At 36.4% G+C, this 144,179-nt stretch overlaps 1 protein-coding gene across 1 annotated transcript; it reads left to right on the forward strand.

Annotated features, from left to right (window-relative positions):
* The first annotated feature begins 39,003 nt into the window (after positions 1–39,003).
* Positions 39,004–78,048, forward strand: LOC145996725 (uncharacterized). Its single transcript, XM_083133251.1, has 4 exons — positions 39,004–39,024; positions 63,249–63,499; positions 73,688–74,188; positions 77,967–78,048. The coding sequence occupies exons 2-4, from the start codon at positions 63,360–63,362 to the stop codon at positions 78,046–78,048; spliced, it is 723 nt and encodes a 240-aa protein (XP_082989377.1). The 5' UTR covers positions 39,004–39,024; positions 63,249–63,359.
* Positions 78,049–144,179: the final 66,131 nt, after the last annotated feature.

The raw sequence follows: 144,179 nt of genomic DNA on the forward strand, positions 1-144,179 counted from the left end.
AAAATTCTTATAAATTCAGAGCATATCACACCTGAAGAATTGGGGTATAAGCCCCTCTTGCCATTGTTTTAAGTGTGGGCAAATCTGTCTGAGAGGCTTCACCTTTTCTACACTAGAATTCAAAATTCTTAAAAAATCAGGGCATATCACACCTGAAGAATTGGGGTATAAGCCCCTCTTGCCATTGTTTTAAGTGTAGGCAAATCTGTCTGAGAGGCTTCACCTTTTCTACACTTGTAAGTGGTGCTTAAGTGGTGCTGGTTATACCACAAACCCCACTACTGGTGATAAATACAAAAATCTGATCAAACCCATCCGGAACCAGCTCGAAACCGGTAGTGGTATCAAACAATACAATATTTTACCTAAACAATTTGTGTGGGTAAACGATGTAAGAAAACTCATAGATAGATTGCTGGTTATAACAGGGGAAGAAAATGCTGGGAACAAAAATTTTTACAACGAGAAAGTGGGTAGTGTAAACATGATCAGTGACAAACTAGCTAATTTTTTTGTAAATGATCCCAAAGGTATAGGGTACTTAATTAAGATAATCAACACTTTACCTCCTAAATTCTGGAATATATCAGAGGGTCGAGGTTTGGTGAATGATATTATTAATAAACTTCCATTCGAATTACACGTACCTGGTTACCTATACTGTGGTTCGGGGACAAAACTTGAAAAAAGGTTGGAAAGAGGAGACAGGGGTATTAATCCTCTCTATGTAGCTTGTAAAGAACATGACATTGCATACAACACACACAAAGATCTGGATGATCGTCATGTGGCTGATCAAAAATTAAAGGATGCAGCATTTGGAGGATTAACTAGCAGAGATGCTTCTTTGGGTGAAAGAATAACAGCATTGGGTACAACTATTGCTATGAATACAAAACAAAAATTAGGGTGGGGTTTGTAATAAATAAATATATAATATAAATATCCTGAAAAATAATAATAATAATAAATATTAACAACAACATGAAAGCTAAAGGAGTTGTATACCAAATACCATATTACAATCTTAAAAATTTAAAAATTAATTCGTTTTTTACTAAAAAAACAACAAGAAAAGAAGAGACAATGTATAACCAAAGGAAATGGAATGAAATTATTACTCAGTACGCAACAATTAAAACGATTGCAATATACAATATAAAAACACATAGTGGAGGATTCATATTCAGCATTCCAGCTATCCTGGCAGCTTCGGGGGCCGGGGGAAGCTTAGCTGGGGGCAGTGCTGCTATTGCCAAAACTGTTTTCGACTCAAAAAACAATAAGGCAGAACTAGAAGAGCAAAAGTGTCATAATCTTGCTATGGAGAAAAAATTAGGCAGTTGTGTGAAGTCCAGAGCACTTAGAAAATTAAGAAAAAGAAGAAGCACTCACGAACCAAGACATTGAATCTTTAGGTAAGATATTTAAAATTAAACACTTCAGGGGTGTTTTCGTGTCTGATTCTCTCCCTAAAGGTAATCCCCATTCTCGAGAATGTGGTGTGGTCAATTTGGGTAAGTCCGAAAACATTGGTACCCACTGGATATGCTATTATAAACAAAATAACAATGTTTTATTTTCGATTCTTTCGGAGAAGTACCGCCTACAGAATTAATTCGTTACTTAAAACATGTTAAGGTTTATTAAAACGACGATCGTATTCAAGATTTCGATCAAATTATATGTGGTCATGTTTGCATTACGATGCTCAGAATATTGAATAAAATACCATACATCAAATTAAAAGGTTTTCAAAAAGCTGTATTATAAATTAAATATGGGAATTTTTCATCTCTCCAGCGAGACTTCGGTCTTGAAACTACATCTCTACGATGATATTATCTATCCAAAATCCATAGCTCTGAGAGCATTCTACAGTATGTATCTAATTCCGAATGTAACTAACTACAACAATACTATATTAGTAGGTAATGTAATAAATATTATTCTTCCTGGACAGTATAACTTATCTACTTTACAATCTGAACTTCCAGACACTGTATTGCTATCTCAAAATTCTGTAACACAGAGTGGAGATTGTGTCTACCAATGAAACAGTGGACTTATCTACCGTGGGGGAACTTCTAGGATTCGAGAACAATAGCAAATTAGAACCAGGTGTTAGGCACATAGGTAAATTTATACCAAAATTCTTAGCTATAGAGCCATTGAATATTCACTGCAACATTGCCAAAGGTATGATTATCAAAGCAGAAGAAAATTCGATTGGTAGTCACAAAGAAACAGTTATCATTGCTACATTTATACCAAATTCAGAATTTATGGAACCCATCTTCTATTCCCCAATCCCACCAGTCTATTTCCCTGTGTCTATTGATAAAGTTAATTACATAGAGAAAACAATTACAAATGAGAAAAATGAAATCATCGATTTTTCTGGTGCTAATAGCACTGCAATAATAGAAATTAATATTTAAAATATATAAATAAATACCAAGATGGAAAATATCGAGAGTTATGAATTGCATTCCTTCCCTCCAAACAGGAGGACATTTGCAAATTTGAATCAGCCCAACAAAGAGATACAGTATGACATTAGAGTGGGGGATGGGTTCATTCATCCACATAGATCAGATCTGTATATAAAATTTTATATTGTAAAACAAAGTAATGGTGAAGAATATCCCCCCTCCGGGGCTAATGTAAAACTTATAGATAATTTTGTTCCATTCTTATTGTCTCAAATTGAAATTAGGAAGCATGGTACAGTGATTGACATGATTGATTGCCCTGGAATTACATAAACTACAGTGGGGACATTGAAACTATCCAAATCAGAGAGTGCTTATTATAAAGTTGGTAGGTTCGAAGCTGGAACAAAAATTCAAGCAAATAGTCACACAGTACTGTTCCCCATGAGATTGGTATTTGGATTTTTCTCTGATTATAAAGAAATTATGTGAAAAGGTGGTCTGTGTCATATTTCGCAGAGCACCCAATGATCATAATGCCATTATGAGATACAAAACTTTCAATGCAGATGGAACAGCAAATGAGGCTAGTTTTCCCGAAGCTGCAAAATGTGTGATCCAGTCTATGGAGTTACGAATGCCTATAGTTGAATATGAGTCTAATTATGCTCTCAAATACAAAGAAAACATTTTGAAAAATCCTCAAATTCCGATTCAATTTTATACATATCAATGCATACAGAAGCCAGTGGAGGGTATTTTTTTTTAATTTGACATTACTAATCAGTTTCAATATTTACGATACGACATGCCAGAGTTTGTAGATGTGTTGTTTCAGACAGGGAGAGATGACAATCAGGAAAAGGATAGCAGCCAGTTTGATACTTGTAAAGTTAAAAATATGTATTTGAAGAATGGTAGAGATGAGGTGTTCCCTCGTGAAAATTATAATTTAAACATTGCAGAACAAGATTATTTGAAGTTATATGAAGCATTTAAAAGAGTAACTGAAGGAAACATAGATATGTATTATAATCCAGATGAGTTCATTCTTCACAGACCAATGTTTTTAATCAATGCATAAAAAAAAAATGGTAATTATAAATCATCGGACAAACATTAAGTTAATATGCGAGTTTCAAGAAACTCTACAAGAAATACAATATGCAATGCAATTTTAGTTGTAGAGAAATCATACATATATGATGTAAAGAATGAGAGAGTGATAGAACAATTTTAATTTTTATACTATTTAATACTAATATATATATATAATGCAATATGATACAATATATTTTTATTTATTTTTATTTTTAGAGCAAAAATTTACCCTTAGGCTACTCTACCATCACCTAACTCAAATAAATATTACAATAAATAAGAAAAATATTAAAAAATAATAATAATATTAATATTTATATCAATTTTTTAAAATCGTAAACATTTATTACAATGTTTACTTGTATTACGGTGTCCATATTCTCTAGTATGGATGTTACAATCTAATATTTGTAATTTATTGTCATTGCCATCGAGGGCTATTTAATTTTTTAATGACATATAGACAGCATCTATTTTGTCAGTTAAATGATATGCAGACATCTCTCTTGTTTTCTTTTCAAATAAACATTCTTTAAAATCTTCCATTGTAAGTTCTCTTTTACATGGTTGACTCACACCTTTAGCTCTTTTAATCCCCATCTATTTTCATACAATACATTTTTGGTCTTAGACCAACAAATTCTGTTATTATATTTCCAGCTGCTTCATCTTTCATTTTCCCAGGGATCATCTGATTTTTAAGACTGCATAATAGATTATTTTCTGGATAATTACTAAAGTCAAAATGTTCTTCCATATCTAGCAAATCACTGTACAAATCCTCTGTTTCTATCTCATATATAAAACTATCAGTATCCATATATAATATTTCAATTTTATTTCCGTATCTCTGTTTCATCACATTGTAATGAAATTTATACATTTCTAATTTAGACAATTCAAGAACTGCAGTACCTACAGCTATTGGCATATTACATTTTACATTAGTATTTCTTCTTTCAATAAGAGCTAGATTGCTATCATCAATTTCTGTAAAACCTATGAATCTAGGATCATCAACAAGTTTTTGAATTCTTCTTGGTTCATTTTCTAAATTACACACTACATGTTTCTTATTATCTTGTACAGTTTTCACATATATTGAATTATTCATTAATTTGCAATTATATTGCTCAACTTTCGAATCTGTTCGTTTTCGTTTGTCTGTATTTTTCTCAATATAAGGTTTTAGCCATTTACTTTGTTCAAATTTTAACCCCTGATGAACTTTGGTAATTTTCATACCTTGCTCTTTGTAATATTGCAACAGTCGATAGTGAACATGATAATTTTTTTTTAGTTTCGAAAGATGACAGTAATTTTGTTTCTTCTGTACCTGGGACATTCTGAGAAACTGGTGCCATAGCTAATCCATGGTGATAGTCATGGAGATGAATTGGATATAACATATCAACATTTAACCCTCGGATGCATGTGTGGGGTCATTTTGACCCCACTGTCTGTTTATTTCCTGGTTTTATAATAAAATCTAAAAAAATAATTCTGATTTTCTGTGACATCTTACCATGCTACTTCAGCTATAGGAACATGTATAAATAAATTTCTTACATATTATTATAAATTATACTTTTAACGTTTTTGTAACAATACCCCTCCTTTCCATGTGTGGGGTCATTTTGACCCCAGCCTGAAAACAGAAGGAAAACATTCATCAAGGGAAATTGATCCTACATATTATGTTCAATTATGCCCAAACTAAACGCAATCATCTCAAGGTCAACCACCCACCCTGCCATGACTCACTGCAAAGTGCGCATGCGCAGATGTATTTGGCGCGGATCGAGGCCAACTGAGAGCTCCTGTTCGTGAGATTTTTCTCAACAAATTCTCCAACCCGAAGTACAAAGCAACCTTTGGAGTAAATCGTTTCGAAGACATCAGAATATTGCTCTGATCTGATGACAAACATACTCGCGCTGCACGTCTGGAGACTGATCACATGGCTGCATTTCGATATATCTGGACACTTTTTATCAAAAACTGTCGCAGAATGATGGTACCTGGCGCCTTTCTTACGATTGATGAACAGTTAGTGCCTTTCCGTGGGAGATGCAAGTTCGTGCAATACATGCCAAATAAGCCGGCCAAATACGTCATCAAGATCTTCTGGTTGTGCGATGCTGATAACTTTGACGCCAAAGACGGTCTAATCTACTTGGGACGTCAGCCAGGAGAGCCAGTTCAAAAGAACCTCGCCAGTAACGTCGTGAAGAAACTGTGCTACACACTTCGGAACTTTGGAAGAAATATCACAACGGACCAATTTTTCACAAGTCATGACTTGGCTATCGATCTCCTGTTACAAAATGTAACCATTGTTGGAACAGTATAGAAAAACAAACGTGAAATTCCACCTGCACTTACCAATATCAAGACAAGACAGCGTTGCACATCACAATTCGCCTTCAATGAAAATGAGACCCTGGTAAGCTACGTGCCGAAGAAAAACAAGAATGTCATTCTACTCAGCACCATGCACCATGACATACAAATTGATGATTATGATCCTAAGAAGAAGCCAGAAACCATAAAGTTTTACAACCAAACAAAGAGTGGACTGGACGCGATGGACAAACTGGTTCAAACATACACCTGCAGAAGACAGAAACGTCGATGGCCAATGGCCATCTTCTATAGTGTAATCAATGTAGTCGTTATCAATGCATACACATGCTACTTGTCACAGCATTCTAATTACCATCCGGGCGTCAGTCACAGACGCCGTATGTTCCTTATCGAGTTGGAGAATGTGTTGATTCTTCCTCACATGCGGGGGAGGTGCCAAAGCTTGAACATGAAGAAACCAGTAACCGAGGCAATGAAACTTTGCGGCGTAGTAAGGCAGACACAGAGACTGGAGGATAGATCTTCAAAGAAAAGAGTAAGATGCCAGGTCTGCACAAGACAAGAGGACAGGATGACGACGGAACATTGCAGAAGGTGTGGGAAACCTGTTTGCAAGCTCCACAGCAGTGTGATTGTGGTGTGCTCAGAATGCGATTGAGGTGTATTTAATTGCCATGAGAGGCCGGCACATTCCTCTATTTATTTCTTTTTTATTATTATTTTATTTTTTTAAAATTTATTTGTTCTAGATAAAATAATATTTAGTGCTGTATTGTGTTATCTCTAAAATACTGTTTCTCAGATCAATTGAAGTTCTGATAATTGCGAGCGAAGTGTAACTACCATTAATATGTAGAAAAGTGAATTGTTAATACATTGTTATTTTTGGGGGGGAGGTTAAATAATAATAATGAAAGGGTAATTGTTTCCTATGTTATATTCAGATAAATTATTGATCAATAAACCATATTAGCTGAACTATTTACTCTGTCGTACTTATTTCAATGCATAATTGCATTGGGGTCAAATTGACCCCACATATGTAAAGTTGTAAAAAAAAAGTGACATGCATCCTAGGGTTAAGAGAGCACCCACTGGACAATCTTCAGGCCAATCTAAGAATTCTTTCTTTTCAAGTTCTTCCTTGCTCATCCATTTGTAATTACCAATTAGGAGATATTGTATCATAGCTTTCCCATATAAGTCATTCATATCAATGTATAATATGTATTTTGATGGTTGACAAGGATTATAGTTAAGTAAATATTTATTGTTTGCTTTTGCATATCTTTTAGGACACTGAACTATGCCACCACGTTTAGCAGATTCAACAAACATGAACTGGTCAATATTGTTAATGAGGTCAATATCAACTCCAGTATATAACAGCATAGCCTGCCAGGATAAACCTGGTGTTCTGTACATAAATACAGGATCTAGTCCATATTCTCTAAAAATAGTTTTTCGAAAATTATCAAACACATCAGCCAACTGGAGAGTATCTAACATCAAGTAATTGTTATGATAATTGCCCATTGTTGTACAATTTAGTATGTTCCAAATTCTCTGTGCATGTTGATAATCTTCCTTGCTACATTCTTTATTTCGAAGTTTGTTATTCAATTTTTCTCTTGGTGGTAACTGTGTCTCTTTAAATTTTTCAAAATCATCCATGTAATCATATGGGTAAACCCCCTTTCTTTTTAACAAATCTATCTTATCCTCTCCAAAATATTATTTTGTATAAACAAGTTCCTCGTTGGTTAATTTACTCACTAGAGTAGATAAACTGGTTGGAAGAAACTGATATGTATCCAGGAATCTAAGAACAACTGGTTTTCCATTTTTTAATCTGATAGTTTTTTTTCTATGGTAATAAATCTATTTGTTGTTTGTGGTATAATATTAATTTTCTCTGTATCATAATCTAAATATTTAATAAATAAATGTGAATCAAAATTTTTTGAATAGTGAATCAATACTGGAATAAAATTCGGTTTATTTATTTTCACATTACATGTTTTACAAATTGTAATAATATATTCTCTACTAAAATGATTGTGATGTTGAACTTTTGTATGGGCTGAATTAAAATTATTTTTACAGTATTTACAACTTAAAGTATTATCACGTTCCAGTTGTTGTTCTGGTGTAAGAGGCTTCATTGATTTTTCATTACATAAGTTTGGACCACATTTTTGTACCCACTCTTTAAGTTTTTGTATAATTTTTTCCGGTGCATCTTTGCCTCGATAAACACATTCTTCTGATTTATTCGGTTCATAAGTATTTATTAATTTTAGTGCAAAACCACATGCTTTATGTTTGGCTATATGTGTGGTACTTGATACATTTGGATCTGGGAAACATGTTGCTATTAATTCATATATTGTTTCGAAATCACCATAAATTACATATGGATGTGGTATCAATGCATTAAAATTACTAAATTTTACACTTTTGGTTGAAAAATTATAAGTTTCAAGGGGGTAACGAGAACAATATTGAATATGTTCATTTAATTGCTCTTCACATTTTTTCTCACCTCTTCCATAAACTTTTGACAAGCATCGATCACATATTGCTATTCTATGTTGATGTAATGTTATTTGTTTTGTTATCAATCGTGATAAATCCTGTATAAGACAAAAATGCTTCTTTTTTTTCTGTAACAAATAATAATCTAATAACATGTGCACCATCTGCTGACCATTTGTGTCTGAGTGGATAAATAACATGATTTTTATTATAGCCAAAAACAAGCACTGTTATTGGTTGTTTGTAGTATTCTTCCCATTGTTTTTTAAATTGACTGATAGCAGTGCTGTTTTTTGAATTGACAGGATATGTTATGCCTGACATAGGTATATGAAACTCTGCTATATATTCAGGGTAATTGTAATTAGACACACGATGTTTATTGTGAGGTGCTGGATGAAAATAGGCTATGATGCACCAGAGACAACATTTATTATCTTCATTTTGAATATTTACTACGGCATTTTTGTTTTTGATCTGGTCGGGTAATTCAATATAACTTGATCCACCCCCAAGGGGGACATATTTTGCTATTTTTTTATTTAAGTTCATGATTTGTATCACAAAGTGTCCATCCAGATCCTCTATCTTGGAATTCTTGGTGTTTTGTCTTAAGTTCTTTGCAAATATTTTTATAGATATCTTGCAAATTATGAATATCATTACAATATTGAAATAATACATTGGTACGGTGTGTACATTATTTTTCTTCATTTTTAGAATTTCTATAATTTGATGATAAAATAAAATATACTTTGAGAGAACTTATTTCAAGTATATTTTGAATTGCATTTATAATTTTTGGCTCAAATTTTGCTAGAAAATTTGGAATATCTGTATCTTCGTTATTTATGTCTGATGTGGTATATATTTTTGTACACATAATATCTTGTTTTTGGTTATTATTAATTTTATTTCTCTTTCTTTTTATATAATTTGTATATATATAATTATATATATATTTTTTAAAAGAAATGTTAAATTTTGTATATGTTTAAAAAAATTAAAAATAAAAATTTATTTTGGTTTTTATATATTTAATATTTTTTTTTAAAAAAATGTTTGGTTTTATATATATTTTTTTAAAATGTTAAAATTATTTATACTCAATAAAAAATAATTATAAATTTTATATGTTATTAGCATTATATACTTCGAAGTGCATATATATTTTTATAAATATAACATTTTGCTTTTCTCTAAAAAAAATTACAGACATGTACATTTTTCAGACGTACATGTATCTACATTTTCAATTGTAGATACACACACATTCACTGCACTACGCTGTACTGTACAGCAAGTACTGTACACATCTATTTTCTTTTTAAAAAATATGATAATTGTAAATACTTGCTTGAAATATGGTCATTTTGCCCTATAGACTATAGGAATTGTGAAATTCACACTATAAAAAATGGTAAAGTTCAGGTGTTTTGGCCTTTATTAAAAAATAATTATTTTTCACTATAAAAAAGGTAAAATTTGGGTTTTTTGGATTTTTTTTGCTTTGGAGATTAGCATAAAAACAGGGTAAAATAAATAAATAAAAAATAAATGTTCTGGAGTCGCCCACTTCCCTTATGAAATAAAATACGTTTGTTACCTTCCTGTTAAGCAGAACAGTCCGAAGGCTTCCCCAACATGATATTCTACAAGAGCAACTATAATTTCACATCATTAAGTTTGGAGTTGCTAGCATTTGTCGAAGTGTTCTTTCACTACTTTAGTGTACATACAGACGGTTTTCACAAACCAATTTATTTTTGTTTTTTTCTCGATTTCATTATGCTATGTATGCAATTACGTCTGTAACACCACACCTACTGTGAAGTTTTAGCGATTACTTACACAAAAATATTTTTAGATTTTGTTCAATACGAACCTTAGTAAAAAGTTTAGGTCCCTTGTAGGTTTTTAATCTGTTCGCATTACCTTAAAGTAATATCGCTGAATGCTTTCTAAAAGTTCTAAATTACCTGTACATTCATTCCAACTAGTCTACGATACTTCAATTAATATAAGAAAACAAAAATTCGTCTGCTAAGAGGATGTTAAGGAATGAATGTACAGGTAATTTAGAACCATTTTCTTTAGAAAGCATTTAGCGATATTATTTTAATGCTAACAGAACCTAACCTAACTACGAGAGCATTTAGGTTTATTATTAGAAGAATGCTGAGGGACCTAATCTCAAAACATTTTTGTGAAAGGTTTCGCTACAACTTCACAGTATGTGTTACAGACGTAATTGCATATATAGCATGATGAAATCACGATAAAACAAAGACCGAGTCTGCTGCCACGCGAATCTTTTTTTGAGGTCCCAGCAGAAAAAGAACGTGGCATCAGACACTACCAAACCCTCCCTCCATTTTGGGCGCAGGTTTGTGTCTTGCGTCGTCAATTTGTGACACTTCGGTCACTCGTCTTCATCTGTTCTTAAGATTTGTAACATCCTCTGTCATTGATTAGCAGACGAATTACGTGGCAGGAGCAAATTCGACGCTTATTCTTGCTACTGCCACGTGCGTGTCAGCAGACTCGGCCTTAAATATAGCTTCCCCTTCTATAACCTTACTATTCTATGATGCTAGTTTACTGGACGAGCAGAAGCCCTGCCTGCACGCATTTCTAAAGGATGGCGTCAGGCTTGTCTAGTCTGTGCAGAGGACGTTTTCAAATCTGTGACGTAGGAGGAGAATTTCAGCTGTATTTGAAGGCGTGTATCTCGCAAAACAAATATCGCCGAGATATTTTGCACATTTCATTTTGGTGTCATTATCAGTAAAATGAATAGATTTAAAACGTCTTTCATGTCATAGTTGAAATGTCCATTAGCAATTTTAAGTGTATGATTTATGACGTCACTCACAGCGTGATTTTTATGAGACACATCTTCGTGTTCGGACGGTGGTCTCCCCTATCGCACAACACTACGGCAACCTCTCGTTCTAACGTGAGACGAGGAATGCTTACGAGGTTAGGTTAAGCCTGTTAGGTTAGGTTCCATTAGCATAAGTACAATGAAAAAATATTATTTAGGCAAATAGGACGAAACCCAGCTAGTATAACCTAACAACGTAGGCATCTAGCCCAGTGGCGAAGCGTGGTGTTGCTGGAAGGGAAGGCACGGGCGTGTGAATTCGTGTTGTTATGGGTGCGACTTTTTTAAAATATAAAAATATAACCTTTAAAGTTATTTTTGAAGAGGTAACAACTTATTCTTGCATCTATGAACGTACCTGAATAGCAGTGACGTGCGGTGACGTCGACACTTGTGGTAGCAATGAGTGGCGACCCAACAGGTCATAATGCCCCCCCTTCCCTTTTTTTAGGGTCCAGTATTCCTAAAAGAAGAACGTCAAATACAGGAAAAATTGCAAAGTTAGGAATGACTACAAAAAATTGTACACATAACTTCCACCCACTTTCGAAAATCAAAAACGATTTGATTTGAGTACTGAGCCAGAGATGCGGGGTTTGAATCTCGGCTTGGCAATGGGTGATCTTTGTGTGTCCCTTCATCAATTTTATCGTATCGTCTTCGCGATTAGCCAAATATGGCGGAAAGCGAAGTAAAATAAACCAAATCAAACAATCAATCAATGAATGATTTGATTTGATTTGCTTATTTGATACATTTGGTTAATCGCGAAGATGATACGACAAAATTAATGAAGGGACAAATACAAAAAACACCCATGTCCAGGTAGGGGTTCGAACCCGGAACTCCTGGTGTCGTAGAGCGCTGTGGTAACCGCTCCCCCACGGTTGGTTGATTTGATGGTTGATTTGACGTTTTTAGTCCATTTTATACACAGAAAGGCTAATCGGGACTAGACCTATAGTTTAATGTGGGAACCGAACCACTATATACCTCCATCGGGTACAGATCCGGGACCACTTGCACTCCCCACGGAGGTCGGCCGAGAACAAACATCAGAGGATACGTGGGTATCGGTAAAGCAAACTGCATTTTTCCTGAGTAGTCATTTTCAATTGAATTTTTGAAATACCATCTTTATATATGATTAACGTTTTTTTTAAAAAAAAAAATTGCATTGTTTGATTTCCCTAATTTTTCCATTTCACGACCTTGTTACTGAAGGATCTGGGCTCGAGCCCTGGTCTTTGCATGAGTGTTTCTTTGCAACCACTCTTCACCCATTTAATTTAATCAACGTTCATCGTCATGGCAGAAGTTAGGTAAAGCGATGGAAGAGAGAAGAAAATACAAATAATTTCCTCGCAGTGCATCTGCAGGGCACTGTGAAATCAGGAGCCTAGAATTCTCTGTTTATGATTGTCCCTCACGACTTTCCAAGCCCTTAGCTACTTTTTCCGATTAAAAAAGCGACGGGTAACAAAACAGACCTTTAAACAAACCTTTTTTGTACTTTCTTCAATGATATTCATTTGGCTTTTTGAGTTCTGGGATACATTTTTCATTTCTAAAGCCCCTATCACACGGAACTGGATTTCTAGTTGGAATGCTCTAGTTGTCGCTGGACTGGCTACCCATTTGCTAGTTTTGGCCTCACACGGTACTTGTTGCACCGTACTTGTCGATAGTCTTTCGTTCCCATAATGGCGGCCGCGCGATATGTAAACAACGTATCACTTCACACTTTTAAAATACGATAACTATTCAACCGAGAGGAATCTCGCTTCGCATTAAATGGTTTTAGGTAGAGAAGAACGGCACTGATAAAATACATACTTTACAACGTTTACTATACACGTATGGAAGAATATTTTAGCTTTTTCATTTGTAAACATGCCTTTCGTGCTGTATGCACTCGGAAACCACAGACAAAAAGAGGCTACTTTGCAAACTCACAGATTATCTTCACATGGCCAAACTTTGCTCTGATTGGCTGTTCCACAGAATCTAGTCGAAGAAGTTAGTAGCAATTAGAACATGTCCTATTTCTCAAAACCAGTCAAGCAGTCAGCCAGGCGGCCATGATTTCCAACTAGAAAATCAGATCAGCGCCAACTAGGCCATTCCTACTAGAAATCTAGTTCCGTGTGATAGGGGCATTATTTTTTCATTATTCACTGCAGGCAGAGTACAACACATAGGAACAAAAATGCACGCTCGTCACGAATTCCGGCCTGAATTGTTCATTGTGAGGTCCGTTCATCAGTTTCATCATATCATCACTCATCCTCATTTTCGCGATAACCAAATGTGGCAGAAAAGCGAAGTAAAATAAACTAAACCAACAACAAGAATTAGAACGCGTGTTCACTTGCTCAAATAAATACATCCGTATTTATGATTGTTTAGCTTATCCATTTTTTTTATTGGAGGCCAAGAGATTAGTATATTAAAATAAAACACTACTAAAACGAGAGCGAGAGAGAGAGCGTGAGCTAATATTTGTTATTTAATAATTATATAGCCTATTCCATATTTTAAAAAAAGCATAACATTTTTGTCTGCATAAGACGTTCCAATTGCATAAATAATAAAACTACATCCCATATTATACATACATATTGTACAACGTGTAAAATGTTGTGTAAATACAGAGAACATAAGTAATGCAGAAAATTTTCGCTTGAGTTATTTAGAGGAGTACCCAAGGAATCGAATGGAAACCAATCCCCTATCTGTCCTATAGGAGATAGACTTGAGGACCTGAAAGCACGGGCTTTCAACCATTGAAGCGGGGGCGACGGGGCAAGGGAGGTAGAGGGAAAAATCTTTAATTTCCCTTCGAAAACCCGTTTCTACCTGGAACTGTGAGGCGGAGAAAGAGCGAGCTAGGCCGTTGAACGCACCGAGGGACGAGAAGGGCGTGAAAAAGTGTTGCATATGAACTGTGGCTTCAACAAAACAATAAATATTGTGATTTGAATATAATTCGAGATGTGAGATTGATTGATCTATCTCTGCTAGACTAGCTACTCCTCAGTGCACGTCACTGCTGAATAGTAACGTTTGATGTGTGCCAACTGGTAAATCGCATTTCTTGATTTTATTAAAAATTTATGCTTTAGATGTCATTCGAGTGGCAGTCCTCAATGTTTCGATGCTCCTTCTTTCTTCCTATGTCCGGTAATAGGCTTTTATGCTTGTTTTGTAGCATTCCAGAGTAATAGAAGTCATTATTCCCCACGCTCACAACAATGAAAGGCGGCCCCCATGGCGGAGTGGTTAGCACATCGCGCTACAACGCCAGGGGTCCTGGGTTCGTATCTCTGCCTGCGCATCGGTATTTCTGGTCATTTCATCATATTAACACTCTTCCCCATCTTCGCAAATTAGCCAAAAGTGGCACATAAAGCGAAGTAAAAAAATCAATCAAAGAACAATAAAAAACAAGATAAAATATAACAAAAAACAACAACGCAACAGGAGTAAATCGAGAAACTAACGAAAACGCAAAACACTGGGATATAAGCATTTTTTAGCTCTCGGAACAAGTTGTCTTTGCCATTCTACCCTCACCTTCCCTTTCCCCTCGTTGGACACCCCGCGCTGGACAAGAAACAGATGTGAAGCCCAGTTAGTACCGTGTGTTCAGCGTTGTCAACCTCCCAATCAGGAAAAGTGTGCTGATTAAACTCTCAAATTTTGCTAAATGCAACTAAATTGTGCTCGGATGGCATAGGTCTTAAGTTCATTTTATGCATTTATTTTGGGGGCAGTTGTGATGTGAACATGCGTTGTTGATTAGTTAAAAAATATTGGTAATTTCCTCCATTAAATTAGTTACAATGGTTTAACCAATATAATTAGTTCAATATAACACTTGAAAAAGTTTGAGAAAATTCGACGACTACAAAAGGCGGCGGCTTATTTTATCTGTGACCCCAACTTTCTAGCAATTTCCTTCAATAAAATGCTCCTCTTGAGCTAAGCAAGGAAAGATAAAGAAAAGATGAAAAGAAGACTGTGGACCAGATGTAGCTGGATCGGCATGCTACCTTTTGTTTGAAAGAAATAAAAATTGCGATTTTTGTTTTTTCAAAATATATTCCTCTGAATTCAATTTATCTGTCTCCCAGGGGCGCATGTTTATAGATAATGCTATATTTTACCATTATGCTAAACACAGGGTGCTAGGTGCCAGTGAAGTTCAAATTGTACCACGTTTAGCACAATTATGCTAGAGTTGGCATCACTGCGTGATACCGGACTCACTGTGTCCATTTCAGGCGAACGGGCCCCTGAAATTATGCTTTCCCGCATGAATCACATAGAATGTTATGGGACCAGGGAGCTTATTATTGAAACTCGTTACGGTAGCTAGCTGACGAGTTGGTGGCTGAAGTCGGTTGCAAGACAAACGACATCAAATATACCGTATTATTGAAACTCACTCGTTCGCTGGCTCTCGAGTCGTTCCGTTCGCTAGCACTCGGCAGCTCATACCCAACCGAGATCAGTCGTTCGGTCGAGTCGTTACCAAAATTGTCGAAGATGGATGTATATATATGTTTGCTTTTGGTACTTGAGACAAGGATAATGTGAGATGCAAGAGAATACTTACATTCCGGGCCATCTTAGGGTGAGTATGTTACGATTTGTATTATTATTATTATAAACTTGCACATTAAAATAACAGTAATCAGCGATGTAAATATGCCGTTGTTAGTCAATGCATTTTTTTCGATTTCTTAAGGAAATATTGGTTTCCGCGTACGCATGCTTGACTTTGTTGAAGACATATTTGTCAATGTATATTGTATTGCAGTAGTACAAGGTGTAAATAAAAATATATTTAAAAAAATACAGGTTTTTCCAATGTTCTTCTAAGTTGCCTTCATGACACGGTGCTATATCCACGGAAAACATTGCCTTTGCCCTTTTCTTGTGTAAAAAATAATATAAAAGCACTTTAATGCTCATGGGGTAAGGCGTTAATATATGATTGTCTCATCATATATATGTCATAAGTTCGCAGTTATTGTCGCGATTGATCCATATGATAGAAAAGCGGTGCAACAAAAACTAAATTGAAAATACAGAAGCACTTTAAAGGTCATAATTGAGAAATAGAACACTAGCAGCTAACCTGAATTATGTTTAACTACAAGAACACGTTTCGTGTTGATCAGAGTTACAAATTGTATAGAGAAATTTTGAAATAATGGAATGGATATAAAATGCAAATGTATACACACTTACTACTGAGTACTGATAATGTAGAACTAAATTCGAACATTTTTAGAATGTTTAGTGATGTTTATATTTGCTTTTTTGCAACAGGCAGCTACAAGTTGGCAGTGGCAAGAGATTGCAGAATTTCCATTTCCTAGGCCAGAGTCAGGAATTGCATCAAGCAAGACTTTCTCCCAAGAAGAATACAGTGGAGAGGGTGAGTGTCAAAACACATTTATTCATGATTTCCAAAATTTAAGAAATGTTATTTTTGAAAAAGAAATGTAGAAAAAAAATATTTACCACACATATGTAGGCATTCTATTTTTCATTGATATGTGGTAAAATTTACATTTAGAGGTGTTCCACTAATTTATAACCATTGGTCCAATACTGACAATTTCAGAGGCCAACAAAATTAAAAATTAATATATACACATCAGTAATGTAAGTACTAATATAATCTGCATTTTTAAAAATATGTAGCAAACAAAACATTGGAACGTCAACTTATTCCTCTGTGTCTGACACATATACCTTGTATTAACAAAACCTTCCATGTCATCATCACTAAAACCCATAGCAGCCTCCCCGATGGCATAGCGGTAATGCAGTCACCTTGTAATGAAAGCATCCCAAGCTCGATACCTGGTTGGAGGCATATAGTGTTCCAGATTCCACTTTAAACTGTAGGTCCAGTCCCAATTAGTCTATCTGTGCATAAAAGTGGACTTAAAACAAAACTCAATCTCAAACTAAAGACCTCTAACAGTTACAATTGAATGTATTACATAAATCATGACACCAGTATTCACTAGACTTTAAAAACTGAAACAAAATAAACAAGAGATAAGGTAACGTCAATGTCTGAACTTATTCTAAGCAGTTAAGAACATGGTTGACTGGAAGATACTGAGAATCCTCTCTTCTATGACTATGAGACTGAACTAACTAGTGTTGCCCGTGGGACAGGCTTTTAAAAATTCGAGACGAGACGAGATTGATCATGTGTCCCGAGACAAATTAATATTTTTGAGGCGAGACAGGCCAAAGTCTCGTCTCGTGGGCAACACTAGAACTAACATGAAAGTTGGATGGTTAATGTAGCTACATAACAAGTTAGTGAATAACCACTGATTGAGATTTGCAGTGTTTATAACTGACAATACTCACAATACTTTGCTGCTAAAAAAAATCTGCTTCTAAATAACAAATTTCTTGCTGATTTACAATATCGGAGATGAAATGCATGACATTATTTTAGAAAGTATTTAGAAAATGGCTCTGTGAAAGTAACTTCCCTTTTGAGGTCCTTAAGTTATATTCAATCTTAAGAGTTTATGTTCATATGAACTTGATGCACACCTAAACTCCTCTTGCCTTAACAATATCATCCAATTTGTATTTACTGCGCATGTAACCACAGTTAATATATATTTTATAATGTCAAGTTTCATGGATTTAGAAGGCCACAATTCTTGTTCTAGTACATAATGACACACTTATGCTATAAATGATTCCAGTAAATGTTTGAAAAAATCAATTTTTTAACACGGTTGTGGGATTACGGTATTGATCCACTCGTTTATTTTCACATGCTTCTGTAGTTTGGCAACACTAATCACTTTGACTCCCAGTGTACAGTGGGATCCATGAGTATTACCGTGAAAATTGTCCATGACTATTTTAATTAATTTTTCTCTTAATCCTAAGTGTTTTAAGCGATGTATTTTCATGTATGCTGGTGCAGAAGTTGTCAACAGCTTGTTTTGACTTTTCTTTTAATTCTTGAAGCTCTCATTGGGTCAAAGAAAGTGAACGAACATGGTGATGGACAATTTGCACGGTAATACTCGTGGATCCCACTGTACCTTCGTGGAAGAGTGCAGAAAGTCTGTTCATCCATCATGTGAAATATATCCATTGTTGACTTGTTATAAAGCTCACATTTCAGTGGAGCACAATAGGGATCCATGCAACCATTAACGGGAGTGTTTTCAGACACACAGTATTTCTACATATACTAGTAATAGTTTCTAATATCCGTTATAAATGTATGAAATCCAAACTACGAAAAGCATGTATGAATTTTGTAGGGAAAAGTAACAATAAATGTAACAAACTAAGTTGTTATTTTCATCATATTGAAATGTAATTCATTAGATTTAGAATTTCCTTACCTTTGTAATGTATTGAGTGAAATGACTTTTTTTGCTAACGAAACCAGAATACTATTCATAGGACATTATTGCTGTAAAACCATGCTAGCATTTCACATGCTGCTGTTATCAAGCTGGTGTGTGTGTCTCTTTTTTTTAATAATCCTGTGTAAACAAAAATGAAAAATCCAGAGATCAGTGGGAAAGTTTCTTTTTCCCATGACATGACTGGTCGTGACGAACCCCTGATCATTGTCGTGGGTTTCCATGACCAGGTTACGCTACTCTTTCTTAGCTCCCAATTTCCTCACGATGGCTGGGGGCCATGGGTTCCATACACAGGCTGAAATCTTGGGAAAATTTGTTATGCTTCCCCCAGGAGACCCAAACCTATGCATATCCCATAGTCGGAACCAAATGCATGACACAGTGCAGATTAAACTTTTTCCATTTATGTGTATGACATATATTTTTATAATCACAGTTTGTTACGAATGGGACAGCCCTAATGGTTAAGCATTAGTAGCAGCCAACGTGAGCATATCACATTGGTCCACCCCAACCATATATACATATTTTTTTCATTTGTCTCTTTGTGATGCATGTACTATTTATACTCTTTTATTTTTTAGGATTTGAATATACTGCATGGCAGACAGACATGACCCTGGAACATATTGACACTGTGATGTCAGATTACAGGAACTTGCAATGTATTTCAAGTGTCAAAAAGCAAATTTTACTGAAGACTTTCAATGAGAGTGCAGTTTTATAGTGGTCCCAGCAAGTTAACCATTTTAATGGCGGTTTCCCTGTGTTGAGTGCACATGGGAGTTCTTCAGCATCCTGAATAGTAGACAAGTGGTCAAATGTCGTGTATATATGACTTTCTATCTGCAATACACTAGGAAACTGGCAAATTTTAGAAAACAAGTCAAGCAGGTGATTGGATATGTTTGTTTGATTACAGAAAATATAGTATCCTGATATCAACAATACCTGCCCAATTTGTCAGTGCTAAACGAGGTGATGTAACACAAACAAAATTTTTCAAGTGTGTTGTGCTTTATCAATTTTTTGTTTGTCAGTGAATAGCTACGAATGTTGTTTTGACAACAGTGGAATTGCTAAACCCATGCAATGAATTCAAACTAATCTATTCTCTAAATATACTATTGTGTATGGTGCAGTTTGGTTATTCACAGATCAACCCATATGCATAAATATTTCTAATAATTGTAATTTTTTTCTCTCTGGAAAGTGTGTGTCTCTCTCCATATGAAATATTTTTGGATACAAATAAAGTACTATTATAGAAAAGTAGGATTTATTAATTTATATAAAAATAACAATCCTGTGCGTAACAGCCCATGAAGGGCCTTGGCTTACCTACCGGCCTCCCTCCTATGCTTTCCTTCATCACCACTAAGTGTGGAGATCTTCAACCAGGATTGGAATAGTCGGGGGGTCAGCGTGACGTATCCCCAACCGTTGTAGTAGGTCTTCGTGACCGGATTACGCTTACTCATTCGGAGCTCCCCAATTTCCTCATGATGGTGGATTGCCACCGGCCGAAAATTCCTGGAGACTGAACATGGGATCGAACCCATACCGTCCCGCAGAAGGCACAGGCACAGAGGAGGACTTAATTTATATAGGTTCACAAAATTAATATAATTGCAGTAAATTACAGACTATTTAGAGAAATATTGGATTGGTAAAAATATCTAATTTTACTTGAGAGTATAACTGCTCTAATGAAAGTTGAGGTTGGCAGTGTGATTGGTATCTCTGCACACTAATGTAAGTTATTTTTTTCTGTAAAATATATTTAAATATGCCCCCAGCATGGCAGTCAATGTCAAGGTTTAGTTGTGTGTGACCAAGAGCGGCTTTGCTGTAGTGCTTGTTAAAATATTGACCAAAGTGTTGCCTACAATGAAAAAAAGGTACAGCAGGTTTAGCTTAATTGCTTGTCACTTTTGATTTGGTGAATCCTGCAATAACTGAACCGGTTACACGAATGCTCCCTTCATCAGACATTTATTTTTGAATAAATGTAAATAAAACTAAAAATAAGTCTGATTAAGGGAGCATATGATCTGCTGAAACGTCACAATGAAAAACTGTGTTTTTATGCTTGTAATGACTGTAGACTACAAGAGAAATAATTCTACAATGCAAGCAATGCATACATACAAGAAAAAATATTTTCCAGAATATAGTAGTGGCACATTTTATGAAGAGATGGAAAAGTTTTCGGAACCATGGAACTTCCTGTTTGAGGTAAAATGTATAACAAAAACAACATGGGTGATAATTGGTTTTCTTGGGATATCAACATGGGTGATTGTTGTGCTGTTTCTGTGGCATTGGGTTTTTGCTGAATACAGCATTCATTGTGTGACCAATTCACCTCATGCAATTAAATTTCAAGTACATATACTCAAGAACCTTCATTTCCTCTCAGTAGACCAAATGAATATGTTACGTTTAGTTGTTCACAACCAAATAAGAGCCCTTCAGCTTCTATGGTGCTTTCCACAACCATTAAGACTGAAGGGTGGCTGTGTAAACAACACTAACTGATAAAGTATCAGGGGGAGGGAAATGGTGACAGAATTAACTTTTGTTAAACTGATAAAGTATCAGGGGGTGGGAAATGGTGACACAATTAACTTTTGCTAGCCAAATTAGGATGAAATTTCATTTCACATAGACGATGGTTCACCAAGTAAAATTTTAAGCAAAAAATACAGGCACGACCAGGACTCTATCAGAGCTACCGATAGAAAGGTTCACCATGTATGTCAACCTCATCTATGATAAATGTCAGCACCTTAATTGTAAAGTACATTTCCTTCCTTTTGATGCACACAACAATCACCACCAGAGATCTTTCAGAAAAGCCATTCACGAATGTCTCGCTTCTCATGCCAGCAGCACAAAGACATCCAAGCAGATTTTCATCCGCACCCATAGGATGTCAGCCAAAGGGTTGCAGGAAGCTTTGAAATATATTTTGCTTGTGAATTATTGTATGTTTGAAAAGAAATTGAGAACACTTTCAAGCACAAATAGAAACATTTCGTATAATTGAAAGGAACAGTCCACATAATTTGTCCTTTCAAGTTCCAACAAATGAATGAAGGTAGCTTTGTTACAGAAACCATTGTCACCAGAAAATAAGAAAAAATGTACTTTTAAACCATTGTACCACTTCGAGAGTTAATGTTTTCCTTTTTAATCAACCAATTTTGATGCTTTACGAAATATATAATTGATTATTGCATGCAGAAAACACAAATAACAGATATTTGAACCCAAATTATGGCCAGCACAAGTAGAAACCTGCCATCTCCGAATACTTTTGCTGCTTTTTATTAGTAAAAAATGCTTGTATGCACACTAAAATAATGAAAAACATGGAACTTTCTATAAGCTCCAAACCTAAGGCCCCCAACATAGTTGTGGAATGTCTTATTGGGTGCTATATTCACTGCCGGGAAGTCTTTGGGCTGTGCTCCTTCACAGTAAAGTAACACGTTAAGGTATCAAATGTACTTTACTTCACAAAAACATGTTTCCGAGAGCTAAAAACAACTGAAAATGTTCACAGCAAAACATTTCACAGGTACAGAGGGTTTAGGGTACCAAACATACTTCAAATGAAGGATGAAAATACCCAAACAAAATTTCTACTTTAGCAAACACTTTTATTGTACGTAATAAACTAAGTAGAAAAGATTTTTTTAAAAAAAAATTTACTGTTTTAGTTATGCACGTTTCTGCACTTTAGTTTATTTTTGTGGGTAGACAGGTATCAATTGTATTTATTTTATTTTGTTTCAATGAATGTGATGGTCACATAAAAAACCTTATGTATCAATAGCACTGTTGAAAATTTGATTGAATGGTTGCAGCAACAAACTTAATTTTAAAACCAGTTTTCATTTTTAAAACATCAGCTAAAGTGAACATGTTATCAGCTCAAGAACATTCTTGTGACAAACAAAGCAACTGAATAAATTCACATCATTCCACTTGAAATCCCAGAACAAAACTGGAGCACATGCTGCATTAAGTAGATGCTCTAATTTTCTACATTACCGAAAACTATGTAAACTCACATTTATAACAGCCAGTCTCAGTGGCGGTGTGGTTAGCACAGCAAGCTACAATGCTAGGGTTGTCGGATTTGAATCCCAGTCAAGGCATTGGTGCTCTTTTTTGAAAATCCCTTCATCAATTTAATCTCATTACCATTCATCCTCACCTTTGCAATTAGCCAAAATTGACAGAAAAGCGAAGTAATATAAACCAATAGTTTTTCTTGTATGTACGCATTGCTTGCATGATAGAATTATTTTCCTGTAGTTTACGGTTATTACAAGCATAAGAAAACAGTTTTTTCTTTGTGACGTTTCAGGAGAACACACGCTCCTTTCATCAGACATTTATTTTCATTTTGACTAAAGATACAGTTATAACAATGGTTAGTAATTTTTAAACAAAAAGAATCTGTTATATAATGGATGTTGTCAATGTTACATTGTTGTAATATAGCAACTTAACTGTGAAAAAAACAGTCTATTTTATTTTTATTTTAGAATTTTTTAAATTATGAATCCCAAATATCATCAGGTAATTCAAATTCATCATTGTTTTCACAAAGTCTCTTGATGTTTTCTGTTACATTAAATTTTAAAGATGGTGGCTTACTCCATTTGTGAAAAAGAAAACTCCACACTGGATCTATGTTACCATTTTCATTATTTAATTTATTCCAGTGTTCTTCTGCAATGAACGAGGCTTCCCAGACATTCAACTCTGTGTTTCCCGTTAATCTTTTTAAAACCCTTCTCTTTTTAATCAAATGCTTCTCTTCGATGATATGAGTTGACAAACCTGTTCTTGGGTTTAGATTTATAATGTCCAAATCATGTTCGTGCCATCTTATTGCCATTTTCCTTGCTGTTTGTCCCACATAATCTTTTGAACATGAACAACTTATATTATATATTCCTGTGGTTTCCACATCTGGTAGCGAGTTTCTCATTTTGAATTCATTAAATGTACATTCCAAACTTCTTGGGGCTTTAAAAACAATTTTGAAATTAAAACTTTTAAAAATTTTTGCAATTTTATGTGAGAATCCCTTGTGGAATGGAATGCACACAAATTTCTTTTCAACAGATTTTTCATCTTTGTCTGTATTTCTCTTTTCCTTTAGTTTTCTTGCAACTTGTTTTTTGATTTGGTTTATTCTGTTAGTGTGAAAGCCATTTTCTTTTGCTATATTAAAGAGCCTTTCTTCTTCATTTTTGATATCCTCATTATTAGAACATAGTCTTTGTGCTCTCAGGAAAAAATTTAAAAATATGTTATCCATTGTTATACGCGAATGTTCTGATTTGGCATGGATGTATTTTTCCCCCGCTAATTTTTTTTCTATGGACTGATGTTTGAATTGTTGAGTCAGTTGTCTTAATTTGCAGATCAAGGAAAGAAATTACATTGTTATTCATGGGTTCGCAAGTGAATTTTATGCGACGATGTGATTCATTTAACGATTTAAATACGTCCATGATGGTGTTCTCATTTTTAGCAATAATTAGCACATCATCTACATATCTGATGTAGAGTTTGATATCCGCACCTATCGCATTAACAATTGGAGATTCTATGTAATGAAGGAAAATGCTGGAGATGATTCCGGATACTGGGTTTCCCATTGATAGACCATTATTTTGCTGATAGATTTTGCCATCAAATATAAAGTAATTGTAATTTGTACATACAGTAAACCATCGAACCATTTCCCATGATTCTACTGGGTTAACCTTCATCTCAATAAGCCATCTGTGTAATGCATCTGTGGTACCTTCTATTGGGACACTAGGATATAAATTTTCAACATCAAAACTTGCAATACGATACTCACTATTCCAAACAATATTTTTTAGTTTCTGTTTGACTTCATATGCATTTTTAACACTGAATGGTGTTTGTTGTTTAATTATAGCAAGTCTTTCAACTAAATATTTGGATAGTTTGTATGCAGGATGTGTGAAAGTTGCAATGATGGGTCGTATTGGAGTTCCCGGTTTGTGAGTTTTTGGTAGTCCAAAGGCAATCGGCAGGGTTGAATTTTTGACAATGAGTTTTTTCTTCATTTCTCTTGGTATCGTGATACTGCTTTCAATTACTTTCTTTACCTCATTTATTATTTTAGTTATAGGGTTTCGAGAGGTTTCTGTGAAATTGTTTAATTTGAAACATTCTTCCATTTTTTCTTTATAGTCCTTAATTCGGATAAGGACAGGTTTATTTTCCTTGTCCGATTTTATTAAGAAAATGTCGTTTTCTTTCAACCAGATCTTGAAACCATGAACTTTTTTCCCCAACCTTATATGCTCTTTCTCCCGTTCTGTGTATTTTGGACCTCTGTTAGTTCTTCTGTTGTATTCAAAACTTAAACGTTCATCAAGAGCATCATGTGTGAGACTTCGTAATTTTCTTTTTTCCTCCTCATCATCTAAGAAATTCAGTGCTTTCTCTATTGAAATCACGAAATCTTCCTTGTGTATATAAGCACTACCAACTGAAAATTTCATTCCGAATTGAAAAATTTCTATATACTCATCAGGTACCTCAATATCCGTAAGATTTATAAATAATCTGTTGTCAATGTTCTTAGTTTCTATTTTACCAGTGACATTAACTGCTTCCCTTCTTTCATTGTTGTTGTATATAACTTGTTCTTCTTGAATTAGCTGGTAGAATTTCCTATCAAGTCTCCTTTCTGAAAGCTTGCTGTAGTGTTCTACAACTTGTTCTGTAGCTCTGTTTACTTTATCCCATATGAGTGGGTGCAAAGAATTTGACAATGTTATGTGATGAAAGGAGCGTGTGTTCTCCTGAAACGTCACAAAGAAAAAACTGTTTTCTTATGCTTGTAATAACCGTAAACTACAGGAAAATAATATAAACCAAACCAATCAATCACATATATAACGAAAACGAGCACTATACTTATTAATGGTAGTGTCACAGCACCCTTGCTGACAAGACAATATCTATGCATGTTTGATTTGGAATGCCTGGTCTTTTAGTACAGTACACATTTCAACATCCCCCAGAATCCTACATATGAACATTTTCTTCTCTGTAAATTTGTCTTTGTACCTGAAAGTAATAGGGATAATCTAGTTTCAACTTCATGAGATCATTGTCTTTAGTTCAGCAAGATGATTTCACAGAGCAAATCTCATTCACAGTAAAGTTTCTCAAACTATGGGCACTTTATTCCATATACTCCCTTCCCACAGCATCAGCAAATACTATTAACCATTCCATCTAGTATTGCGCCCATGCAAGGACAATTTTTGTTTAGGAATAACAGACATGTAGACATTAGTAGTAAGACCTTTGACTGTGTTCATACTCTCTCATGGGTTATACCTTAGTTACAAACTTCAGGAGAAAGGAAGAACTTGGTCTCAGTAGCTTAAAAAAATAGCGAAACAGATGGTGAAACTACCAGTTGTTTGATACAGTGTTCATCCCTGATTTGTACTGAAATCACTTTGAACTTCCTGCTTGACCACAAAATATAACTACATTTATTTTCCAAGTCTGAGCACAAATACAGGTAGTTTGAGTGCAACCTGGCATATTAAAGCACTTTTGATCACTAAATTTTGGCCAGGTGCCTAAATTGAATAACATAATTTTGAAGAAATACATCTCACTAGTCTTTTGTAGGTTTCGGAATGTTTACAAGAGACTGATATTCATCGGTGATTTCGGTATCACTTGTCATGTCCAACCTTCTTTTCTTCTGCACGGAAGCAACGAAGTCCATGATACTTATTGAAATGGTTAGTAGTGTTTACATATGAGGAAGCAGCCATGCATTTTCTTTTTCAATGCATGATAAATTATCCCTTTATTGTACATCAGGTTCAAGCATGAAGATGATTGCAGCAAGATGAGACCTCTCCAATACCAGCCATACACAAACACAAGCCATATGTTACTTCCCCATCCTCTTTCAATTGGAGTTCTGGGAATGCTTAATCTGAAACGCTGAAAGAAAAATGAAACGAATTAGAATGAAAAATATATACATAACTATCTGAAGTAATACACTAGACAACATGGTAATGATTCAGATTGTGTAATGAAATTTGCAAGTTGTACAGAAAGATAAGAAATACATTTAGAATACTGAAAGTAAATTTAGAGAAACTGGTAACAGTTTAGTATATCGGAGACACGTTTCTTCAATTTTACAGAAGAAACTATTTACGGAAATGAGTTTTTCCAAGGTTTACAATGTTCGTCAAGGTATTTTCTTTCATCGTGGAATATATTTGAGCAAGAAATCATGTATTTTTTAAGAGAAATATCTCACCAACGCACAATTGCCATTGCTTTCATTTGCTTGCCCTACGACAACCGGATGCTGCGTACGTTTGATAACATAAGCCCCTGTCAGTGTTTCCAATCTCTTTTTTTTAAATATGCTTGCCTAACCTAACCAAACCTAACCTTATAGGAAATGGTTCGTGGGGCTATCTGTCAGCTACCCGTGCATAATGTACAATTTGCACAAGTGACAAACATGACAGTAGGTATTTTTGGTGAAGAAGGTTGGAAACACTGTATACCCACTACAGTAGTCAACCTCAGCCCGCCATATTGTGTGTTACGAAAGCGAAGAAATGAATCAAAAGAAGTACTCTGTATGTGATTTTTTTTTTCTTTTCATGTAAAAAGCATAATGGCACCTTGAACTATGTTCCGCAATACACAATTGGTAAGTACGAAACATTCGAAACAAAATATTCGATTTAAATGTGTCTCCAATATACTAAACTCTTACCGAGAAACTAATTTGTACATTTTAAATATGAAGAATGCATTAATTCATGAGGAATTGTTGTGAAAAGTAGCTTGTGCAGGCTATTCTGCCACAAATCACTGATGTATGAAAAATGTTCTATATTTGTGTAGCACATCAAGGAACATGTGGAAATGTTAAAGTATCCAAACACACTTAAAATGTAAAATTAGTAATACTGTATGTGTATGCACATAGGAGTATAATTATAACGCTAAGGGCACCAACCCTAACCTACTGATGTAAGCCTACAGAAACATGTTGAAAAATCGATCTGCACATAAAAACGAGTTAAATAATAGTGAAACATGTTCAACATGTGCTTATAGTGATGTACGGAATTCGATTCAAGTAGAAAATAATGTGTATCATTATAACAATGGAATTGGAAAATTGGAAAAACACAGTAACAATAATGAAAATCATTCTTAAATACAGGTGGAGATTCAAAGTACGTAATACAAGCTTTCACAGTAGAATAACAAAATTAGGCTAAAAATGAAGAAAAGTGGCTTAAAATAGAAAAGAAGCAAAATACAGACACACATAAGCACAAGTTGTATTTTTTTGTGGTTACTTTCTGCTTGGAGTATTTTTGTGTCGAGCAATAATAGAAATGAGGTCTGTGAGTAACACAACATCCAGACCTGAATAACGTTTGTGTACCAAACTAAACTTTTTCACCACTAGGCACCGTTTTATTAGATTGTGCGTCTTCGCACAATTTCGCATGTTCGCAACAATTTAAATTAGATTAGATCGAAGACATCCTTGCTTATGAATGGTGCATACGGTTTTAATAAACTCATAACTGTATTTCCATTCAACAAATACAATAATTATTTTTATATTAAAAATAGAATGGATACTTGCCTTTACGCAGCAACAGAACTTCACTTATTCTTCATATCTTTGTCAACCGTGGAAGAGTTTTACTGCTATTTCCAGATGGCACAGCACGGTCATTAATTGTATGCGATGTCACCCACATTTAACACTTAACACATCCGTGCATTGAGATCATACGTGAAAAAGAGTATCGATACATCTCATTCTGTATTTCATTGCAGACGAAACAAAATTGTCCGCGACCAGCTGTGCATGACCGAGATGGAAAAAGTCGCAACGCCATTGGCTGATGGTACAGTAGCCTCTCTTGCCAGCCAACATTTCACTCACATGCAACTCGAGACCCCGAATCCGTTATCTGCTCAACTCGCTTTTCGGCTGGCGACCGACTTGGCTAGCGAACGAGAAAACTCACTCGTGAGCTAGGTGTTGACTTTCAATAATAAGCTCCCAGCTGAGGCCCTCGGAGAAGTGGCACAACATGCGACGATATAGTCTCTGGCAGAGATGGAAGGGTAAAATTTTCGTATCCCCAAAACGTATTTCTTCAATTTTACAGGAGAAAGTACTTACCGAAATGGGTTTATTTATACTTTAGGAAGGTCTTGGAAGTTTGTTTTCACCTCGTTGAAATTTTTTGCCGGTAAATCATGTAATTTTAGACATTAATGTCACTCCAATGCACGAAAGCTGTTCCCTTGATATCCGTCTACTACGTGAACCAAATATTTGCGAGCGTTTCATGACGTAACAACCGGTCAGTGTTTCCAAATACGCGATTTTGTAACTGTGTAACAGTTCTAGAACGTAAATAAACGTGAGTTACTGTTCATCATTTCTGATTACGAACTTGCGACAACATGACGTGCACAGGATCAGTGGCGTGCTCAATGTGAGTTTGATGGGGGCTATAACCCCCCCTTTCGCCCAGTATCTCTAAGGCTATTTGTGAATGGTTCGTGGGCTATTTATGTATGGTTCGTGGGGCTATCCGTGAATGGTTCGTGGGGCTATCCATGAATGGTTCGTGGGGCTATCCGTGAATGGTTTGTGGGGCTATTTATGAATGGTTCGTGGGGCTATCCGTGAATGGTTCGTGGAGCTATCCGTGAATCGTTCGTGGGGCTATCCGAGAATGGTGTGTGGGGCTACGAATATTTTTTTCGAAACCAATTTTTAACTATTGAAACCTTTGCGTGGCCCTACTAACCTATCCACGCGCCAATGGTTCGTGGGGCTAGCGCCAATGGTTTGTGGGGCTAGCGCCAATGGTTCGTGGGGCTATCTTTTTCACTATTGAAACCTTTGCGTGGCCCTACTAACCTATCCACGCGCCAATGGTTCGTGGGGCTATCTTTTTCACTATTGAAACCTTTGCGTGGCCCTACTAACCTATCCACGCGCCAATGGTTCGTGGGGCTATCTTTTTCAATATTGAAACCTTTGCGTGGCCCTACTAACCTATCCACGCGCCAATGGTTCGTGGGGCTAGCGCCAATGGTTCGTGGGGCTATCTTTTTCACTATTGAAACCTTTGCGTGGCCCTACTAACCTATCCACGCGCCAATGGTTTCAGTTGCTTTGTTTTATTTCAATCACTTATCGCACAACACTTTTGCTACCTTGCGTTCTGACGTCAGCAGACTGAAGTTTATTTTTAGGCTAAAGGCCTATGTTGTTATCCATATCATTAAAATTTCAGTAACCACCAAACGTCTCTAATTCCCTTATTTTCGTATTTTCCACATTCATACTTACGTATTCTCCATACTAGTACCTAGATATTTTGCCATGAAGAAGGTCGCAACACTGCATAACCACTGATCATGGACTACGCTAGTCAAGATTTCTCCGCCATATCGCGTGTAACGCAAGCAAAAGCGAAGAAAATAAAAATACTCCATATTTCGAAAATTGAGATTATTTGCCTGCAAAAAACGAAACGCGAAATAGAAGAATCCTTACGAATGCAGAATATATAAGTATCAAGGTGAAAAATACGAAAATAAGGGAATTAGAGACGTTTGGTGGTTACCGAAATTTTAATGAAATGATAAGTAATAAAAAAATCCGTAATAGCCAATTATATTAGGGTAGGCCCGACCTCCGGGCCTCTTATGACGCTTCGCGACTGATCTAGCCTAAAAGTAAAGAGATCAGCAGGGCGATTCACGAAAATGACTACAAAATCGAGTCTACAACGAAGTAGTAGTTTTTAGTAGTAAAAGATGTAGTAAAGTGCGATTCACGAAACCGTCTACTAAGAATCGACTACATTTGTAATTGTCTACAGCGCACGGCTACAAGGAAAGTGGTGAACTTGGCGAAACTAAGCAATATCTATGGAAATAATCGATATTTTAATCGATTGTTGTGATATTTCCTTGACATTATCGATGCATGTCGTACTTCGAGATTCCGAGAGTTGTTTGTTTACGCAGAATGCACAGAAAACTAGTTTAGGCTGTGTCCGAAAGCTGCAAGACCATACTTGAAGCTAGCATACTTCGAGAGCATACTCGCAGTGCGGTCTTGAAGCCTGGAAGCGGAAAGCTTTCGAACTGCACTTCGACTGCAGCGCCAACACAAGTGAGGAATGCAACAAAAGTTGCTTCGAAACTAAAATTATCAAACATCGACTGTATGTGCCACTCTTGTTTTCCGTGAACAACACACACATGACTCGGCGTGCAGTTTATATAACACAGCACGTTATTAATTATAGAAATATGAAAGAAATTTGCTCTTTCAAATTAATTTTCACACATTCCGCAACATGGTTTACGATCGCGGGAAAAGAAATTGTTTTCTCACTTTTAAACACCTTCTCACTATAGAAGAAAGAAACCACGCATATATGAATAAAACCAATAAATAAAATTACATAGTATTTTAAAAACTTGTTTACTTACATTTCCACACAATGGAAGAACTACAACTACCAGCTGATTGACTTCCGACGTCCATTTTTTTAACAAATGAAAAGCAAGCACAGATCGCAAGTGTGCACCGCTCGTGTGCTGCGTCCTCTGGTCTTGTACACTCGTTTGCTTGGCGCTTTCGAACTGCACTAGGTGACGTCACTTCCGTCAAGACTGTACTTCAAGTATGTACTTTGTAATGTACGCGTAACCGCAAAGTAATTTGTATAAAGTGAAAATACTCGTTGAATTAAAGCAATTGTGTGTAAATACACGAAATTTAATAACAGATGCTATGTTTTACCTTACCTTCTACTGTATGTCACTGTTGAAACATATGCGGCAGAACTAAGGAATACTATTTTTCTTATGTGTTGCAATTGAATGATGCAAAATGTAAAGGCAGCTGATTTTTCATGATTGATTGATTGATTGATTTAGTGTATTGGTAACACTTTACTATACCGGAGACGGATTTCTTCAAATTTACAGGAGAAAGTACTTACGCAAATCATTTTCTGTAGCGTTGTTGATGTTCGGGAATGTAGTAAGGACTCGTTATTGTAAGAAATAGACATTATTTTCGTTAGAAATTCATTATTTCACCTAAAGAAATGTTCCGCAATGCAGAATAGTACGTTAGCAATGTAAAAAATTGCGAAATAAAACATTGATAGGTGTCTCCGGTATAGTAAAGTAGTACCAGTTTATTTTACTTCGCGTTTTGTGCCTCTTGGCTAATTTGCGAAGATGGGATGAGTGATGAAATAGATGAATGGACATTCGCAAACAACCAAGCGCGACCGGGATTCGAACCCAGGACCCTTGGAATCTCAGCGCGATGTGCTAACCACTCGGCCACAGGATCGGGCAGCTGATTTTTCATGCTTTGCCATTATTCGTAGCAGGAACGTCTACGTTTCCTTAACCTGTTCAAACCCATTAAGATTAACGTTGCCAGTTTCGTACGAACTGTTTCTCTTTACTCAACTTTATGCACAAATAGCCCTGCTGAGCAGCCATCATCTTATGCTAAGCACATTACATACACATTAAAAATAATACTAAAGAAATGATTTACACTTTTAGTGTCTCTTCTGTACTGTTTTCAGTACATCAACAGGTGTTTTGAAACATCTACTGTGTGTAGATTTTCAAGCAGATATGAAAACAAATCGTTTATCATGAGGAATGACAATTTATATTTACAGCCAATATGTTAAAGAAATGGTAGGCGAGTTGTCCATAACAGTTTTTATTTGGTCTGTTCTACACAATGTGAAATTTAAATGAAAATGTAAAAAAAGTGGAGGACAATATGTGCTTCACTTCAGCAGAATTCCATTCTTTAAAGCAACATATGATGTGGAATGAAAAAAATGAAAAGATATGAACTATTTGCCTATTATTTTTTCTCTTTGCTGTACATTAGATCTACTGTAGGTGTTTGGTAGAAAACCATTCAGTTTCAGTAGATTTCCAAGAAAACAGTAGAGTACAATTGATAACAGTTGTAAATAGAAATTCCCAGCTAATCGGGCCACTATGTACCTCCACTGAGTATCGAACCTAGTAAAGTAGAATCTGAACAATTGGAATCACTAGCGAAAATTAAGTTCAAGGTTCACGGATTACAAATGTCACTAATTATTAGAACAAACTTTTGAATGTTTTTGTGCTCAAAAATTGTTCATGCCTTGAACTTGGCCAAACTTTTAATTGATGAATAAAATATTGTCATGTTACATGCTACATTTGTACATATGAATTTGATTTCTGACTGAATGCACATACTACGGAAACATAAAAGATAGGCCTACATGTTACTTCTTTTTTCTTTAAGGACGATTTTCATGTCCCATGTTATACTGTATGGTATTCTCAGCAGACAGTCATTCATTGTTTGTTGCCAAGAAGATGGACTAGTACTGCCACCACCTGGCAAAAAAACAACAACATACATTTGCATTATCTATAAGCAGCTAGTGACAGCAACTTGGAGTATGGTAAAAGCACCAAACCGTGACGTACCTAACCTACTCACACCTGCATCTGAGATCAGAAATAAATCAAACTTAACCAGCCTAACCTTTTCAGATGTTTGTTTTTGCTATCAGATGCATATGCTAGTAGGTTTGGTGTTTTAGCATGTAACACCAAGCTGCTGTTAGCTGCTCATGTAATATCTATGTATAAGACAACCACTCACATCACATTTGCTTACACCTCAAATTTACAGAAATTTCATTCAATGAGAATGTCAAGGAATTCTTAAAAGTTACACACATCACAATTTGATACACTCCAGAATATACCTTGCATTCCTGTTGATAACAAAAAAGAAATGTTGACATTTGTAACAATTTGGATTAGAAATCACGGAACGACTTGAGATGACCGGACCCCTCTCCGATTTTCTTCACATTTGGCATACTCACTAATTGAGGCCTCCTAATCACGAATCTGAAGTTAAAATTTGTCGGAAACATCTAGAAATTGCAAAATAAGCTAAAATAAGGCGTTAGTTTTCGGAATGGAAACTGTCGATTTTCGAGAAATTTTTTTGTTTCACAAACAAATATATATATTCCTGATACTACCACGACACCAAATTTTAACTATGTTTGCCTATCCTAACTGAACTAACCTAACCATGCGCCAATGGTTCGCAATTATTTCCAATTTCTAGATCCTGATACTACCACGACACCAAATTTTAACTATGTTTGCCTAACCTAACCGAAACTAACCTAATCATGTGCCAATGGTTCGTGAGGCTAGCGTCAATGGTTCGCAATTTCTAGACGTGACCGAAAAATTTTAACTTCAGATTCGTGTTTAGGAGGCCTCAATTAGTGAGTATGTCAAATATGAAGAAAATCGGAAAGGGGTCCGGTCATCTCAAGTCATACCTAAAATCACACAATAATGAAAGAACCAACCATATGGGATTATAGATTTAAAATAAAAATGCTCTGTTTTAACCCGTTTATTGATTTATTTATTGCATTGGTCTTCTGCTACTTTTGGCTAATCATGAAGATGGGGATGAGGAATGGCATGTTTAAATTGACGAAAGGACACTCACAATAACATCCATGTCCTGGGAAGGATTTGAACCCTTAACTCCTGGCATCATAGCAAACTTTGCTAACCTCGATAACAGTTCGTTATATCGGAGACACATTACTTCATTTTTACAGAAGAAACTACTTACAACGTTCATCGAGGTATTTTCTTTCATCCTGGAATCTATTTGACCGGGAAATCATGTATTTTTCAAGAGAAACATCTCAGCGACGCACAAGTGCCATTGCTTTCGCTACGTGAACTGGATGCTACATACGTTTGATGATGTAACCCCCTGTCAGTTTCCAACCCCCCTTTTTTAACTATGCGTGCCTAACCTTATCAGAAATGGTTTGTGGGGCTATCCGTCAGCTACCCATGCATAATGTACAATTTGCACATGTGACGAACACGATAGTAGGTATTTTTCGGTAAAGAAGGTTGGAAACACTGCATACCTACAACAGTAGTCAACCTCTGCCCACCATATTGTGTGTTACGGAAGCGAAAAAAGGAATAATAAAAACTACTCTCTATATGAAAAATTGTGTTTGTTTTTGTGTAAAAAGCATAATGGCACCTTGAACTATGTTTCACAATACACAATTGGTAAGTACGAACCATGCGAAACACAAAATATCCAATTTTAATGTGTCTCCGATATAACGAACTGTTACACTAACCTCTTTACCTATTTACACTGGAATGCTTTGGTGCACCAAATTAATTTTTAAAAAATCATGTTCTAATGCAATTTCCTCTCATTGTTTAAAAAATTACTAACCATTGTTATAACTGTATCTTTAGTCAAAACGAAAATAAATGTCTGATGAAAGGAGCGTGTGTTCTCCTGAAATGTCACAAAGAAAAACTGTTTTCTTATGCTTGTAATAACCGTAAACTACAGGAAAATATTTCCTCTCATGTATTAACTATTTTGAAAGTTATGTTGTTTTACAATAATTGCTACCACAATTTTTTAACCGTTAAAAGATAAGTAGTGTTACATAATTAAACATGAATGTGCTGAGGGGTTGCCAATAGAGGAAATATAGTGCTTCTTGTTTATAATAGTGATATCCCTAATATTTTATATGCATCGAAAGATGTTTTATGCTGGCTGATACAGGATTTGAACTGAGAAGTTTATGTACAATACACTTCCCAAGCACAAATCCCATACCGTGCCTTGCATTAATGCTCCTGAGTCTGGATCCCAGGGAAGCCAGAATGAACTTGGAACCTGAGAAAAATAAAAAATATATATATAGTTTGCACATGGTAATGAACACATAATCGTCACAACAAACTCTAAATGTTTACATGTGTTTGTGTCAGTACAGTGTACTGTTTTGTTCTAGCAGATAATATGTGCTCTATCTACACTATGCCCTAAGTATACAACGTGCTCTATCTACACTATGTTCTAAGTATACAATGTGTAAATGTGTAGATTCAAAATGAGTGGTTATTATTTATGGTCTGTAGAAGATGAAATTGCTGTTTTTAAATCGCATGAAATCCTAGGTAACAGTTCCGAATGTTTCATGATTTTTCACAAATTTTATAGGATTATTAGAAAGTGTTTACAAAACTGGAAATGATTGCGGGAGTAAGTTAGAAACTTGGAGAAACTAATTAGCACAGTTAAAAGTTGCACAAAGTATTAATTACAAGATAAATTATGTTTTGAAATGTATTGTGCACGAGCAGGAATGCCTGCAAAGAGGTGCTAACAAATTATGCCTACCAAACTTAATCTGCTCGTGGAAGTGTATTTTCATATAAATTAGTGCAAGATATGGATAATTATTATTATTACTAACTTGGATTACAGGAGGTTGAGAGAAACAATCCTTTTGTTGGGAAAATGAGGTTCCATAATTTTGATCAATCCGGCACCTCCTGTTCAGTGACAAATTACTATGAAGATATTTTCGAAACAGAAAAAGGATTTCCGATATCTCAAAGATGTGTTTTAAGTACACGCAAATGCCCACTGTCATTTCCTTCTGCTTTTCGAAAACGTGAAAACACAGATTATGGGCCATTTTGGTAGCTCTATTTTCTTCTTTGAAGTTGGATGTCATACACAAACACAGAATATGACGAATGTAGTTCGCTGTAGCCCTCTCTAGGAGGGTTAAAAAGGGTCCTACAAGAACTGTCTACAACTGTAGCCCGATATGTAGTCGACTGTAACCTGTAGACCGCTGTAGACAGTTTCAAGAATCGCAAATTCAGGAAATGACTACAAATTTGACCACAAGCCTGACGTGGCTACATATTAGACTACATATCGGACTACTAACAGTTCGTGAATCGCGCCGCAGTACAGAAGGTTGATAATGTGTTGTGCGACAAGAGATAACCCCCGCGCTCTATACGTGGTGAGTAGCAGCCCTGGCCCAAAACCATGGTAACGGTTGAAGTTTTTGCGTGCGATGACGTGTGACCGGCCAAGTGAATGCATCACTTCAATGTGAAGTCACGTGAAATGACAAAACGACAGTGTTGCAGTATGCAAATATTAAACACCAGAACAAGAACAATGTCTAGATGAGGATGTGTACTACAGGCTGTGGAAAAGGAGATGCGATAACCACTAACGCCGTCAAACGGTTGGGCGAAAACTTTACGTCACATACCATGAAGAAGTAATAGGATCTGAGCTGACTATGTCCTTTGCGATTAATCCACTCAGAATTAGTTCACTTCATCAAATGATTTACTGAATCTCATCAATTTACACTGTCGAATTCATTATTTGAGTTGTTTTTTTTTGGTTTAGGTTCAATATCTTCACCGAAGAGAAAATTATGCTCATTTCTTTGTTTTCCTTGACCCTGTACTATGCCTGTACATCCAGGGTCAAGGAAGTCAGTAATAAGGTGTGTACAGTGTACGTACGCGTACAACTATAGATTGAATTGTATCTTCTCCAAATATGATGTATAAAGAAACAAACTGCCGGAGAACTAAGTGAGGTGAGTGTACAATTTTATATTACTATTATAGTGGAACCACAAGCAAAGAAACCTGCGCAGACTCGCGACTCCTGTGCACCGTACTCCCGTGTGGAGGGGAGGGGGAGAGTGCAGCATGCTCTCTTATAGTCAGAGTTAAACGGAAGAGGAGGAAGGTTCTTTTTCATGTGGTCGCTCTTGTAAGTAAGGGGAAATGTGATTGGCCATTCATCTATTTTATCACTTCTTCATAATCTCAATTGACTTAAATGGCCGGAAGAGCAAAGTAAATTTATCAAATATAAATACAAACACGTATCGTTTAATGAATAACCAAAATGGAATGAAAAGTTAGCATGGGGCCTCCCCCATGGCGCAGTGGTAGCGTCATTGCCTTGTAATCAAGGGGTCCCGGGTTCGATACCCGGTGGAGGCACAAGTGGTTCGGATCCCACTTTAAACTGTAGGTCCAGTCCCGATTAGCCTTACTGTGCATAAAGTGGACTTAAAACAGCAACTCAATGAAAAGTTAGCAGTTTGTATTTTTATTGCTTTATGTGAATATGTAGGGAAAAAGCGAGAGAGAATTGTACACCAATGGCAAAGAAATGGTAGGCGAAGTATTTACCAGGATTATACTCCCTACATTCCTGCTCATAATAAGGAGTCGAAGGTATCTTGCTTAAGGATCTTTCTTCGATGTAAACCTAAAAGTTGACTTTTCAGATTACATAATCTTCTGGGCAGAAATGCGCACTGCAGATTCTAGCATTAGCATGATTCACGTTAGCGTTTCCACACGAATCCAAAGCTCCTTGACCGAAGAATCCTTTTGAAAAACGTATATAACGTATATATTATGTTCAACGTACTTGGAAGATGTATCTTGTGCTGAACTAAAATAAATAATAATAACAAGTGGTGTGCGGTATCTCGAAAAGTCGGGACCGGGATCGGAAAGAAAAATTCCGTCCCTATCCCGACTTTAGCAAATGACTTCCCTAAATTTCTGGATCCCGAGCAGTCGGGAAATACCGAATGGTCATTTTAAAACGGTATTAATTCTTGACGTTTTCTACATTACAAGTGTCTGGAACTTATCGGAAATTGTTAGTTTTCATTCCAGAAATGCAAAAGAAAATCACTTAAGATGAAAATGAGAATTTGAGATTTCCCGACTAGTCGAGAAATTGCGAATATTTCCCGTCCCGAATGTCGGGATTTTAAAAAAATCCCGTTCCGATCAATAATATTCTGTCCCGCATAACAATAAGTACCTATTTATATTTATTTTCAATTTGTCTGAAGCCACAAAATGTAAATGGGTGGAAATGCTCATTTGTGTACTCGATTTCGTGAGTTCAGTTTTTGGGCATGGTTTCCTATCTGCATAGTGCAACACTAGCGCATAGATTTGGAATTCATTTCATGGATAAATTCACCTCTTACCGTCGTTTCGTCATCACGAGTAAACAACGGATTGGCCCAACCTATACTTCTAATAACCTTGGTGAGTAGTATGTGATTCGTCTACCACTTGACACATTTCGCCCTTGCGTGCAAACACGGAGCGGAAACTGTATCATTTCAAGGTACGTATATGATTAATTTTAAGAATTTGGTCGTGATGGTAGTAATTACGCGTTATCATTGTACGTACATGTTTCAATTGAAATATTGGAGCGATTTTACAATACCGGGAATTTCTCCATTTTGTTTGAAATTCGGCATACTCACTAATTTTACCCCCCTAATCACGAATCTGCAGGTAAAATTTGGCTCTCACACGTGGAAATAGCAAAATAATCTAAATTAAGTTCTTGGTACTACTTTACTATACCTGAGACACCTGTCAATGATACACTTTTTTACATTGCTAACGTACTATTCTGCATTCGGGAACATTTATTTAGGTGAAATAATGAATTTCTAACGAAAATAATGCATATTTCTTAGATTTACAAGTACTTACTGTTCTTCCTTATTTCCACACAATATTGCGATAGCTTACCTGTTCATCGCTCGTTGTGCCAGTGTTTTGTCGATTTGGAGTGTGCATGCAGTGTTGTATCCTTGTTCACCGAAAAATACCTAAATTTAAAAAAAAATTAAAAACACTTCACGATATTTTTTCCCGAAAAATGTTCAATTTTCGACATAAAGAGTAATTATTAAACCATTGATGTTAGCCCCAAAAACCATCCACGTTTAGCCCCAAAAAAGATTGACGTTAGCCCAAAAATTCACGATAGCCCCACGAACCATCACGGGGACAAGGTATGCCTACTAGGTTAGGTTAGGCCTCTTGGGCTAGGTTCCATTAGCACTCCCTTCATTCAATTTAGCATATACGGACAACGGCACATCATATTATAGCGAAAAGACTGCGAGGGTTGAAACACTGACTACGGTGTTTACGTCATCATACACATGGAACATTGTGCTCTCATGCAGAAAGCAAATGGCGGCAGCAGCAATAGTGCGTCGGAAATAGATTTACGTAGAAAACCACATGCATTCGCATTAAAATGGATCAAAACTACATTCCTGAACATCAACAACGCTACAGAAAATGATTTACATAAGTACTTTCTCCTGTAAATTTGAAGAAATCTGTCTCAGGTATAGTAAAGTGTTACCAAGTTCTTATTTCTACACCCTCGATTTCTAAATTTCCCACAGATTCCGGGCTCCACCCCTGGGGTAATTTACCTACCGCCCCCAACCGCTAACGCAGCCCCACCTCCGCTCTGCTCCGGCTTCCCTGCTTTGTATAGAGTCCCTGTTAAAGGTATGTTAGAAATTGGCTGGTTTCACCTGCCCCCAAATTAGTAAGTATCCCAAATTTCAAACAAATTGGATAAATTCCCTGTATTGTTAAATTATTCCGAAATATTTTGTATGGTATATGAAGTGTTTGTCTTTACTGGGAAGCAGAACAGCTGGAAGGTTTCATGCAAGTGAATATAGCACCCCAAAACGACTTTCCACAACAGCAGATATAGTAATTTTATGTACTTAGGTTATGATTGTTAGGTTTGGTACTGATAGTTATTTTTTGCATGTTCTTTAGCTATTTTACTGTACATACAAACAGTTTTTACTAACAAAAAGCAGCGAATATACTTGAAAATTGCAGGTTTTAGCTTTAGAGGGCCATTCTTTGGGATCAAATATGTCTGTTATTTGTGCTTTCCTAACGCTGGAGCCACTTTTACATTACATAAAACAGCTCAAGTTCCTATGTTTTATTGCGATTTCATCTTGCTAGGAATGCAATTTTAACATGGCTCGAGTTCGATTTACTGCTGTTAACACACACTGCGGAGTTTTAGGGATTACTTAAGATTTTGTTCAATACATGCTTTCGTAGTTAGGTTGGACGGATCAGCTTTAGTTTCCTTAACATTTTAATAATAATGCTTTCATGGTTAGGTTGGGAGGTTTAGTTCTCTTGGCATTAAAATAACATCGTAAATGCTTTGTTTACTATGGGGCTGACACCTATAAATCATTTATTTCACACTTTTTTACATTGCTAACGTACTATTTTGGAATGTGGAACATTTCCTAAGGTCAAATAATGCATTTCAAATTAAGATAATGTCTATTTCTTACATTTACGAGTACTTATTGTTACTTGTTATTTCGATTCTGTAACACACATTATGGCAATAGTGTACTGGTCCATCGCGCGTTGTGCGAGTGTTTTGTCGATTTATGCAGGGTTGCAACCTTGTTCAACGGAGAAAAATACCTACTTTCGTGCCCGGATTTGAAATTATGCTAATACCTCACAAACCATTGACGTTAGCCCCACAAACCATTTTCCGTAATTTTAGGTTAGGCAAGTTTTAGTTTTAAAAGCAGCTGCATGGAGCTTCTAAACAAAGATCAAACTTGTGGGATTAACCAATGCTAAGAAGAAGGGAGCGATTTTACAATACCAAACAATTCCCCAATTTCGTTCATACTTTGCATACTCAAAATAAAGTGCTCCTAATCACGAATCTGCAGTTAAAGATTGGCGCTCACGTGTTGAACTTGCAAAATAAGCAGTTCCGTGATAGCAACAGACACCCTAGATATATCAAGAAAAGCAATGTTTATCAGAAGATTTTGTGTTTTGAATATCTAGAAAATTAAATACATATTCCTTTTTCTTACTAAGACTTCAAATTTTAACTGTTAGCCTAACCTTACCATGCATGGTTGGTGGGGCTACCCGTGCATTTCGTATCACTTAGTATTTATGAATGAATACCACCATATTATTAATATTAACCCAACATAAATTGACTAAAAAATGGCTTCTTTCAAAGGAAAACTTACTATGAAAAGGACTTATTTTCCTCCCTTCACGTAAGATGCCATATTACAATGCTATAGACAACGTAACAAATTGGGAACGTCACTTGTTCATATCAGAAAACTTGGTTCCCAATCGCTTTTTGTGTAGACTTTCATCGTGGTAATTGATAAAGTTATTTTACAACTTCTTCACGTTATTCTACAATTTCTACATCTGAGCACCAAATCTTAACTGCAGATTCGGTATCAGGACTATTATTAGTGAGTATTCAAATTATTAACGAAATTATGACGTTTTAAAGTGGTTTTTTCAAAGCAAAACTTTACTTCTTCACAATATTTTACAATTTTTAAATGCGAGCGCCAAATTTTAACTCCCAGATTCGGGATTAGGAGCCCTACATTATTGAGTATGCAAAATATGAATGAAATTGGGGAAATGTCTGGTATTGTAAATTCATACCAGAAGAAGTTATTTCACAAAATTGATGAGCCTTTTGCATCAAGTTAGAAAAATCTGAATATCAAGAATTATATTTAAAACCTTTTTAGCTGGAATGCATTCAAATTTCACCATGATCGGAGCACATTTTTTTTTTAAATAAAATTTTAAAGTAAACACTCATTTGGAAAACACCAGAAATCCAGCACCTCTTTTTCTCATGATTATATTGTATTGAGACCATGACCCCCCCCAAATGGTTGCTATAGATAGATACACAGATTTATTTCCTTCGAACAGGTGTTCTCGGGTTACCAACCAGTTTAGATTGGAGTTAGCTTCCAATGTTTCGGTCACATACATTGCTCTCATCATCAGGGAATATAGATATAGAGACCAGTGTGGTGTTAAATATATGACAGCTTCCCAGATTTATTTCCTGTAAGAACCATACATGTAACATTAATTACAAAAAGTCATGTTACATTACGATGTATTACATATTATATACATTACTAATACAAAATATATATATAACAATTGATAATTAATATTATTAGTCAAATTTGATTTGAAAAATTTCCACAGCCGAATAAAAACAATGATATATAAGTATACTTTTAAGTTGATTTTAAATATGTTCAGGAACAGTCTTTCAATTTCTTAGACAAATGGTTGTACAGTTTATATCCATGAAAGTAAACACACTTATTAAATTTAGATGTACTGTGGCTTTTAAAATTAATGTCATCTTTCTTTCTTGTTCCATATGAATGTGCACTACTATTTCGTTTAAGGTTGAAAATATTTAAATTCAGAAATATTAATACTTCATGTATATATATATATACAGGGTGTTTCTAAAGGTCGTTTACAACGCTTGGGAGGTGATTCCTCACACGAAAACAAGCAAAAAGTCTAAGTTCCATTTTTACGACTGAGGCTTCGTTTCCGAGATAGGAGCCTCGCAAAAGGTGACAAAGTGAACGTCACACCTAACTGGGACGAATACTATCACAGATAGAGAGGCGGTTCCAAGGGAATCATAAAGGAATCGTATGTGCTCAGTCCGGAAGTCACTATGAAAAGTTCACTGCAAGCATGCGCAATGGAGTCCTCAAAGGAATTGGGGATTTCCAGCAAGAACAATGCATGGAAAGGGTATGTAACGCAGCAAGAAGGACCGTGACAACGAGAAATGCGTTAAAGACAACACATCCCGACCTCAAACATCAAAACATGAGCACGGAACACAAAATCCGAAAAGTTGAGCACGGTTGCATACCCCAGTTACACGCGAGGAATGAACGAATCATGTCATGTGCCATACGAGAGACACATTACTCCACCAGGAGGAGGGAAAGAAAAACACAATATCAGATGATTGCGACAACGTGTATTTTTACACGCGACAACTACGTAATACCCCCTCCCCACACGCACAACAAATAACAAATGGTACAATGTGTTACGCACAGGCAGTGCGTGTCACTGTACACCAACTGAAGATGTCACTTTCACCACACAAAGGGGGTGGGGAGCAATACCAAGAGTGTTCTCACTGGGATTTGCCGAGGGCGATAATCAAAGCCGGTTTTCAAAATGTCTGCCGTTCACTTCTACGCAGAGATGACAGCGATGAATCAAGGATTGTCGAGTACGGGCAAACAAGCCAGGTGTATCTGCTACCGTCGCGGCGGCGACGTTGATGCGAGCAACGAAGTCCTCAGCTGATGTGATAGGTGTGTCGTATACGAGGGTTTTCATTTCTTCCCAGAAGAAAAAATCGAGAGGGTTGAGATCTAGCGACCTCGGTGGCCAAGGCACAGGCTCATTCCTACCAATGAACCTATTGCGAAACACATCATACAGGAAATGTACTACATTACGATCGAAATGAACTGGTGCCCCATCGTGTTGGTACCACATTTCTTGCCGCAGTGAAAAAGGTACAGTCTCCAACAGTTTCGGCAGAACCTCACTAAGAAATGCATGATACGTGCGACCATTCAGGCGAACAGGGAGAATGTATGGTCCAATTAAATTATCATGTACTATCCCGCATCACACATTCACTGAAAACTTGTGCTGGTGATGGGCCACAAAAAGTGCATGTGGGTTGTCAAAGTCCCAGACATGACTGTTTCTACTAAAGAAGACATCCATCCTGGTGCAAATGGCTTCATCTGTCCACAATACGTTTGCCCCGAAGTGAGGGTTTGTGTCCAGCTGATGCAACAGCCATTGGCAAAATTCCATACGAGGGCGAAAGTCACGAGGTAACAGTTCTTGTACTTTCTGCAGTGTAAAAGGGTGCATTCCTTCCTCTGACAACATTCGCCGAACATTCACATCAGACGTGTTTCGTGCCCGAGCGAGTGCCAGGATGTTCTGCGACCTCTGTTAACACATCTTCTGCAAACTGACGTGTGCATACACTTCGGGGTCTTCCAACTTCTTGTCGCGGTGGTAACACCGACCCTGTTTCACGCAGTCGATTGCCCACTACCTGAAAGAAGGCGCGAGACGGTAAACGTCTATGTGGAAAGCGTTCTCCATAAAGACGCCTCGCCTCACGGCTATTACCACGTGCCTCCCCATACATGATATGCATGTCTGCTAGCTGCTGGGTCGTATACGCAGCCATCTGTGTAATAGGGAGCTGGAACTGCAAAGTATCGTTTTTGTTCAACACTGGCACACTGCGCAAATTGGCCGTATCACAGTACGAACACCACAGACCAATTGTTGCAATACTTGACTTGCCCACTCCACCACATCAACTTTCAATACAACATACTAGTACTCTTCAATGCGTATGACAACCTAGAGCGAACTGCTGATCATATCCCAGCACCTGGAACACGTCTGGCACGACTGAAAGTGACACGCACTGTCTGTGCGTAAGACATTGTACCATTTGTTGTTTGTTGAGCGTGTGGGGAGGGGGTATTACGTAGTTGTCGCGTGCCCGGCCCTGTGGCCGAGTGGTTTGCACATCTCGCTGCGACGCCAAGGGTCCCGGGTTCGAATCCCGGTCGGGTATGGTTGTTTGTGAATGTCCATTTTCATCCATTTCATCTCTCATCCCCATCTTCGCAAATTAGCCAAGAGGCACAAAATGCGAAGTAAAATAAACTAAATCAATCAATCAATCAATCAATTGTAGTTGTCGCGTGTAAAAATACACGTTGTCGCAATCATCTGATATTGTGTTTTTCTTTCCCTCCTCCTGGTGGAGTAATGTGTCTCTCGTATGGCACATGACAAGATTCGTTCATTCCTCGCGTGTAACTGGGGTATGCAACCGTGCTCAACTTTTCGGATTTTGTGTTCCGTGCTCATGTTTTGATGTTTGAGGTCGGGATGTGTTGTCTTTAACGCATTTCTCGTTGTCACGGTCCTTCTTGCTGCGTTACATACCCTTTCCATGCATTGTTCTTGCTGGAAATCCCCAATTCCTTTGAGGACTCCATTGCGCATGCGTGCAGTGAACTTTTCATAGTGACTTCCGGACTAAGCACATACGATTCCTTTATGATTCCCTTGGAACCGCCTCTCTATCTGTGATAGTATTCGTCCCAGTTAAGTGTGACGTTCACTTTGTCACCTTTTGCGAGGCTCCTATCTCGGAAACGAAGCCTCAGTCGTAAAAATGGAACTTAGACTTTTTGCTTGTTTTCGTGTGAGGAATCACCTCCCAAGCGTTGTAAACGACCTTTAGAAACACCCTGTATATATATATATATATATATACAAACATAGTAATGGTAAAAACATTTTTAAGCTTCTGAACACCGGCGTACACGATTCATGATAATTGGCACCGATTATTATTCTAACACCTCTTTTTTTTTTTTGTAAAATAAACAACTGTTTGGCACCAGTTGTGTTTCCCCAAAACATAATCCCATGTCTCAAACTTGAGTGAAAATTTGCATGATAAGCAGTTAGAACGGTTTCTTTACTGCATATTTTACTTAATACCTAGTCCATAACAAACTGAACTTAGTTTGGAAAGTAATACATCAGCATGAGTATTCCATTTAATATTTTCATCAGCACCACCACCTAAAAATGTTGTATGTTGTACACATTTAATAATATCATTACTAATTTTTAGTATAGGTTTGGGATAATTTTTCTTTTGTAGATTATGGAATAGTATATAGGCAGTTTTTGATCTATTCAAAATTAGCTTATTTTCAATACACCATTGTGTCAAGTGTGTTAGTATTTTATTAGTTATCATTTCCAATTGACACATATCACCATGCTTAGTTATGATATTAGTATCGTCAGCAAAGAGAATTATATTGGAATCGTTAATATTAGCTGGAAAGATAAGAAAAAGTAAGCAAGGGTTCCAAAATGGAACCTTGGAGTACGCCATGTTTTAGAGGAAAAACATTTGAATGATAATGACTAGAGTCGTTTTCACGTTCAGAAGACACAACGGCGCTTATGGAGAAACCGCACAGTGTTGCCAATACAGCGCTAGCTCATGTCGCCGGGAAATGATGACCTTCCTTCACAATGAAGGTGTTACATATTTTGTATATATAATGATAATTATATGTAAATATTAATATTATACTGTGAACGTCACAGTTACCCTTTTTACTATGATCCATTGGGATCACTACACACGCGAGTGTAATGCACGAATATGACACTTCAGAAATCACTTAAAAAAGTAAAAATCACTGAGCGCTCACACAACTGAAAACACTTTTTCGAGAGAGGGAAAAAGTCTAAACAGACCAGAGCAGATCTCTCACTCAAGTAAGGGGACCCTGGCACATGGGTTAGATTCAAGTTGCAACCCAAACAAACAAATGAGTTATGGCCCACGTGAACTGATAAGACGTGAATGACTCAAGCAAGGCATGTCATATTTCTATCTTGAAGCCCCATATTTTGTCATGTGTTGGAAAACCTTTTAAAGGTTACTATGCTGTCTATGAATTTATGTGTACGTTGGAAACTGAAAGGTGATCTTCACTTCAGTATTAATGTCGACCGTAATGTAAACAAAAACAACGTGTATTTGCGACAGCACTAATGTTGCTCACAACAGCAGCATTGGAAATAATTGTCAATTATTAAATTTAAGTAATTGCGATTCTATTATAACAAACTGCATGAAGTTCATATTTTTACTGAATGGCAATAAAATAACAACTCGAAAACTTGGTGGTGATTAGCCGGAATGCTGCGGTGAGCCAGCTCAAGATGGCCAGACAACGTCTCCTTACTTCGCGCGCGGTTCGGGTTAAAAAGAAACTCCAAATGCATGGAAGTAATATTTCTGGGAACCTTTGAGTGGTTATAAAGAATAATTTCATTATTTTCTCCACAACTTTGTCGCTGGAAGTTTTTACTTGGAATTACAGAACAAGAAATGGCCAGCGACGACATTTTCTACTGCACGAATATAAAAAATCTCCACATACTTTATTTGAATATTTTTTAATGCAAATATGCTTTAAAGTATTGATAAATTCTGAGTACCACCATCACCTATGACAATTAAAAAACAGTGTCAATTTTTTTAATAATGAATGCTTCAATTTTACGGCATGTTTCAACGTTAGGAATTAAAACAATGTAAAAATTGTGTTTTCACAGAAAATTTGAGTTTTTAATTTATCTAAAATTATGTAAGCAAGTTACCAGTTTTTTGTGTTCACCATCGTATTCTCTACAAAATTTCCTGCAAAACTGCAGGTACTGATTTTACTTAAGCTAAATTTGTAAATTGAGAAATTTCACAACAGCGCGCTCGTATTTCCCATAAGAAAAGCATTGCCCATAAGAGCCCATTGTGTCTTCTGAACGTGAAAACGACTCTAGCATTATAAGTAACTTCAACATACTGCATTCTTTTTGATAAATATGATTTCAACCAATCATTGGCTGTGCCTCTAATCCCGTACATATATAATTTTTCAATTAGTATTTTATGGTTTACACAGCCAAAGGCTTTTGAAAGGACACAGAAAATATTCACAGTATTTAATTTTGAGTCCATCGAATGTAAATTATTAGAAATAAATTCATAAAGTGCAGTTTCTGTTGACTTATTTTCTATGAATCCATTCTGTCTAGATGTAATTATATTAAATTTGGTAAGAAAGTCACAATCTTTTATGCATCAGTCCTAGGATATTATCTAACCATGATAATAGTGATATTGGTCTATAATTATGAATACTTGAAGTGTTACCCTTTTTATAAATAGGTATAACTCTTGATAATTTAAGCTTGTCTGGGAAACTGCAGCTCTAAAAGATTAAATACATGAAAAGGTAAGAACTTTTAAGATATTGTGGGAACATTTTTTAGTTATAACATCTGGTATCCCATCGTATCCTGTACTTTTCTTCTTCATATGAGCATTTATGAGAGAATCAAGTTCGTGTTCAGTTACATGATATATAAACTTAGAGTGATTATTAGTTTTAATTCCTTGATAACTATTTTTATGTGCAGGAAGTTGTTGGACTAATTTATCAATTTGATTTATAAAGAAGGAATTGAAGTTTCCAGCTAATTTTTTGGGATGAGTTATTTGTTCATTTGCCACTAGTATTTTATTAATTAGATATTTATCATATATCATTCCGGATTCTTGTTTAATAATATTCGACATAGCTTTACCTTTATTATTTGAAGTGGCAATTAATTTATCATATTCATATTTCTTTGCAGCAGCAATTACCTGTTTGTAAAGTTTTTTTTTATAGGATCTAAAATACTCCTTAAAATAAGGTCGGCATTTACTTTAATAAGCCTATACAACATTTTTTTCATTTCACATGATATTCTAATTCCTTGCGTTATCCATTTTTTAATTGGAGATTTCTTATTTCTATATGTTTTTGCAGGAAAGGCTAATTCAAAGTTGTACTGGAATATATTTATGAAACCATTGAAATGTGTCATTGACAGATTGAGCTCTATACACATCTTCCCAAGTTTCAGATTTTAGAAGTTTGTTAAAATAATTAATATATTCTACACTAAAATTTATTTTATTGGTATATATAGCTTCCTTATTAATTTTGTTCTTGTTGGTTTTTAGGTTAAGATTATTAATTTCAAGTTTTTGATATGATGGTCAGACAGTCCAGGTTCACCTATACTTGATATGCAATCACTTTTGGTAATATTAGTGATTATTTGATCTATACATGTTTGAGAAGTAATTGTGATCCTAGTTGGTTTGTCAATTATAGCATTTAAATTGAATTGTTTTGATAAATTATTCATATTTTTAGTTTGGGTATGCTTAACTAAAAAAAAAAACAATATTTAAATCTCCACATATAATTAAGTTTTGATTCTTTTTGTCAGATAATCCATAACTTTTATAAAATTATGAAAAATGACATTAATATTGCTGTCAGGAGTTCTATAAATTACTAATACTAATAGGTCAAGGGAATCAATTACAATACCCCAACATTCAAAATCTTTTTCCTGATGATAGTGATCAAGTTTAAGTTCATCAGTAGCCATTTCCTTTCTTACAAAAATACTTGTACCTCCCTTATTATATTTAGATCTACAGCAGCTTGTGGCCATTTTATAACCAGGCAAGTGTGCACTCTTAATTTTTTCACACTTGTACCAATGCTCGGACAAACAAAGAATATCACATTTTTCATTATAAATTACAGTTTCCAATTCAATAATTTTCCCATTTAAGCCCTGAATATTTTGGTGTAGGACATTATTTTTGGAATTACTTTCATTGCTTGCTTGTTTTAACTTCTTTTTGATGTTCATTTCACTATTTCCATCATCAACTTACGAAGATTATACTTGCGAGGCAAGTACTTTACCAATACTCTACAACATCAACTGTGTATTGTCCATTAATATATAAGGGTGTGTTATTAATATAAATATCATCAGCATTAGATTTATAAGATTGTATCATGAAACTAGGCCATGTTTTATTACTAGAGCCTGGAAGTTTGGCAAAATGCCTCGTTTTATCTACTGCATATATTGATAAAATTTTTCCGGATATATGTTTTTCATGTTGTTTCGAATGTTTTAGAAGCCTTTTCATTTTGCCTATTTGGGACCCCACTGCCTATTTTTAATTATAATGCCTTTTTTTGCCTTTTTCAATGAAATTTGACAATTTCTTTAAAAAATGTGTATATAAATTATTTTTCTCCCAAAATACGTTGTTGGCATTTATTTTTCTTCCGTTTATTATGTGAATAATTTTCGCCTTATTTAAGTAATATTGAACTCACGCATGTTTCAACATTGCTCAAGGAGAAAAGTGTAAGAAAAAAGTATTTCAAGCTCAGTTAGGATATTGCCTTTCGGTTAACATTTCCTTGTGCATGATTGACTGCTGAAAACCTGTTGCAGAACACCTGCACAATTACGTAATCACATCCAGTGTCCATGTCAGGAGGTTATTGACAAGAAACAGCACTAATGCCCAAGGGCCTTTGCATGGATTCCAAAATCAAGTTCTCTATCCTTAGTTTAGTTCTACACTTTGGAGGGAAAGAATCGTGTTGTTGTCATCATGCCGAAATTTAGTGTGCCATTAAGTGGTAAGTTACATGGTTACGTGCGTGAATTTGGTGAAAGCACATTTTCAACAGACGGTACAATTCTTCTCTGCAAGATATGTGAAAAAACAATCAACCATGAGAAAAAATACTTTATATCTCAGCATGTGTCAACAGCAAAACACAAATCTGCAGCTGCTAAAATGATTGGGCAGAAGAAGATATTCCTAATTTCAACAGTGGGCACTTCATCCAACAGGCAATCTCAGTTTTCTCTTGAACTGTGCAAAGCCTTCTAGGAAGCAGGAATGAATGCCTTTCTAGAAAGTGGAAAACAAGTCACTGAGGAAATTCCTGGAGAACTACACTAAAGAAACGGTGCCCTCGGAATCTATGCTGCGGAAAACATATTTAAGCATCTGCTAGGAAGAAACTCTGCAAAGAACTGCTGCTGAAGTTGTTGGAAAGAAGATCAGGATTTCAATAGATGAAAGTACTGACGCTATGGGACGCTACATAGACAACGTCATCTTAGGAACTATGGAACCAACATGCGGAGAATCCTCGTCATTTCTTCTCACGTCAGAACAACTAGAGAGAGCCAATGGTTCGTCAATAGCTCAGTTATTCTCAAATTCCCTACTTCTGCTCTGGCCAGATGGTGTACATCATGATGACGTGTTACTTTTTATCAGTGATGCAGCTCCCTATATGAAGAAGGCTGCCAAAGCAATGAAAATTCTCTTCCCGAACATGCTTCATATCACATGTGTAGCCCACGCAATGCACAGAATCGCCGAAGAAGTTAGTGTTGCACCCAGAAATGGACAGGTTGATTTCGAACACAAAGAAGATATTTCTGAAATCTCCCTCTCGAACCCGAAAATTTCAGGAAGTTGCATCTGACCTTAGTTTACCTCCGCAACCAGTCTTGACGAGATGGGGAACCTGGATATCAGCAGCTATATATTACGCTAACAACCTTGAAAAAATCAGTGAGGTGATCGATGCTCTTCCAGAAAATGAAGCTGCTTCAATTCGTGAAGTGAAAAAACGCCTGTGCTATTCAGAACTGAAGAACGAACTGTCGTTTATTTTTGCACATTATGGTGCATTTCCAGAGACAATTACAAAGCTAGAAAAAAGAGGTGAGACTCTTATAGCATCTATGAAAATCTTCGAGGAATCTATGCAGCAGATGATGGATGTGCCAGGAGAAAAGGGGTCAGCTGTTGCGGAAAAGTGCAAACGGGTAGTGAGTGCAAATGAGAACTTGAAACAATTGAAAACAATTTGTGATATTCTAAAAGGTGAAAATGCTGTTACCGAAATGAGTCCAGCTACATTAGCTTGTTTTATGTAGTTATGTGCAATCAAGACGGAGAAAACTGAGATGCTCTTCCCAATGTAGATTTTAACATTTTACCAAAAATTAAAGATAAAAGTACGTGACTTCCAAATGTGCCTTTTTTCGGATATTTTGCCTTTTTTTCATTTTTAGTGCCTATTTTCCACATTATAAATGCCTTTTTGCCTGCCTATTTTAACGAAAATAAATGCCTGAACTTCCGGGCTCTATTTATTACATAACCTGCCTAGATCTAGTTGTTTCCCTGTTGTGATAAAATCAGGTAATGCTATGCTTTCCTTCCTATTGTAAACATTTCTATTCATTATATAGTATTACCTCACTAATTTCTTTACTTAACCTATTTTTCCCAGTCCAATTTCAATGTTGACCATGTCTTGTATGCTCTAGCCTATTAAATTTACTTACATCCACCACTGATACATATTTGAAATGTTTACAAATGGTCTTACATTTTGCATTTACTCGACTTATTTCATCATTAACTACAGACCATTCAGGTAAATCTAATCTGTATTGTAAGTTGACCACTACTACATTTGTGTGGGTTACCTTTGTCAGATTTTTTTATAGAGTTTTTGTGGCACCATCTTCTAAATTCTTTGAGGCATCATTGCTCCCCCCAGTTATCACTTTAAAGTCATTCGAGTTCATTCTTCTACATGATTGGTCAATGTTTTCCAAAACCTGATTTAGGTTTGCCTCTTATTTTACCAGTCCCATGCATGTCCTTTAGATTGTCCTTGATTATACCTGCTAAGTTTTTTCCATGACTATCACTAATTAGGTTCACTTTACCTATAAACTTTTAGTCATTCACTCCACATCTAGATCATGATGAAGGATTTTTAGATATCCTATTTATCAAAGGCACATGGTCAGTTTTTGAAGTATCCTTCCACTTCCAAGAGGTCAAAGATGTTATTTGAAGTAAAGTCCTTTTTGTTTCTAATATTTTTTAGTCTATTTGTCTTCCCTTGAATACCTTTGCTCCAAGTAAACTCATTTGCGTTATTACTTTTGTTTAAGTGTCCAGTGAATACCTCCTGGTTTAATAGCTTGATTTTGAGTTTATTATTTTCAGCCTTCATATTTTCCAAATCTTCTGTTAAAAGTTCCACTATTTTCTTGAGATTAACAATTTCATCTGGGGGAATTTGATTTGTTGGATCCGAATATATGTATCTGATTCAGTCACCAAAATGGCAGTACACTTTTCACAAATTCAATAAATTTATTGGAGCGTTGTCTTCCTTAATTTCACAACACTTGTCAAAGTGATACCATGAATCACAAACATCACATAATATGCCATTCTTAACTACTTTAAGGCATTTATAACATTTGAAATCAAATACAAATTTAACTTTTTTACAGAGCGATTCTGCTACACCACTCTCACCATCTGCGATTGTGAACAACCTGCACGTTATGTCAAATTACGTTAAATTCATATTTTTAGATCTTAGCGCATGTAAAATTCACACAGGGCGCCTCGTCCGAGTTTCCTCCTAATGGCAGCCTGGAACATAGGATGTCAAGGAAGACAATGAGGCAAATCTATTCATCTGACAAACTTTGTAATTATTTGTCCTTTGCCACACTCAACCAGTATCTCACATCAGTAAGATAATGGAACTAATTTATGTAAATTCATGTCAACTTTATCTGAAGCAATGTCAAACATGTTTCACACTATGGAAGTTGAATGAAGAATAATAGATTAATGCAGAATTGAATAAGCAAAATTTGAATGTAACACTTTTTTTTTCTTGTTTTGTAGGTCTACTAGTTAATACGTATTTAATTGGAGTCCAATCTTGATAATCCATAATTTTTAATACAACAGTAGTGTCAGCCAAATTGGTAGTAGTCAACATCACATTGAAAGGATCATACATAGTACTGATTCAGGTTATTAGGATATAATAAGGTTTCGGGAATTTCTTGATTTACCATGTTTCTTAGGATATCTAAGATGATGAAAGCTCCTATGTTTTATAATTTATTTTCCAAGTTCATCCGCTTGGTATTCTCTACTGGCATTTTGTATGTTTTTTTTTTTTAAATCTTAAAAACTTCTTTCAGTACATCTATTTCGTTTGTCACATTTTTCCATATTTACTGTTCATTTTATTTAAAAGAAAAATAATATAAACTGAGATGTCTAAAATTTTGGCATTATGGCTTAATATTTCTTACTTTAGGACTGGTTAAAATTTAGTTATACACTGAATTGCTTATAAATTAGTTCCAAATTTATTTGTATGAATGTGTCAATATATTTCTTATCATTTTCCCCTCTGTAATGAGCATGCTCTATTATTTTGTGTGTCTATTCACCTGTGTAAGTTACCTCATGTTGGAAGCTGATACCGTGTGTTTTTGTTAGTTCTGATAAGTTACATTGTCAGAAATTAGCAGATTTTCTCATGGTAGATTTTCATACCTTTTAGGAATTTGTCATTAAAATTATGGTGTATGTTAGTAACATGTGTTTATAATATTTGTTGAATATATATGTGATGCATTTTGCACGGGCGTTGGTTTTTTAATCCACTTCATACACAGAAAGGCTAATTGGGGTAGGGCCTACAGTTTAAAGTGGGGTCTGAATCAGTGTATGTCACGAGGGATCCTGTTTTTGAATCCCTGCCTTGGCATGGTTGTTCTTTGTGAGTGTCCCTTCATCAATTTTATATCATCATTTATCCTCATTGTCACAATTACCTTAAATTGACATAAATGTGATGTTAAATAACAAAAATCAGTCAATCAAGGAAACATTGTATGTCACCAATGGGCATCACATCTGGAACCCGTTGATTGTTAGCCAACTTTGTTAATATTAGATTTTTGCATATGTCTTCATTTTGCCTACGAAAGACTCTAGTGAATTGTTTTTCAACTAATGGGCCATTTCTTTGTATGGACACTTCTATCAATTTCACCAGGCCATGAGAGGTTTTTCTCAGGCAGTTTTCTACCAATCAATTTAAATCAAATTAACTGTAGTGATAAATTTTCCAATATACGATTTCCCATATAGTATTAATTGGATTTTCTTGGTGTTCAAGTGCTACTTGCTTATGATAATCAAGACTTACCAAATAAGGAATGTTGGTTAGGGAAAACTACTCCAAGTCCTTAGATGAAATAGTTGACACAATTGTAACCTGATTATATATTTTTCAACAAGCCTAAACAAAATTGAAGTACTACTCTTTATTATTATTTCGTTATTTATCATACTCATCAGATTTTAATTACAAGGGCTCATATTTATTCATGTATAATGGTAAAACATATGAAAAAATATTTGCAAGTAAAAAGTAGGAGCTACTGAGTTCAGGCATTGACTTTTAAAGAATAGAGTTTTGCCATGCCATGATCTCGCAAAGGTTCAGAATCACTGTTCTAGTTTAGCTATGAGAACTATACCTATGCACTACACCTTGCAAAACTCAAATCTGTTCTAATGCGATACTTTGCAGATAGTCTTTTTTGTTTGTTTGTTTGAAATTAATATTCCAGTATCAGTGTGTTTACATGACCATGACTAAATTCAAAATTTATATTTCAGAGTATACAAAATAAACTTAATGTGTGTGTCTTTTATGACATAGTGGTAAGGTTGTCACATTGTAATCAAAGTGTTCCATGTTTGATTCCCAGTGGAGGCACATAGTGTTTCGGATCTCATGTTAATCTGTAGTTTCAGTCCCAAATTAGCACATCTTTCCATAGAGTGGACTTAACTTGAACATTATTCCTTGAAAGAAAATGCTGAGGAGTTTGAGATTATTCATAATTTGAACACATTTTACCAGTTTTTATAATATCTCACTCCTTATTAATCCAAAATCATAAATTAAAAAATATACTATTCAAACAACTTAACCCTATGTCAATAATCTTGTCAATGAAACTCATACTTCTCAAATTTAGAGGGGAAGAATTGAAATTCAGAAATTATATCACCTTGATTTTATTTGTATGATTGCACCATTTTAATGCCCTTTGTTTTTACACTGCTGGACAAGTTTTCTTGTGTGTTTTTTAGGTCATTTAATCCGTAACTGGCATGGTACCAGATTGTAACATAAAGGGCAGTAGTGTGGTCCCATGGACCACCACCTTGAATTCACAATTTCCATAAGTTACCGAAACCGTAGCAAGCTTTTTCACAAATTATCATGTATTTTGGACCTTCTTTATGTGATTATGAAAAACATTTGTCCACTATTTCCATTATTATGGTTTTTATTACTCAATTTACATAACACTACAAAAATCTGTCTGTTTTCTTAAATGGCTCTGTAAGTATATTTTAATGTGACTAAGGTAAAAACAATCATTTAATTGTTCAATTATCACAGAACATACATGTAATAACCCAAGGAAAACAATCACAAAAAAGATTCTGCACAATTTTAAAATGATTGATTGATTTGCTTTATTTTACTTCACTTCTTGTGCCACTTTTGGCTAATTTGCGAAGATGGGGAGTTGTTGTGATATGATGAAATTGATGAATGAACACTTGCAAAGATCCATTCCCAGGCCTGGATTCAAACCTGTGACCCCTGGTCTTGTAGCATGCTTTTAAGAGAGAGAAGATCTAATTGATCATAGCGATAGTCATTAGAGATAAGTACTTCATTATAACTTTTATCAGACTCCAGATCTGATAATTCACTTCCGCTACCAACTTATTCAAGTATGTCAAGGATATGTTCACTAAGAAACAGATCATCAACTCTGATTCTCTCACCATGGCCCTTGCCGCAAGACTTAACTTGCGAATTACAGTTGGTCCCACGAGTGTCTATTGCTCTGAAACTAAAATAAAAAGTGGTGCCCGCAGGTTACGTAATATTCCTAAATATGAAGCTGCCGAAAAGGATAAGGATGTACATGTTATTGCTTCTAAGACTGAGAGCATTGTAAAGCCCATGGCTCCCAGGGAATACGCCATGCCAGTTACAGGTTAAGTAGTCAATACGTGTTAATTAAGAAAAAACTTAAAACATGCAAAGTTTTGGACTCTACATGGCTGGCTCTTTCAATACCATATGTCATTCTTGCTTCTTCAGCGTCAATCAAAAAGTAACTCTATAATGCCATAAATGCAGTATCTACAGTCACAGATATGATAGTGTTGTTACGTTTAAGCCATTCTCTGGCTTAAACTGCTTGGCTGCGAGAGGATGTGTGTATGGGGTATGGAATAAATTACGCTAATTGCCCTTTATTAATATTTAATAGAGTCCGCACAAGCAAGGGAGGATGATTGCGCACGAGCCAGCAAGATATCTAAACACTGATAATGATAAAATCCAAGTGTCACCACTGTACCTGGTTTCCTTCGTGGTTCCTCAGCTGAGTCACAACGTGGCACTGTATCAGTCCATCGAAGGTGTCCACAGTGGGTACACACAAACTTTTAAATGGACAGTCTTAACACTTTCACTCGCAACACACTTTGCGCTTCGCTCTCTCGACCAAAACTCTCCTTGCGACCTCATCTGGGGACTGGTGGCGTTTTTCATTACACATCATTTTATTTCCGGCTCGTGACATGCCACCTCCCCCTGAAAAGATATGGGGTTTACCAGGATGCAAGCCCATTTCTTTATTTACAAAAAAATATAAATAAGTATGTACAATGACCAGTCCCTGAATTAATGATTGCACCCCGTATATAACACAATTCGTCATAGGGCAGTAGGCTTGTATGTAGTGTCATATTAACAGGGCCTGTATGTTACGAAGAATAATACTCTAATTGAAGTGTTGCACTGTTCTGTCGTGTATTCCGAAGCGAACGGAACCAAAAGTGGCAATTATGGTGGTTTTGGCAGCATCTCATGTACGAGTTTCACGACGTACATGTACGTGACACTGTGGAAAACACTTAAAAAAAGATATCAGTGGTGACAGTAATCCAAAGTTAAGTTAGTAGGCCTCAAAATTTGAAAAGAATACACAAATAAGTTGATTGGAGACAAAATTATGTTCGCAATATTAATTTAATGTGGGATCTTCTTGCCACTTATGGATGACTTCTGGATGTACTCTGGAGAAATGGCTTCAACTTATTTCTATGACAAGGTACATTAGTGATGACACAGCAAATTATGATCACTATCAGCGTTTAGTATGTTATAAAATAAAATTTTGAGCATGAACAGGAACAATTGGTAAATTTAATCAGGGTGTAAATAATAAGATTAGGTACATAGTATGCATTCGATTATAGCAGAACATATAATGAAAGGTCGTCAGAAAAATACATATAAATGGGAGTACCAAATATGTAATAACAGTTAATGTAAAAATGTGTGAATGGCAATATTTCATAAAGTCAGAAAATTGCAGTTGTAATAAGGAAAAATTTGATATTTCTGTCCAAATCGTGTATGTTGTGTTTGGTAGGTGTAAAAGAAAATGTGTTTCTTTGTGAGAGTTTTGTTCATTTTTAATGATGCAGCACTCTCAATTCACTTCATTGATAGATAGGACACATCTGCATGATAATAATTTAGAAATTAACATACTGTCATATATTAATTATGTTGATAATATTGCCGTTTACATGCCAGAAGTTACATGAATTGTAGAAATATGAAGGGAAAGAGTGGATAAGACTTTGGTACATACAGCTCTGTAAAAGCATTTTGGCATGTTGAAGGTAGTTATGAATTATTAAAATTCACAGAATGAGAATTTTACAGCTAATGAAATGGAAAATGCATTATCTCCGCCAACAGTGAGAACACGCGAGCCCTCTTCCCATATGCAGTAACTACGTTCATCACGTTCATGCTTTTTCGTTTATGTACATAAATGCTAGCGAAGCAGAAGGTCGTGTTGCTTCGGTATCGTCCTTAGGAGTCCATCCGACTCTGTGTGGAATCACATCATAAAGTGACATCACGAGGAGAAAGGGTCGGCACAATCTTGTATGAGAAAGAAGAGGAAAAAAAATGTTCTGGCAAGTGTTGTCGCATGTATGAGATCTATTTTATTTTCTTCTTGCTCTGTGAGCTAGAAGTGCAGATTTTCCTCCATAAGATGAAGAGAAAACAGAATTTATAAGAAGCAGCACAATTTATATGTGTTATTCAGTTTGGTAAATTATGTAGTTCATGAGTTGTTACTATCACTGTTCAAGATTTCGTCGCGGCGAGGAACTATAAAGGATGATGATGATGGTCGTCTGCATTAGGAAGTAGTTGTTTTGTGCTGCCAGTGTTTCAATGTTTCTCCCAGTGTCGTCAACTTCTAATGTATAAGGTTCACTAGTTGTGAATTATTCCAAATAAAACCCCTCAAGAATAAGGACGATATCCGCTTGTATTCCTGAATGTAAATTTAAGGTGTTCACGTTATCTTCCTCTGTACCTGGTTGATTGAGAGTTACCATTTGTGGTGTGTAAAGTTTCATCCTGACCGACGCTATCTTTTGTTCAAACTCTTTTCCTTGCTTGATCCCTTCAATTCTGTAATGGTTTTTGTCAAGTTGCTCGATTACTATGAAGGGGCGTTTGTACTTGCCTAAAATAGCTTTGGACGTCTTTGAGAAGAGTTGATCTTTCCATAAAAGTAGCATTGATCTTTCCACAAAAGTATTTGATCTCCAGGTTTAAATGATGCTTGAGAATAATGAGGATGAAGCCGTGCCTTGTTCATTCTGTGGCGTTTGAGGATATTTTCTTGTGCCAAAAGGCGTGAAAGCTTCATATGTTCCAGCCATTCATAATTGCTTACATGCTGCAGTGGGGTTTGAAATATCACATCCAGTAAGGTGCGGAAATGATAACCCATCAGTAAATAGGTAGGTGAGTACTGTGCAGATGAATGCAGCATGTTGTTGATAGCTAAGACTGCTCTTGGTAAGAAATTGGACCAATTACTGTGTTTGGCACTGACGTAGAATTTGATCTTTCCTTCCAGCGTCTTTTCCATTTTTTTCAACTAAGCCAAACCTCTGATGAAATCCTGGGCTGACAAAGCTTACTTCAATTTGGAATTTGTTGGCCAATTATTTGAATAAATCTGAAGTTTGACCTGGAAGTTGGTCGACAATGATTTTTCTTGGAAAGCCAAATGGCAATATGATTTTCGTGTACAGAATATCCTCTAAAACTTCAGCAGTGAGAGAATGTGTCGGTGCGGCTACTATGTAACGCGTGGCTGCCTCAGTGCACGTGATCACATAGTGATGTCCTTCTGGCCCTGATGTGACGTATGGACCACATTGATCCAAGGCGATAATTTGGAGAGGTGTCAGAGAAGTCCTTGTTTGTAGTTCAAAGTGCTTTGGTTGGCAGGACTGCTTAAGTCATGCACACTTTTCACATTATTTGGATTTCTGAGAAGGAAAATAATAACATTCCTTCGCATAGGAATATGTTTTATAGTTTCCAAAATAGTTGAGAGCGTGTGGAGAAGAGTGCACCTTTGAACCATATATCTCATAATGAATTTGGGATGCACGTGAATAGCCTTTCCTGTTTGTCTGAACTTCGAGTCCTTCTGTAAATAATGTCATCTAGGAGACGGAATTGCTGCTGGCTGATTCTGTCATATTTACAGTCGGCTTCTTTACTTCCAATTAAATGTAGGTAAATATTTTTGAGAAAATGATCAGCTTGTTGTTCATTGGCAAGGTCAAATTGATGTGTTCTCAGAACACACACAATTTCATATTCTAGGAGAGGAGAAAAAGTTTCATCTTGGATCCATCGTCTTACGGCTAATGGGGTCCGAGTCACTGTTGTCAGTTCCCTTTAGATGTTCAATAATGAAATCATCATAAATGTAGGAATGGTAACTGGATCATTGAGTGGCCGCGGTGGCTCAGTCGGTAACGCGTCTGACTACCATGCTCAAGGTCCCGGGTTCGATCCCCGGCCGGTTCAAATCCGGGAACTTTTCTAACGGTGAAAGCGGCCCCGGCGCCCACCCAGCGTCGAATAACATGGGTACCTGGGGGAAACCCTGGGGGGTAAAGGCGGTCAGGGGCGTGATGCTGATCACATCACCCCCACTCACGACCGGATCAAGAAAGTGTGGGGCGTTACCTCCACACCCCCTATACGCCTTCATGGCGTGGTGCTATGCACAGGGGAACACTTTACCTTTACCTTTTTTTTACATGTAGTTCGTGTTTATGCATGAGGGAGGTAGCGATCCAATTTCCTTTAGGGGATGAAAATCTGGGAATGGGGTTTTATATATGGCTACTGTCACTGGTTGTGCAATTTATTAGATGTACTTTTACCACAGCTTGTTCTCTAGGGTTTAGTTTTACTTCCTCCTATGTTGTGTAGGTGGGTTTGGATACACTCTTATAGATGTTTTATGTCGATTTTGTATAATTTGTATACTTGTTGCTGAGCATTCTTTTCTTTTTGCAATTTCCGAGAGTCAAAACGAGTAATTTGCAAGGTTCGTCTATTTGTGACTATGAGGACTTTATGTGCTGTTAGAAAGTCATTTCCCAAAATGTTGAGGTTTTCTGACCCTTCATACAGAAGTGCCATATGCATAAAAGGTTGATCAGCCAATTTGAAGTGAAAGTTTGTTTCGTTTGTTATTGAAAATTTTGGTTGTTGATTTTTAGTAGAGGAAGGATAATTTTCTCAAATTTATCTGAAATTACAGCGTTACCTTCCTGTGCACTAGTAACTAAAGTAACAAGATTACATTTTTGTTTATGTTTCTTCTTTCTCACACGTCGTCCTCACATTTCATCTTGACATTCCGAACGCAAGAACAGATGTTTGAATTCACCTTCAAATATGTCCTTGTCAGAATTTCAATGAGTGCAAAACATGACATGACACTGTCTATTTCATTAGAATGTTCTTCTGAGAATTGCTTTACACATGAAAGGGCTATTTTGGCTGCGGCTGCTGAATTAAAGCTGAAAGCGCCTGCGGCTAGGTGTGGGAAAGCAATTGATGTTTATCCTAAAGTTAAAAGTAAATTTAGGCAGTTGACAGGATTTTCGCAAAATTTCAAGATCTTGGTTGTTTGGATTGACAGAATGAAAAATATAATTAGCTGGTAGATTGTACACTGGGGTAACACTGACTTCACCAAGCTGTTTTGTGTTGAAAATTTTAAGTTCATTATCTAATTGCTTCCTCACATCTCCACCATGTTACGTTTAGTTTGTTCGCCAGCTTAAACTGCTTGGCTGTGAGAGGATGTGTGTATCGGAATGGAATAAATTACACTCATTGCCCTGTAAAAATATTTAATAGAATCCGCACAAGAGAGGGAGGATGGTCATGCATGAGCCGGCAAAATATCTAAACACTGATATCGACAAAATCCAAGTGTCACCACTGTACTTGGTTTCCTTCGTGGTTCCTCGGCTGAGTCATAACGTGGCACTGTATCGGTCCATCAAAGGTGTCCTCAGTGGGTTCGCCCAAACCTTTTAAATGGACCGTCTTAACACTGCCACTTGAAATAGTTACAATGCACATGCTCTTTGCCAGAATGTGCAGACACAAAGTTCAGTGCATGTGAAATATCCTTTAATTTATATCCTGCAAACTTCACAGTTGGGGCTTCATGATCTCTGGATTGGATGATTGATTTTGTTTTTTTAAGTCCACTTTATGCACAGTAAGGCTAATCAAGACTGCACCTACAGTTTCATGTGCAATCCGAACCACTATGTGCCTCCAATGGGTATCAAACCTGGGGTCCCTTGATTACAAGGTGGCGACACTACCTCTGCGCCATCGGGGAGCCTGGATTGGATTGTGTCTAGTGTTACATATCAGTCATGAAGGACCATGTGACTTGGATCATCACCAGTGACACCCTCACAGTTATTTGAAAGGAGAAATTTCCCTTCTCCACCGCAATCCCTCCTGTTGATATGGTATCTCAAGATAGATTATGCTGATTTTGATGGGGGTTAAATTACTAATTTATCTTGTTTAAATTGGAATTATATATGAATGTAGGATTTAAAATTCTTCTACTGTACCTCTGACTAAGGAGAGAAGGCTTACTCAGTTATTTTCATTGATTTGTATGAACGTTTTACAGAATATTTCTGAAAAAAAAAATTGCATTTGTTTTTGTATAATAAATACTTAACTACATATTTAATTTCAGAATTAATGGTACATGGATACCTTTGATGTAATGAATAAATTAATCCTGTGGAGTGATTTATTTTGACTTGATGGATATTTCTACACATTGAAGATATAACTGAAAGTGTTCATGACAAAAATGGATGATTACCACAAACTGACAGATGTGGAGATATTAGATACACTTAGCAGTTTGAAGAAGGAGCTAATGGCAGAGCTATGTAAATTGCCTGAATGGAGTGAAAATCAAACTGTTAATTTGAATGCAAGGTAAGTTGTTCAGATGCAAAATGTAATTGAAATTTTACAATGCAATTTATTATATATGCATCTTTAATCTGTTCCCTTTTTTGTTTACATTCTGATCACTGTAAATAGATAGTTAATTAGTAATCTTCATTATTTTGTACTTTTTAAAGTAATTTAGGGAAGTTACCGAACAGAAATAATTTTAACAACGTGGAGAGTACTGGAAAGTAAGTTTTTTTATTAAGTTTTGTTTTGCTTTGCTTGTGGATACCATCTTTTAGGTGCTATTTGCCCATAAGATATACAATGTTTGTACACTAGGTTTATGTGTGTTTTACAGGGATTATCATTTTCTTTGTTCCTTGCATCAAAATCAGGTTTAGTGATCAATTCAGTGGTGGCCCGGGGGGGGGGGGATATGCTGGAGAAATAGAAAAGTTCACCCCCCCCCCCCGGATAATAATAATAAGCAATTCTTTAAAATTAATGTTAAAATAAAGAAGGAATGTAAATTATTATTCATTTAATGATAACTGCTAACTAATAATATTCTGAAGTAAGTCTTGAAGCTTTTCTGTTGACAAATGATGAAAATATTCTCTCTGGAGGTGAGTTATGGAAAAGATTCCAAGCTTTTGAGAGCTAACGACACATTATCTTCAGGGTGGAAGTGCAGTCCTGAACGTCATCCTGGTGTGTGTATATATTCATGGAGCAGATATCCTGTTGAGGATGGTGGACCAATCAGGTACTGTGTCCGCCCTTCTGGTTAACTATTGCTACCCAGGCTAGATCCAGTTCGAACCCTGTGTCGTAATTACGGTTCTCTTTTTCTTCATGAATGGCAATTGCTTCCTTGATGATGAAGTATCAGTATCCTGAAATGCTGGCTATAATTTCTGTGTTGTTGAAATCTGGTCCTGCCCATCTGCCCAACATATGTTTTACCACATTTGCTGATAACAGTCAACTCCCGGTGTTTTGACACCTAAGTCATCCTTGGGGTTGTGTAGAAGGCTTCTGATCTTTGAGGTTGGTTTGTGAATGTTTTTTTGTTATGTTTCTTGAGAATTTGGCTTATAATTCTGGAGAGATTTCTGATGTATGGAAGGATGGCTATCTTCTGGCCAGCTTTGTCCGGGTTCCCTGGTGTGTTCATGTCCCCTGATGTGTCCGGATTCCCTGGTGTGTTCATGTCCCCTGATGTGTCCAGATTCCCTGATGTGTCCGAATTCCCTGATGTATCCGGATTCTCTGAGGAGTCCAGAGTTCTTGATGTGCAGGTTTTCTTGGGCAGTACTAGTTTTAATGTTGTGTTCTGAGTACCTGTTCTGTCTGAAAGCTGTGCAAAGATGCTGTATTTATTTTAATAGATGCTTTGCATCACTGATGGAGATGGCCTGGTGTAATAGAGTGGAGAGTACTGGTGCTCGTTGAGATGATAGTGATAACTGTTGTCATTGAGATATAGATCCGTGTGAGTCTGTTTCCGGTATAAGGACTGAAAGCTTTGAATCTTCTCCACAACACACCTGGTCAATATCCCGAGAGAATCTTTTCATAATTATATTCTATTTTATTAAAAAACAACAATGGACTTTTGTGGAGTAGCAGGCTTACTGTAATATACATTCTATTGTTGTAATGAATTTCAGCTTCTTGTAGTTAATTTAATGATTAGTCTATCAACAGTTTGCTGCGGAATGGTTGTGAAGTGCTTATACAATGTTATCAAAATATCCACTTAATTTATTTTAACTTACGTATTTGACATAAATTTTAAAATATCTGTGTTGTTGTTATTACTATTATTGTTTGATGTCTATGATAATTCCTCCTCTCCCCTTAATGTTTGATATCCGCCCCTGGGGAAGTGGCTGAATTCAACACTGAACAAGACACTTAGTAAGTCATCTGGATGATTCAATTTTGATTAATAATGAACTACTATTTTACAACATAAGGCTTGTTTGTTTCTGAGTTAAATTTGAGAAGTCTCACTTGTATAAATGTGTATTCAATTTGGAGTTACTGAATCTCTCAATGTCATATTATCATCATACTAACAATGAAACACTTAGGCAAGGATTCAATGCAGAACAGAAAAATTGATGAAAATATATAAAATCCATTACCAAAGTTTTTTCTTTTTACATTTTATATCATTCTTTGTTGGTAAGAGTGATTGTAATGGTCACCTACAGGCTGTTGAAAATGAAAAGTTAATGAAGTGTTACTGTTTTCATATTTTTTATACATAAACAGAAATCTGTACTTGCTCTTGCTTATTCGTAAGCCATAGCAAAATGGATAACTAAGTCTGTAACTTAACACTGTTTGTGACACCACTTCTGTAACTATATGATGTGATGAAGAGTTTGATATGTCATAAGACCAGATGTTTTCCTGTCCCCTGGGTGTAAAAAAAGTTATGAGCCAATACTGCTTCAAATGTATGGGTGTACCTCTATACCAGCAGTATCAGTATTGGTAAGTATTGTTTGATGTCTATTTATTGATAGCAGCCGATACCTTTCTGGTATTTTTGTCTTAAATGTGGTGTGAAAAAATACTGCACAACAGTTTCATGGAGTCTAATTATCCTGGAAAATACAAATTTATTTTTTTAGTTTCCCACCAGTTTTGCGTGAAAAGCTGGATTTTGTGATCACTTACGTAACACATATTTTAATATTCTGTTTAATATTTTAGAATATTTTAAAGGAAACTGTTGGCAAAATGATGCATATGATTACAGTGGAATACTTGTGGTGGATGTTTGTACTCTTCGCAACATCTTAATTGACAACATATCGCTTCAGAGCCAACAAATAGTATCCAACTTAGAAACAGTTTTTCCTTCTAAATTAAAACGTTCTTGTGAATTTCTTTAATTGTTTCACATTGCATGAAGTTAGAAACCCTAAACCAGTAATATAATATGGAATTAAACGAAACTCGTAAATTGGAAATACGAATATTGATATTTTTTTTAAGAGTATTTGTTTTGAAATTGAAAATAGGGGAATTTATGTGCAGTTGGAAACACTGATCTGGTTCTCCACCACCTGGAGAGAATTGACATCACATTTCAATGCAATGAAGCAAATTTCTCTCGATTTTAGGCAAAATTACAATAAAGAAAATTACACAATACCAGACGATTCTACAAAGTGCGTCTCTTCCCTGATCTGTAGCGAAAAATCATTCAGAACTGTGGCAAAATGTTCATTTAACTGAGATCAACTTGTTTTGCAGAGTTTCACGTTGGTAATCTCCTGGAGCAATTGGTTAGACGGTCATCTTGTTATACTTTTTCGTCAAGAACGAAACATTGTATGTTCAAATCTCACCAACTCCTGATTATTTTTTGTATTGTTATTTACCGAGTACGAAGTGTTGTAATAATGTAATATAACATTATATTAAATCACTGTAAATATTTATGCGATGCATACCTCGGGAATGTTTCTACTCAACTTCTTGATTTTTCAGTGATTGGCAGTATTTTTGCAAGACCTCTCTATTCATTCAGCTGCCAAAAGTTCCAAAAGTTATGTTAACAGACATTAAATATTTATATGTCATAAATATATGTTTTTAAACAGGATGTTGTAATCAATGTGTCCCAGATTTTATATCACGTGGAGGTTCATTGCACAGTGGTTTGGATTCCTGTTTTAACTGTAGGTCCAGTCCTGATTAGCCTATCTGTGCATAAAGTAGACCTGAAACAACAACAACACACACACATACACACAAATATTATGCTCTTTGTTTGTGCTTTTCACTGCGGACCTAAAATATACGTCAAATGGTACAACCACAGATATTATGCTACTGTATATTCAATGTTTGAAACTACCCACCTCTGACTTTATATCATATGTTTCTGCATCCGGAAATGCTGGATGTAAATCGCATAAATATAAACTGAAATATCCAAGGAACATAGATAAGCATTGTTGTCCAAAGCCGTTTACTTTCCGAAAAATATTTTGCAAAGAAGTAGGATTGAACCCACGACCTTTCATTCCTCAAGCAAACACGATCCCCCTACACCACACAGTTCATGTTATTTTAGGCACTCGGTTCGATGGATAAAGATATACACATTTCTATTGTGGTGTAGTGCAGTGTGAAGTGGAAATTTTTAGGTGTTTGCTGGAGTTTTTAGGATAGCTGAGAAATGCTTGTAGGATTAAACATGATGACTAAGGCTCGGAAGTTGGTGACCTAAAAAAAAATCAAAAGATAACCTATAAAATGATCTAAAAATGGTAAAAAAAATATTATAAAATAATTTTCCCTGTAAAAATGAAAACTTGATTTTTTCATAAATTACAAGAGAGTAAGTCGATGAAGCCAGTTATTTAGTAGTTGAAACCACTTAAGCAAAGGGGAAGAGAGGAACTAAGTGATAATGTAGTTTTCTTTGTTTACTTTAATGTTACATAAAGTATACCTCAAGGTTTTTCTTTTTAAATCATCTCCTTTCTGGTGGAGGCACATAGTGGTTTGGATCCTACTTTAAACTGTAGGTCCAGTCTCGATAAGCCTTAGGGCCTCCCCGATGGCGCAGTGGTTGCATCGTCACCTTGTAATCATGGGGTCCCTGGTTCGAATCCAGTTTTCAACTGTAGGTCCAGTCCCGATTAGCCTTACTGTGCATAAAATGGATTTAAAACACCAAATCAATCAATCAATCAGCCGATTAGCCTTACTGTGCATAAAGTGAACTTAAAATACCAAATCAACCAATTCATCTCCTTTCAGAGTCAGCCTTCTACGATATTGAAGTCGGCCAGCATCCAAAAATACAGTTCTGCTTCTCGTATACCAGAGTATAATTTCATTTAATATTGTGACTAATTTCACTTTAAAACCACAGATTAAAGATAATAGTGTCCAGCAAAAGAACCTCAAAGTAGGCTTCACACAAAGTATTTTAATCCACTGCCAAACATTTCAGTTATGAATAATATTATATTTTCCCATTGACTGTATTTTTGATTCATGGTGAATTTGCTAAAAGGACCATGTCAAGAACTTTAAATATGTAACTTTTACTAGTAAATGCATTTGAAATGTATGAAAGAACAGGGGAGGAGAAAGATAAACCTCTAAAATAAATAAAAATGCAACAAATACTGTTAAAAATACTGACAAATAAACTAAAAGCCAAAAAAGGCTGAAACTGACATTATATCAGGTTTTGCATTGTTTTTAAGGATAAAAAAAAGTTGATTATTCATCAACTTTCGGACCCTTATTACTAATTATAACCATTGTAAATGTTGGAGGGAAGGAGGCGGTTTATTTAAATTTTTCTTCCTGAGGGATCGTATCGTCCCATATCTCCACTTTATAAAACAGAAAAAAAAACAGGTTCATATTTCGAAAATGACTTGCAATTTTCTACCACGAAAATATGTTTTTCATAGTTTGAAGTTCCTTAGGATGCACTTGCAAGGTATCCCATTGTTTTAATTTCACACATATTTTATATTCCATATGTTGAATATTCTTTTCCTCTCTCTTTTCCTAAAGTTTTTGGAAAAAAGCCAATGTTTCTTGGCAACTGGGGTCTGGTTCAAATGACTATTTTTTGCTCTCCTGTTCCTACTTTAAACAAACAACAAAATACTTCATAACTAAACAATTGCTTGTTCAAAAGATGGAATTAAACACAATTTACAAAATATGACAACCTCAATAGAAATGTTCATCATTTTTTCCTTTCAGCGTTTCTCGATTTTTTCTGAATTCGTTGCCATGAGGAAGTTATAAACATGACATTAAGTGTGAATTGGCTTTTTCAAACAGGTAGCAAATTTTAACGTGAGCTACGTGGAGAAGAGGTAGGGTGCTTGATTCTTACAAGGGAGGTTGTAGGGTCGATTCTCAACCTAGGCAGGGTTTTTTTCAGGAATATATCGTTGGGTGTAAAGTTTATCCATCATGCTAAAAAGTTAACATTGCTCTCTGTATTTCACGAGGTGAATGGAGGCCTCTCCGATGGCGCAGTGGTAGCGTGGTCGCCTTGAGATGAAGGGGTCCCAGATTCGATACCCGGTGGAGGCACATAGTGGTTCGGATTCCACTTTAAACTGTAGGCCCAGTCTCAATTAGCCTTACTGTGCATAAAGTGGACTTAAAACACCAAATCAATCTAATCCACGAGGTGAAAGGAAATAGTAAGAGGAAGTTATTTAGATGATAGGAGGAAGTCACATGCCATGTGGAATGCGCAGAATCAAGTTACGTAAAGCTAAGTCTGTAATGGTGGTTTTGAATATTGCAAAGTATGGGGGGGAAAGTTTGTTAGATCTGATACTCATACTTTCTGCTAAAATAAGACACACATTTTGACCCCATTAAGTCTTGTTTCCATGATATGAAAAAGTCAATATGCTGACCAAGGCAGAAATTTATTTTATTATAAAACATAAACTAAATGTATCGTTTCAACCTTCTAGCAAGGTCTTCTTCAGACTCTGCACCAAGTACAAATGTAACAAGGTACAAAACAGGAGGATATATATACACAAAAATTACTCCCCTCCAGACTTTTAGAAAGTTGTTCTGGAACATTCTAGCAGGTTGCTTTCCCTAGTCAACTGTACTTTCACCTAAAAGGCTAAACATATTTTCTTCCTTGTAGAATGTGTTTGGACTCTTTATCTCATGCTCTTTTTCCTTCCTTCTTCTCTCCTTTTTTTTCTCTTGTCCTTTCCACTCTTTCTAACACCTTCCATTATTTGTTGATCTTCAGTCCCCCATTCCAGTTCATTGTATTTTCTTCACCTTTCTTTATTTCCTTGGCCTCCTTCCATTTTCTCACCAGTCTTCTCTTCTCCCTTCCTATCTGCTTAGCCTCATCCCACTCTATGTCACATCCTGTTTCTCTCGTGTGTTTAAATATCACATTTCTCACTCTCTCTCTTAAGTCGTGCATCATCTCTATGTTGTTTCAACCTGTCTGACAGCCTCTTTTTAGTTTTTGCTATGTAGACACAGACATTTTTTACATTTCACTTCATAGATAATCCTTTCCTCTTCTCTGTTTTCCCTTTTCTTGTTTGCATACTTTGCTATTCTTAAGATGCCTCTCCCTCCCTTCCTGTAAGTTTTAATGCCCGCTTGCCTAAGCACTTTGCATATCTTTTCTTTCGTCTTCTCCATACTCCTTATCCCAAACCTCCTCTCTTTTTTCTCTTCCTCTTTTTCTCTCTCTTCCAATTCTCCCTTGCCACTTTTCTTCCTTCTTCTGTTTATGTCCAGTCTATCCTCCTCCTTATAGCCATTCTTTTCCAGCTGTTTCCATAGGCTATTTTTTCGCCTTCTTTTTCACATTCTTTCGTGCATATTTTCTTGATTCTCTCCTGCATATTCTTTATGCAGATCTGTGGATGATTGTTTTGGCATATGAAAGGGTACGAAGAGCCAGCCCAACATATTTGCCAAAGAAATACAAGATGAAGAAAGAGGGATATTATTGGAACTCGAAATAGAAGGCGAAGACAAGATAAGCTACCTAGATATATTGATGAAAAGGAAGAGAGGACAAGAAATTGAAACCGCTTGGCATCAGAGAAGTTTGCAGCAGGGTATTCTGCCACAAAAGAAGTGATGCAAGTGAGGTTACAAAAATGAAGGAAAAAAAGAGAGAAGACTGGTGAGAAAATGGAAGGAGGCCAAGGAAATAAAGAAAGGTGAAGAAAACACAATGAACTGGAATGGGGGACTGAAGATAAACAAATAGTGGAAGGTGTTAGAAAGAGTGGAAAGGACAAGAGAGAAAGAGGAGAGAAGAAGGAAGGAAAAAGAGCATGAGATAAAGAGTCCAAACACATTCTAGAAGGAATTAAATATGTTTAGCCTTTTAGGTGAAAGTACAGTTGACTAGGGAAAGCCACCTGCTAGAATGTTCCAGAACAACTTTCTAATAGTCTGGAGGGGAGTAATATTTGTTTATATATATATCGTCCTGTTTTGTACCTTGTTACATTTGTGCTTGGTGCAGTCTGAAGAAGACCTTGCTAGAATGAAGGTTGAAACATTACGTTTAGTTTATGTTTTATAATAAAATAAATTCTGCCTTGGTCAGCATATTGAGTTTTTCAATACATTTTAGATAAAAGGCAGTGTCGAATTAACGATTATTATGAGGTTTTGAATTTTTTGTTTGTCATTCACTATATAAATACTTAGTAGTAGTTTCTCTCTTGCTATAACCATTTACTTATGTTAATTGGTGATTTACTCTTAGTTTTAGACTAAGTCTTTACGAAGGAACGGACGTAAATTTACCAATCTTTGCAATTTGAACTCATTGAACTCTCTCCTTCATTACAGTAATGCGCTACATCACTACTTAACATAACTGTATGTTTTTTTTTAGTATAACGAAATAATCAATATTTTCGGTGCCAGTGAAGAATATAAACAATACATAACTTAAATAACATTACATTTTGCATCCTGAATACATATATGTGATCTGTGAATTAATCATGATGTATGTGTTAACACAACATTTGAACAATAACTAAAAGAAGTTTTAACCTTAAATTCTTGAAATCTGCAACTTCTAACGGGGAAAATGCGCAGAATGGATGTCCCTCAAGTATGCATTGGATTCATTTTTTAAATATTACAATATCAATGGTCTCTGTTCAGCAAACCAAAAAAAAAAAAAAAAAGAGGAGAGGGTGAGATTTGAACCCGTGACCTTTGGATAATAAATCTTTTCTTCGAGCAAGGCCTCCTCATCTCCAGGAAGCTATCAACTCGCAGCAAGCCACGACACCTAGCGACCTGTTGAGTGAGATGAGTCAAGGCAAAATGGATAATAAACCCGCGACCTTGCATGCTTGATGAAAAATAAGGACAGTAGTGTCTAACCAACTGCTCTATGTTAACTTGATGACGATATGCCCTTAAAAACATGTTGATGTTATGAAGACTCCCACCTCCCTATGTTTGAAGCACATTTTCTTGACAATTCGTGAAAAAAAAAATTTTTTTGAGAAGTGCTCGATATTATGCAAGGTATTGAAAATAAAATGTCGCATAAAATCCTCACAAATTTTCTTCTTTCTGCACAAACTTGAAGGCGATTTCATCCAGGTGGAGAAGAAACTGTATTCAGTGTTTCAAACCCCTCTAATTTCAAGTCGAGCAAACAGAATAGTAAAAATTCCTCAAGGTTCTTTTTCCAACTTATTATTTCTGTTTGTACCTCTTTCTTGCACACTCTCATCTATTAATTAATCTTATTAGTTAAATAACAAATTCAATCACTATGCAAACACACATAATCTTTTGAACTATTTAATTAGCGAGTAATGAAATATATATTTGAAACAAGCAAATTAGAGTGGAAAATCACAAATCAGTTTTATCTCATTATTGGCACTGAAACAACTACTTCTGTGATGGTGAAATTGATCCCTGTCTGCAGTTTATTGCAGGGTGAGGGTCATAATAAATTATATTTGAGAAATGAAATGTTCCAGATTTCATGACATGGATATATATTTTTTATAGACACTGAATTTATGCGAGTGTGTGTTTTGTGTGTTTGTTAGAGCTGATCCGATACCACTTTGATCCAATAGCGATACTGATGCTTGAAAATTGTTGCATTTGAAACTTGGCCAAATGATCAAAATGCCAGAAAAATATTGGGGCCAGTATTGGTAAATAAAATCCAACAGATACATCAGTATTGTCTCAACCCTAAAATTTATATTTATTTTTCTTAACACCAATAGCAGTGTTAATTTACCCATGCTTTGCTGGTACAAGGTGCAAAGATTTATTTGACAATATGAATGATCTACAGTGATGGACACTTCATCGTTTTTTTTGATTCCATTGAAGATCAATGTTATGCCCAGATATGTCTGTAACTGTCACTGAAAACCAAAAAATAAAATAAACAAATGTTCTGGTTTGCAAGTACTTTAGCAAGGAGTGTCTACGTCATGCATAGGAAATGTAATATTTGTATAATACAGTATCCTTCCTTAGAATTCATTATTTTATGTGTGCTCTTGGTGGGGATGTGATATATGATGAAATTGATAAATCGACTTTCACAAACACCCATGCCAAAACATGAATTCAAACCCAGGACCCCTGACATTGTAAACACTCCACCATAGGGGCCACTTAATATATTTTTATCTTCCATAATTTCAGCGAAAATATGTCATCTGACAGCAGAGAAACAAAATTTGAGGGGGAAGTTATCACATCACTGGAAATTCAAATTGGGGAACACACTATATCCCAATCACCAAGTTCCAGCATGTCCTTTAAAGCAGAAGATATAAACATCAGGAATACTTCAACACACAAGTACAACGTAAGTGAAGTGCATGACATTTATGGAAATGGATTTGATAATGTGCCTCCATGGATATTACCAGATTCAAAACCTGATATCAGTGGAAGTGGTAATATGGGAGAGCAGTCATTAGTTCCAAAGGAAACTATAAATCCAGTCGAATGTAAGGAAAGCAAATGTGACACAGGAGATGAATACCAGATGTCATTTATGAAAAGAGAAGATGTGAAGAAGGAGGAAGTTGTGAAACAACGTGATGAAGTCCAAAATATTAAAACAGATGAGAGAATGACTATCAATCTGACAGAATTGGATTTGAAGAACTCAATAAAAGATGAAGAAGATGATACCAGGTAATGAATAATATCAGTATTACTATGAAATACTCTCAATAGACCTATTTTACATGTAAGTAAGGGAGTGTGTTCCAGAAATCTTTGAAGAATATAACTAGAAATTGCATGAAAAAGATTGGAGAGAGCAACTCAAGGTTATTTATGATGTAATTTGAAACTCAACTCCAACATGGATTCTTTTGGTTGCCTACTGGATATCTAGTTCATATTGAAGTTTTCTATTTGTTTGTTATAGGCTGTTTTGAATAATACGCCAAACTGTCTCTTTGATTCTTCTCTTCAGTTTTTCACAGTTAAGAGGGCTGTCAAGGTGGGATGTCACACAATCTTCCCTTGACATGTGTTAGGTCTGGTTAGGACATGTCATGAAAAAGGGCATGGATCCATTATAAATCTGAAAGATACAAAACTTATGTATCACATTCATCATTGCAGTAATGAATCTACATCAAAATTTCATATTGGTTTTCCAAAAGCATTCTGTTGTGTTTTCATACTTTTGTAACAAAGGGATAGTTTTAATTGTAAAGTTATGTGAGGAGTGTATAGCATACTGTGAAGTATATATTTGGTGTACTATTTTTTTTTAAGAATTGAGATCCAGTGGTATTCTGTATTACCCACACAACCAAATCAATATGGTTTGTTTTGCTTGGATTACCTTTATTTTACTTTGCTTTTCTGCATCTTTTGGCTATTTGCGAAGATGTGGATGAGTAATGATATGATTAAATTGATGAATGGACATTCATCAACATCCATGCCCAGGCTTGGACTTGAACCCAGGACCTCTGGCATCATAGCGTGATGTGCTAACCACTCATATCCAATTTTTGTTTGATTTATATTAAAACAATTATTGTCAGTAAAGGAAACGTTGACAAAAGGAAACCAAATCTGAACCTGTGTAGAACGGTATTGCTGCTTGTATCCAAATGTGATAGACTGAACTTCTAGCCCTATGTCCAATTAATGACTAGCAGGCTGACAAATACCAGATATGACCAGCTTCTGACCTCTAGCTGTTTTTTATTTTGTTTGGAACCCTTTTATCAAATGTCAGAACAGTTGAGCACCTTTCTTGCATACATTTTATCTCTGACAAAACTCATATAAACTCCACAATAAAAAATCCAAAGGCATGAAATCCAGTGATCAAGATTGTGAGAGTATTTGTCCATCATCACAAATCCACCTGCTATTGTAATGCAAATTCAAAACAGCATGTGCACTATATTGCTGCAAGGTGAATATGCTGTATATGAAATCAATCGACTTTCAACGTATCAAGAGACATGTCTGAATTTAAAAATGCCTCTTGAATAGTAACTTTCCAATGATTTTGATCAACGATCATGTCAAACCAGGCATTAAAATTTAGCCATCTCTCACCACTTAGCATATGAAGAATCTCTGATCCTTCTATTGATATATATTTGGTCTTTTTACTTCCCAGAGAAGTGAAAGGAGTACTTGTGTAAGAACACAACCTCAATAATTGGGGGTCTTCAATCCTGAGCAAAAAATCTACAGCTGAGATTAATCATTTCATTTTGCTATGGGTTCATTATGTAGCTTCAACTGAAATTCATATAGATGCAGATGATATTTCCGATTCAACATACTCTTAACACTCTTTGGAGTTGTAAGTTACCTCTGGGTGTTCTCCAAATCTACTTTCATAGTCATCTTGAAATCATACACCAACTCAGTTGATATCTTCCTCAGTCTTTTTGGGGTCTTCTACTTCTCTAAATGTAAAGAATACTGCTTACAATTTAACAATTTGGTTTTGGAAATTTAACTCTCTGGATTTTGGATAAACCTGCACTTCAAATTACTTTTTGTCTTAACCTTTTGCCGCCCAAGGCCTTTTTCACATGTAAGCCTCTCTTGCCCGAGCCGATTTTGAGCAAAATGCAGAGTTTCAATTAAATGAGTGTAGATCGGAGGCTAATTGCCCTAGAGAGATGAGTGATATACCGTTGTACGCGGAATGAACCAGAGATTCAGACTATATGAAATTTTTGCAAATTCGTCGTATATGTGGCGGGGGGGAGGGGGCTAACTCTCAAAATTCCAAAATTTTGGGGAAAAAAATTTTGTTTCCCCACCCTCCCCACAAGCAAAAAGTACATGACAGTGTCGACTTGCACATGGAAATGATCGCTAACATGTAAGGAACACAAAAATATTTGCATTATTATCATATGACCAATGTAACTTGAGTTATACCCCCGAAAGGAATTGTCGGCACGCCACTGATTCAAGCTTCAAAATGCAGCGGTACCTTGAAATGACTTTAGCTCAGAGACTATTTGCCCTGGAGATATGAACGATGTACCGTTGTATGCAAAATGAATCACAGATTCAGACGATATATAATTTATGCACATCCGGTGCACATATGGAGGGGGAAAGGGGGAAATCCCCTGAAAAGTTTTTTTTTTTAAAAAATGGTGTTTCTCCCCCCACCCCCCACCCCGAAAGAAGGATATGAAAAGTTCAAAATGCACATAGAAATTATCGCTGGCATGTAAGAAACAGACAAATATTTGCATCATTGCTGTATGACCAATGTAACGCGAGCTGTACCCCTGAAACGAAAGGCTTGTACGCCACTGTCTCAAGCTTCGGAATTGAGCGAAATGCAGTGTTACATTGAATTGACTACAGCTCAGAAACTATTTGCCCTGGAGATATGAACGATATACCGTTGTATGCAAAATGAATCACAGATTCAGACGATATATAATTTATGAACATTCGGCACACATATGGAGGGGAAAAAGGGGGAAATCCCCTGGAAAGATTTTTTTAAAAAATGGGGTTTCTCCCCCCCCCCCGAAAAAAAGGATATGAAAAGTTCAAAATGCACATAGAAATTATCGCTGGCATGTAAGAAACAGAAAAATATTTGCATCATTGCCGTATGACCAATGTAACACAAGCTGTACCCCTGAAACGAAAGGCTTGTACTCCACTGTCTCAAGCTTAGGAATTGAGCGAAATGCAGAGTTACATTGAATTGACTACAGCTCAGAGACTATTTGCCCTGGAGATATGAACGATATACCGTTGTACGCAGAATGAATCACAGATTCAGACGATATATAATTTATGCACATTCGGCGCACATATGGTGGGGGAAAGGGGGAGCTGAAAAAATTTCACATTCGGCGCACATATGGAGGGGGAAAGGGGTGAAATCCCTTGAATTTTTTTTAAAAGAATGGGGTTTCTCCCCCCTGCCCCCCCCCCGAAAAAAAGTATATGAAAAGTTAAAAATGGACCTTGAAATTATCGCTGGCATGTAAGAAACAGAAAAATATTTGCATCATTGCCGTATGACCAATGTAACGCGAGCTGTACCCCTGAAACGAAAGGCTTGTACGCCACTGACTCAAGCTTCGGAATTGAGCAAAATGCAGAGTTACATTGAATTGACTACAGCTCAGAAACTAAATGCCCTGGAGATATGAAAGATATACCATTGTACACAGAATGAATCACAGATTCAGACGATATATAATTTATGCACATTTGGCGTACATATGGAGGGGAAAGGGGGGAAATCCCCTGAAAATCCCTTTTTTTAAAAAAAAATGGTAGTTCCCCCCCCCCGCTCCCAAGAAAAGGATATCAAAATGCAAATATGCAAATTTGGCATATATATAAAGGGGGAGGGGAGGAATCCCTCAAAAATATTTTTTTTAAAAATAGGAAGAAGAGTATAAATAAGAATTTTTCTTTGTATTTACCTTTGCTGCTCCAGCTCCCAGGCTTGGTCTGGAGCCATGATGCCTTACTTCTGGTGGTACTCCATGGCTCCAGACACAGGGCCACCTTGCAGGTAACGCATCGGCATCTACTTCACCGTGAAGTTCGTGGCCTGCACAGCACACATCTCCCTTGTTCCTGTGCCATGGTGGGGAAATGACGGAAACCACTAACCTCGTAGCACGTGTTGGTAGAGGGAGATGAACTTGATGATGGACCAATTTGTGCAGCCCCTTGGGGAGCTGGGGTTCGAGTGCCTCGCCTGGCACTTGTCCCCAAAAGACTTATAGCCAACTTCTCACGGAACTCACAGTGCCTCACGTTCTGATGAAATCCCTTGAAGAGCAGGTAGGCATTCAGGATACATTGGTCGAGTAGGTGGAAGAAGAGCTTGACAGTCCACTTCATGGTCTTTCGTTGTACACCATAAGAATTAGTCATGCGGTCGGCCTTGTCAACGTAACCCATATGGGTATTGTATTCGCATACAATAGCCGGCCTGAGTACGTTGCCATGGTCATCCAAGAAATTTCCCTCAGCTGGTGACTGATGGATGTTCGTCAACAGGTACACCTCTCTCTTGTCTCTCCAACATATCACAGTCAAGTCATTCTTCACCCGAACACGTAGGTTACCTCTCTTCAGCTTCAAGTCAGTCTTTGTAAAGTTGGGTGGGAGGCCTTTTCATCGGTGATTAACGGTCCTGCAGCAATAGATACTTCTTGTTGCGAGATCATCAAATAGCTCTGGAGAAGAGAAGTAGTTGTCCATAAATAATTTATGACCAACTCCCTTCACCTTCTCTGTCAACGCTACAACTAAACCATGCGTCGCTGATGTCGTGGCAGTCGCTCTGTTCTTGTCCTTGCCCAGATATACAGTCATGTCATAGGTGTATCCCAAAGAATCACAGAGTTTGTAGATCTTGATCCCAAACCTCTTGTGTTTCTTTGGAATATACTGTTTGAAGATGACTTTCCCTTTGTACAAGACCATAGCTTCATCAACTGCTAAATGCTCTGTAGGATAGTAACAATTAATGCTAAGCTCATTGATTTTGTCAAAGACAAACCTCATCTTCCACAGCCTGTCATAATCGGGATCTTGGGGGGAGGGGTTCTTCGTGTTGTCCTCAAAGTGTAGGAATCTGAGCAAGTGATGAAAGCGGTTACGTGAAATCTGTTGTCCGTAAAACTGTGTGTGAAGGTGGGGTTTTCTGGACCAGTAGTCTCGCCAAGATAATCTGCGGTCATGTCCCATCAGTATTGTCAAACCAATGAAAATCTTCATTTCGTCAATGGTCACGTCAAGTTCGGGCTTTGTTGGCAAGACGACAATGCTACCACTCCGCCATCGGCAAGGCATAATGACCAGAGAATAACTGCAACCAAGACAGTCATATTGTAAAGCGAGTTCTTCTGCTTGCTATTAAAAAAAAAATGCCGAACCTTGCAAAACACCCGGGAAACCTTGAACTGTTCTTGTTGAAACTAAGTGACAGTTGTGTGAAGTAAGTCGCTCGGTGATTTTTAGTGTTCAGTCACCATGTTAGCCATTCTGGCATGTTAGAAAGGTAGTTGAGTCGATATTTCACTGGAAATAATGTGTTTTCCATTGTTGGGGGGAAAGCAAGCTTCCAGTTTGTATGAATAAGCTATTTCGTTCACTCCTGTTGGGCCACCCAGCAAAAAGTTGTAAAACTTCCTTGAAGAGTAAAAAATATACTGTTTCTTGTCACATTGCTACAAAGCTTTAAACACACGTACGTACATGAAGAATATGCATGGGTTGATTTATTTATTTATTTTTCTCTCTTTCTGAAGGCATACACACTTCTTATTCAAGAACCAGAATATTTGTGCCTTTCCTTTTTTTATTTTATTCGAATTTAAGGAGGGGTAGAGAGAGAGTACCATGACAAATAGCTACTGAAGTTTTAAAATGCGGCCTGCTATGTTCCTGCAGAGTTTTGTATGTCCCCTCCTAAGTTAGTGTCTCATACTTGTGTTTTCAGTTTCCAATATGGACACGTTAGAAACGAGTGTAGTAAATAAAATGGTGGAATAAAAATCATTTCGGCCTAATTCTTAATATATATGTTGATAAGTATATGGTTTTTATTATCCTGCTGAAAATGATGTTATGATAGCCTAGGTATTCTCCATCACCATTTCAGAGTGGCAAATGTTTAACTCTATTAAAAACATTAATTGTTGAATTTTATTTTTCAATGTTCAATTAGGTTAGAGAGAACTGTTCTGCATATTCAACGAATACATTTGATTACAATGCAACAATGTTTTATCATTACGTCATATGTTTCAAAGTTTTCGTAGTCTTCTAAACGTTTCACAAAACCTTTTCTATGGTTACGAAGATAGGAGGAGAAGAGAGAGAGAGGGAGAGAATGGTTGAATAATTTCGAGAAGTACTTCTTAATAGTGGACAATGTTTTTTTTTTTTTTTTGGTGGTGTAACCACTACGTTATCGATGGGAACAAGGGAAGAATAACATTACCACTATGGTATCAGGGTGAAGGCATTTTTCCATTATCAATTGTGTGCACACACAAAACATCGTGTTTGTCTGCATCCATGCCTAGACCGAGAGATTCAAAACATGCCTCAGTCCCTTGTGACTTATTTAATTCTTTACACTCATCAAAATATGTGCTTCCTAATGCTTAAGAAAATGCCTCAATGTCAATTCCAGGGTGCACGAGCTATGGCATCCTTGGGTAGCTTGTCATCCTCTGTAAGCATCAAGAAAGTGAGCCAAGCAACCACATGTATAAATTAGTCTCCCACACATCATGCTCTTTTATGTCCAATTTGGCAAAGATAAATAGATTCGCTTCCACCACCATTAGGGGGATGGGCAGTGGGAGCTCATAAAAAAGTCAATTTACCATGAGGGGTTGAATGGACCTAAAAGCAAAAGTGGTAGGATGGTAAAAGAGTGAATAGATATTTCTTTCTGAGATCATGATGGTCTTGTATTTGCTCTCTTCGGATTTAAGAAGCTTAGAGAGTTAGTTACTTGGTTATTTCCCACTGCACTATTTGAATTTTGAATAATCGCTTGTTAGTTATGAAAGCATCGTTGACATCCTGTCTGATTTCTATATTGAACATAAGGAACAACACATTTCCATTAACAATATTTCATGTTATGCAAACATTTAAGTCTATATGCCATTGGGGGTGGGATTGCAAGAACATTACCACTACGTCATCCGACAAAGGTCAGGATGGATATTGTTACATTTCATTGCTCAGGTCATTTTTTTAAAATATGTACAGCTATAAGTAAATATAGTAAATTAAGCCCTCAGTGTCGTAGACCGATAAAAGTAAACCTCTGTTAACCGATTCTTGAGGGGGAGGGGGAGGACAATTGTAGTTGTTGGTGTAATGCACTTCAAAGCAGACGTGTGTTTTCTAAGTGCCTCACATCGTCAATTTCATCAAAATAACCATTATTCATCCTCATCGCTGCCACAAGCCAAAATAATCTCGTGTCTTCTTCTTTTTACAATTTCCGTAGTGATCTCCGTACGCCCTGGGCTTTTGCAGATTAACAAAAGTCGTCTGAAGTTTGAACTCGTGATCCTTCTCCATATCGTTGCAACCTGCTTTTGTGATTGTTCTCCTGTATTATTCAAAGTGCCTCACTTTCACATATTCAAATACACACTAGTGAAGGGGGTTCATATCACATTAGTGATTTTAAATTGTATACTTAGGGCCATTCACATACCGCTTAACATTCTTGTCTTGTGCCCAACCCTGTGGCCGAGTGGTTAGCACATCGTGCTGCGACGCCAAGGGTCCCGGGTTCGAATCCCGGTCGGGTTTGGTTGTTTGTGAATGTCCATTCATCAATTTCATCACTCATCCCCATCTTCGCAAATTAGCCAAGAGGCACAAAACGCGAAGCAAAACAAACTAACTCAATCAATCAATTCTTGTCTTGTATTTGATGAGTTGTGCGATTACAGCTGTGAAGTTGTTAATAAGACCCAACACAGACAAGTCCCCCAGCATTGCTTTTTGACATGGTTGTTTTTTTTTACTACAAAATTGTTATGATTACCGTACACCTATATCAGCATAGAATAACATGGTCCCACTTTCTGTTTCTGTTGCCAACAAAGCAAATCTACAGGCCACATGTTTGAGAAACAAGACATTTTTAAAATTATCCTGTGCATAACATCGACCACCTATAGCAATGATATAATATAGATCGATTTAACAAATATAATTCAAAGTTATGTAATGAGATTTGGTTTAGTATTTTAACACAGCAGCAAAACAAACTCTCCATTCGCTTCACAACAGAAGTTAGCTATATTTTTCATACATACAGAAGTAGAAATGTACGCCACGAGGTGTGCTGTTGAAAGACTATACAACAAGACACGGCGCCCCCAATCTTTATAATACAAAAAAAAAAAATTGAAGCAGTGAGCAGTAAAATCCTTTCTTTTATTTTGATGTGAACAAAAGTTTTAGCCCATACGATTCTGGATGCCAGTTAATTTGCATCCCCTTGTCCAAAACAAGCTTTGGCCCCATCTGGAGAGTGGAGATGAACGTGCAGAAGCTAAAATATTGCAACATCAATATGTACGTCTATTCAGAAAAACCAAAAGTTTGAACATCCATGGACAATATCGTACTGCGACTGTTGGAGAAAATCACACCCCCCATGTGTAAAGTTTTTTTTTTTTTCCTTCTTTGGCTGAACGCGAAGATGAGGATTGGAAGATGCTAGAGACTCCCCGTTCATTCGGGTATAACAGCTTTTTTTCCTAACAGTCCATTTCATTTTCTGTAAGAAAGGCATTTCTTTAGAAACCAGGAACACCTGTCTGATGTGACCACTCTCGCTGTCCCCTCTTTGTTTCCAACTTCGCCACTGAACCGTTAACAAGCCAACTTCTATGCAATTCATAACCATTGGGTTATATGTAAATATATTCAGCAATACTGAAAACTCACAGTCGTGATGATGATTCAAGCAGAGGAAATTACTTTCGCATCACAATACAGCCATATGCATGTAAAACTATTTTCATTACACACAGGCAAAGAGGTAAAAGGTAACATTCCTACCCTCGCTTTTAGCCATCGTCCAGTGCCCTTCTAGACAGCAGGTGAATCGTGACTAGCAAAAGTATTGAAATCGAAATGTGAATTATTCGATATGGTCTCCCTCACTTCTTCGCATGCACGTTGCATATCACACTTGCTGATATTGAAATAAGTGGAAACACGAGAGACTTTTTTTTTTTTAAATTGCAAGACAGCGCAGGTTATAACTCATAACTAGCTCTGTTTTTAAAAAATAATCGTCAGTGCATATGACAATGCCTTTGTGACGTACACACAAAGTGTTTCTTGCTTGCTGTCCGTGATGAAATTTTTATCCATGAGGGGCCGGGGACTGAGCTTTTCGCTTTCCACATTTACAAACAATATCGTTTACAATAATACCTTTGCTAGAAAGCACAGTGCAGTAAATATCCTTTTTATCAATATTTTAAATTATGCAATAATTTTAAGCAACCAGTTAATTATCATGGCTTTATATTCGTGTCCATGTGCGAGACTAGTCTTTATATACACAGCCAACTCACTCTTGCAATGTAATATCTGATGCAATATAATACAAACAGCTGTGGAAGATTCTCGACTCTTCGCAAAACAGGAAGTACACATCAGAGTTATGCAGAAGATAGGGGCAGAGGGGAATTGCATGCTAGGTTACTGGGGACACGCAAATTTACAGTCTAAAACCACTATATTCTGGCACCTAGAATCAGAAACCTGTAGTTATTTTATTATAAGTTAGGCGATCCCCTCCCCATCTCTAAACAAAACAGAGAAATAAGTTGTTGTTTTTTTGTTGGGAGAGGGATGGGAGTAAGTGTGTTTGTCGGTTAGTTTTTAGTTTATTTTGTTCGGTAGGGAATCAGTGAAATAGTTGATTCATATTACCTTTTTTTTAAACCTGGTATATGTGTGGAAAATGTATACAAATTGTCTGTCTCTACCGGTCCGTCTCATTTCCATCAGATGCTCATAAAAATGTTGCCAATCGCTAGTTGCATGTTAATTTAACCTATGAAACCCATACAAGGTAATATTTTTCATGAGGTACGAGGGTCACTATTTATATTTTGAGCCTAACAATGAAAAAACAGAAATTTGGCATTGAAAACTGCTTTATTGTTTTTCGAAGTATTCTCCTTTATGGTCAATACACTTTTGCATTCGTTCGAACAATTTGTCAAAGCAGTTTTTCCAATGTTCTTGAGACACCTCCATAATATGGTTTTTGAACGCATCAACGGCATCTTCCGGCGATGAAAATCGTTGTCCAAGCAATTTATTCTTGACATTCGGGAACAAGAAGAAGTCATTGGGTGCCAAATCAGGACTGTACGGCGGATGACCCATCAATTCGATTTTTTGAATGTTCATAAAGTCGGTTGTTAGACAAGATGTGTGACAGCTGGCATTGTCTTAATGAAGAATGATCCGACGGCGTTTGTTTGTTTTCCATATTTGACCGAAGACCTCTGACAAACAAATTTTTGTGTACCATTCAGAGTTGACCGTTCTACGTTCCTCTAAAGGCACAGTTGCCACATGACCAGTTTTCCCAAAAAAACAGGTGACCATTTGTTTCGATGTCTTCGAGCGTGAACAACTTTTGTTGGATTGGGTTCATCTTGAAACACCCATGCAGTCGACTGCTGTTTACGTTCCGGCTCATATGCATATATCCATGATTCGTCACCTGTTACAATCTTATATACGTCTTTTGAAGCACCACGATTGTATTTATTGAGCATTTGTTTGCACCAATTGACGCGAGCGTCTTTTTGAGTTTTTGTCAAATTGTGTGGGATCCAACGAGAACATACCTTTCTCACAGCTAAATGATCATATAATATTTTATATATGCTGGTGGAACTAATGCCTGTGGTTGCCTCAATCTCACAGTATGTCACATGACGATCTTGCAGTATTAGGTTTTGCACAGCATCAATGTTTTCTTAAACAACAACTGATTTTGGACGACCTTCGCGAATCTCGTCGGTGAGCGAATGGCGGCCGTGATTAAATTTGTTATACCAGCTTTTCACAGTGGCAAAGGATGGGGCTTCATCGCCAAATGTGGAAGTAAGGTGATCGATGCACTCTTGTCTTGATAATCCACATCGAAAATCGTAAAAAATCATCGCATGAAAATGTTCACGAGTTAATTCCATTTTATTGTTGTAGCGCAATCTCCAAGGCAACATCAACAACACAAATGAAGCTATTGACAAATCATTTGAAGTACGTTATGGTCAATAATGCCAGACGATTGATTCCGTGCAAACGTCAAATCGCACCTAACTTCAATCAGTGTTGCCAAGGCTCAAAATATAAATAGTGACCCTCGTAAGTTGACATACTCTGCTAGGGTGTTTTGTGTATATGTTTCCAACTTATAGCTGTAGAGGACTAGCTATAGCCTATAGAAAAAAAAATATTTGCAAAGATGTAAGTTTGGTAACACTGCTCGTCGAAAGCAGGTCAAACAGTGTTGCCAGCTGTAGGTTAATTTTCACCATCATAAAATATAAAAAAAATTGCAAGAGGTGAGTTGCTTATACTCTTATCAGTCCCCGAGGTTTTGGCAATCCAGCTCTCACCACATGGACTGAGCATGGTTGTAGTCATCCTCACAGATGCCTGAGCCTCGCAGCTTGCTGTAGAACTTCGCTCGGGGAGGCATCGACTTCTCCGGAAACTTGGTAGGGGGGGACAGAGGTTTGCATGTTTTCATCCGTGGCATTACAAGAGAAGAGCCTGCCTCCCAATATTGCTTAAGGTTTGGTTAGCATTCAATAGATTGTGGCAACAGTATGCTAGAAAAGACAGGGGGGGGGGGTGTTAATAAGAACATCAATACTGCACCACTATTGCCAGTTATTTAGCATGTTTTAGATGGTAGTCATTGTCACCAACTCTCCATCTTACTGCATACTTAGAAGGCTACAAAAAAAAAAGCTAAAATATACAGCATAGATCGTAGTCAGTGTTGCCAACTCCTATTTGTAGGTTAGCTTTGTCTGTGAAGTATCATATGGCAAAATCAAAAGAAAAGTTTTGTGAAGCGACTTTCTGGTACTAGTCAGTTTTGCCAACTCCTATTTGTAGGTTAGCTTCGTCTGTAAAATATCATATGGTAAAATTTTTCATGGAGTGGGTTGGCAACACTGCGAGCCCACTGAGCCCAAGAAGAGGACACACAAAACTGGCTTTTTTACTCTACTATAAGGCTTATTATGCAGGTTTTTTTTCTCCCTATTCTTACTTTGGTAGTTTTATCTGTTTATTTTCATAGATTTCTTTGACAGATTATCATTTATCATTTTTAAATTTGTTTGTAGATTTGCTTTTGAATTTGCAAACAACGGAGTATCATCTGGATACAAAAGTTCAGATGCAGTTACTGTTTTTATTTTCCAATTTCCTATCTTGTCTTTTCTCATCTTTGGTTTCTTTTCTCTCAGAAAGTCATCCAGTAAGATGATAAATAAAGAACTATGGTGATAAAATTTCACCAGTTGTTGTTATAAATTCCTCTGATCTATTATTGCCAGTTCTGACATTGTATCTGTTTGTTTTGTGGACACTTTGCATCACTTTTATTAATTCTTTGTTTACTGTATGTTGTTTTTCTTTAGTGTTTTTCACAGCTCTTGCCATGGCACCTTACCAAAATCCATTTATGAGTCTAAAACATATATATAATTAATTCTCTATTCTATTCTGTAGTTTTCTATATTATAGCCTTGCTGTAAATATATAATCTTGTACACCTCTTCCTGGTATGAATCCACGCTGTCTCTTATGAATTTATCCCATCTTTCTTGTCTTACTCCATTTTCCAGAATTCTTGAATAAATTTTACCAGGTAGACTGAGTAGTGAGATACTTTTCTGATCTTTGCATTCTCTGTTGCTTCCTTTCTTATGTGTAAGTATTAATATTGGTAATTTCCCATAATTAACTGTCTTCATTTCCTTCCATACCACATTCACTATTATAAGCAATAAATTTCTCCTTCCTTTCCCATATACTTTATTATTTCTGTTGCAATTCCATCATGACCAGCTGCCTTTCCTAATTTCATTCTACCAATAGCTTTATTTAACTCTTCCCGTATAATTGAATCCTGTTCTATCTTGTTCTTTACGCCTTCTCTCCTCCTCTTCCTCTTCACTTAATACATTATTTCTTTCATTTTCATTCAATCATTCTTGAAAGTAGTTTTTCCATCATTCCATTATTTCTTCAGAATTTGTTATCGTCTTATTTTCATCATCAATAAATTTTAATGGGCAATAGTTTTTTCCTTATGTTCTTCAGAACTTTGTAGAATTTTTTTTTTCTTTACGGCTTTTCTCCATATTTCTCCAAATTTCTCCCACATTACTTTATTTGCCTTCTGAACCACTTTCTTCACTTTAACTCTCTACATTCTATATTCTTCGAATGCCTCCAGGGTACCAGTGAAAGATATTTCTTCAATTTTATTTATTTTCTTTTACTTACCTCCTCCTATTTCTGGATTCCACCAAGTTGTTATCTTTTCGTGCTTCCTACTCTAGGTGTTCCACAAACTCGTTCAGCTACAGATATTATTGCCCCTTTCCAACTACTCCAGAGTTTTCGAAGTCCTCTTCTCTTTCTGCTACTCTTCTTCTACTGTTCTTTTCTCACTTTCTTTCAGAATTCTTCTTGGACATTTTTGTCCTCCAACTTGTGTAATTTATCTTACATTCTCATTCATCCTTTCCTTCTTTCTATTATTTTTTGATGCCTTACATTTTTCCCCTGTAGTCATATCTAATGTTAGAAATTTATGATCACTGTTAATTTCTGGCTTTGTTTTAACTGTCGTATCTCTCAAGAGCCTTTTCATATCTCGCCACACAATAATGTAATATATTACAGGTTTTTAATTTCTACCCGGTTCTTCTCTATGTCATGAAAATGTTATTAAAGGTAAAATAAAGAACAGGCTTAATTCAGGAGATGTGTGTTACTTTTCTCTTCATAAACATTTATCCTGGCATGTAATATCTATGTAACTAAAAGATAAAATATACAAAACAGTAATTTTGCCTGGATTTTTGTATGGATGTAATTACATTAAAAAAATAACATAAGTTAAGAATATTTGAAAATAAAATCGTTAGGAAAATATTTGTATGTGATAGGAATGAGGACACAGGTAAGTGAAGAAAGTTACATAATGTAGAGCAGCACAATTTGTATTTCTGTCCAGATATTATTAGGATAATGAAATCAAGAAGACTTAGAGACCAGACCATGTACAGGGTTCCCACACACCTGGAAAACCTGGAAATCTCGGGGAATTAGAAAAAATACAAAAAGACATCTTGAACAATGCAAAAAATAGTTTTAAATTAATGCAATTTGATGTCGGGAATTCTGACAACTTGATTCCTTTGACAAAGATTGATATTGGAATTGGTGCCAGAGCTGCTTTGGAAGAGGTGAATGAAAAGGAGAAGCTTATGTTTTTTACTAGCTGCAGAATTTTTTTGCAACCAACAACAGAGAAGATTGTGGAACGTAGTCTCCTTAAGTTCAGGTTGGTGAGAGCTGCTAGTTGTTTAGTTCCAAAACAAATGACTCAGTTTCCAAAGCGATGTTCTCAGCGCATGGAAGACCTGACACAGGAACTTCTCAGGAGAAAGAGAATGAAGGCTGTAACTGGTGATAAAGTAATTCGCCAGTTTAAGACATTGTTGCACAATGTCAGTAGTGAAAAGGAATTGAAAGAGAAGTTTTGTAACTTTTCAATCAAAACTGGTGCACTAGATTCTTTTTTTACAGGTGTCATGAAGGGCAAGGATGACTTCTCTGAGTTATGGAGCACTGTTAAGTTGGTTTTGATTTTATCACATGACAATGCATATGTGGAAAGTGGGTTTTCTGTAAATAAGCAGGTTTTAATAGAAAACTTGAAAGAAGAGTCTGTTCTGGCTATTCGGCAAGTTTATGATGCAGTGAAAGTGGTAGGAGGAGTGTCAAATGTAGAAGTAAGCAAAGATATGATCCAGAGTGTTACAGGTGCACGTATTAGATTCGAAGAAGCATCACAGAAGATGAGAAAGGAATGTGATCACAAAGAAAACAAAAGGAAAGAAATGAAATGTAAAGCAAGTGAGATCCGTGCTTTACAAGCCAAACAACAAAAGATGCAAGAAGAAGCAAAGGCTATTACAAAACAATTAAAAGAACTTGACGCTTCTAAGAAATAAAGTTTCTTAATTTGCTGTATCAGACATTAAGTATATTTCTTGTTTTATATTTCAGTCTCAGTAACTTATTATTCCTTTTTAAATCTGTACTAATAATTGTCACTTCATTTTTATATGTTTTAAAAATTCCAATAATTTGTTTGTCTTAACTATTATTGTACGCATTACAGATTAATTGATATTGTATCCATTTATAAACATGCATGAAAAGTGTGAAAATATTTCAATGTTCTATATCAGATATGTTAGAAATTGTTTCAGAGTTGTTTAAAGTTCTAGAAAACTGGTCATCTTTGTTCTTAATTACATGCAAAGAAGTGTAATTTTATTTTATTATTGAACTAGTTTTGTTATTTGCATCAGAAAACAACAGTAATAAAGAAGGTGAGGATGGTATGGCTATGAGGGGAAATGGAGGAGGCCATTGTAAAATTATAGTAGTCATTTACTGTGCATTCAATACTCTGGAAAATATATGAGGATTCTGGAAAACTCAGGGAAAATGGATTTGGAGTTTGCGTGGGAACCCTGCACGTAACACAGATGGGAGAGGAAAGAAGAGTTTATAGATTTCTTGTTAGGAAACCTGATTGCAAGAGGTTTGTAGAAAGGCCAAGACAAATGTGGAAGGATGTGTTGATATGGACCTAAAGGAAATCAGTAAGGATGGAAGAGATTGAATTCCCCCTCCCCTTTCATCTCCTTCCTCCCCCAAAAAAGGAAGAAAGGAAGGAGAAAGAAATGGTCTTGTCCAGGATGTGGACAGATGGGGAATGCTTGTATTGCTGCAGCAATATAGCTGGTTTTGAGAAGGCTAGAGAGAGAGTGAGGGACTTCTTCTCTAGTATATTGATGTACAGAGTGTTGGGATAATTGATTCATTTATAATAGAAAGTTCCAATACTGTCTCTCCATTGTTATTTATCACTTCTTCTCTATGCTTTCCTTTTACCTTTCACCATTGTTCTCTTTTATTTTTCATTCTGACGTTCATATCTCCTAGGATAATAACTTATCTATGTCTTCAATAATTCTTTGTACCTAGGGAGAATTTTATAAAATGTTTCTTTGTTGATTGAAATTTCATCCTTGTTAGGAGCATCAGTAAAGTCAAATCTTCTTTCTGTTCAAAAACGTCTACTGTCATTATTCTCTAATTTATAAATTTACATCCCATGATATTTTTATTTTTATATATAATACATGCCACTCCTATTCTTGCTCTTTCTTGTTTTGGTACCCCAGCGTAGAATAGTAGAGCTTCATTGGTTCTTCAATTCCATTACCATTCTTCTTATGTGTCTGTAAGTGCTGTGAACTTGATTCTTTTATCTCTATTGCTAATTCACTTTCTTTCCCATTTAGACCCCTTATATCCCACATTGAAAAATTCATGGAACCACATCCTCGCCAATGTGTGTCATCATAATGTCTCTGGATTATTCTCATTTTCTTCTTTTATTCATTATGGCTCCAAATGTGCAGGAGTGTGAAAAATGGCAATGTTATAACCACACACCCAGAATGGTTACAGATTGGTGTACATACAAGGTGCTTTCAAGTTCTAAGGTCTCCTTTTTTCTCTTCATTACTAGAAGCAGTTATAGACTTGAGAGTTGTTTGAGAAGAAGCATCTATTCTTGAAGGTTGATGAGGCTAGATGACAGCACGAAATGGCCCATAGGAAGCTAGTGGCACTATCTAACAACGGACATGTTTTTGATACTGGAAATGACATCACTTACATTGTAAGAACAGTGTGTTTTTATCCATTTTCCTCACCTGCGTGGAATAACACCCATCGATATTCATCTTAAATTGACTGAGACATGCTGTGGTGGTGTCATGGATGTGAGCAATGTGCATTCGTGGATCTCATATTTCAAAGAATGTCGAAGGTCTGTAGCGATTTTCGGTAAAAAAAACAAAAAAAACTGATTTATCTGCTGTAATGTTACCAAAAATCCTACAAGTTTCAACACCGATCTTTGCTTGCGGTTTTCCGCTCATGTTACGAGAAAAGTGTCGTAGTTCAAGAAAGTTGCTATAGGTGGCAGCACCTATTATGCTAGTTCGGCTGCTTTCTTAATCACACCACCTGGCATGACATAACTCGACGTGCCGTGCAAAGCAAGCACACACAGTCGAAACGCAGTTTGAATCACTCGTTGGAAAGGGGCAATAATAAATTGCAGTTACGGTAGTTTTGAATTTGTATCGCATGGACTTAGCTATTTTTGGCAAGTGCGATGCAATGGAACTATGGTTCACGTATTTATAAGTAACGCCAATGCACTAATATATATAACATATATGAACGTTTGACGATAATATGTTAAAATCCAGGTGCACTAAATTTACCTGTGGGCAAAATACCAGAAATTGGTCAAATTCTTCTCGTCGATCTGAGAGTTTTTGAATATACAAGGAAAGAGGACTCAAGGCTATCCAAATACCAGTGATCATTGTGTTGAACATCTAAAAAGGCATGGAAGGACAGTTCTAAAGTGTGCCCACAGTATTTAGTTATAACCCGACCTTACTGACCTCATTCATCATTAAAAAGAGTGCTGTAGTACAAGTGATACCCTCCGTGAACCTATTCTACAGTCGAGTAACACGCGTTCTATTAAATGACTTGTTTCGTGATACGTAGTTAAAATTAACCTCTCGAAGTTATTGCTCATGAGCATTTTCAAACACTTATTTTGAACAAGCAACTTGCTAGTGAAACTCAACGTAATTTAGCAATTATTGTTTAAATAAGATAAACTAAGAACCTATAATTGTTGGTTAGATGGAAAATCAGCATTAGTTATCATGAGTAGACGCTGTCATACGATAAAAACTGTATTTAAATTGGATACTTAGTAAAAATTGTAAATCGTCGCAAAAAGTCACTTTTGGGAAATCGCGACCGTAATGATTTTCAATGCCTTGTCCTGACTTTAGAATACTGGAGAATTAAAGAAAAGTAAATTTACCTTAATCTTTCCTTTGATTGAGCATCTAATTAGCATGGTTGTTCCATTTGTTAGCATTATGACAAAATAAGGGTAACGCAATGAAAGCCAAGGTACTAGATTAGTCTCTACTTATAAATTATGAATTTAAAGTGTTGAATGCTAATTAGTTAAACCGATTTTGCTGGACAAAATTGTATTTGATTTTAAGCAAAAACTTTCACATTACGAGATTGAACTGTTCTTTGCAAGTTACAGTTTTCTTGTTATGCAACCACTTTGCATTGATTGTGAAATTTACAAAGTGTACAAAACGCGATATTATACCAAATAATTACATCGCTTTCTTGTTACGCATATTTGTTATTTTGAAGTATATTAACGTGGATGAATCTACGAGCAATAGAATTGTTACTGTTAAGGAAAGACATAATTGAATAAAGTTGTCAAATTGTTATAAATTGAAGTACATGTACGATAATTTGACCTTGCAATATCAACCAACAAGTGTGGGCATACATCACATGTGTAGTTAGTGGTGAAGGCATTAACATTGATAATTGTAACACTGTTTATTTAAGCGTACGCAACTTTGAATTTTTTCAGTAACATTTATTTTGCAGGTGAATTATATAAGAACACGAAGCTTTGTTTACCCCCCCCCCTTCTTACAAGCAATCATCTGTATTTTGCTTAGTCACTGCTTATTCCTTGCCATGTATGTTTATTGTGTCCAGTTTTGCATCAAGTGAAATTGAGGTGCTGTGAACAACATGGCAAATACATTCCTCCGTTTCCAACATAGCAATTTTGTAAGGGTTCTGCAAATATTAACATCATTTTGATTACGGCCTCTAAGATTTGTATTTCTGGTAGCTTACAATTTTGTACCACCAAAGCAGACTGTTACATGTCGTATGAAAACAAATCAAAGGACCCTCGCCCACAAACCAGACAGCAGTTACTCCATTGCTGAGAAAAGGGATATTTTGGGACAGTGAAGGCGTTATGCACACACATTGCTATCCTAAGGGTACTACAATGATGGGTACAAGCTATGAAACTGATTTGAGGACCAAGTTGCTTCCAGGATTGTGAAAGAGACTGCCGGAAATGGCTGAAGCTGTCATGTTTCATCAGGACAACACACCTCCTCACTGAGCGGCCATTGTTTAGCCGCTCTTCATGGAAAACAAATTTGAAGTGAATCACATGCTCCATCCATACTTCTTTGACCTTGCACCTAGAGATTTTTGACTTTTCTCAATGCTGAAGGAGTTTCTCCCGGGGCCGCACATTTTCTTCTTTTGCTGCTATTGCATTGGCAATTTTCCAGTGGGGCAAGAAGACCCATAAGAAGCCTTTGCGGTAGCCATGCAATCATGGCGTCGACATTGCAAAAAGTGTGCACATCTAGAAGGAGACTATATTGAGAAGTGAATGAAGTTTCATCTCTGTTGTGTAAGTTGGTTTATGAAAGAAAAAATAGTAGACCTTTGAACTTGAATGCACCTTGTACTAAGACGTTTTCACTCCTACTGTTGCAATACCTATGTCTACAGTTACGAGTATATACACTTACATAATTATAGTTTTTCTACCTCTAGAGTTACTATTTTATAGTTTACCATCACCGCCTTGTAATCAAGGGGAACCTGGTTCGATTCCTGCTGGAGGTGCATAGTGGTTCAGATCCCACTTTAAACTGTAGGTGCAGTCCCAATTAGCCTTACTGTGCACAAAGTGGACTCAAAACACCAAATCAACATATTTTATAGTTATTATAAAAATATGAAATCTCTTTAGTTTCCAGGACCTTTTACCAGATCTATTGTCATTACCACTACTGTTATTGGTGCCGTGTCATCTGGAACATGAGAATTCCTTGCATAAGACTCATGACTTTTACAATTCGTATATTGTACATTCCTTAACCCAGATTGATTTTTTTTAGTTTTAGTAGCAATTTGCATGTGTCTAACACCAACAGGCTTCTCATCCCTCCTACCTTAAACTTTCAACACTTGCATACAATACTTCATGCTGGGCAACTAATTCTGGTGCTTTACCAAGGCTAATATTCTGTAGAAATATTTCTCTACTTTATTGGGTACCTGTTGGGCAACTATTCACTTCTATGTCTACTTTGCTATCCTGGATCTATGGTTGCAATGCATGTAGACTTCTGATATGCACTTTTGAAGATTTTAAAGAAAATGGACTGTAATCTATTACCTGTAGTTTCTCTTGGGAGAACCAGTTTTTAGCATCAACTCTTGAAAGTATTGGTACAATGTCTTCCTGGGAAGATTTAACATATCGATTGGATCCTCAGCCTCTTGAACAAGTTTTTACATTAATCCATTCTAGTAGCATTTAAATTAGGTGTAACATCTTCAGATCTTTACAAAAGTGTACTAGATTCGCATAATTTTTTTCAAATACCATATTTCAACACATATTCGTCATCGTCACACCCTGCTTCTTCAGTCGAAGAATGTTTTATAACTGTTTGTTGCACAATCATCACATCAGCGTGAAAGATAACAAAACCACCATGATAGCAGCACAGATACAGAAGATTTATATATATATTGTTTAAAATAATCCGTACTTCACATCATTATAGTTAACTTTCTCAAACACAATATTTCAATTTCTTTGCACATATCAATAAGAACTAATGGGTTAACTCTTATTTTGAAAGGGAGAAATGTTCACTAAACTGTTATGAAGAAGTATTGTAAGTTGAGTTACACTGTATTCAGTTCTAACATATTCACGTGTATTCTAATCTTGCACCAAAGACAGTTTAGTAATGAATGATTTTTAAGTACCGTTAATACTGGCACATTTTTTAAAAAAATCCACCTTATGGTTGAACCATACCATTTTAGCAGAATAATTTGGCACCTAATTTACGATGAACATGGAATGAAATATGGTACTACATTTCTGTTCAGTTCCATTTCCTGAATTACCATCATGGATGTTATCTCTGCTTTACTTTTTACAACTGTATTATCTCTTTTATATATACTTAGAGACTTATGTTCAAGCCCAGTAATGAATTCTCGAGGTGGCTCTGAGAGAGACCCCCAGGAAATTAAAAATTCCATCCTGAAAATTTCAATATCCTGCCAGATCATTCCGACAATAGCTAAGAAATTTGACAAGCATGTTGACTTATGCCGTCTTTCATTCACTTGAATTTAACCATGTTTTTTTATAGTAATGATAACCTCTGGGTTTTCCTCTTTTTAATTTAAGGCCGTACTTAAGGCAATTTTGTGGTAATTTTTCGATAACAGATGCCAGCACCGTTTGCCATGGCAACCAAGGGCCATGTTGCCAGATCTCCGCGTAATCAAGGCAGATACATACAGGTTGGTCGATAATGGTACTTGATGTGAGATGAAGCCATATTGGTTAGAGGTGAGTTAGTGGATTAAAAAGAAATAGTAGTAAATCAGGAAATTGATAATCATAAGATTTTAGTTATATGTTCTTCTTACAGAAATAAGCAATATGTCATCAGTGGAAAGTAGTAATAGTCGAAATATTAATATAAAATCCGTTGTTTTATATTAAGTATTTTTTTTAATATTTAGAACGCAAAGAAGAAAATGCAATAATAAGTGTTGTTAAATATTAGTATAAAATCTGTTGTATTATATTCATTATTTATCTTAATATTTAGAACGCAGAGAAGAAAATACAATTATAAGTGTAGTTAATTCAAACACGAAACAAGTCAAGTGAGGACAGTAATTGACATAATTGAAACCATTTTGTGATTTCGTTTGAAGCAAATGCTGCGTTGACTCAGGCACGTATCCAAGGGGGGCCTCGAGCCCCCCCCCCCAAAGTTTTCGGTTTACACCTGATAAAATGGGTCTTTTTGGTTTCTTGTGTGTGAAATAAAATAATGTGACGAAAATTTAACAAGAGAAATAATTATCGAGGCAAGGTAAATTTTTCTATACCCCTGTAATTGATAATAGCACGTATCCAAGCTGGGGATAAGGGGGGGTCGAGCCCACCCTCAGGAAATATTTCAGTTTACAGTAGATAAAGTAGCTTTTTAGCTTCTTGAATAATGTGACGATAATTTGAGGAGAGTATTAATTATCTAGGCAAGACAGAAAATGTTCTATAACCTTTTTATTAATAATAGCATGTATCCAAGATGGGGATCAGGGAGGTCGAGCCCCTCCCCAGGGAAATCTTTCAGTTTACACTTGATAAAATTAGGTTTTTGGCTTCTTGAATAATGTGACGATGGAGAGAGAAATAATTATCGAGGCAAGAGGGAGAATGTTCTATAACCCTGTTATTGATAATAGCACGTATCCAAGGTGGGGATCAGGGAATTTTTTTTTTCGAAATACTTGGCCAATGGAGGGTTATGACTCCCACCAACACTCACTCCCTTGGGCATGCCACTGGAGATAAATGAGTGAGCATTTTATCATATTGGAAGACGAAGCATTAGATGTGTTGGGAACGGAAAAGTTTTCACTGTGCATTAATTGTTTCTCGATCCAGCTGTATTCGAGAAGACTTCCTTTGTTTTGTGCCGATATATGACAAGACTGCGGAAGCTGTGACGGACAATTTCGAACACTTGCGAGTTCTTAGGCCTGAATATGCACAATTTGGTGTGTTTCAGCTTGTATAAGAGCTGCAAACATGGGAAGACAAGACACATTAGTGGTGTTCAGGCTCGAATCAGGGAGAAATATTCGAAAACTGTGTGCGTCCAGTTCGCAGCCCACAGTTTGAATCTTGCATTGTCGAGTGGATTGTTCATCCATTGTGTAACAGCTTCGTGAAAACACTCCGACACCAAAGATGTTTTGATGCCTGATGAGAATAAACGGAAAACACGTTGTGATAAAAATGGCAGCCTTAAATGGTGGCTACTATTTAGGGAACAGTTGCTTCCCATTTTTTTGCCTCCACACTATGGCCTCTTAATGCTAGGCCTTGTCTGCCGAGAGAAAGTAAACTTTCCTTGCCCCCCCCCCACCCTCCATTTTGCCACCAAAGGGCACCACTGGCCTTAAACATACACTTGTGAGTTTATATCTACACCCCTTAAAAATATATTGTTCAGCCCCCTCGAAAGGAATTTCTGGATACGTGCCTGCGTTGACTGTACACTTCATTTTGTATGACAATACTTCCTACCATTGATTGGAGACTTTATACTCTGTCCCGACTATCTCTGCTGCAGCAAGGCTGCACATAGCGACAGAGAAAGGGGGGTGGGGATTGAGTGGGCAGAGCGAAGCAGTACACAATGCTGCGAAAGCTAGTAACTACAGCCGCTTTCACCCGTTCCACGCAATCCCGTTCCCTCTCACGTGTTCATTGGTAGAGCCGTCTCGCATCACTACTTGCGCAGAGACTTGTTTTCATTCGTTTGCTCCAGCAAAGTTCTTTTCTTCTGTATGGAGTGACCGTTCAAAATATTCTTGGGTAGAACGGAACGCAATGCACCATGCTTTCATTGTTGAAATGCCATTTTCTGCACCCTGTATTAGTAAAATGAAATTAAAGATAAAACACATTTTCAATTTTTTCAATTATAAACATTGTTGAAAAATGCTTAAAAGTCGTAATGTTAATTTTTCCACAAGGCTGTAAATTTCAGTTTCTTCATGTATTTTTCTTGCAGAATTCTAATTGATACAAAAAAGTGAAAAACGTGTTCCATTTTCTCACGATGACGATAAGACCAAATAATCTTTTAACTTATAATATTTTCGGGTATACTAAAACCTGCAAAAGTTCTTATTCGCAATATTAGAAGAAAACTGAAGATGAAAATTAAAAAAAAAACACATTAAAATCATGACTTTTTATACTTTTATAGTATAAAAAAATATATACATAAAAACGTAATGTTTCCACCCTCTAACAGGGTCTTCTTCAGATGAATATTCACAATTGAGGGTGGAAACGTTACGTTTTTATGCATATTTTTTTATACTATAAAAGTTTTCCTTGGTCAGCATTTTAATGTTTTATTAACATGGAAACAAGGCTTAACAGTGTTACAATGGAAATTAAAGCTTAAATTACTATACTATAAGAAAATTATTTATTTGAAAACCTTGAATTGATGTTTTAAGTCCTTTTTATGCACATATAGGCTAATCAGGACTGGACCTACAGTTTAAAGTGGGATCCGAACTACTGTGGAATGCACCTCCACCATGTATCGAACCTCTTGAGTACAAGGCGACGACGTTACCACTACGCCATTGGGGATGCTTTTATTTGAACACCGGGAATAAAGGTAAACTAGAAGCGGAGTGATTATTTGTTCGTTTCATAATACTTAAGTACAATTTTACACAAGTTGCCTCCACACAATGTCCAAAGTCCTGTTTCACAGTTCTTCACGAATTATACTGGTTTGTTCTGCAGCTGTCTTTAGAAGTAACAGTAACATTTTCGTGTAACAGTAACTGTAAACTACTTACTTTATGAAATTAGTACCTGAAATTCAGTTATTTTTCCACCTAAATAGTAACTAAATTGAAAGTTAGTTGTACACTTCTGTTCACATAAAGTGTCACTCTTTATAGGGTCAAACAGTTGAAGTATGTACCAATTGATCTGAACAGAAGTGTACAATTACTATTTTTTTTCACATAGAAAGGAATTTTCTTTTGTTCCATTTTTACAATTTGTTGAATTATGTCCTCGCCTGAAACAATGGATTGAAATCGTGAGACCATGAGAACAATCTTATTTATTTATTTATTTATTTTATTTTCAAATTTCTACTCAGCCTGCGAGATTTGAAAACTCTTTAACAGTGAGAAATAGCTTCAATTACCAGCTGCAATTCTTGCTTTTATTTCCTCCTTAATATTATTATGCATGGTAACTAATGTTCCAAGATATTTAAAACTTTTGCATTTTTCATAGGTGCCTCCATTAAGTTGTGTATGTTGGCCTTCCCTGAATTCCATATTTCGCGCTGAGAACATGTATTTAGTCTTGGGTTGGTTTATTTGGAGGCCCATCTCACTAGCTGTGTTCTCCAATCTTTCCAGTCCTTCCTTCACTTCTTGCAATCTTCGTGCCATCATATCAATGTCATCAGCATATGCTAGATTTTGGTTCACTCGGTTGAAGAGAGTTCCTCCTGGGTTACACCCTTGACCCACTCTTCTCATGATCTTTTCTAAAGCTATATGAGAACGAGTGATAATATGATGAAACTTATGAAGGATCACATACAAAGAATATCCATGCCGGGATTCGAACCAGAGACTCCTAGCGTCGTAACTCGCTGTTCTAACCACTCCAGCACGGAGACCAGCAGTTATAATTATATATGAAACTTAATGCCAAGTTGTTGGTGGTCATCTGTGATGAAATTAATAGCGTGCTTGCATTTCATGTTCTGAACCATGTCTTAAAATATACAACTAATCTAGAATAAAGTAATGATTACAATTATTGTAATAGTAACTAAATTAGATACTTTTTAAAGTAACAGTAATTATAACTAAATTAATTTCTCAAGTGATTAACTTTGAATTATATTTGAAAGGTAACTTTCCAAAGACTGTTGATATCTTAGAGTTCAGCATTACTCACATAAGAATTGTAAGAGAAGTTTTCTAAGATACAATATGGTAATAATTACCATTAGAATAAAATTCAAATCATTCAAAAATCATTGCATGAAAGGACTACAAAAACTATATATTCGGGATATATGTATAAATTCACATTAACATTTTTGTTTCAGTGTAACTTTATTCTCCTTCTTGCTCATCCTGCAAAACATTTTGTCGTTCTTTCATAGATACGTATGCTTCTTGCTGTCTTGTAATCATCATCCCATTCAGAAAGCAATGATGGGCAAATACACTTAAAAATTGGAACTAGCAAAAATTTCAAGGAATTTGTGCTATAACTTGACAGACAAGACACACACGTTATACCATTCCCATTATTTTCAGTTTCTCTAATATACCGTTCCCAATTGCTGACTACTTGCAACCAGATATTAAGAAGTCTTGCAACATAATTTCTTGAGTATATTTTGGACTCTTGATATCTTGTAAACCATCACCATTCAACCATGTATCTGCAAATTGTGTACAGATCAAACAATCCACAAAGACGATTTTGATTCCATAGAAGCATATCCACAAACTTCCGCGGTGTTGGGTTGCTATTGTTTGTCAAATCTGTTGTCCTTTTTACAAATTTCAAGGTATTCTTAGAAGACATATCAAATGGATTCTCAAATGTTCATCTGCAAAAGGAGCAAATAAAAATATTGTTAATATGGTGTATGAGACTATGAACTTAACAAAGATAAAAAAAAAAAAACATTTTCATTACATTGTTACAACCTGAGACAAGTTGAGTTAATAACAAAATGAAAACAACAGAGATGTTGTGTAAGTGGATGTGAATATAATTGATCGTGGTCCTGTTATAACAGAATTATTAAAGGTTTGATTCACTATATCAGCTCAGATTCAGATCTATCTTTACAGTGCATGTTAAATATGACTTGGACTTCAGTAGGTTATTGAATCAAATATTCATAACATAATCAGGACAGATTATGATTTCTCTGAAAATCAATCAATCTTACCCACAAATAAATGATTGGCTTTGCACTTGTAAAATATGTAAACTATAGTAAACTTTCCTAATCTATACAAATTTGTAAATTCTCAGTAAATATGCAAACTATTGTTTGGTAGACTGTTAGGACTTTACTCTTTTAGCCGTTAGGGTGTACTTTTACACTTTAAATACATAAAGCTTGAACTTATTGGAAATGCTGCACTCTTATTACAAGGCATTTAAGATTATGAAAGAACGAGAAAACCGAAGAGTTTTATACAGCTTACAAAACCTTTTTTCTGACCTAATTCTGTGAAAGACGATAACAGAACGTTGTCCAAGACTTGCACAAAATTCGGGGATCTCGCATTAAATCTATTCCAATCCAACCTAACTTAGCTTAACCTACTTAATGCATTTAACACTTGCGAGCTATATATATATATATATATATATATATATATATATAAAGAAGAAAAATCTTGTTCAAAACAGGCCAGAAACGACTCGTTCCAACCATGTACAAGGGCAAAGTGAAACTATAATGAATGACTGATTTGTAATACAAATTCCGATGTAAGTACTTCGTTTGTAAGGAAAAAATGTGTGCTGCGTTGAAAGTGTAGACACGTCGAAGCGATATTCTCACAGAAATTATATCGGAAGGTATTTCTTCAACATGTAAATAAATCATACAGTCTGCATCACTCTTGCATATTGCAAAAGTTTTGCTTTTGATAATTTAAGCAACAAGCATTTAAATATAACACTTACCGTTCAGTTTTTCCTTATGTATCCTTCTTCCAACATTTACTGGATTCATTATTTTCTGGTAACTTGGTTTAACTTTCACAATTTCGAAGCGCTCGCATTGATCATATCGTTAGAAAACGCAGAGTGAAATCTCGGCAACAGTGTTGGCTAAAATCTGCACCATGGAGTATATTACAACGAAACGCCACTTCAAAAATTTTAAGCACTACTCTCTGAAGGTACGAAATGTTTTCATTTTTTCACATAGTATTTCAGATGCTTGTGGGAAGAACATGTAATCTTTGTTTCACCATGAAATCTTCCATACTAATCATAAAAGAAAAAAATGCACCGGTATTGACAAAACTACCACTTCAGCGCCATCTGTACGCAGAAGTTTGAACATGAGGGAGACCTTTTATTTTCTGTTATTTACTTAAATATCATTAATTGTAACAAAATTATAAGGTTCACATGTTCTAGTGAATAAAACAATCTTTTATATCGGAAAATTTCTTCCTTACCGAATCTATATTAGTTGTACGCTCATCCATTGAAATTTGGGCCTATGCTTTAACATGGCTTTAGAAACCCCTTAAGGTGGAAATCTTGAAAATATATAATAAAATTCTATTTCATTGAAACTCAACAACGGACACATTTAGACCAGCATTACTTGTGTAATGTAAGTTTTATTGTTGCAACAAATTTCATAATATTGTAACTATTTTAATGGTTAGTAAGTCAACAGCTGTGGAATGATAGTGACTTGCTTCTGCAATTATATTGAAAGAAGTGTTGGAGGAACATATCTAAACAACAATTATTTTATTTTTCTTGTAATAAAATATGGGAATTGAGGACGACTCATAAGCTGAAAGAAATGCTATTAATAGTGAATATTGGGTTACTCTTCGTTATTCTTAGATCGAAGAGAGTATGGTTTTATACCTATCCTCAAGTCATCCTGAAAAAAGTGTTGAATGCGAGATTAAGTACCAGCACAAATGGGATGGTAAGTTGTAAGTACAATTCATTGCATTTTGACAGCGATTAGGGTGAGAATTTTAAAGTTGTGAGAAATGCATTTAAAGTATGATATTGAATTCTGAAAAAAGAAATGAAAGGAAATGGCAGAGTGTTGTGTACTTTTCAGTATATCTAGAAGTGTTGGAACCTGGAAAAAACAGGCCATTCATCACCATGAATATAGGGTTATGACGATATTAAGAAACATGATGGTCAGGATATACGTCTTGTTCTGTGAAGACGTCAACTGAGAGGGGAAGAGGAACGCACAGAATATTTCATTGATGATGTCATCCACAGATATGCTGTATAAAATCCACAGTCCATTAGTGTGCTGTAAATAATGTATTACATGCTATGGTATTATTTTATTTATTCTGTTCATGTAGAAAACAGCCTCTGTGGCAGAGTGATTATCACAGCATGTTACTATCTCAGGGCCTAGGATACAATTTACAATTTCCGGACTGAGCAAAGGCGTTTTTTGTGATTGCCCATTTATAAGTTATATCACACCATTCATCCTTATCTTCGCGATCAACCAGATGTGACAGAAAAGTAATGTGAAATCAGGGACGTCGTTAGGGAGGGGCACGCGGGGGCACCGGCCCCAGCAAACATCCACGTGGCCCCAGGAAACTATTCTGTATTTGCTGGAAATTTTACTTTGATGACAAATATTGCAAAATAATTCTTCAGTAACTTTTGCTTGCAGTTTGAAACACTTCTTCAATTTTCAGTAGCACGAACCCAAGCAAGGCATTTATTTCCTATTTCCCTCTTTCTTGCTTGTGAACACAAACAGATGTATTGGCAGAAGATGCAGTTAATGGTTTTGTGGTCCGCCCCGGTCAGAGAAGTCTGAGACCTATTGAAAATGCACTTTTCCTCCCTGCTACACACCAGACCCAGGATCCCCCCCAAAACCTCCACTTTCTCTTCATCTGGCCCTGCACTAGCACCATGGGCGCCGAAAGGACGACACAAACAGGAGGATTTAGCTACGGGTGGCTCGAACTTTCCAGGTTAATTATTTTATGGTTCAGAAAAGATATCCCCATCCGTTTCAAATTCCAAGAACAGAATTCTATTGCTTGTCCCTTTTTCAGCGCGGGAATGAATGACATAGCGGTTCTTCTCACATGCACTTAACCCTCCTGCTAATGACCTGCCCTGCAAAGGAGGAAAAGGCCACTTTCTGAAAATTCGGAGAAACATCGAAGCGGTCGGTTCATCTGTTGATTTGGTGGACAGTTGATATCTGTCAGTTTGAAGTAGGATTTGTTGTCCGTGGTAAACTTCTGTTAACGCAAAAAGATAGCATCACGAAGTGTTTGTGATCTCGTTTTCCTACATCGCGAGTAAAATATCGAATGAGAAGCTGCCAGATTGTCTTCCTCTGGAGACAATGGATCAGGATCGACTGATCGACCAAATATCCAACATATTGGCATTCTAAAAGAGAGTCTGACTAACACACAAGATCCTGGGTTCGACTCCCAGGGTGGTTGATCTCATGTATAATGAAGGATAAACCACGTTTCAATTAAGGAAGGAAACTCTAGGTATGTAGCAATTGTTTTTACAGCCGTCTGCAGGCTCTATGAATATTATGTTACAAAATTTGTATATCTTTCTGACTTTCTGTGATTTTTCTTCATTTAGCCTCCACCTCCAAATGCGGAAAGTGCTGTTGCTTAGGTGGCGAGGTTGGCTAGACATAGAAATATAATTAACCCCTAGTTATACAGCGAATAGGGGACTCCCCGATGGCGCAGTGGTAGCGTCGTCGCCTAGTAATCAGGGGGTCCCAGGTTCGATACCCGGTGGATGTACAAGTGGTTCGGATCCCACTTTAAACTGTAGGTCCAGTCCCGATTAGCCTTACTGTGCATAAAGTGGACTTAAAACAACACATCAATCAATCAATACATCGAATAATACTTATATAATATAATCAGGAGTTATGGAGAAGCAAATTACTTATCAAACATTTTCTGTTTCTATTTGCTGTGCTGTGGTTAAGAATGTGCACTAAGATGCCAGTGGTCCTGGGTTCGAATCCCGGACTGGACGTGTGTTCTTTATGATGGTCCTCTCATCAATTTCGCATCATCTTCATCTTCACGATTAGTCAAAAAGTGTCAGAAAAGCGAAGTAAAATAAACCAAATCAATAATTTATATATTTCTATATTTTCTACCTTTTCGGTTAAATGCGATGATGAGGATGAATGATGAGCCGAAGGAATGGCGATGGGACAGACATGATACAACCATACCTGTCCAATGTCCGAACCTTGGACCTCTGGTTTCGTAACGTGTTATACTCAGTGAAATTCTTAGGAAGAAAAACTGTAAAAGTAGGGTGAAAAGAAGCAAAGTTGTACGATGCATAAAAAGCCATATTTAGTTCTTCTAAAACCTTCCAATTATCGAGTCCGTGTGTTAAGTCCACTGTATGCACAGTAAGGCTAATCGTGGATGCGAACCACTATGTGCCTCCACCGGGTATCGAACCGAGGACCCCTTGATTGCAAGGCGACGACGCTACCACTGCGTCATCGAGGAAGCCGAGAAAAACTTACAATTAGTCAGTAAAATTAATATTGAGAGACAAGGCCTGCGAAGAGTTCTTTCATTCGGTTGCGCGTGGTCATCACATCGAGTCCCATAGTTTCGAGAGCAGAATTTGCTTCCATATCGCTTTCAAGTACTTCCCAAATTGTCTTCACGATGTTGGAACAGCACAGAAATTTTAGAACTAATACAAGCAGGCACATACCCAGGGAAGGGGCTCGGGGGCGGCAGTCCTTCCCCGAAATCCTACAAATATCTGATTTTAATAATGTGTAGTAGTAAATAAATTTACTTCATTAACAGGGATTAAACATATTGTATATGGTAAGTTGTAATATATCAAGAAATTCATCTTAGCCCATTTACTCCTCCCCCTAACCTTTTCGTCTTTAGATGGCGGTTCCCGATAAGGGATAAGCCACTTCCGAAATCAAATTCTGGCTACCGGCCTGACCACCAGGGATCGAACCTTGAACCTTTCAATTGATTGATTAATTGAACTGGTGTTTTAAGTCCACTTTATGCACAGTAAGGCTAATCGGTACTGGACCTACAGTTTAAAGTGAGATCCGAACTACTATGTGCCTCCATCGGGAATCGAACCCGGAACCCCTTGTTGAACCTGCCGAACCAAATACGAGAGCGTAATCATTTGAGCGTGTGCGAACTTTGTTTTATCCAGTGCCATCATATATTCAGTTTTCCACACATAAATAAGATTAATTTTAAGAAATTAGACGTTTGCATATAATTTGTTATCGTCATCATTTCCCAAGTGAACAATCAGATGCCATACAAGACTCGGGCCCGCCCTTGAACTAAGAGATACTGGATTCGATTCCGGTATGAACTGTATACATGAGATGCCTAGCTTGAACTCATTACGCACACATTTCATATTTGCACTGTTGCCAATACTTGTAAACCTGGTTCCAGTCCTTCATATCTAAAACCACGGAAAAGGGTTTTATCTACTTCTCAATTTTCTTCCAGCAAATTTACAAATCTAAAGACTAAGAACCTTGTTCTTGGTGTATCAGCCATTAAGCTAATGAGTTCATCCTGCATTTGGTTTCCCGAATAATGGCTGTGGATTTGGCGAGAGTATATCCGTAGACTGTTGGGGTCTAGAAGAAAATTATGTTCCTTTCCAATTTATTGATTGATTGAGTTGGTGTTTTAAGTCCACTTTATACACAGTAAGGCTAATCGGGATTCTACAGTGTAAAGTGGGATCCGAACCACATGAGCATCTACCAGGTATCGAACCCAGAACCCCTTGATTACAAAGCGACGATGCTACCATGCGCCACCGAGGAGGCCCTTGCTCCTTTTATTTATATATATATATATATATATATACACACACACACATACATATACATATATATAATGTATGTATACAGTATAGGCCTATATGGTGTATAAATAGTTTGTTAATTTATAATAGTTTGATAGAAAAACCATTAACGTTTGGGCCCCCCCAAACTGATCAACCTAGCTACGTCCCTGTGTGAAATTAACCAAATCATTCAATCTAATTGTAATGATGATTGTAGTGCCTTGGCACTTATTCTCATCGTGGAATATTCAGTCCTTACTCCTTAGATTGCTTGCTTGAAAGTGAATATTTTATAACTAATTATCAAGAATCTTATTTGTGGCTAATCACCTAATTTTGTTCTAGTCAACTTTTAACATGATTGTCAATACAAATGGTGAAAATTTTAAGCACTTAAGTTAAGGTCTTTAGTAAAATTTGCAGGCCAGCTCATCAATTACATTAGATTAGATTTATTTCCATCCACTTGACCATATCAGTACAAATAGCACTATGATATGGGATAGGTCAATTACATGAAGAATTTTGAGTACAAAGGAATTAACACATACTTAAGCATATTAAAGAGTATAAAATAACATAACATAAAAAAAATAGAAGAAAAATCAAAGGTTATGTTATGTCTATTAATGAAAAATATGATCTAAGTACTCCTCTGTGCTGTAAAACAAATACTTCGTTAGCAAGCTCTTTACTGTCATTTTAAATTTAGTTGGATTATGATTCTTGAATTGCTGTGGCAGTTTGTTATAAAGTTTTACAGCTTGGTATCCTAGACTATTATGCATTTTGGATGTGCAGACAGTAGAAAGGTGGATAGATTTAGGCACACGAGTGCTCTATTTGTGTATGTCTAGATTTTTTGAGAAGATTTCAGAATTTGTATGAATAAAGTACAATGTTTCTAATATGTACACACATGGAAGAGGTAATATTTGAAATTCATTCAAAATTTGTTGGGCTTGAGGGAATACATTTTTCATAATTTTTAATTTCAGTTTTTGCCAAATAAAAATGTAAGTACAGGTTAAATCTGTACAAAATATACTGTCCTCAAATCATTTAAAGATAATACATTTCTCAGAATTCTCATCATGTAGCAGAGCTTTCTTAAATTTTTGGTTAAAATAGTAATTTACATGTCCCAAGTCAGGTTTGTGTCTATCCTTACTCCTAAGAATTTTATTGCATTGCTTTCTTTGACAACTTCATTGTTAATAATTGCATTTAAGTTTTTTTTGTTTGTTTTACTTTATTAAAATTAATTAGAACTGTTTTATTAACATTCAGGAAAAACTTGTTGTTTTGATTTGAATTGATTTAGTTTATTTTACTTCGCGTTTTGTGCCTCTTGGCTAATTTGTGAAGATGGGGATGAGTGATGAAATGATGATATTGATGGATATTCACAAAAAACAGGCCGAGCGGCATTCGAACCTGGGCCACTCAGCCTCAGGGTTCGACTTGTTGTTGCTCATGTTCCAGGCTTTTTACTATGATGTTTCTGTCATCCGCAAAAAGTATTGTTTGAGAGACTGATAAAGTTTCTGGAAGATCATTTATGTATAACAAAAATAAAACTGGTCCTAGAATTAAACCTTGCGGTACATCTGTTTTGAGGAACAATTTGTCTGATTTGATTTTGTTAATATCTACATACTGACATCTGTCTTTTAAATAGGAAGTGAACCATTTCTTGCTAAACTCCTGATTCCATCATTGTCCATTTTATCTAGTAAAATGTGCTGCACCAAATCAAATGCTTTGGTAAAATCTAAAAATAATCCATACAAATGCATTTTTTTTGTCTGTCGATTGAAGTTTATTTGTAAATTCGAAAATAGCTTCTGATATTGATTAACTTTTTTGGTATCCAAATTGATGTTTGGATAGAATTTCATGTTTTCTAAGAAAGTTTCTAATCTATTTAGCAAAATTTTCTCTATTACTTTAGAGAAAACCGATAAAAGAGAGATTGGCCTATAGTTTGAGCATTCCTCTTTGTTCCCTTTCTTGAATAAAGATCTCACTTTTGCTATTTTGTACTCACTATGGAAAATACCTGTGTCTAAAGGTGTGTTGCAAATACTTACTAGTGGTTGTAATATACTTTTCACACATTTTTTGAGTAGATAACTTGAAAATTTATCTGGCCCTGATGAATACATGTTTTTTCAGGGACTGTTTAAATATGTTCTTAATGTAGGTGTAGAGATTACTGCATTTTTATTTACTCTAGTGGGAATGTTCACAAAACATGTATTAAAAATTTGTGCTACATCAAGGGGATTGCTTATTTTTCCTCCATCAGACATTATTTCTATTTTTTCATTCACGTTCTATTTTTCCTACCAGTTTTGTTATTAAAAATTTCCCATAGTTTATTTGATTTATTTGCAGATTTCCTTATTTTGTTTGCAATGTCCATTTTCTTCGCATTGTTTATTACCTTCCTGAGGATATTTATATATATTTTTTTTGTAGTAGTGTTTAAGTATGGGATTCTGGTTTTTCTGCATTTCTTTGTATAATTTTCTTTTTTTCACAGGATTTTTTTATCCCTTTGGTTATCCAGGAAATGAAGTTCGTATGATTAAGAGTTTTTTGTATGTTTTGTAAGGAAATGCTGCTTTAGAATGATATTTTATTGTCTTCGTTGATAGGTTTACTTTTGTATTTAAATTTTCCTCCGTGAGCACATCAGTCCAGTTTTATTTTTTAAGGAATGTATAAAGTTTCCTATACTTTCCTTGGTGAATTTTCTTTTTCCATAGTACTGATATGTTTTGCTTTTTTTGTTTTATATTCTCTGGTATATGGAAACTTATGAAAACTGCTTCATGATCGAACAAGGCTAATGGTTAAATATTTGTCGAGTGTTTCAAAAAAATTATGATTAATTTTTACTTGATCAATACATTATTTACTTGTTGACGTTATCCTTGTTGGTGAATTTATTGTTGAAATCATATTATGGGAGGTTAGAATTATATTTAGTTCATTTTTTTTTCTGGACTATGCTTTAAAAAATCTATGTTTATACCGCTCGTCACTATAAAGGGTCGTTTTTATGCAATTGAATGGACAATATTGTTTCCAAAAAATGTGCCTAAATGTGCATCTCTTGTTTCGTATAAGCAAACTACTGTTACTTCATTGGGTTGTAATTTTAAATTCACTACTGTGTGTTCAAAATTGAATTCTTCATTTAAATAATCAGTTTTTGAATGGTGAATTGCTTCTAACTAGTATGGCAGCACCACTTCATTTGTGGTGTTTCAGCAATATGTGCTGGCTAAATTCAAATTTAAAATTGGTGTTGAAGAAACCTTTTCTTTTCGCAATCAATGTTCAGTGTCACAAATTATATGTTGGGCTTTTTTGAGGGATCCAAGAATCGCATCCAGCTCAAGGATGTTGTTCCTTAATGACTGAAAATTTTGACTCATTAACCTAAAAATATTTTTGTTTTCCGAGATAGGAAGTTTACACCTGCTTTGTGTAAAGTTTCTGTACTGACTCGGACATTATGAGTTTCCCCAATTACTAGCAATACTTATAGCTAAAGACTGACACAAATTTATTTTTCCGTTTACATTAAAATGAAAGCCATGCATGGTGAAATTTTCTGTTATATATTTTTATTACCTTTGCATAATCTATTTCATTGGTGCCCGACCCTGTGGCCGAGTGGTTAGCACATCGCGCTGCGATGCCAAGGGTCCCGGGTTCGAATCCCGGTCGGGCTTGGTTGTTTGTGAATGTCCATTCATCAACATCATCATTTCATCACTCATCCCCATCTTCGCAAATTAGCCAAGAGGCACAAAACGCGAAGTAAAATAAATAAATAAATCAAAATCAAATCTATTTCATTTGTGAGGTTTTCACTTTGTCAATATGAACTTATTGCCAATATTTTTAAACAACTCATTCGTTCATACTACTTCATCTTCACAATTAACAAAAGTGGCATAAAAGCAAAGTAAAATAAAGCAAATGAATCAATTGTACTACTTTTATTCCTGTGCAGAATGCCGAATTTTGAATTAGCTAATTTTTTATCTTGCCAAGCTTTTAGCTTCTCAGAACCAGATTCAAATGAACAAATAGACTAACCTATAGATCTCTACCGGCAAAGTAAATTTTCAAATGGACAACATCCAGGTTAAGAGATAAAGTTCAATATAAGCACTTCCATTTTAAGATAACGTCGTCCACTTGCAATGAAGGGTTCCTTCCACTTTCAATGCCCAGTAGAGAGACAAGTTGTTCTGATCCCACATGAAATAATAAATAGGTACAGTCCCGGTTAGCCTTCTTGTGTGTGTGTGTGTGCAAGGTGTTTCAGAGTGACCCAGACACTACCTTTTTCTCGAGAACAGGAGATCGTATCAAGTTGAAACAAAAAAATGCACCACTAAGTTGGGCCCAAGGAATCCGTAGAAAGTATTTGCAACAGACCGAAAGCCACTGTTTGTGGTTTTAGTGGGGGGCACATGCCACGTTCGTGCGATTTTCAAATTTGAAGGGTATGTTTCGAATGCAGATTTGGAAAGGCGGGGAAAAAATACGATTGTCTTATGAAACATTTGTCTGTCCTACCTACCTTTTTCCGTGTAGAAAATGGTTTTGCAAAAAAAGGAAGGTGAGCAAAATCGAGTATACCGTGCTTAACAATTGAGATAAGTGCAGCACCATAACAGTTTCGGAAAGTTGAGGACACAAGCTTTCCAACAATATGCCACATGATGACTGCAGGACTAAAAAAGGATGAAACCACGTGACCAAAAAAAGGAGGTCTAAATTTAGGGAAGAACTTGAAAATTTCAAATAGCAAGGGGGTTCGATCACAGAAAACGTGAAAAGGATGCGAACATGATTTTGTAATCCACTGACTGGTTTCAAAATCGCTACCAAAACAATTTCGACCCCTGAAGTTGGTGTTCCAAAGTGAGGAATTAAGTACGTAAATAGCAAAACACAAACAGTGGACCAGAGTACGTGAGATCCTGTACAAAGAATGCCAGCGGAACAGCTGTTTATTTGTGACAAGGTTTCTAAGTGGTTAATGGTTCGCTACCATTGTCAGACCATGCCACCGGTCACATGTAACGTCAGTGTACTGAACGTCCAGGTGAGAGATTTGCGGTTTTCGTATTAGTACATGCTTCTGAGTGTGCAACATGCAGTGAGTAGAACTTCAGGTCCATTGGGTACGAGTAGGAATAAGCATATGCCCACATGTTACGTAGGCTGCAGTACACAACACAGCATGCTGGCCCAGTCGACAAATTACAAAGTACGCCAATTGCCGGTCCGTCCAGTTCCATTTGACTGCATGTACGCTGTTCCCACTGCGCGGTTCAACAAAGGCAATCGGAAAGTACCACGGGTCGAGGTGTGACGAGCTCTCCTGCATTGCAGTCTGTTCCAGTGTGCTTCCACTGATAACGCGAATACGCCCCTCCAAACTTGGTCTCATTCACTGTTGTCTGTTACAAGTGGTTCCATCGTCGAAGGCATTGTGTGGTAGGTACCTCAGGACGTTCTACAGTGCATTCCTCGTGGGTAGTGTGTATTCCTGTACTTAATTTGCAGTGGCAAATTGTTGAATGTGAACTAATTATGCCTTTCACGAACGAAAAAGCATTTGATATGCTCATGGTGTTGGGTGAATGCCAACGAAATAGGTCTGCTGCAGCTGCTCATGTGTATGCAGGAGGGGCAATGTTCAGCCTTCGACTAGTCACAAACATGAACACATTGCTCGGCCTGTTCGAGATGAGAGGTCTGCTGGTGTACTTGCAGCCTTCCATCTCAATCCTCACGTGGGTATCAGGCAAGTTGCTCGTGATTCTGGTGTCAGCACAAGTACAGTGAGAAGGATTTTAAAGGATGACAGATTGCATCCGTACCACGGGTCTTTGCATCAAGAGCTACAAGGAACTGATTTTCAAAGCAGGCTCGACTTTTCCATGTGGTCTCAAGCTCAAGTGAATGCAAATGTTCGATTCTTTGATGCAATATTGTGGTCTGACGAGGCTACATTTAAAAGTGATGGTCAGGTAAATCGGCACAACATGCATTACTGGGCTGCCGAAAACCCACGGTGGATGCAAGAGGTTGATCATCAAGGTAGATGGTCTGTGAATGTGTGGTGTGAAATCATCGGCGGACGAATATCTGGACTTCATTTTTTTCAAGCGAGGCTTACGGGTGTTGTGTACAGCACATTTCTTCAAGAACAATTGCCCAGTCTTCTCGAAGACTTCCCCTTACACATCAGAACACACATGTGGCTACAACAAGATGGTTGCCGAGCACATTTTGAGCTGACAGCGAGGAATCCGGTGAATGCAATGTTTTGTGGTCACTGTGTAGGTAGAGGTGGGCCTGTACCCTGGCCTCCTAGGTCACCAGACTTCACATGTTTAGATTATTACCTCTGGGGACGACTGAAAAATCGTTTACCAAAATCGCCCTACAACGAGGGACGACATGATCGAGCACATAGTTGCTGCATGCAGGCAGATTAGTGATGCAGACATTATTGCAACACACAATGATTTCATTGTCCGTGTGCAGAAATGCATTGAGACCGAGAGAAGACAGTTCGAACATTTACTATAAGTTGGTAAATGTGCATCACACTGAGTGCTTTACCTATTCTTCTCATTTTCGATGTTCATTGGTTTCTTATTACTCTTTCGTTTTTCTTATCACCATTTCAGTTAGGCCTATTTCTCTTGTCAAAAGTGGTTTGGCAATCAATTGTGAGAAAAGGACCTTTTTCGTTGACGAAGCAGCCGTTAAACACACCAACGAATTCCTTATTGTGAGTGACAGTAAACCTTTCGTTGCCAGTCCTAAGCCTGTAGAAAGTGTGAAGAGCGGTCAAAGTTGCAGTTCGAACAAAGCTTACGGTAGTACGGTGTTTCAAGAGCGGACCCATTACCATAATTGTTTGTACAGGATCTCATGTACTCTGTCCAGTGTTTGTGTTTTGCTATTTACGTACATAATTCCTCTTTGGAACACCAACTTCAGGGGTCGAAATTTTTTTGGTCGCCATTTTGAAACCAGTCAGTGGATTACAAAATCATGTTTGCATCCTTTTCATGTTTTCTGTGATCGACCCCCCTTGCCATTTGAAATTTTCGAGTTCTTCCCTAAATTTAGACCCTTTTTTTTTAGGTCATGTGGTTTCATCCTTTTTTAGTCCCGCAGTCATCATGTGGCAGTAGTACTAATTAGTTGTTTGAAAATAACACTTGGTACGAGCCCTTTTTTTTTTATGGATTTAACCTCAGTGGTAGCATATTTTGACGATTTTTTTGTTGATTTTATAGCGTTTGACGATTTTTCAGTGCAATTTTCACCGCATTTAAATTTTTCTCGACTTGAATCTAGGATCGGCCACCCACTTCATGCATTTATTTTTATCTGAAACCAATTTCACGTCTACATGATTCCGCACGTTTTCCATCGTCTTGCCATACACCGCGTTATTCATCAATTTAAAAAAATCTTTGTCTAAATCGGAAGTGGCAACTGTCCTATGTTGCGTGTTTGTTTCAATGTACGGTTTGAGCCACTCGGAATGTGTAAACCTGAGGACTCTTCTAATATTCGCTACCTTAGCACCCTTCCCGATCAAGAATCGGAGATTCGAGTAATGAACAACGTATCTCTTTTTCCCCTCTAGAGTCAATAAAAGCTTGCATTGATTAGAATGAGGCGAAGATTTGAACTCGGATGCCGGTGGTAAATCGCTGAACAGATCGGGGAATTCGATATCCACCTCTGCGAAGAAGCCATACCCACTATCATCGAAATTTTTTACATCTATTGATGCCCATTCGAATCCCCCGTAAGGAAGTTTCTGTACCATGGCATGTCCGTAGAGATTATTAACGTCGGCGTAGAAGATGTAATTCGATGCTCGATTTGAATCATAATCTTCTTTCATGTGCACGTTGTTGGCTTTTGCATATCTCTGTACACATTGTACCATCCCGCCCCGAATCCCCCTCTCGATGAAAAGTAACATGTCCACGTCCGATATCAGTTCCAGCTTGACCTTTGTCTGGAATAACATTGCCGACCACGCTAATCCCGGTAGGCTGTAGAAATACGCTGGATCTAATTTATAAATATTCGTTGCCGTTTTCCTGAACGCTTGAAAAACATCCGCGAGTATCGTTACGTCTAATTTTAAGTAGGCATCGTGGTAGTCTCCGAGTGTCCTACATTCTAATTTCTCCCACATGAGTTGCGCGTGTTGGTATTCTTCGTCCGTAATTCCTTTCTCTCTGAGTCTGCTGTAAAATTCTCTTGGAGGTGGGAGAGCATCGTCATTAAATTTAGAATTATCACTAACATATTCGTAAGGATAAATCCCTTTACGTCTAACGAGTTCTATGTCTACGTTGGGAAAACTAGCTTTTGTAATTTTGAATTGTTCGTCTAAAAGTTTGCTGGCAAGAGCGTCCAGGCTGGCAGAGAGAAATCTGTATGAATCCAGAAACCTCATCTCGATGGTATTTTTAGTCTCAGGAATCATAACTTTCTTACTTATAGAGATGTATCGTTCTTCGTTTTGAGCAAGAATATCTATTTTTTGAGTGTCGTATCCGAGTTTCCTAATTAAGGGATGAAAGCCGTAATTAGAACCATTGTGAAAGAATATGGGGACGAATTTTGGTTTTTGGATTTTGAGGTTGCATGCATTACAGATTCCGCTTATGAAGCGACCGTCCGTATGCGAATGGTGAAACACTTTACGATTGTCGTCTGTGAAGTGGTTATCACACACAGGACCCTTGACAGTGTCATAGTAATTTTGAAGTTTGATAGCAGATAACGGAAGCATCGGTTTCGATTTTTGCAGCATACATCCAATTTTCCCAACCTCCTCGATCATCTTTTCGAAGAAGCGTTCGATTGCATCGGGTCCTCGGTATACGTACGGTTCATCTATTTTATCCTGTCGCACGACAACGTAACCGAAACTGTTTGGTTCGTGAAGCTGGTAAGGTGTGGTGGAAGAGACTTCGGGATCCGGATCGCAGTATGAGAGTGGTTTGAGGAACGCCTCGAAATCAGCAACGATGATGGCCGGATGTTCCAACAATGCCTTGTGCATTTTGAATTCTTCCACTTCGTTCTTTTCGGGCATCAACATTAGTAGTATAAAATACCCTATTATAAACACTTAAAACAAGCTCAACATGCCCATATGAGCTTTTTGCTCAAGTGTGGAACTCTGTCTAATCCAAGATTTTTGTAAAAATGCCCTCGGGAATTTCCCGTGAAATGATGGGCCCCCTCAGATTGATTTGGCTACACTTACAAAAGGCACTTCTGTGAGATTGTTGTCCATAATCCTGTCAAAAATATGCCCCTCTTGATATTTTTTTTGGCTACACTTAAAATTAAGCCACCCTCACCCACACCCACCCACACACCCACACCCACCCCCACACACACCCACATACACACACACACACACAGACACATATTAACTTCCGGTCCACTTCTGGTTTAAGATCAGAGAATTAATATTTTACCTGGAATATGCTCAATATTTTAATTGGGCACAAGGCTCAACTTATATATCTACTACTAAGACAATGCATTGTGCAGAGGCCCTCTAGAATTGCTCTGTGACTCTCATTTCTTACATCATAAACATATGATTTTTCACCTATAAGAATAACACTACATATGGTGTCATCAGGGAGTGTATCGTGGAATTCACAGATAATTTTAATGTTTGTCCTGTCATTAACCACAACTTGTTTCCTTTTTGAAGTGTTGATGACAAACATGGGTCTCTGTGTTTTGAATTCATCTGGTGTGTAATACATGTCAGTATTGCCAGTAGTGACCCTTTTGTATGCTGTAAATGCTTCATATAATTTAAGAAAATCATCCTTGGACATGTCTAAATTATAATTTTCTCTAGGGAATACCTCATTTCTGCCATTTTTAAGATATATGTTGTTGATGTTGCAGCTATCAAATTTACTTGAATTTTTTTCCTGATTATTGTGTCTTCCAGTCTGAAACAGTACCACCACAAAATCTGGCATGTCATATTGTATACTGGAGAATGAATTTGTAGCATCAAACTCATAATAGGTACCAGTGGCGGGCTTCTGTACACATTGATATGTATAAAATTGTAAAGGAATCTGTGGATTTTTTATTATATCTGCTTTGTATTTAAGAGCATAACTGGCTTCATATTCAACAACCGGGATTCTTAGCTCCATAGTCTGAATAATGCACTTGCCTTCATCAGGTAGGGTATTAGGCAGAGCTTCCCCTGTAGAGTTTAATGTACTGTACCTCATCAAAGCATTATTATCATTTGCAGCTCTTCTAAATGTGATTCTTAAACCACCCTTCCACATAATATCTTTGTAATCTGAGAAGAATCCTGGCAACAGGCGCATAGGGAACAACACTGTGTGGCTCTTGGATAATATCTTATCACCAGCCTCAAATCCACCTATTTTGTAGTAAGAAGCCTCGGTTTTGGATAATTTTAATGTGGCCAAAGCTGTAGAGGTAATGCCGGGGTAATCTACTCTGTTTATAACAACACCATGTTTTCTGATCTCAATTTCAGAGAACAGATGTGGCACAAAATTGTCTACCAATCTTATATTTGAATTTGCCGGATAATCTGTACCATCGAGCTTTACAACATCAAATTTGATGTATAGATCTGCTCTGTGGGGGTGTATAAAGCCATCCCCTACGTCAAGATCAACCTCAATCTCTGTGTTGGGTTGATTTAAATTTGCAAATGTCCTCCTGTTTGGAGGGAATGATTGTAGCTCATAACTCTCAATATTTTCCATTTTTTTTGTATGTATTTTTATTTAAATATTAATCTCTATGATTGCAGTTGTTGTGGCTCCAGCAAAATCAACTTATTCTTCTTTTTCATTTGTGACCACCAACTCAATATAATCTATTCTGTTATGGCACACAGGAAAATATAATGTTGGGGATGGAGTGTAGATGATTGGCTCCATAAATTCAGAGTTAGGTTTGAATGTTGCAATGATGCCAGTTTGTTTGTGAGTGCCTATGCCATTTGATTTGGTGATCATACCCTCGGCCACATTACAGTGAATATTCAGAGTCTCTATGGCTAAGAATTTAGGTATATTAATAGCAGTGTGTTTGATGGCTGGTTCAAGTTTTGTGTTGTTCTCAAAGCCTAACAGCTCTCCTATAGTACCCAGATCCACTGTTTCTGTAGCAGATACAATCTCTACTCTGTGAGTGACAGAGTTTTGAGTTAAAACTATACCTCTGGGTAATTGAGCATTTAGAGTGGATAGATTATATTGCCCTGGAGTGATGACAATTTTTGATCCCCTACTGCAATTGTGTTGTTGTGGTGTGTAATATTAGGGATCAAGTACATGCCATAAAATGCTCTGAGAGCTATTGTTTTGGGATACACTATATCATCATGTAATTTGAGTTTCAATATTGAATTTTGGCTGGTGAGATGGAATACCCCCATTATGTTTTAAATACCACAAGGCCTTTTGAAAATCTTCGATTGATGGTTTATTTATTTGAGACATATATCTAAGAACAAATAAACACAGATGTCCACAATTAACATCTTTGAAATTTTGAACACGGTCATTATTGTAATAAAGATTAGCTGATTTTAGATATTTTACTAAATTTTCAGGTGGAACACCTCCAAATGAATCAAACACAAATGCCTCATCTTTTAAATATTTAAGATAACAAATCCAGTGAGTGCCCTGATTTTTGTACTTATCCAAATTAACAATGCCACACTCTTTGTTGAGTGGTTGTTCTGGCAAAGAATCAGACATGTACACACCTCTAAAATTTTTGATGCCCAGTGGCTTGATTAAAGCTCCAATATCTTGGTTTGTAAGTGGCTCTTGTTTTTTTAAAACTTATTCATGGATCTCTTAACACCTTTGCCTTGTTTCTCCATGGCCAGGTTTTGGCGCTTCAATTCATCTAATTCTGCCTTATTCTTCTTGGCATCTATTACTGTTTTTGCTATGGCAGCTGATCCCCCAGCCAAGCTCCCAACAGCCCCAAGTGCTGCTAACATGGCCGGGATAGTAAATATAAATCCACCCACATGTCATTTTTTTCTAGATTGTTGTAATCTTTTTAATTGGGGGGTACTAAGCAACAATTTCATACCATGGCCCTTGGCAAGACAAGAGCTTTTTTTCTTGCGCTGCTTTTTGGTTAAAAGACTATCAATAGTTTTAAGAGATTTAAGACCTGCATAAGGTATCTGATACATAACACCCTTGGCCTTCATTCTAGGTTTATTATATACATATTCACAACCCCCACCCCAGTTTTTGTTTGGTGTTCATAGCTATGGTGGTCCCCAATGCTGATATTCTTTCACTTAAAGAAGCATCTTTGCTTACAAATCTACCAAATGCAGCCTCTTCTAATTTCTTGTCTGCAACATGTCTCTTGTCAAGATCAGAATGTGTGTTGTATGCTATGTCATGATCTCTACAAGCAGCATCTAGGGGATTAACACCAGGATCACCTCTGTTTAGTCTATGGTCTAGTTTTGTGCCTGGACCACAATACTGATAGCCTGGAATGTGTAGTTCAAATGGCAGCTTGTTTATAATGTCATTAACCAACCCCCGACCTTCAGAAATATTCCAAAATTTAGATGGTAGAGTATTAATAATTTTTATAAGATATCCAATGCCCTTAGTGTCATTCACTATAAAATTAGACAATTTGGTGCTTATCATGTCCATAATTCCAACTTTTTCATTGTAAAAATTGTGGTTGCCAGCATTTTCCTCCCCAGCTATCACCAATAACCTATCTACAAGTTTCCTGACATCATCAACCCAGACAAATTCTTTAGGCAGGGTGTTGTAATGTTTGATCCCACTACCTGTCTTAATTTGTGACCATATGGGCTTGATTAAGTTGTTGTATTTTGCTCCACTGCTAGACTTGACTCTTTTTTGTGTGGGATCATTGTTCTGGTATAGAGCATCTGATTTTATTAATATTTCTTTGTAATGCTCATAATCTTGATCTGTATAGCTGCCAGGTCTCTTCCTAGTTATCAGTTCCCACAATCCAGGTGTGCCAGGATATTTAACAAAACCACCTTTTTCTCCAAGATGAGATTCTGAATATACAATTATATCATCTCCCATAAATGTTACTCTGAAATTGCCAATTCTATGTATGATGCTACCATCACGCTCTGTGTCACCATATAAGCCAAAGACCTCATCTTTGTTGTCTTTAGGTGTGCTTAAATATTTTTGAGCAAGAAGACCCAATTCAATAGGATCCTGAGTAGCTTCAATTCTTCGAGGAGCAACAGGACTAGGTGTATGAATACTAGAAAGTGGGGTGATTGGATAATCTAATATGTTCCTAGCAGCTACAGGTACAAGCTCTGTGATTAAATTTTGATTTTGTTCTGTAACAGTTTTGATATTTTTACCTAATTCACTAATAGCATCAATAATAGGCTGTTCTGTTTGCTTGTGTTGTTCATAAATTCCTCGGTTCTCTGATTTCCATCCCTTAAATCTTTTTACAAGATAATCTCTTAATTTAAGATCATCAATGATTGGCCTTTTCATGGTTATTTATATATGTTTCAGTGTCTAGAAAATTGTTAATTTTATTTCTGTATTTGCCACTATTGGGTTTTCTTGTCATATCAATTGTGACAAACCCATAACTGTCTTGGTTCCAGCACCTACTGCAAAACTTATAAAAATCATTGTAGCTCAAGTCCCCACCTACATATTCATCATGTATGTGTTTGAGGTTGGTATGATCTTGATGAAACACACATATAAAATTGCTGTTGTCTCTGATCAGCTGCTTCGGAATTTTAGAAAAAGTCTGTGCCAGGTAGAAACAATCTATGTTTTTGTGTCGGTCCTGTGTAAAGAAATTTCTAACCTTGTTTTGATTATCCAGTATAATGTCATCAAACACAACAACAGAATTATCGAGACATTCATGGAGTGGCTTAACATCTGGTTCAAAAGTGGCTATATCCAATCCATCATATAGCTTCATCAGCTGCTGATATTTTAATTGTTCCAAGCTCTTAGAAAAGACGTACAAGTGCCTGTTTTTCCAGTCTAACCAGTTGGGTGCCAATAAAAAATTATCAATCATTAGTGTAGGTTTACCACAAGCCGATGGCCCAACAATAAGACACCTAATATTATCAGGCAGCAACTTGCCATTTCTCTTAATCTGCTGTTCAGGTTCTGGCAGCCTCTTTATAACATCCCAGGTGTTCATACTATCACTGTTTGCATCGATCCAGCTGTGTTCTGGGAGTCCTAGCCATTTGACAAATAACTTGTTGCCTTTTCTGCGGATGATTTTTTCTATGAGATATGTGTCAGGCTGTTTAGTTTTGTTGAGTTCTTCTTCATAAAACCTGCCTTTGAGAATTTCTCCTCGGTGGTCTTTTATTATATTTGTGTTAAGGGTCCCAGGTTTAACTTGAACCACTGTAAATAATTCAGTGCTCCAGTTTCTTGTAAAGCCTCTTTTGAATAAGTGCTTATATTTGCTGATTCTTACTTGATCACCCACCTTGAATTTGGCTTTTCTTGTTGTTGGCTGGTATCTAGGATAATGAACAGTGCTGATCAATTTTTGCTCATCAGATGAAGTTACTTCAGAGGGTTTCATGTTGATTGTGGAATGGACCGAGTTGTTATATTTATGTAGAAGTTCTGGAAGAATACTGAACCATTTATAATTACCTTGAAGTGTGAATTGTTTATACATAAGATTTTTTAGGGTTTTGTTGAATCTCTCTACAATTGAGGCCTTGAGATCACTGTAACTCGAGTAATGTTGTATTGACTGGCTTTTAATAAATTGTTGGAACACTGAATTATAGAATTCTTTGCCATTATCTGTTTGCAAATAGCGCGGTGATCTTCCACTCTGATTGATGATTGTCCTGAAGGCTTCTGTAACACATTTTCCAGTCTTGGATTTGAGTGGCACAGCCTAGGCAAATTTTGAAAATGTATCTATGACAGTAAGTAGATACTTGTAGCCCTTGTTGATTTTGTCTAAGTTTTTCAGCTGTCCACTTGCCATCTCAATCAAGTCGCACTGCCATAAATCATCTATGCCTTTTGTAACTACTGTCTCTTATAATTATGTCTGGCTTGTCTGTGTAATTCATCAACAATAATTTGTCTAGACATAATATGTAAACAAGAATATTGCAACTATGGGGTGTTCAGCAGCTGATACTACAGGATTTTCTAAATACAGTTTGTCTCCTATTTGTATATAAAATTCCAGAGAGCCATCATCTTCAGCATAAGATGTTTCTAATGTATTGGGGTCTGTAAAATCCTCTAACTCTACACTGGTGATTTTTGCTTTGTTATCAGCATTTGTTATTGATAAGGTAGGGTAGTGGTATGCCTGTGGTTGTAGCCAATATTTGATCTTGATTGGTCTCAGTGTGCCCCCAACAAAAAACTGGTAATAAAATTGTGCAGGGGACAGCATATATATTTTGCCACCTGGTGTAAATGGTGAATCATATTCTTTGTTGGGGATGCTGTACAATTCAAGAATTACTGTATGTTTAGAATTCTCGATTATGCCTGTTATTTCTTTTTCTGCTGTAAGCAATCTACTTGTTACAGATTCAAGATACTCATTGATAGTCCTAACAACATCATCATGGCCTGGCTTGATTTTTATGTCAACAACAAGTTTCTTGTATTGTTGCACAATCTCTTGAAGCTGGGTGGCAAAAACAGACAAAGCATTAGCTTGATTGGATTCCATGGTCCCTAGCTGTTGCTTGATATTAGCTACAATTTGCTGTAAATTTTCAACAACTGCCAATTTTGAATTTTGAGCAGTAAGATCATGGACTTGTCTTTTGATATCCTCAAACAGGGCATGCAGTTCATTAATATGTTGATTAGTTGGTAGAGTGGCCAATGTCTGAGTAAGTTGTTTGATCTCTGTCTGGATATTCTTGATATCTTCTGATTTCAATATGCGATTCACTGCTCTCTTAATATTTTTAAGTTTCTGTGATGTCGGCAGATTTGATACAGTATTTTGCAAAGATTCAAGTGCCAATTTCACATCATTTAATTCAGAAGCATCAGCCACACTTTGCATAGCATCTTGGAGCAGGGCTATATCTGCCTGAGTGGGTGTTGATTGTTGTAAAATTTCAAGCTTTGTTTGGATATCATCGATCAAGTGATGAAAATGAGATAGCTCAGATTCAGTGTTGAGGTTTTCAAGTTTTGTGATCTGTTGCTGGACACTGGCAAGGGTATCTACAATACCAGGCAGGCGGGATTCTAGAGATTCTTGTACATTTGTCAAATCACTTTGCACTGCTGCTATTGTACCCTCAAGATGGGTTATGGTACTTTGAATTTTTCCAAAATCTTCATATGTTTCAAGTTGCAGCTTAATGTTGGCAACACTCCGAGTTATTGCACTCAAAGCATCAGAAGATGGCAAGTTGTTCATAAAATTTTCAAGTGTCTCAATTTTTTCTTTAACCTCGGCTATGGCATTGTTCAGAGGGTCCAGATTAGGTATCTGGAGTGATTGAATCTGTTCTTTTAGAGTGGAAATCAATAGATCAAAATCTTCTTGTGATTTTATGCTCTTGACAATTGTTTGGAGCTGTGTCTGGACATTATTTATCTGCTCTTCCAATTGTTGTTTCAATTGCTCAGAGTTGGTGGCCTGGGTCTTAAATTTGGCTTGCAGAGCTGCTACAGCCTCTTCTAAACTTTGAAAATTATCCAATGTGGCCAAGTCAGTATATTTCTGAAGCAATAATTTGAGTTCAGAATCAATTTTAAGAAGAGGGTCCATGCATTGTGATTGCAAATTTGTAATTTCTAGTTGAAGACTGGCATTGAGTGTGGTTTGTAAAGCTTGTAAATCACTTCTTAATTTCTTGACTCTGACATCCAGCATCAGAATCTCATCACTGTGATCTTCATGTCTTGTATGGCCAAATATATCATTAGACATTTTGTTTTAGTGGTTATTTATTATTGAATATCTAATTCTTAATTCTATAAAAAAAGGTGTAAGCTTGTCATAGGATCCTGGGACCTCAATATATAAGCATTCACCAGCAGAAACAGTATATACAGTGCCAGAAATCACGTTTGAGTGCTTTATTCTATAAATATTTCTCCCTACTGAAATCTTGACATTACCCTCGGGGGTTGTAATAAATTGTAATTGACCACCTACAGGTAATTGGTAATGATTTAAGTTATTGTTAAATATGTACAATGTTTTACCTGTTTCATCATCAACATCTGTAAGTATGCTGTTCAGATGAATAATTAACAAAGCACTTAGTTTAGATATTATATCAGAAGAGGGTTGTGGTGTTGGCAGGTCCATAATAGCCTGTTTTTTGAACCCAAATAAGTTCATAGGCATGTTTATTTATTTCAAATCATGCTCTGTAATTGGGCATTGATTACCACTTCTCAAGTCACAATGACCCCATGGTAGAGTATGTATGCCACATGATAAAATACATCTCTTATCATCATGTGGGTCCAGAGCCACTTTTCTTACAATATTTGTAGTCAGCAAGTGGTCCACACTCTGAATTCTGCATTCTGATGTTCTGATTGAGCTACATGATTTGAGGCAATTTTTGTAATCTTCAAATTCAAGCTCTTTGTCTACAGTCACTCTGCCAATGCCCTTGGCCTTTTTGGCAACAGCGCCACTACATGTTTCAAAACTGTACATCTTGGCCCATAACCCAGCAAATGCCACAATAACATCACCAAGTGTCTCATCTTTTAACTTGCCAGGCACCTTTTTGTTGTGGGGCTGAATTTTTGAATGTTCACTGGTATCAAAATATTCAAGCAATGCAGGCTGTGTTATATCTTGATAAACATCTTCTGTTTGAATATCAAGAACAAAACTATCTGTATCCATGTACATCAGTTTTACACGATCCTCATAAAAAGGCTTCAACACATCATAATACAATTTTAACATGTGTAATTTGGCCAATTCCAATATCACAGCCCCTACATAAATAGGCTTATCAAACTTAATCTTTGTTTTTTCATGTTGAAAAGTGCCATATTCTCATCATAAATTCTTCTGTAATTGAAATTAGGCTTTGCAATCAATTTTTTGCTCCGGCTGGGGTCAGTAATTATTTTAACATCAATATGTTTTCTGACATTTTCAATTGTTTTGCCATACACTGAATTGACCATCAATTTAAACAAGGTCTTATCAAATTGGCTCTTTGCAGATGTTCGAAGCTCTGTGTTTGTATCAATATATGGTTTCAACCATCTTGAGTGCCTGAACCTCAAAACTTTTCCAACTTTGGTCACTTGGACACCATGATTCATTAGGAACTGGAGGTTTTTGTAATATATAACATAATCCTGTTTCGGCTCTAGAGTCATCATCAATTTCTTTTGTTTAGAGCCAGGTGAACACTTAACCTCAGGAATTGGGGGCAGATCAGAAAATATGTTGTGTAAGTCATCAGGAATTGTCAGATCAACCTCTAAGAACAGGCCATAGTTACTGTCATCAAAGTCCTGAAGATCCTCAAAATTGAAATCTTCAACCCACTCAAGCCCTGCATGTGGCAATTTATCCATCATAGCATAACCATACAAGCTGTTGGCATCTACATACAGTATATAATTTGATGGCAGTGCTGGATCATAATCGGGAATATATTTGTTATTTGCTCTGGCATATCTCTGAGAACATTGCACCATGCCTCCTCTTATACATTGCTCCATAAACAGATACATATCTTGTTCTTGGATCAGATCCAATTGCATTTTAGTGTTCAAAAACATTGCAGACCATGCTAGGCCTGGAGCACTGTAAAAATACATTGGATCCAGCTTATAATTTTGCATGGAAGATTTTCTAAATGCCTGAAGTATATCAGCTAAGAGGGTCACATCAAGTTTTAAATATGCCTTGTGATAATCACCAAATTTCTGGCATTTTAAATTGTTCCACATCAACTGGGCATGGTGATAATCTTCATCAGTGATTCCAGATGCTCTGATTTTGCTGTAAAACTCTTGTTGTGGTTGCAGAGAACACTCATCAAATTTAGAAAAATCTGTAACATAATCATATGGATATACACCCTTCCGCCTAATTAATTTCAGGTCCTGATTTGGAAACAATGCACATGTGATTTTGAATTGATCATCAGATAATTGAGTGGCCAGTGTAGCCAGGCTAGCAGACAGAATTCTGTATGAATCAAGAAATCTTAAGTGAATAGGAACACCATTAAATTTAATTATCTTGCTAATGGCAATATATTTCTCATTATTTTCAGCTAAAATATTTAAATTCTGCTTGTCAAACCCCTCGTACCTGATCAAATGATGAAAATCATAATTGGATGCACCATGGCAAAATATGGGGACAAATTTTGGTCTCTGGATCTTAATATTACAGCTATTACACAGGGCCATTAAGAATTTACCATCTGTATGAGAATGGTGTTTCACCTTGATATTTATATCTGAAAATTCAGAATCACATACCGGGCATTTTTCTGCATTGTTGAAATCTTCAATCTGTTTCTCTGTTAAAGGCAACATAGGTTTTGATTTTAATAAGACATTAGATGCTATGTCATGGCATTCATTTTCTATTCTATGTGCAAATTCTTTGAAGGCATCTGGTCCCATGTATAAATATTCTTTACTAACAACACCATCCTGTACAATCACATAATAAAAACTAGAAGGTTCATGTAACTGGTATGGTGTAATTGGAGATTCATCAGGATCTGGGCTGAAGAATGCAAGGGGTTTGAGGTTTGATTCAAAATCACAGACTATATATGCTGGGTGTTCCAACAAGGCTTCAAATTTTTTGAATTTGGCATTTTCACTTGGGTTAGGCATAAGCATATGAACAGGTTTATGATTGCCACAGTATTTCAGATGCTCAATTAACTTGTTTTTAGCAATTTCTGAATTTTTTCACGAACCCCATTTATTATTTTTTGACCATCAAATACAGTTAAACATCTTCTACACAACTTGAATATTGTATTGGATTTGTCTAGTTGTGTTCTCACTAAAGCTTCAAGATTATGTATCAGAGTGTAATGGTGTGTATCATCCCCTTCAATTAAGAGCAGATCAATCGGAACAGCAGAATCATCATCAAATGTACTGATTCTGAGAGGTGCTATCAAGCAATTGCCACGGCCAGTAGAACAAATAAATACATTAATAGATAATTGTTTATTATTGATATTCCTGGCCTTTTTTTTCAAATTTATCAATATTCTGAACAGACATTGGATATTCTAAACCCTCCTTGCTTCATCAAAATCATGTTCATGTTATTTATAATAACTTATTCGCTCAGGATGCCTTGAAACTGGATACAAAGCAGCTAAAATACACCACAAAAAGCATTTCTCATCATTATTTTCTATCTTAACCACGGCTCTTTTGTTTTTGGCAGGTAATGGCAAATATGTAGATCCTTGTAATGGGCTGAATTCAGAAATATTAATATATAACTTGTGTGGAGAGCCGCATAGGCTCCATCCTGACTCTTTTCCAGCAAATTCAGAGTGTTTAATATTCAATTGATCTATCAAACTGCTTATTTTTTGTCTGAATTTGTATTTGAATATACAGGTACAGTTTCTGTTATGTGGGGCTGTGTAAATTTTGTGCCATTTGGCTTCTTATATTGTGTAAACAATTTGAGGGACAGCTTATAAGAGCCATTTTGTGCATTTAGAATTGCCTGCACATCAGGATTTATACTGTTCAAAAAATTCTTAATATCACATTTTGGCTCTGATACAAACCGGTGATCCCTAAGTTGGCCCGCAAAACTGCTATGGATGGGTTCATAGCGTGGCTGCTTTGCCGGTCTAGCATTAACAGGTGCTTCATGCTATCTTTTCAGACCAGATGTAGATGGTTGTGGGGGCAATATTGATGACTGTGCAGAACAAGTACCTTTATGTTTATATGTGAAATATTCCAAACTATATTTTCTATGGCATTTAGGGCATATTTTTGTGGGAGTTCTGCATTTGTCTGGATTACAATTCTTTTGGTGCCTGGCCCAATTGGGGCTGGTTATATTCTTTTTGCATTGATTACAATATTTTTGATTTGGCATTTTTGTTGTTGTTTATTATATAAGATTTCCTGGAGTCCAAATCAAAATTCTATGCTTAATAAAAAATATCAATTGGGTTCAGTAGTGTGATTTGTGTGTGTGTGTGTGTGTGTGTTAATATTTTTTGGCTTTGGTATTTATATAAAATTTCTTGGGGTTCAAATCAAAACTCTATACTTAATAAACCTATGACAGGTTGTAAAAAATTCTGTATATTAAATCAAATAGATTTGTAATTCAATTTATACAAATCTGCAATATTTTTGTGTTTAAAAAATATGAGCAGCACTGCAACAACACACCCTTACTCTTCAACAACTCTCACAATACTGGCTGATATGCAATGCAAAATCTCTTTATATAGCCTATGCACAGACCGCATTGAAAACATCTGAAACAATAAGCCAATCAGAATATAACACATCATCACATTATGTCATAACCAACCAATCAGAAAACAACACATGTCTAATAATTTATTGCATAATATTAGGTAATAATTTGTTGCAAAACATGATGCAATATAAATAAACCAGAAATAGGCCACAAGTAGACCGGAAGTAAATATGTGTGGGTGAGTGTGGGTTTGTATGTATGTAGGTGGGTGTCGGTGTGTATGTGGGTGGGTGTGTGTGTGTGTGTATGTGGGTGGGTGTGGTCAAGGTCGGGGTCAAGGTCAATGCGGGGGTGTGTGGGTGGGTGTGGGTGAGGGTGGCTTAATTATAAGTGTATCCAAAAAAAATATCAAGAGGGGCATATTTTTGACAGGATTATGGACAACAATCTCACAGAAGTGCCTTTTGTAAGTGTAGCCAAATCAATCTGAGGGGGCTCATCATTTCACGGGAAATTCCCGATGGGCATTTTTACAAAAATCTTGGATTAGACAGAGTTCCACACTTGAGCAAAAAGCTCATATGGGCATGTTGAGCTTGTTTTAAGTGTAGCCAAATCTGCCTGAGGGGGGTTCATCATTTCTCGGGTTTATAATAGGGTATTTTATACTACTAACATTCGAACCGGTCTGTTGTTGCCGCAATATATTTTATGTTGAACAAGTTTATCGATAGCAATCTGACGTCCGGTGTATTTTCGATAATCGACTTGTTTTTGATCGTCGAACGTGGTCAAACACCTTGGGCAAACTTCGATGTGGTTTGCATGCTTGGTTGATTGACTTCTGACCAAACGTGATAGAGAACGAATTAGCATGTAGTGATGAACATCCTCGTTGGAAATAAGAAGAAGATTTATTACACAAGCATCGTCATCGTCGATATCGCTTATCCTAACGGGATGCACGAGATATTTATCTGACGTGAAGGAATATACATTAATAGCGATGCGTTTTCCTGCACGATTTTCAAACTTTGTTATATCCGACAATGTCACCGGGTATTCGATGCCAGACATTACACTATCAAATTCGGACTCGTATTGTTTGTAATGCCCAACCCACTGTGGATTATTTTTGCAATAAACAGGATGCAGTGCAGCCAATATACACCAAAGGAAACACTTGTTATCGCTGTTCTGTATATTTAACACAGCCCTCTTGTGTTGAATGTTCGGTGGAAGAGGAACGTAGCTATAAGCGCGAAGAGGCGAGAATCGGTTCACGTAAACGGTTAACGTGTGAGGACTTCCACACAGAGACCATCCCGACCCTTTAGCCTCGAAATCGTCATGTTTCTTAACCAGCTCATTGGTAACTTTATAATAGAAGTTGTCTAAATTTTCGACGTCAGCAAAATAAAGAGTCTGGTTTTTTGTACGATGATAAAAAATACTCGTTGTGCCATCGACTTTTTCGTATTCAGAAAACAGAACAACGTATACCTTTATAGAGTTGTTTTCAATTTTATCTTTTAAAATATTTAGTACAGATGTTTTCGTTTCATCCAAGAAACTAAGGATGTCACGGCCTGGTTCTGACTTAATTGAAAAATCCTGGAGTTGGTCGTTGAATGCAGATCTAATTGGTTTGCGTTCATTAGATAATTTAATTTGCTTGGAAGTGGAAGCTTCCGTTTCTGAATTATCGATTTTCCTTTTCGATGCTTGTCCGGTCGATGGTTTGCAAATTTTGAGGTGTTTACTTAAATGTGCAATGCTGATCATTTTTCTACATCGAGCACAAGACTTAGAAGGTAACGAACGATTTAAACTCGAAGCTGTTTCGTTACATCTTGCCCTGTGCTTGCTAATATTAGTTTTAGATATTAATTTTTCGCAAGTAACACATTCAGTTTTATCATTTTTACGATTGAAACTGGTGGTGGATGCCATTGCTGTCTCCAAAATCACAGAAATCAAAAAGTCTAGTATATAGCGATACAATTGTCAGGTATGTTATTTTATATAGAATTAATTGGGGTGAAATAGAAAACGAACGATCACGTCAAAATTCAATCTGGTCGAAATTACTATGAAAAAACACGTGAAACACCTTTAAACTTGAAATAATAGGTGGTATGTAGCTTCAAAGAAAGTTAAATACCTATTTTTTTTTTTTTTACAAAAACGAGGAGCGCTGCGACAGGACGTCCGTACTCTTCGGCTGCTCTCACGAGACTGACTGATCTGCCGTATATGCCGTCTTTTATAATAAAAGTGCGGACCGTATTGAAAACACCTGTAATAATTAACCAATCGGAAGACGCCACGTTAGATATGACACATCACATTACGTCATAACTTGTTGCAACATGTTGTGTAATAGTTTACTCCCTTATAATTAATAGAACGAAGGGCATTAGATATGAGTCATCACAATGTTACGTAATAACTTGTGTTGTAGGCTCCACGTCATCGCCATGTTACGCTCGCCATTTTTTTTCTTTCTAATTTTCCAAGTCCGTTAATTGTTAGGTTATGTTGTGTCACGTAAGATTGTGAGCCTCATTTATTAATTGTTAGGTTAAGTTGTGTCACGTAAGATCGTGAGCCTCGCCATAGTAAATCGAAGGGCTCATACTTTTCTGTTAAGATCCGAACCCCACTTCCACTTTGTTATCAAACGCAATAAAGAAAGGGCCGCACACACATTTTTTTCCTATCAACAACGGTACACAAACAAAATCCATGCTAAAATGTATGTGTAGTTCTGCGAGTGTATTTTTGCTTCCACAATACGTTAAGGACTGTTAGGCTTGTTTCATGGGAGTCCTATCCACAATACGTTAAGGGCTGTTAGGCTCGTTTCAAGAATCAACTCGCAGAACACTCGCTCTAGATGATATGGAAGTTTCCACGGCACAGAGCTTCGGATTATGAGGGATGCAAGGTGGCGTAATCCGCATCCGAAAATTAGTCCCCCAATTCCATTGTCTGAACTGATCATCATCCCCCCCCCCCCCGTTTTTTCGATGAAAAGCCAGGAAGTACTCTTCCGCTCTCTTATTTGTTCAGTGAACATGCCCTTCACACAGCACAGTCGATTTCAAATACCGCTACAATACCATTTTTTTTTGCATCATGAGGAGAAAAACATCGTAGCAGGGGTCCAAAACATCGTAGGAGAGGTCCTCCCGTTAGGTCGTAGCAGGGGGGGCCACATTGTAGAAGATCACACATGAGTTTTAAAAAAAAAACATCGTAGCAGATTAGACTGAGAGCAAGGTCGTAGTAGATTACACTGAGGGACCTTACAGTAAGAGGAGACAGCAGACTTATAGGAAAATGTCGTAAGTCATTTCAAAAATAGGTCAAAGGACGAGGTTAGCATAAGAGCAAAATTTGCAGGAGGTAAAAAATAGCTAAAAAAGTGATGCCAGAGCTTCTTCTGTCCATTTTTCTCTCATTGGAGGTTAGTTTAGTCCGTAAAACGGATTACACTGAGAGCAGAAGCCTATTAGCAGGTCGTGGTAGATTACACTGAGGGACCTTATAGTAAGAGGAGACAGCTGCCTTATAGGAAAATATCGTAAGTCATTTCAAAAGTAGGTCAAAGGACGAGTTAGCATAAGAGCAAAATTTGCAGGAGGAAAAAATAGCTTAAAAAGTGATGCCAGAGCTTTTTCTGTCCACTTTTCTCTCATTGTAGGTTAGTTTAGTGCGTAAAACGTCGTAAAATAAAAAGTAGGTCAAAGGACGTATCCAGAACGTACCATGCAACCTACTCTCTAAGTAGGTCAAAGCACGTAGAGGCTCTCGTGTAGTTTAGCACGTAATAAAAAAAATAAATAGGTTAAGTTATATCACATAAGATCGTGGCATTCGTACCAAGTGTGAGTGGTAAAAAAATTAGATGCGGTGAAAATTGCACTGAAAAATCGTCAAACGCTATAAAATCAACAAAAAAATCGTCAAAATATGCTACCACTGAGGTTAAATCCATAAAAAAAAGGGCTCGTACCAAGTGTTATTTTGAAACAACTAATTAGTACTACTTGTGGCATATCATTGGAAAGCTTGTGTCCTGAACTTTCTGAAACTGTTATGGTGCTGCACTTATCTCAATTGTTAAGCTCGGTATACTCGATTTTGCTCACCTTCCTTTTTTTGCAAAACCATTTTGTACACGGAAAATGGTATAGGGTACAGACAAATTTTTCATATGAGAATCATATTTTTTCCCCGCCTTTCCGAATCTGCATTCCTAACATACCCTTCGTATTTGAAAATCGTACGAAGGGTTCATGTGCGCCCCTCACTAAAACCACAAACAGTGGCTTTTGGGCTGTTGCAAATACTTTCTACGGATTCTTTGGGCCCAACTTAGTGGTGCATTTTTTGTTTCAACATGATACGATCTTCTGTTCTCGAGAAAAAGGTAGTGTCTGGGTCACTCAGAAACACCCTATATTATTTGATCTCCGGTATTTGTATCGTTTGTTTATTCTTGTTGCATTACTGGATTAATTCGTTGCTCAAATTGCAGCAGTTAATGTAGCTTGTAGTTTTTCGTTGTTCAGAGAATATGCGTTTTCCTTCCAACACTGTCATGTTCCATGTCACAACAGAATGATGCGCCCGGGAAGCAATCAAATGGGTTTGCCTTGCCAGCATAAAGTTGACAAAAAATTTCTTCATGGAACATAGAAAGCAGTAAAATTATGCATCCATTAAAAGTAAATGGAAAAGTTTGTTTTGAAGTCTTCTACACATTTATCTTGTTAGTAGATCCAACTAAAATTACACCCTATATATAAACAACAAATTATTTTTTTTAGTAGTGCACATGGTACTTCTATAATTGTTGGACCTGTAGCAGGGGGTATTGAAAATCTCGTGTTTCATTTTTCATGTAAACAATATAAATTTCTTTACCGAAGTGAAATTGCGAATTAATGAAATATGTGTTCTGAAGTTTTCTTAGAATCTGAGGTGTACATAATCGTGTTATTACTCTCTCTAAATTGGCAAAGAAATTATACGTAAAAATTGACATCCCGTAAGAATAAATACACACACTTATGGCTGTGGGGATAAATTGAAACACAAGTCAATAAGTAGCGTCACACAATTACATATTTCTATAATGATATTTTTGTTGTATATTTTCAATATTAAAATCTTACTTTTCAGGCAAAATGATATTAATTTCAAAACATTATATTTAGTTGCAAATTGTAGTAAATCATCAACCACTGGTAAAGTTCATATTGGACATCGCAAACACATATCACCTCCTTTAAATAAAAATAGGCATAGAAATATTGCTGACCAAGAAGAGGACATACATTTGCAACCTACAATAAACGAAAATCTTTGTGCTTTTAGTTCCGCTCAGTGTGGAAAATCATTTGATACGAAAGAGCACAAAACTCGTCACTTGCCAATCCACAAAGAATATATTTCGTTGCAACGAAATCATTGCAAGAAATCTTTTGTTCAAGACAGAAATCTAAACGGAGAATCTAGTTATGACCAGATTGGCCCATACGAATGTTTTCGGTGCAAGAAGAGATTTACTCGAAGTGAAACCTTGAAATACCATTTGAGAATTCACGATGGAATTCTGTCATATGAATGCCATCAATGTAAACAGAGATTTACTCTTAGCGGAAACTTAAACAGACATTTGAGAATTCACCATGGAATTCGCCCATACGAATGTTCTCAATGCAAAAAGAGATTTACTGATAGTGGAGAATTGAAAAGACATTTGAGAATTCACTATGGAATTCGCCCATACGAATGTTCTCAGTGCAAAAAGAGATGTAGTGAAAGTGGGAGCTTGAAAAATCATTTGAGAATTCACGATGAAATTCGCCCATACGAATGTTCTCAATGCAAAAATAGATTTACTGATATAGGAAATTTGAAAAATCATTTGAGAAGTCACAATGGAATTCGGCCATATGAATGCCATCAGTGTAAACAGAGATTTACTCATAGCAGAAACTTAAACAGACATTTGAGAATTCACGATGGAATACGCCCATACGAATGCCATCAGTGTAAACAGAGATTTACTCATAGCGAAAACTTAAACAGACATTTGAGAATTCACGATGGAATACGCCCATACGAATGTTCTCAGTGCAAAAAGAGATTTACTGATAGTGGAGGCTTGAAAAGACATTTGAGAATTCACGATGGAAATCGCCCATACGAATGTTCTCAGTGCAAAAAGAGATTTACTGAAAGTGGAAGCTTGAAAAATCATTTGAGAATTCACTATGGAATACGCCCATACGAATGTTCTCAGTGCAAAAAGAGATTTACTAATAGTGGAGGCTTGAAAAGACATTTGAGAATTCACGATGGAAATCGCCCATTCGAATGTTCTCAGTGCAAAAAGAGATTTACTGAAAGTGGAAGCTTGAAAAATCATTTGAGAATTCACGATGAAATTCGCCAATACGAATGTTCTCAATGCGAAAAGAGATTTACTAATTGTGGAAGCTTGAAAAGACATTTGAGAATTCACTATGGAATACGCCCATATGAATGTTCTCAGTGCAAAAAGAGATTTACTGAAAGTGGTAACTTAAATAAACATTTGAAAATTCACGATGAAATTCGCCCATAAGAATGTTCTCGGTGCAAAAAGAGATTTAGTGAAAATAAAACCTTCAAAAATCATTTGAGAATTCACGATGGAATTCTCCCATACGAATGTTCTCAATGTAAAAACAGATTTACTGATAGTGGAAGCTTGAAAAGACATTTGAGAATTCACGATGGAAATCGCCAATACGAATGTTCTCAGTGCAAGAAGAGATTTACTGAAAGTGGGAGCTTGAAAATACATTAGAGAATTCACGATGGAAATCGCCCATAAGAAAGTTGTCGGTGCAAAAAGAGATTTAGTGAAAATAAAACCTTCAAAAATCATTTGAGAATTCACGATGGAAATCGACCATACGAATGTTCTCAGTGCAAGAAGAGATTTACTGAAAGTGGGAGCTTGAAAATACATTTGAGAATTCACGATGGAATACGCCCATACTAATGTTCTCGGTGCAAAAAGAGATTTACTGAAAGTGGAAACTTGAAAAATCATTTGAGAATTCACGATGAAATTCGCCCATACGAATGTTCTCAATGCAAAAAGAGATTTACTGATATAGGAAATTTGAAAAATCATTTGAGAAGTCACAATGGAATTCGGCCATATGAATGCAATCAGTGTAAACAGAGATTTACTCATAGCAGAAACTTAAACAGACATTGTAGAATTCACGATGGAATACACCCATACGAATGCCATCAGTGTAAAGAGAGATTTACTCATAGCGGAATGTTAGACATTTGAGAATTCACGACGGAACACGCCCATACGAATGTTCTCAGTGCAAAAGAGATTTTACTGATAGTGGAGGCTTGAAGAGACATTTGAGAATTCACGATGGAAATCGCCCATAAGAATGTTCTCGGTGCCAAAAGAGATTTAGTGAAAATAAAACCTTCAAAAATCATGCCATCAGTGTAACTAGAGATTTACTCATAGCGGAATGTTAGACATTTGAGAATTCACGATGGAATTCTCCCATACGAATGTTCTCAATGCAAAAACAGATTTACTGATAGTGGAAGCTTGAAAAGACATTTGAGAATTCACGAAGGAAATCGCCCATACGAATGTTCTCAGTGCAAGAAGAGATTTACTGAAAGCGGGAGCTTGAAAATACATTTGAGAATTCACGATGGAATACGCCCACACTAATGTTCTCGGTGCAAAAAGAAATTTACTGAAAGTGGAGACTTGAAAAATCATTTGAGAATTCCCGATGAAATTCGCCCATACGGATGTTCTCAATGCAAAAAGAGATTTACTGATATAGGAAATTTGAAAAACCATTTGAGAAGTCACAATGGAATTCGGCCATATGAATGCCATCAGTGTAAACAGAGATTTACTCATAGCAGAAACTTAAACAGACATTTGAGAATTCACAATGGAATACGCCCATACGAATGCCATCAGTGTAAAGAGAGATTTACTCATAGCGGAAACTTAAACAGACATTTGAGAATTCGCGATGGAATACGCCCATACGAATGTTCTCAGTGCAAAAAGAGATTTACTGAAAGTGGAAGCTTGAAAAATCATTTGAGAATTCACGATGAAATTCGCCCATACGAATTTTCTCAATGCGAAAAGAGATTTACTAATATTGGAAGCTTGAAAAGACATTTGAAAATTCACTATGGAATACGCCCATATGAATGTTCTCAGTGCAAAAAGAGATTTACTGAAAGTGGAAACTTAAATAGACATTTGAAAATTCACGATTAAATTCGCCCATAAGAGTGTTCTCGGTGCAAAAAGAGATTTAGTGAAAATAAAACCTTCAAAAATCATTTGAGAATTCACGATGGAATTCTCCCATACGAATGTTCTCAATGCAAAAACAGATTTAGTGATAGTGGAAGCTTGAAAAGACATTTGAGAATTCACGATGGAAATCGCCCATACGAATGTTCTCAGTGCAAGAAAAGATTTACTGAAAGTGGGAGCTTGAAAATACATTTGAGAATTCACGATGAAATACGCCCATACTAATGTTCTCAGTGCAAAAAGAAATTTACTGAAAGTGGAAACTTGAAAAATCTTTTGAGAATTCACGATGAAATTCGCCCATACGAATGTTTTTGTTGCAAAAGGAGTTTTATTGAAAGTGGAAACTTGAAAAATTGTAGTGGAATTCTCTTATATGAATGCCATCAATTCCAAATAAGATATACTTATAGTACTTGATTGAAAAAGCATTTAAGAATTCTTCAACCATTCGAATATTCTCACTGCAAAAGAGAGTTACTTTTAATGGACAATTGAAAAATATTTAAAATTCATGATGGAAATCGCCCATAGTAATGTTATCAGTGCAAGAAGAGATTTTCTACTCCTGGAGAGGAAATAGTGTCAAAGGAGATTTGCAACTAATGGAGGCTAAAAAAATGAATTTGAGATTCATGATAGAATTTGCCCATATGGATGGATGTCGTTGCTAAGAGACTTTTATTCAAAGTGGAAGTTTGAAACAAATTGAAATTTCACGAGAAATGCCCATGAGTGTCCTTGGTGCAAAATTTATTTTCTACTACTGGAGACAAACCCCAAACATTGTAAAAGTTGTTTTTCACATTATTGAATATGTCATTGTTTGCAACATATGTTTGTCTAATGACACTTGAAAATATATATTTATATTTCATAGTTGTGTTCTGTGGGGACATGTGCCATAAATGTTACATTCGGTCTTTATATTGGTGTATGTGATTCAAGCATAAATATATACTAAAACCCATTGTGACATTTTTGCCACAGTCAGTCCTTAGTATAGGAAGATAACGGCGACATTTCAAATTTTAATGTATAATGTGATTGTACAACTCTTTGCAGAAGAAACATAATTGATGGTAATTTCGAGAAGTATAAACATTATGAAAAATGTATTTAGGAAGATTGCATTTATTCTATGTACGCACAAGATGTCCCAGAAGTAAGGTGGCTTAATATGTTATGTTGATACATATTTTTAAAACAATTTTCATTATCATAATTTACAATTTTTATTTATTGTCTACTCACACCATAATGGAACGTGTCTTCTCAAAAAGAAAGTAAAGATCTAATGGACCGATATCTGTTTTTCTTAGTTGTAGAAGTGTTAGCTGTATGCACACTTCCTCACTTGTGATATACTCGTTCTTCATTGCATTGATAAGGCCAATACCAACCAGAGACTGAAATATTCTGAGATCCACTTGTTTTTTCCTTCTTTTGATTATATTTTACTTAAAGTGCTTTCTAAACAGAAACCAGCTGTTTACGGCTGTCACCTTCATGAAGGAGAAGAAGAGAAACATATACCACTTATTCAAGGGAAGTTAATACATTTAATAACTATGTAAGTTAACTCCGCTCATATCATTTTACTTAATTATTCCAACCAAGGTTCCTTGTCATTTTATGACATGAGGTCAATTTACATAAATGTATTCTTTCAGCTCCTTTTGCCACTTCTGCTCATGTCAATATGTTTTGCACCTACAAATATGAAATAACATATCAAGCCACCCAAATAGCAAGGAAGACCTATCTCAAATCCACATTAAATTTCAATGCAAGTCATGTTAACTTGCACGAAAATTTCAGAGCAAGTCTGCAAATTTACAGCAATTTGAAAGCAATTACCAACATTCGAAATTGCAGCAAGTTCTAACGGTAACCTGGAGCTAACTTGCACGATAAGTCTCGAGTCTTCCTGCAAGTTAACATGTAACTTGCAAGACAATTGTTCAAGCCTCAAGTGCTTGCTGCAAGTTAAGATCAAAATTCCCGAGCAGGTGTTATAGATCTGAAGCTTGTTGCAAGGCAGGTGTTGAAACTTGAAGCAAGTTGATTACAGTCTTGCTGTGCAACTAACACAACTTACAGCAGCAGTTGGTTGGTCCGAATAAGATAAAGAACTAGTAGGAAAAATGGTGTATCAGAGAAAATTAAACCAATAGTTTCACATACTTGTTAGAAAAAGTGTTCTCTAATGAGTGTATGTAACTATTGATATAATTTTCTGTATTACACCATTTTCTCCTACTAGCCCTTGATATAATTCAGAACCAATACATGCAGTAGGTGTAACGGTTAACTTGCTAGGATAAAAATAATAATATTTCTACTAAATTACAAAATAGTTCGAGGCCATGATCGAAAAGGTATTACTAGCAAGACCGTACCAAAATTACTGAAAATAAAAGGGAAGCTTCGTAACGTATTTGCCATGTTGTTCACAGCACGTCAGTATTAACTTTGACCGGGCCCAAAACTCGTATTCACAAATACAGTAGAATATCTAAATTTCAATTTTGCACAAGGAGAACTACCTTATGCTTGAGTTCACATATAGGTTTTACGCACACCTGCAAGAAATAAGTGACGCGACAAGAATTTCAAAATTGCGCATGCGTTAATATACTGTTGTTCCTTACCACTAAATTTCATTCAGCATTGTTTATCAACCAAGTATCTACACATACATAAACATATGCACACTTATAAAATAGGCCAGACTTAGTATTGGTTAAGCAAGGTTAAATTACTGTACTCGTGACTCTCTTTTTAATATCAATAACAAATTTATTCATGAATGCGTTTATCTTCCAACAACAAGATTATAATTGTAACACGCACCTTTGAGAAACAATTAGATTACTTTTTTCTCTCTCTTTTTAATATTAATAACAAATTTATTCATGAATGCATTTATCTTCTAACGACAAGGTTATAATAGTAACACACACCTTGAGAAACAATTAGATTACTTCTTTTTTTTTTACAAACTACAATGTCAATCAACAATCTTCAACAACATGAATAGGATACAGTTTTTGCATTAAAGAACGCATTGTGTGTTCAATTAAACAAATGCAGTTTTACAATTGTAAAAAGTTAGTTCTCTTTGGCGTACTTAAAAAAAAACTAAAAAAAACTAAGAAACATGGCATTTATACCTTTTCTTAAAACCGAATTATATTCTCGCTCAGCAAGAAAAATCCTATTAAACACGCGGGTGTTCAACACTCGGCATTCTCAATTATCATTTTTAACCTTAGTCCCTAACTTGGCATTCATTCTAATTTGCTCAATAATAATAATAATCTGTGCTATAAGACGCAGTCTTAAAAGTTATACCATTTTTTGTATGATGGTAGTACAAAAATCGCTACGCATTAGATGCTCTTTTAGGAAAAGTGGGTGTAAGGAGGGGCAATTACTTTCTTTGGTGTCATACATTTCGATTAGACCAGTTGCATTTTTGCGACGATTCAATCGTTTTAATCAAATTGTGTCTAACACGGGTTTTTCGCAAGTTAAGGAAAAACCGCAAATCAACTCCGTAAATTGTACAGTATTCTATTGGTGCAAACTGTTACTTTTTCTCAGCGCAAGAATTAGCAATTGCAAGTGAAAGGTAGAATTGGAGCACTTATACACCTTCAACAAAATCACTGGTTATAGCACTGTTAAATTCGTAATATGAACCACTAACAACACTAAGTACAATGGCCACACTTTTATCAAGAAATTAAGTTTCATACCTTAGTACTGCAGCTCAAATGATGTTCTCGTAATTTGCACTGACGTTTCTTCTTCCTTCCACGGCAGCTTCACGAATACTTATATAGTCCAAGAAACGTGGGTGTGAATTTCCAACTTTGGCCCCAATCGTAAGAGTACTCGTTCATTCCATGTAATATCGCCAATAATTGCAGTATTATAGTTCGTTGACGATACTTTCAATTACGTGAACGTTTTCTCCAGGCATCGCACTTTTCGAAATGGGCCAAGTATATGCAAGCCCCAATTCGAATTTTGCCGGAGCAACTGTTGCTTCCGCATCAAGGTGACACGGGATTAGCACTCGGGCAGACCGGTTGAAAGCCAGAGCAAGTGACCTACCTACCCCTGTGTTCGCCTGCCCTGCTGTTAGGACACACTGGCACTCTGGCAGTCGCCGTCTTGCAACTGCTGTCTTGTACTTACCACTAATCGTGTGATACCAGAAACTGCCGAGAATGGTAGAACAGGTGCTGCCACACAGCGTGAATTTTAGAACTACACAAGTTTTCTTGTAATACGTGAGCGTTTTACGTCAAAAACGCAGAGAGATGAAACTTGTAGGATTTTCGTTAATTTTATAGATAATAAACGTAGTTATTTACCGGAAATCGCTACAAATCTCTTGTCTGGCCAAAAATAGAAAACAATTGGAGGATTTTCCAATAATAAACTCTAAGAAGCATCATGTACATACTCCAATAAAAATACCTCAAACATATAAATTACCACCTACAAATTAAGTAAGTACTGATATCATAACTTATCACACCATAGCACAGGCTTAGTAAATGAGCAAAAATACAACCCGACTAAAAAAATATAGACATATATACACTGAATGAAAGCCATATAAATATTTCACAAATAAAGGCTAATATTCATATACACAAAAACACTTGATGGTTAAATAAATATGTATAGATATCAAAAGAATAAATGAAGATATAAATGTAAATAACTATGAGCACAGAAGTAAATATGAGTACATGACTAGAGATGAAAAACTAGATTCTAATCCACATGAATGACGATGAGAGACTGGTTGCCTGTGAGAGACTAGACTTGTATTGATTTAAAGAGGCAAATATATACATGAAATATTAATTCTTGTTTATAAATATTATGACAAAATTACTCAAATATATTCTCATATATAAAAATGCCCTTGTAATTATATTCATGGAATAGGAAACTGACTTATACCCTTACATACTAAACAATACAATGCCTTCGTGAATTTTGACAGTTGTCAACCTAGCATGCAGCATTTGAAGAAACAAATTGTATCCACACAAAGTAATGCTGCTTGTTGAAACGATATATGGTAAGTAAAGTATGCACATCCTCCATTTTCCAATACCATGCCAGTTGAACGACGAATCAAAATGAACTAATATTTCCCTCGTATAATAACATGAAAAGAAAAATAACCAAAATTAAAGGAATGAAAAGAAGAGTTTATAGGATAGAGTTGAGGAAAACTAATGTTATTTGAAGTGAAAGGAAGAGGATAGAGCATCTATTACAAATCTTTCAAAGAATGTTACATTCATATCAACAATGAAAGCAGCGTTTAAGTGAAAATTACACCTCATGGTTGAAAATTGAAAATCTAAAGTTATATTCTTTTTTTTTTTTTGAGGTAAATAAACTTATTCAAAAATTTAACCAAGAAGGTAAAACATTTTAGAAGGGATATATATATACACATACACAGGGTAAGTCAAAATGATGTACCCGATTACAGATATTTATTCTGTGAAATCTAATAAACATGTGTTATTGTGAGACATGCGCTTCGAAAGATTAACTTTCAAAGTTTAGTTTCCATGCAGTGTTTTCACTTTCTACCGCTAGGAGTCAGCAGCGAGCAGGAAAATGGCGTTGACCGGAGAACAGAGATTTTTCTGAGTGCTTGATTATCATGTGAAGAAGTCTGTGATTAGTGTGCAACGGCATTTCCGTACCAAATATCGGAGAGAACCACCTACGGGGAAGGCCATTCGTAATTGGTATGAACATTTCAAAGATTCGGGCTGCATCTGTAATCGAAAATCGACTGGCCGTCCGTCGACTGAGGAAGAGACAGTTGAACGAGTGTGCACATGTTTCGTGCGAAGTCCACGGAAGTCCACCTACCGGGCAGCGAGAGAACTTCAACTTCCACAGAAAACTGTCTGGCGGGTTCTGCGGAAACGTTTACAAATGAAACCCTACCGCTTGCAACTAGTTCAAGCCTTAAAAGACACTGATTATGCTTTGCGCGCGTCCTTCTGTGCTGATTTCCTCGCATTAATGGAGAGGGATGGGTTCTCTGAGAGGTTAATTTACAGTGATGAAGCAACTTTTCACCTTTCAGGAAAAGTGAATAGACACAACGTAAGGATTTGGGGAACTGCTAACCCCCATGAATTTTTGGAACACGAACGCGATTCTCCCAAAGTGAATGCATTTTGTGCCATTTCCCATGAAATGATTCTCCAATTGGATGGTGCCCCTGCGCATTACCATGGCAGCGTTCGGGAGCATCTCAATGGGGTATTGGAACAACGTTGGATAGGCTGTGCATCTCCGGAGGATCGACCTCTCCTTCATTGGCCACCTCGTTCCCCCGACTTGACCCAATATGATTTCTTCATGTGGGGTTTTGTCAAGGATCATGTTTACGTACCACCACTTCCAACAACATTGGATGACCTACGTGCCCGCATCACAGCAGCCATTGCTGATATGGACTTCAACATGCTACACAAGGTTTGGCAGGAGATAGACTATCAGCTTGATGTGTGCCATGTTACGCGAGGTGCTCACATAGAAGACTTGTGATTTGTTTGAAAAGAAAACTTTGACAGTTTACCTTTCTTAGCACATGTCTCACATTAACATTTGTTTATTATATTTCAGAGAATAAATGTCTGAAATTGGGTCCATCATTTTAACTTACCCTGTATATGATGCACACAAAATAATTTGAAAATGCAAATGAAATAAGCTTAAATAAACATTTCACCTTAACATATACACCATTATCTGACCTCTACTATACAAAACAGAGCATTATAGTTGCCAAAAAAATCAATGAATATAATATACCTTGAAATTGAGAACAGACAAGAGCATATTATGGTGACAAACCCTACAAAATAAATTGCATCGCATACAAGTACATATCCAAAATTTCCCAGAAATGTTTGTGTTAATTATGCGCATGCCACCTTGAAAGTCTTTTGCGGCAATACCGAAATAAATGTCCATTTTCATGGCTATATGAACAATAGTTTGTGAAGGTCTAGATAGATTAATTTGAGTTTGGTCAACAAAAAGAGTAGCTAACAAAATGGGAGGTTCCGAATCCTGAGACGGTAGGTCACGCACATAATAAGGTTTAATATGGGATACATGGACCTACGTAAAAATGCCTGAGTATCAGGACCCAGTAACAGTGCTGTGACAGGACCTAAAAGTTTGAAGATCTGCACCGGTCCTGACCAACGTTCCTGAAGTTTTGCAGAAATCTTCTGGAGCGCATTACTCTGGGGGAAGGTCTTGTAAAGCACTAAATCACCCACCATAAACTTGGAATCTTGCCTCTTAGATCGTATTTAACCTTGCAAACGTTCCATTCTTTTTGAAGATGACGATAAGCCTGGGCCCAATCTTTTGCATGTTCTGATGATGGAGGAGCACCTAATTCCGAATCAGACTGCAACTCCCTATGGAAGTTCATGGGTCCATCTATATCGCAACCAAACAATATTTGTGAGGGCGTTGTTTGTATACTGTCGTGTATGGCA

This window comes from Lepisma saccharinum, chromosome 13 (assembly GCF_977018435.1).
Source record: "Lepisma saccharinum chromosome 13, izLepSacc3.1, whole genome shotgun sequence".
Lineage (NCBI taxonomy): Eukaryota > Metazoa > Arthropoda > Insecta > Zygentoma > Lepismatidae > Lepisma > Lepisma saccharinum.

Excerpts from the sequence above, each read along its gene's own strand:
- LOC145996725 (XM_083133251.1), top strand. The coding sequence starts at position 63,360 with ATGACAAAAATGGATGATTACCACAAACTGACAGATGTGGAGATATTA. Across the intron at positions 63,500-73,687 it reads ACTGTTAATTTGAATGCAAG|CGAAAATATGTCATCTGACA; the intron begins GTAAGTTGTTCA and ends CCATAATTTCAG. Across the intron at positions 74,189-77,966 it reads GATGAAGAAGATGATACCAG|CTCCCAGGCTTGGTCTGGAG; the intron begins GTAATGAATAAT and ends TTGCTGCTCCAG.